The 140,683-nt window shown below is 48.0% G+C and overlaps 1 protein-coding gene and 1 long non-coding RNA gene across 4 annotated transcripts; one reads left to right on the top strand and one right to left on the bottom strand.

The window, feature by feature from the left end:
- Window positions 1-39,124: 39,124 nt before the first annotated feature.
- Window positions 39,125-49,667, bottom strand: LOC123352944. Its single transcript, XR_006574330.1, has 3 exons — window positions 47,996-49,667; window positions 47,163-47,243; window positions 39,125-39,774 (listed from the first exon to the last, which is right to left on the bottom strand). It is a non-coding gene; the product is annotated as an uncharacterized LOC123352944 (long non-coding RNA).
- Window positions 49,668-49,971: 304 nt separating this feature from the next.
- Window positions 49,972-119,226, top strand: IQSEC3 (IQ motif and Sec7 domain ArfGEF 3). Of its 3 annotated transcripts, XM_044993526.1 has the most exons (14): window positions 49,972-49,987; window positions 50,504-50,556; window positions 52,505-52,585; window positions 83,207-84,300; window positions 89,659-89,820; window positions 101,490-101,612; window positions 102,743-102,909; window positions 103,962-104,101; window positions 104,969-105,094; window positions 106,669-106,768; window positions 109,742-109,903; window positions 110,610-110,702; window positions 111,334-111,377; window positions 113,905-119,226. In XM_044993526.1, the coding sequence occupies exons 4-14, from the start codon at window positions 83,213-83,215 to the stop codon at window positions 114,340-114,342; spliced, it is 2,643 nt and encodes an 880-aa protein (XP_044849461.1). In that variant the 5' UTR covers window positions 49,972-49,987; window positions 50,504-50,556; window positions 52,505-52,585; window positions 83,207-83,212; the 3' UTR covers window positions 114,343-119,226. The 3 variants fall into 3 exon arrangements, with proteins under 3 accessions (XP_044849461.1, XP_044849470.1, XP_044849478.1); XM_044993535.1 differs by lacking the exons at window positions 49,972-49,987; window positions 50,504-50,556; window positions 52,505-52,585 and adding exons at window positions 75,812-75,899; window positions 111,461-111,540 and having other exon boundaries at window positions 113,905-114,040; XM_044993543.1 differs by lacking the exons at window positions 49,972-49,987; window positions 50,504-50,556; window positions 52,505-52,585 and adding an exon at window positions 75,812-75,899 and having other exon boundaries at window positions 113,922-114,124.
- The last annotated feature ends 21,457 nt before the right edge of the window (window positions 119,227-140,683 follow it).

A 140,683-nucleotide genomic window follows, 5' to 3' on the forward strand; every position in this document is an offset into this window, starting at 1 on the left:
CTTGTCTAGACTAGGACAAAAGATTTATATTTGAAACATGTTTTAACTAACACATTCTAAGACACTAGGGAAGACAGGAAAAGTTGTATTTTTATAGAATCATAGGACTGGAAGGGACCTCAAAAGGTCATCTAGTCCAGTCCCCTGCACTCATGGCAGGACTAAGTATTATCTTAACATGTGTTAGCTGGGCAAGGTGAACCCTAGGCTCCAACTCTTAGCTTAGCATGTGCTAAAGTACAGCTTGCCTTGTCCATACTAGAGGGCTGTACATTTCATTGCTTCTGTAGGCTGAGCTCATTGCACACATTAGGAGCTGTTCGTATCCTTCCATTACCCTCCTCAAGCTCCCATCCCCCTCTATTTCAGGAACTCTCTGCAAACCCCTACCCACTCCCTCATGCCAGGGGCTCTATGTATCCCCCATTCACCATTTCCTCCCCTGCCCTCCTCATTTCTCCCTTCCCCCCATACAAGAGTCCCTCAATCTCCTCTTGCGGCAGGGGATCTATGTGCCTCCCCCTCCCCCCAACCCAGCATGTATTGTTGACAGCCCAACAAGTAAAAAGACACCTATTGTCCTTAACAGTCCACTCAGCTTGTGACCCTGTTGAGATCAGGTTCTCAAAAGTAAGGGGGCATGGCCTTCCTGTTTAAAAAGGAGGAAGCTGCTCAATGGCCCTTTGCACACGCAGATACCCCCACCCCTCCATATCCAGCACCAGTGATGACATATCTCTGTTTGGATGTAACGCAATAACTTTTGAATGCCACATTTGATCAGTTGCAAGATTTCAGGGTATGTGGAATCTAGGCATCAATGGACTGAAACCTATTGATTTTTGTGAAATTGGAAAAACCAAAAGGGAGAAACGGGGGACACATGGAGCTCCTGGCATTTGGTTAGCAGACCCAGCAGCTTCAACCACCTCTGTAATTGTCAACCTCGGCCTATAGACATAGGGAAGCCATTTGTCCCATTTAAAGCTGGACAGTCTTAGTTTTGTGGAGTACTGTCCCTGCCCGGTAGGGACTTGGCAGTGGACATGGGTTTGTCTGATGAAAATGAGAGGAGGAGACTGTGGACACATGAGGACGCCAGTGGGGATGATGCCTCCATGTGGAGTCACACAGGCTGGAATGGGCTCACGCAGGTGAGCTCATGCAGGTGGGGGCAGAGAGATCTCGTATTCTGGGGATGAACCAGTAGCCACCTTAGGTTGATATTACCCATTAACACTCTCCTGCATGACAACCACCCCTATCATTCTCATCCCTGCCCAGCCTCCAATTGAATTTACTATGTTGACATCCTGAAGGGCTTCTCCCCAAGACAGAAGGAGAAGTAATGATGGCAGGGGCATGGGGTGGGGGAGGGGGAAATGTGGGATGAGGAATATGGGGTACACAGAACATCTGGCATGGGGAAAGATGGAATGGGGGGATTCACTTAGGGACTGGAAGGTCATGGCTCCACAGTCCCCAACCTCCTTGGTTGTCCTTGCTGGGCAATTTGTGGGCCTAGCAGCCAAATTATGGTTTGTTGTTCCCAGCCAACTGCAGCGTGAGGAAGGTAGGGGTATCCAAGCCCTCCCTCTCCATCAGCTTCCAGCCGGGGACCAAGGTGGAAGGAGTGAGAAGTGTCTCAGTCCCCTCTTGTTCATAGACCTGACCAGCTTTTCTTGGGCCACCTCCTACCGCCCCGCTCACTCTTCAATATGGGGCCTGGTCACAGCACTCTGCCCCTCCCTAGCAGAGAGTTCCCAATCAGCCTCAGCAGTGTAAGTAGTCAAATGGATACTTCCCGGCTCGCTTCTCAGTGTCCAGTTATTCTCCCTTGTCATGGAGCAGGGGAGGGCAACGGGTCAGGCCCCTGGCCGCCCAGTTGGGTCTTACCCACAGTCCAGACCCTTCTCCTGTTGATCGCTCTGTCCCAGAAGCTGCAAACTGAGTTTTTCCCAGCAGACAGCCTCTCCCTCACTCTCCTTGTTTGACTGACAGAGTCCCCTTTTAAGCAGGTTCTCCATTTGGAGCATGCTCCATAGCTACTGAGGGGCAGTGGCCTCTTGGCGCAGTAGTGCTCCATCACTCCCATAGCCTTAGTGTGGTGTCTAAAAACCCCATCAAAGGGACAGACACAGACACAGCCCTTGGCATGGAACAGGGGTGGGTAGAATAGGGAGCCCTGCTACAGGAGGAGAATGGGGGATGCACAGAGCCCATTCCAAGAGGGTGGTGGGGAGGGAATGCAGGGTGTAGTATGAGGTGGAATGAGGGACAAGGAGGGAGAATGAGAAACCCCAGTAAGGGGGGAATGGAAGGACATACACAGCCTGTCATGTAGCAGAGGGGAGAATGGAGGGGCCCACAGAGCTCCTTGGAATGGGTGAAATGGGGGATGTACAGAGCCCCAGGCATGAGGGAGGAAGGGGCGGGGGGTTGAAGGGAGTCCCCAGAACAGAGGGGCATGGGAGGGTAGCATATAGGGAGCTTGTGGGAAGTAATGAAAGGATGCTTGCAGTCCCTGGTGTGTACAGTGAACTTGGCCTACAGAAGCAATGAAATGTGCAACTCTTTAGTTCATTTACATTTGTAACCTTCATGATACATTAATATAGTTGCTGGGTTTTCTTCTTTTTCTTAATTTTCACAGTGCCTAAGAAACCTCTGTAAAAGTTAGATAATTGACAACACACACATTTAACATTACCGCTTAACTGGTACTGGCTCTGCCCCTAGTTACTCCCACTAACCACCAAAGCCCCCAGTAAAGGGAGGAACACACTAGTATATGCCCGGTGTATTTCAGTAGCTGGGAACTTGTCAGATCTCATAAGCTAATCCATTTTGGCTTGGTCAGAATATGTCTGGGAGAGGTCCAAGAAAAACCCAGAGTGCTGGGGGAGTGACGATTCTGTAGCTGGCATTCCCTTCTGAATCAGTACTGAACCAATGACCCAGCATGGTGTCAGGGGCAGCATCTGGAGATGCTGCCTTTCAGATGTGACATAAAACAGAGACCCTAAGCAATTGCAGCCCTTCCCATGACACTTATTTGGAGAACAGGAGTGTTAGCCCTGGTGCCCTGTTCAGATTCCAGTGCAGGTAGGCACAGTTAGCCTACTGTCATTATATTCCCCTTACAGTTTGAACTTGGTACAATGAGTCTGATTCTCCACTGCCTTGCCTCTCACTTATACTTGTGTGAAATGAGTGCAAAATGGGTGTGAAATGCTACCAAATCAGCAGAAAAGCATTTTACACCATCTTTGCACAGGGGTAAATAACTAAACAAGGCACAAGGTAGTGAAGAATCAGGCCATTGTTCTTCACTTCCTGTTTTAAACTGTAACATCGCTGTGGGTTGTTACCCAGCTGTCATGTTCCACACCAGAGGTGGCTGTATATGCACTGTATTATCTTTTATACAGAGCTTTGGGATCCTTCAGGAGTAAAAGCCCTAGACAAATTCAGTCATTAGGAATAAGGTGTAAAGTATTAACAGTGAAGGTAATTAACCATTGGAACAATTTACAAAAGGGCATGGTGGATCCTCAGTCACTGTCAATTTTAAAATCAAGATTTAATGTTTTTCTAAAAGATACACCCTAAGAATCATTTTGGGGAAGTTTTATGGCCTGTGTTTTACAGGAGGTCAAACTAAATTATCACAATGGTCCCTTGTGGCCTTGAAGTCTACAAATCAATTTGAACATACATGTATTCATATTTAAATATACTGGCAAGTATTTGAACTTTTCCTCCAGCATCTCTCAACGTGCCAAGGGCCATGAGATGAGAGAAAGACCTAGATGAGGGGAACACACAAAAAAAGTACAAAAAGCTTCAAATGGTATGTGATTAATTTCTATAGTATGAAAAATATCAGGCCAAATCCTGAAGTCCTGGCTCACTGCCTGAGTGGACTAAAGTTAGGATTTTTGCCTAAATAAGGACCTTAGAACTTGGCCCAAAGATCATAGCATCAGTTCATGATTGATCATTTCTTATGTCAATCAGGTACAATTAAGAAAAGGATTGGTGTTGAGTGGATGTAAATTTGGGTGTAAAAGGAGGGTATAAAAGTTGAGTATAAAAGAAGCATATTCTTGTGTACCTAAGTCTATGAATGCATGTTACACATATGTCCAGCAGAATATACTGATTGCAGCCAGTGCTTGTACTAAATAGCATGGAACGTCACTGAATAAGAGTTGGTAATAATATATATGTCTTAATGATGGCCTAATTTGTTACCTAGAACAGTGAGCCAAGAGGTGGTTACAGAGGGTGATGGGTAGCAGGAGGGAAGTAGCTTAAAACCACATCAGTTTTGCTGTTTCAATCTGGCCTGACTGGAGATAGCCTGACTAGGGCATGCCACACACTGAAATCATTTTTCTTGCACGAGCTAAAGGGAAAGCCTCCCACTGAGTTAGACACTGCAAGTGAGTTACAGAAGCAGAAAGTAATTATCACAGCTGAGCATGTGAACAAGCTGACAGTCTGTATTCTCCAATAGCCACATCTTGGTGAGCTTCAGTTTCTCCTTGTCATAGGGATGCACCTAAAATCAAATGCAAAGCCATGCAGTGGACGACTGCATCCATCCCCCCCTTCCCCGGTACAGGCACGCCAACGCATACAGCATTGAGTCACACTCACAATATCAAAGACGGACTGTCGCATCCTTCCCTGCCTTAGCCGAGAAGAGATCTTGCATGACTGAAATGCATGGCTTAACAGATTCTGGATTGCGGTTTGCATTTCCAGTAATAAGTAGAACACGCAACCTCATGCCCCTCCTGTTTGTGATTATAACATTGATGCCACAACACATTTTATTATCTCAGTCTGATTAGCAGTGAGCTGTTATTAACCCCTTGGACAGGGGCTTTCTTGTAACCTGCCATTCTCATAGGGCTAATGCCATCCTTGCCAGGCTGTTCATTAAGTGCTGGGTTCATGGGCAGGTCCCATGGCTCTTATGTAAACCTGTGCCGTACTCTCTCACATGGGAGAGGGTTGTGTTATGGAAATCCCTTTACCACGTTAATTAAAAGCCTTTTCACACAGATGCGTTCATTCAGTGGGGATTTCCTTGCCCTAGCATGGTCTCAGTAATAGCAAAGGTGTCAAGGAAGAGCTCCGCAACGGGAGCCATGAGTCATTTTTACATTCACTTTGAGCTCTAAAGTGTGCCTTGGATTTTGCTTGGGTCTTTTTCTGTCTCTCAGCATTGATCCTGTGAAGTACGGCATGCCCTCAACTCTCCCATTGCAGGAGGAGGCCTCACAGGTTTGGGCCCTCACCTCTATCCTTCATTAGCTGGTGTCATTATTAAGGCTTTCTTTCATTTGCTGTTGTTTTGGAATCTCTTGGGTGGACAATAGCTTGAGAAGCAGCTGGCATTGCTGGTGGCATCTGATAGACAAGCAACGGAAAGGGGGGCAGTTTCCCCAAGATCTCACCATTCTTAGTTGCCCTTTATTTAAAAAGGCACTGGTAAAAACCAGGAAGCTTGTAACCCTTCCAGTGGCAGAGGGAGTTGCAAAGAGACTGTTCAGGGGCATAAACAAAATGTTGTGCTGCCCACAGTGTTCTTGGTGGCAAAAGTGAGCATGGTGGCAGTAGCACAGACAACATCCTGGATCTATTGTAAGGTCCTTGCAGCACAATTTAGGACAATATATTCATTTTTCATAAGGAATTGCATCACCAGAGCCCAGATGGATTCCTGTGGTAGGGCTGGGAGTGTGAAGGGGAGAACGTGTATGTGTAAAGTTGAGCAGGAATATGGATGTGTGTCTGTGTAAAATCATGCATACCTGTGTATAGGACATCAGTCACGTATGAGTGTATATTAATGTGTGTACATGGGGTGTGTGTGGGGTAAAGTCCTCTGAGTGTGTATGGAAGGAATACAATCTTGTGCGTATAATGCACATGAAAATGCACACACACCCACATATGAGTGGGTGAGTTAGCAGATTTAGGTATATGGGCTTGATGTGCTTCACATCAGATACCTGAGCTTCACATCAGAATGACCACAAAATTTAGAAACACATTGAATTAACAAGCCAACAACAGTAAGAAAAGGCAGAGGGGGAAAACCCACCCCCTCACAACATGGATTTTAAAAGGGCTAACATTTAACTGATTTGTTAATATAGGTTGTTACTAATCCATCCAAATCAACACCCTGCCCTGCTTGCAGATCTTTGCTACAAAAATTACCAGACTCCAGAATCACTATTGAGAGAGCTTCTCAGAGAGGCTCAGAAGAAGCTTGAATATAAAAAAGGGCATCCTGCTGTGGCATGGACTCTCCTTTTAAACAAACAACTTATCATAGAAGGGGAGAATTGAATTTTAGCTTTCAAGCCCAAGGAAGCGTATATTAAGAGCTTCTGACAAGGTGAGATGGTCATGGGCAGGGGATGGCACAGAGAGTAAAATACTGACTAGAGTGTACATGAATTACTTCTCTCTACTGGATGGAATCAGAACTGTGCAACTGCATGTGACAGACCTATACTGCTAACAGCTAGTGGAGATTCTTCTTTAGTTTCAATGATAGGCCCTCTGGAGGAAGAGAATCTAGGTTCCATTCCATGCCATTCCAGTGAAGTTCTAGTGTACGATATAGTGACCAATGTGAAATCCTAGGCAGCCACATATTTATTTCAGTATAAGCCTTAAAGAAACATTCAGATCATGCATTGAAGATGGTGGTACCTCAGTAACCCGGGTGGAGAGAGCTAGGGAGGAGGGGAGAGGAGGATATTTAAAATGAAACTGGGGCATGCTTTGTCTACCTCCAGCAGGAATTCCACTGCTCCCTCTACCCTCAGATAGCTGGAGAGAGCTTTGGGGTACAGTAAGTTCATGCATTAGCTGTTCGCTTCTACAGGCCTCATTGAGCATCTGTCTTGAGTTTGAACCAAAGAGACTTTGGTGATCTCAGTCTGTTCCCTGGTAAGTATTTCTGTACACTGCAACAAACCACACTCTAGTAGGACTGGAAGTCTGTGCTCCAAAGAAGTCCAGAATTGGCATAGCAAGGTAATATTGCAGTGAGATGAACTTAGAGTTCTGAGTGGGCTTCAAAAAATATTTCAGGGTGGGGGGGGGCACTCACAACTGGAAGAGAAGGCACTGAAGATCAGGACTGAGATGCATTAGTAATACTGTGTGGAGAACCAAGACTGGAGTGGCAGGGAATGGCACAGGCCAGGATTCTGGTATGTTGTCAGAATTGGGTGGGTGACTAGAATGGGGCTAGCACAGAATGGTGCATCGGCAGATTTCTGGTGCATTGGCAGAGCTGCTTGGTAGCTCAGGATTAGATTATCTGAAGTGCTGCAAGTAGAAGTTGGCAGAACTGTGTATGGGAAGCCTGCTTGTGCTCTGCCTGGCTCTAGCCAGTGCTATTAATCTTTCACTTTCCTAAGCACTGAAATCCATATAAATTATTAAAAAAAAGTTTCCCAAATGCGTCAGAAAAGGCTTTTCAGCTTCATATATATGAACTTGGATAAAAGAGAACTTGGTATGAATCTGGAAAAGTGACAGCTCAGTTTTATCCTGCCCTATAAGATGAGGAGTGTGGGCTGATTACTAGTTACTGACCCTTCCCCTCCCCCGACCCTGTTTTTAAAGTTTGCTTGTCCAGGGAACTACTTTCCATCCAGCAGTACAGTCTGCCCTTTGTCATTTTAGCCTGATGGTTTCCAGTAGCACCAAGTTAGAATAGTTTCATCCATTAGATAATCTAGTTAATGCCAAATTCATCTACCAAGGATATTTCTGGTCTGTTTTACAAGATTGGAATGCTGCTTAATGGCACTGTGCCCATTCACCTGCGATATTTCTAGTTCCTATTCATGTACTTTAAACTGACACAGAATCCACTCACCCCTGTAATTTCTGGCCAGGGCTCTGTCAGTCCACAGCTCATGATTACAATGGTGGAAGAATCCTAGCAATTCCACATGTAGCTGAACATAGGCCAGAAATATTTTTGGTAGTAAGACTGATTGTCACTCTGCAACACTGGATTGTTAAGTGTAAATTCATTTCTCTATAGGGTGTTGTGCTTTGAAGAATCCACTAGGATTTTCTTAGCCAGGCTTAATTAGTAAGGGTTAATTAATTGAATACAGATACACTTGAGCTGATTCTCATCTCACTTACCCCTAGTAGAAATCAGGAGTAACTCCATTGAAGTTAATGCATCTGATTCAGTGGGCAACAGGCACAGGTTTAAACAAACTTTTAGCTGCTGGATGAACAGCTAACAAGAAGGGGCACTTCAGCCTTGGTAGCAAACAGTCTGTATTGCTGATCATTGGCAGGGCCCCAAGTACTACTGTCAGGGTTCCTTCCCCAGTCTGAACTCTGGGGTACAGATGTGGGGACCCACATGAAAGACCCCCTAAGCTTATTTTTACCTGCTTAGGTTAAAAACTTCCCCAAGGCACAAATTCCTTTCTAGCTTTAGTATCGCTGCCACCACCAAGTGATTTAAACAAACAATTAGGGAGGGCCACTTGGAGCCCTACCTTCTCCAAATATCCCCCCAAACCTCTACACCCTTTTTCCTGGGGAGGCTTGAGAATAATATCCTCACCAATTGGTACAGGTGAACACAGACCCAAACCCTTTGATTTTTCCATTGTTCTTAAGATCCATCAGTATCAATCTGAGACCAGTTCCAGGCTCCAGTCCAGTTTCTCTCAGACCTGTCCTCCTTCAACCAGCCCCCCCTTCCTCCCTCCCACCTGAGCCCTCCTTTTTGTAGCCCCTCTGGTGGATGGGCTCACAGCAGCATATTAACCCTGTGGGGTTTGTAAACCCCAATGCAGTGGCACAGCTGTCATCCATCAGCAGTGTTTTGGCAATACTAGTGAGCTGGCACAGTAGTGGGTTCTACCAAATGGGCGCAGATTCTGCTGCCATATGGGCTGTTCTGTCCATTTATACATTCAGCCCCATTCCAATTTCCATTATGAAGAAGCTCAAAGTGAATCGAGAAGCACCTTTAAAAAAGCTTCGCCGTTTGGTGCTCCTTTCTGATGTGAAAATACTTCTGCTCCTCCTTCTCTCCCAGCCCCAATGGGTTTTTATTTTCTGCTGCTTGTATTCTGCATTACAAAGGTCAAGTCCTCACTTCCCCCAGTTTTCTGGAGCAATCTGATCAGAGCATTGGAGAATCTGATTAGTGATGTCACACCTGAGGTGCGGCTCCCCCCACTGAAGGGATGAGATCATTTTACACAGCAGGGGGTGACTCGCAGCCTCGGGTGATAACATTATTTGGAGCCTCTAAAAATAAAAACCTGTCAGGATCCTCCAGCAAAGGGGGTAATGAGGAACTGATATTTCTAATTTAAAAACAAGCAGCTGGTGGTAGAGGGGAGAGACCATTTTTAAGAGAAAACACTGAGCCAGTCTGTATACATCCTAAATAAGCAAAAGGGAAAACAGTTATTTTGCTATATGTTTTGCCTTAAAGGTTAGACTGTGATACCTTTACTCATGTTAGTGCCTTATGCCGTAAGTATTCCTATTTAAATCAATAGGAATATTCACAGAGGAAGATACTACAATCTGGATTTGCAATGGAAAGCAGGGGAGAGAGAGAGAGAGAGAAAGAAAGACACACGCAGAAAGACAATGTGAGAGTACTTGTGCACTAGTACATGGGATTTTTTTAGTATGCTTAATCAGTTCTCTTCATTCTGCCCTCTTCTTTAACAGACTGAGTGTCTGGAAAGAGCTTGCAAGCCTTTCTAAGATGAGATAATAAAGAGAACATTGACGCAAGAACTTGTTAAGACAAATGAGTTTCTGCAGAATGATTTATGTTGGTGAATTCATCTAAAGGATCCAATAATCACTCCAGCCCTGGCACTGTCCATTAGCAATTTCTTCCATGAAGGAAGTTAAATAGAAGGCTGTCTGGGCTCAGCTCTCTCCCTCAGAAGGTTGGGTTAATTAAAAACAAAAACAACAACAGAAAATGGGAGCTGAGATGCCAAGCTGGTAATTAAACTCTAGTCACTGATCAGATCTGCTGCATCTCAAAGGTGGGCATCTGTCAGGAGACACAAAGCTTCCTGCAGACAAAGCTCAGCACTCACATGATGCCATTGGGGTATTGAAACTTGCCATTCTTGGGCCAGATGGTATTATGGCATTACCTTCCGAGTGTGTTTAGTTCTGAGTTCTCAGATGCCAGCAGCATTGTTTTCTGGGGATCCTGGGGTGATGTGGTGAGTTTCGTGTTCTCAGATATGCTAGATTATTTGGTCTCAGAGGTTCACAACTATCCAATGGCCTATTCTATTTTTATACCTTGACCATCACTGGAGTAGCAGGCAGAGGACCTTTTGGAATCAGAATACGGATAGGTTCTAATTTGAACTCTAATATACCAGGGGTAGGCAACCTATGACACCGATGCCGAAGGCGACACGCGAGCTGATTTTCAGTGGCACTCACACTGCCTGGGTCCTGGCCACCAGTCCGGGGGGCTCTGCATTTTAATTTAATTTTAAATGAAGCTTCTTAAACATTTTAAAAGCCTTATTTACTTTACATATAACAATAGTTTAGTTATATATTATAGACTTATAGAAAGAGACCTTCTGAAAACGTTAAAATGTATTACTGGCACGCAAAACCTTAAATTAGAGTGAATAAATGAAGATTTGGCATACCACCTCTGAAAGGTTGCCGATCCCTGTAATATACATTCATATTCTGAATACATTCCTATTTCCTTTTATCTTTCATCTGTCCTCTATCCTCTTCCATTATTAGCAATTCCCTTGTTACCTTTTCTCTGTCACAGGGGTGCTTCTTGGCTGATTCTTGGGATGGTGCAAAGGCATCCCCAGTTTATTCAGCCACCAGGACAGAATATTCAACATCCAGAGCACATGAAAATCCCTCATTTCTTTCTGTTGGGAACTCTCCCTTTCATTCTTTCACTCCCCTCATCCTCTGTCCCTTTCTCTTTATTCCCTTGTAGGATGACCAGACAGCAAGTGTGAAAAATCGGGACTCTGTGTGTGTGTGTGTGTGTGTGGGGGGGGATAATAGCAGCCTATGTAAGAAAAAGACCCAAAAATCGGGACTGTCCCTATCAAATTGGGACATCTGGTCACCCTATTCCCTTGGCTCCCCTGTCAGTCTGTCTTCCAAATCCCCTTTCCCCTATCACGTAGCACAGTGCATGGCCAGCAAGACAGAAGGTTTTTAATTTGTATAAGGCCAACCACCCCCTGAAGGGTAAATGAGAAAGGAGTTCCTATTCTGGTCCTGGTGCTGTACCAAAGCTGCTATGGATTCCAGAGCTACTGCAGGCTAGAAGTGGATTGAGCAGATGTAATGGAGTGGAGCTGTCTGCCAGTTCTGTCCTGGTACATGGAAATCCAAATAGCTCCCCCAGCTGTTATAAAGACATAAAAGATTGGAATCATGGGATGAAAAAATATCAACTGCTTTAGCTTATAAAACCTTCAGGGGAGAGACAGTGGCAAAGGTTTTCAAAAAGAGGTGCCTGCAGTTAGGTTCCTAGACATGTCTTGGGTGCGCAGTGCTTGCTAGTTATGTAGAGACCAAAATATGGACATAGAGGCCCATTCTGAGAACCTTGGCTTGGAAGGTCTTCTTTGCCTGCACAGTGCCTGACACACTTTGGATCATTCTGGTTGTTCTTCTTCTTCTTTGCTTTGAGTGCTTTGTATAGCCCTCAAACACCCATACCTCCCTCTCTGCTTGCCAGCTTCTCAGTGGTACCTTCTGCCCAGAATTGTGTTTTAGTTGCCAGAAGCTGGGAAGGAGTTTTTCTAGTTATAGAAATCCTTCCAGAAGCTTTGGATATCAGATCTTGGTTATTGGGGAAAGTGGGGACCAAACTATTATCTTCTCCTTTGAAGGGGAAAGAAGGTACAAATCAATCCTATGACTACTAGGGCTGTGCATGGGAATGCCAAATGTAAGAATACCACTGCCCAAGCTATAGAATTTTACCCATTCTTTCTGATCAGGGCTGGATTTTATCTCAGAACCAGTCGGCATAGCCTGGGACTGTACATGTGAGTACAAATTTAGCTGTTTCCTCTGTGTCTCAATGGTGCTGTTATTTAATTTCCTAAGGGACAGAGCAATAAATCCTTCCTGTTCATCTCACAAAGGCCTCTTGATTGGTAGGTTTGTTTTCTGGGAGTGTGTGCTGTCTTCTGCAAAGTTGGTCTGTATCCTCCCTCCAGTTCCATTCTGTCAAAACCAACTGCTCCTGGTTATTAATTACACGGCTACAAATAAAATCCTTGGCCTGTGGCCCTTTTCCTTGTGTGCATTACCCTCTGCAATGCCCATCTCCATGGATCAGCCACTAAAGATCCTATAAAACACAGTGAAGTACATTCTGTTCCCCATGTGTATCACTGCTGCCAGGTGCCATTCCTTGTTCTGTAAGACCCTGACTCCCCCAGCCTGTTGGTAGGTATGGATGTGTCCAGCCTGGGAGCTGATACAGTGCAGTTCAGTTCCCACTAGTCACCACTACTAGTGCCTTAATGTTTATCAGAGGGGCCAAGAGCACCTGACATTCATACCCTGTACTAATACAGTAGTACAAGTGGCTAAAAATATATCTGTATTCATCCACATCTTTAATTCATGCTTATGAAAGACATTTTCCTTCAGAATCATACATCTTTGAGAGTCACAAAGAGAGTTTAGAGGATGTGGAATTGGAAACAATTTGTTTAAGTATACAAACTGTGGGGGGACTAATTTCCCCCAATTTGTTTTATTATTATTATGTATCACTATTAAAAGATGTGCTCATGGGTTAACAATTGGCCATCCAAACACTGGATAAAACTCAAACAAAACTGAAGCCCAAATATAGCTATTCATAGTAATTGTTGTGTTAAAAAGAAATGTAGGTCACCAAAAATAAAAAATCCCCCATTCAACCAGACCAGTTTTAGAAGTTTTTTTTTAAAAATTCTTGTCACTGAGGCCCTCTCCCATAGCTACTTTAGTTAATAATCAGGAATTTATCCCTAGGAAAAATCGAAGTGACAATGCCTGTAGGGAAGAGCTGAAATTACTCAATTTGGCCAGCTGTTGTTAAGTCCTAATTTGAAATCATACCAAGAAATATGTGACACTGGAAATAATATAAAGATAACATATTTTCAATATTTACAAGACAAACACTTTATTGTGAAATCTGGACACAGAACGGCTCTATCTATCTACTTGAGGAGTTGACCCAGAAGCAAGCTGGAACAAAAGGTTTAATTCCTAAGATATATACAATTCTGAGTTAAAAAGATGTTGCTAAGAAAACAATCCCGCTGAAAAGAAGGAAGACAGATTTGGACAAGGAAATTGATCTTGCTGAGTGGGTCTCTATATGGGAAAGGGGATATATATATCTTCAATTTGTGCAGCTCAGAAAGAAAATTTTAAAAAATTACTTATAGCATTTGACTCCAATTGAGATCCATAGTATTGTTGTTATTAGGGAGGTGCTCTGATGGAGGGGTTCCAGGAAAAGGGAACATCCGGGACACAACCATTACATGTGCAAGTAATTAGGCTTGTGCAAGTAATTGTTTTGGGAGGAAACTATTAGAGAGAGCCATTTGTTTTGTGTGTTCTTTGTCTGTTCTGTGTGCTTGCTGGAGACAGATCAAGAAAGCAAGTAATCCAACTCCATTAGGATTAGTAAATACTAGCAAGGGAATGCGTTAGCTTACTTTTATTTTGGCTTGTGATTTTCTCTGCTGAGAGGGAGGTGTATTCCTGGTTTTCTTTTTGTAACTTTAAAGTTTTGCCCAGAGGGAAATCCTCTGTGTTTTGAATATGACTGCCCTGTGAGATTATCTTCCATTCTAATTTTACAGAGGTGCTTCTTTTAACTTCTTTTCTTTCTAATAAAGTTATGTTTTTTTTAAATCTGATTAGTTTTTTTTAGTGGTCTAAACAAAACCCAAGGTTGGTTTGTGCTCATCTTGTTTATTCTCAAGCCTCCCCAGGAAAGGGAGTGTAGGGCTTGGGGGAATATTAGGGGAAAGTAGGAACTCCAAGTGGTCCTTTTCCTGAGTTTTGTCTAATCACTTGGTGGTGGCAGCGTTACCTAATCCAAGGTAAAAGGGAGAATTTGTGCCTTGTGGAGTTTTAACCTAAGCTGGTAGAAATAAGATTAGGGGGTCTTTCATGCGGGTCCCCACTTCTGTACCCTAGAGTTCAGAATGGGGAGGGAACCCTGACACACACTATTGGAAAAATGTGACTTCTCTTATGGAATTATGGTACAGTAAAATGTCAACAGTCCTTGTAATGGAAAAACCTTCACATTAAGTATGTACTCAAGAGAAGCGCCAAAAAGAGGACAGTCGTTTAGAAATTTGGTCACCCTTTTTAGCATACTCAGAGGAGGACGTCTCCTTAGCTAGCAAGCCAGAATCATTAGCCAGGTTCTTTGAATAGTAACCTGATCCTGATTAAGTAATAGTAATGTACAATGTAGTTGTTAACATTTTATTGTCACTTTGCCTTAATAAAAAACTAAAGAAAAGAGAGGAAATAATGGCCATGGAGATGGAATTCCTCTTGCATATTGGATGGGGATAGTACTTTGTTCCCAGGACAAATTATTAATAATAATTACATTTATAAAACCCCTTTTCAGCTGAAGGATCCTGTAAGCTGGTGGTCGGGGCTCAACCCTCCAGCTGGCGGGAGGGAAGCCACACCGACTCGCTCCTTGTCCCCTCTAACTGGTGGGCGGCAAGAAGTCAAGGTTAGCACCGTCTCAGGAGTCAGGCCCTCTGGATCAGGGGGGCTGACCAACAATCAGTCTCAGCGCCTTCAGGCCCCCTAGATCAGGGGGGCTGAACAACAGTCAGTCTCAGATTCTCACAGCGATCAGTCTCATGAAGGTTCACAGGTGCAGACCCTCAGGCAGGGGCTGACCACAAGGCACACAGTCGATTAGTGTAAGCCCAGGCCCTCGGTCAGGGCGGGGCAACAGCAGTTCAATATAAACCCCGGCCCTCTGGAGCAGGGGCTGGGCAACAGCAATCAGTCTCAACGCCTTCAGGTTCAGATCCTCAGGCAGGGGCAGAACAGGCACACAGTCCATTAGTGTAAGCCCAGGCCCTCAATCAGGGCGGGGCAGCACAATAGCAGTTCTATATAAGCCCAGGCCCTCCGGAGCAGGGGGCTGGGCAACAGCAGTTTATATAAGCCCAGGCCCTCCGGAGCAGGGGGCGGGGCAACAGCAGTTCAATATAAACCCCGGCCCTCTGGAGCAGGGGCGGGGCCACAGCAGTTCAATATAAGCCCCGGCCCTCTGGAGCAGGGGCTGGGCAACAGCAATCAGTCTCAACGCCTTCAGGTTCAGATCCTCAGGCAGGGGCAGAACAGGCACACAGTCCATTAGTGTAAGCCCAGGCCCTCAATCAGGGCGGGGCAGCACAATAGCAGTTCTATATAAGCCCAGGCCCTCTGGAGCAGGGGGCTGGGCAACAGCAGTTCAGTTTAGGGCTTAGGTCCTTGCCTCAGGAGCTGAGCAACTACAAAGTCAGTAAGCCCAGACCCTCTGGTCAGGGCGGGGCAACAAACCATAGTCCACAGGACTCAAGTCCTGGTGTCAGGAGCTGGGCAATGACAGCAACTCAGCTTAGTGCAGGCGTCTCTGTCTGCGCTGGGGTGAGGGGGAGACTGCCACCCGTGAGTGGGGTGGCAGGGGGGACACAGGCCCACCCACTCCACTGTGTCCCAGCCCGGGGCCCTATTAGCGGCTAGCACTGCTGCTGGTCAGTGGGGTCCTGACCGAAACACACTGACATGGGCACCTCGGTGCCTATAGCCTGACAGGGGTCGGCTATCCCCGGGCTACATTCCATATCCCCCTCTATAGGTACCTGCTCCTCGGTCACCATGGGTTCGGGCCAGTCCACCGGCATGGGGTCTGCAGGACCAGGGCTTGGGGGCAAGTCAGGCAACTCCTGCTGGCAGTCCGGCCAGGCTGGCTCCGGTGGTTCCTCCGGATAACAGCAGGGCGGAAGCGGCGGCGGCGGCTCCTCCTCGTACCGGGCTCGGGGAAGTCCTAGCGGCTGCTCCGGGATCCGATCCCGGGGAAGTTCCGCGGGTTCCTCATCGTACCGGGCGCGGGGTAGTGGGGGCCAGTCCGGATCGCCGCCTCGGGTCCTAGAGGGCTCCCAGTCTGGAGCCCCCGCCGGCACGTCTGCTCCCGGCGGTGGCTGGCCCCTGACTGAGCTTTGGTGTCCTCCTTTTCTACTTCCTGTCCCGCCCCTTGACTTCCGGGGGGCGGGGACAGGAAGTGGTGGCTCAGCCCAGCTGGGCTTCTGGGAGGGGGCGCCCTCTGCTGGGCAGGAGGGAAGCCACACCGACTCGCTACAGATCCCCAAAGTGCTTTTCAGTGACTGTGATCACTCACTAACCACTGAAATGGTTACCTGTAGGTAGAGCGCTGCAGCTTTTCTGGGCCAGCAGTACTACAGAACAGTAAGTTGGGGAACCGCAGACTAAACTCTTCCAATTGAAACTGAAGTGTAAGTGTTAGATACACAGAATGGAGGCTGATCCTCAGCTGGGTACATTGACTTCCAGTGAGTTAGGCAGAATTACACCAACTGGGATCTGGCTTAATATAATTATCCAGGATGGAATTTGACTAAAACAATCAGTCTTGCAAAACAATAAAATAAATGCCATGGGGTCTTTAATGGCTGCAAATGGTTAGTTCCTTGGCTTTACATCTTGTCTGAAAGACAGCACCTCCAGCAGCATAGTGACTGCTAGCACCATTTCAGGGCACTGGTTCAATACCGACTCAGAGGGAAGAGTGCTACCTTCTGAATCATCAACTTAGCTTTTCCTTAGAGGCTTCCCATCTAAGTACTGACCAGTGCTGACCCACATAGCTAATAAGATGTCACATGATCACAGCCTGAGGTGGCATAGCTGCAGGCCATTGCACACTGCTAATGTTTCATCTCAGTGAATTAAATCTAGTGACTGTAATGAAAACCTGTCACAGTCTGTTTGCATTGGAGTCACCCTGAATTTGACAGTGTCATAGATCACTTTCCCCTAGATACAAGATCCTGTGTTTAGAAGGGGAAGGGCAGTACCTCACTATTACAGGCTGTGGATATACTGCAGACCCAGCATATGTGCATGCATGCACCTACTTGTTTCTAAAATAATATTTCCACCTGTCTGAAGCAGACTAGATGAGCCTGAATTTGCATCAGCTCTTCTCAGATTTTCCTCTTTTATTTTGTAGTGGCCTTGATTTTTCTGTTGCATGCAGGATCAAACCTGAGCTTCCCCACAAAGGACTCCCAGTGCTCCAGCTGTCCCCTGGTCACACACCAGAAGATGAAGCTGTGAAAAGCCAGGCAAATGAACAATTTCCCCTTCAGATTCTGTATCCAGATAAACTGAAGCAACTAAATGTGAAGAACATACACATACATCCCCTCAAAAAAACAAAAAACAGGCTAAAGGAATCAAGAGCTCCTGTCCATTAAGCAGACTTATCAGGTATTAAATGAATGGGAATGAGTTTCCATCAAGTAGGTCTCTTCGGACTGAAAGAATCAGGACTGTCTGTCCATCACCACCTGCTAAGGGAGTTGTTCTGTGGCAGCAGAATCAGTCAAGCATCAAGGATAGCTGTTTTCTCACTCTCCTATCTCTGCAGTCATGAGGAATCTCCTAGTGTGATCTTGAGCGAATCTTGTGCCTGTGTCCCAAAAGTAGGGTTGGTGTGAGTCTTCAATTCCTACCCACTGGAAGAGATAAACTTGTGGTTTAAGCAGGGCCGCCCAGAGGATTCAGGGGGCCTGGGGTCTTTGGCGCCGGGGGGGCCCTGCTTCGGCGGCAATTCGGCGGCGGGGGGTCCTTCTGCTCTGGGACCTGCCGCCGAAGTGCCCCAAAGACCCGTGGTGGGGGCCCCCGCTGCCGAATTGCCACCTGGCACTTCGGCAGCGGGTCCCGGGGCGGAAGGACCCCCCACCGCCGAATTGCCGCCAAAGACCCGGAGTGGAAGAAGTTCCAGGGGCCCGGGCCCTGTGAGAGTTTTCTGGGGCCCCCAGAGCGAGTGAAGGACCCTGCTCCAGGGGCCCCGAAAAACTCTCGTGGGGGCCCCTGCGGGGCCCAGGGCAAATTGCCCCACTTGCTCCTCACTCTGGGCGGCCCTGGGTTTAAGCATCTGATTTCAAACCTTTATATTCCCTTGGGCACAAGAACAAGGCATGCTTCCAAGGCAGAAAGAGGGAGTCCTTGGCAGTTTACTGAGGTGGGTGGGGGTGTCTCTCAGCTGAGACCTTAAGGCCTGATCTCCTGTCTGCACTGAATAGACATTAAGACTGAGATTTCCAAAGCTGCTTAAGTGATTCAGCTGCCTGATTCCCATTAAAATTAATACGTACTGGGCATTCAGATTCTTCTAGAAAGATCTGACAATCTCAGCCTAAATGATCCTATGGCCTATTTTATAAGAGCAGGGGTTTGCCCAGACGTTCCTAACCTAAAATTTCTTCTCCTGCCACAGCTGTGCAGTGTGTTGACTACCAACCTCCCATCCCAGAGGTGGCTGTATTTCAGTGGTAGGAAAATATGTATCACACAATACATGAAGCACTCTGGTATTAAATGAATTGTAAGAAATGTAATTTATTATTCCTATTATAAACAGCTACTCTGGCCTTCTCAGCGCATTAATTAGCAGTAAGCCCTACATAGAGCCAAGATCTCCAGCATTCCTCCCTGGGTGCTGTCCAGCTAAGCTCCTTACAAAGAATGGGAGATAATAAGAATTTAGCTCCAGAGTTTATTTTGATCTTACATCTCCAGCAATCAGGCTTTTGACACTTCTTTGGTGTGAAAGCAATTGCATAGGTGACCGTTGTCACTACTGCCTTGTGGGAAAAGAAATGTCACGTTCTAGCTCTGTGGGTCTGAAGTCATCACCAAGTCATCTTCTTCACAGCTGCAGTGCTACTGGAGAGACAATCTCACTAGCTTGTGTGGGGCCATGTGGCACATCCTCACTGCTTCCCCTGGATGGCGTTAAGTCATTTTGCAGAAGGATTGTGTTATTTCTAGTTATTTCCAGTCACATTAGATCAAGCTGGGCCACATGATCAGATGGGAGTGAAAGACACTGCATTAAAGTCACTTAAATGGAGTTACATCACCAGGATGAATTTGGCCACTGGGTTGAGTAGAAATGGATTGTGTTGAATTAGCTTTTGTTGCTGTCAGTCAAGCAGAGGTTCAGGGGAGGAGAAGCCACTCGTACAGTTGGCTTCAAAGGATTTCTCCAAACAGTAAAAGCAGAAGGACTTCTCATAAGCCCTGTTTCTCATTGTCCCAGAATGAAAGTGGTTCCCATAAGCATTTGAACTAGAGCTGGTTGAAAAATGATGATTATTTATTTTGCAGGCAGTTTAAAGGCTGTAAAACAATTCTCATGAAAATTTGTTTTTCAACAAAAAACTGAATCTTAATTTTTTTTTTTTTTGGTTTATGCAACATTTTTGGTTTCTGGAAAAGTTTGACCCAAATGAAACTTTCCTGTGAAAGCTGTCATTTTGGTTAGAAAGCTATTTTTTGTTTAAAAAAAAGTTTCAATTATTTTTTTATTACCAGCTGCAATTAAACACAGAGCTGAGGTTGCTCTGCACCTCTTGGGATCAAGCTGTCAACTGGAGAGTGGCTCAGAAAACTCTTCCTATGAGCCCCACCTCACAGCAGACACAGGGATCTTCCTGATCATTATAGCTGCTCCACAAATGATGGCAATTTTCCATGAAAAAGAATAATTAACCTTTCAAGTTTACAGAAATACAGACCAGCTTCCCCGTGAATCCCAGGCAGCATAACCAATCTGCAGTGGGAGAGAATGTTAACCTTCCCCTTTTCAATCACTGCAAAGGTTCTGTTCACTAGTTGTGACTAGTGCCTCCCAACCACCGCCAAAAGGTTTCTACACCCGTTTCACTGTGTGGAACCCCTTTCTGCTTATGTGACATATAGCTGTATTATAGTTCCATCTGCCAAAGTGATTGGAGAGTCCATCATCAATAATAATTATATTCTGGTTAGTTCATATTGAACAAAATAAAATACACAACTGGAAATAGTTGCCTTTTCTGTTGGAAGTCTCAGCAGAGAAGCCCAGGTCTGTCTGACCCTTGGAAGATAACTCCCCTCTCACCCCTACAAACCAAGGTTGAGGCATGTTGGCAGGGCAGTGCAGAGGAGAAGCGTGCACAACTGCTGCCCATGTCATATTTATTCTGTGTACAGAGGACTTCAGCCTCCAGGGCTCCCGCTTTACAGCAATGATACTCAATTACAGGGAGGAAGACGTCACATGATGTAGGGCTGTGTTTTGGTTGCTGGTACTATTTGATATGGCGAGAGTGTCTCTCAAGTGCTTGTCTGAGTCTTTGCTGATATGATTAATTGTTCCTGCAGGCTGGCTGTTTTAGGTTTCCATTTAGTCAGGTGAGGTCTCCGTTTTATGTTCCCATATCTGCTGTAGATATTAGCGACAATGAGTTAGTGAAAGGTATAATTTTCTTGCCTGTCTGGGGTATGTTGTGACAGGCAGTTTAAAAAAAAAAAATCCAAACCCAATGGAATCCCTTCTCTTTCTTGCTGCGCTTCCTACCTCCTGAAATGCCTTTGGCGTACAGATTCAATGGAAACAGATGACTCATGGGAATTTCACTGGACTGTTAAAGTGTGCTTTGGATGAAAAGACTATTGAGAGAAAGGGCAGCCTGTTTAATCTTTCCTTGAAATAGTCCTGAGCATTCAGTATTCCCCTTGTCTCTGATTTTCTTTGTCCTTATGCGGTTGTGTCCCTTTTTTTCTCTGTATGTTCACACCATTATGTTCATCCTTCTTTGCTGCATGTTCCAGAGTTTGTAAATCTCCAGTGAGAGCTAATGGTGATTTCTCCTTCAGCTCAAGTGGGAGAGGCTTCATCAGAAAGCCCAGGGTTCGACTTCCCACACCATGTGTATACTGTTTAACTAAGGACTCCTATGTCCATATGTACACTGCTGCAGGACTGTCACATGCTGTGGCATCAATTTTAATAAAGGGTATTGATTATTTAGCATGCTGACAAATAAAGGGAAACTCCCTTTATATCACTGTGTCCTGATGCCTAAAATGATGCTGTGGAAAGAGAGGAAGAGGCAGGTTTAGACTATTGTAACATTACAGCTATTCACATTGATGGAGAAGTGTAGGTGTCAAGGCTGATAACCCACTCTGACACTTCGAGTGCAGAAGGTGGGGGCCTGCAAGGATTCTAAAAATTAATACTGGCCATTCCAGGCTTGTATTAAACTCCCAAGGTTACAGCTTTTCTCTGACCTTGGATTGGTAGATGCTGTCACCACCCAAGTGCAAAAAACCCTTTTGAGAACCCAGGAAGGTGCACTTGGGTATTCCTTCCTGTAGGGTACCCTCAAGCCCTTTCACCCTCCCTTCGGGGAAGAGCTGAAAAAGAAATCAAAGGAAATCAGCTGTTGCCACCAGCTAATTAAACAGCATGTACACAAACCTCTTAGGGACACACAAATCCAATCCTGTTCTTAAAAAAAGGTAAATTTTATTAAAAACAAAAAGAAAGAAAATACATTTGGAACTTGGGCTTTTTGCTAGATTTAAAAAAAAACAAGCATCAGGAATAGCTTTCTTGAGGTCCAGCTTAAAGGTTACAAGCAAAACAAAAGCACCTGGGGTTAGCACAGAGGAGTCCACAAGCCATAAAAAAAAAAAAAGAGAGAGAGATAAACCTAATCACATCTTCCTAGACATTTCCTGATCTACTTACATATCTGGGGTTTTAAAAGAGTAGTTTCTAAGTATGATCTGATGATTTTCATACCTGGCCCAAAGCTTTTTACAGCATAGTTCCTGCCCGCTCCCTTCCTTTTACCTATGCAAGGAGACTTTTTAACCCTTTACAGGTAAAGCAAATAGAGAACAACTACTAAGAGAGATTTTATAGCTAGCTGGCTGGCTGGATGTCCATAAAAGGGAGCTCTCCCCCGCCCTTTCATTTATCCCAGCAGGTCAGATCAATTCCTGTTACTTTAGTTTGTCAGTGACATGGTCCTTTTCTCTCCAGTTCATTGTGTCTTGAGTTCAGTACTTGTAACTGTAGGACTTCCTTGCTCAGCCTGCTCACTACATACTTTTTGTGCAGAGAGACTCTGTCCTATGGCTCTCATTTCCTATTCCAAGGAAGAGACATATAAAGTCTGTAGCAGGGGCTAAGCAAGCAGGTGTGCATTTTATTGGATTTTGATGGCCAGAATGTCAGACATGCTCCAGTGTCTAGCACCCTCTAGTGGCTGCAGCCTATGAATGATATAAATCCTAACACTACTACAGCACCTTACAAATTTTTTCCTTTAGTTTAGTGGTTCTCAACCTATTTACCGTTGTGGATCACATATGCAGTTCTCTATGTGTCATGTGGGCCATATATACACACTACCTGTATGGGGGAGGATGTCACGAGGGCCGCAGCTGCATGCTGATTTGGCTGCAAGCAGTCCACGGGTCACAGGTTCAGAACCACTGCTTTAGCTTAGGAGATAAAGGCCTGTCTTTTCAGAGCTAAAGCTCCTGGGTCCAATCCCCACTGTGTGCAGGAGCAGCTGTTGACTATGGGATGTGTAGAATGTTTATAGACTCTGCTCTCTTCTCCTGAGTGGTGGTCACCATCCTTTGCTGAGCGAGGGAGTAGAATTGGTGTGGGAGGGATCTATGCTTCTAGCCTTGTGCTTTTGGGGGGAGATTAAAAGTTTGTGCTCCTTGAGTCTGCTAATCTGACAAGAATTAATCCTGGGGGTCTGAACAGATTAAGGTAAATACTGTCTCTTCTTTCTCAGATTCCTCCATTTAAACACACAACTATTTCTTTCTTCCCAAGTCTATCAGGAGTTTGTGGCGGGGGGAGGGAGGTGAGCGGGAGACATGCAGAGCTGGAGTTGACAGCTGCATGCAGTAGTAACATATATCGACAGAAAGGAACATCTTTTCCCCCACTTATTGGATTCTCTGTGCTGGTTTCTTCCTCCCATGTGAAAGTGATCCTTTTGGCTCCCGTTCAATATGGTGTGGTGTATCCATTTAATCCTCAGCAGCAATTCGAGCTCAGGAAGAGGCAGGAAGTTTGTTCTAATGCTTTGAGAATGGGGCTGAGGAGTAAGGAGTCCAGAACTTCATGTTATAGACTCGCTCATTGTGTGACCTCGGACAAATCATATAATTTCTGTTGACCTCAGTTTCCCTAGCTGTAATTGGAGGATATCACTATTTACCTCCTTCCCAGGAGATGGCATGAGGCTTCGTTCATTAATGTTCATAAAGAGCTTGGAGACTGCTGCATTTGAAAGGCTTGTGGCTTTGCTGCAGGGGCACTTGGATAACTGGACAAGTTTGACAACACGTCATGGAATGGAGAAAATAAGGGATTGATTTTTCATTGTGGTCTTCATTGTAGGGTATAGTTTCATATAGTGATCTCTAATAGTGCAAACCTTTAATGTATTGTTAGTATTTATTGCAATTGTATTTGCATTTATACCATATTCACACACACACAAGGAAAAAAACCCAACAACTGTGAGATCTAATGCTGAGCCTGAGCTGCTGCATTGGAGCATTCCTGAACTCTGGGCAAGATCAGATCCAGATCTGAACTTTATGACTTGGACCCCAGACTTGAGAGCCTCAGGTGAAAGGATTGATAATAATAATCCAAGTCTTTTGGCTAGTATTCCCCCTCTGGCTGGCTTGGCTATGAATGGTTTGAGGTGTGAGTGCCATTTGTTGCTTAATGAAGGGCAAGCAGGGACTCGAGAAAAAATAATATAAGAGGACAGGCTGAGGAGCTCAAGAGCTGAATCCTATCAATACTAGCAACCAGGCATAGGGATTACTGCCTTGATCAGCCCCATTAGTGGCAATAGGACTCCCCACAGCAACAAGCATTGCACTGGGTAGAAAGAATGTTTCCAGGAATTAGGCCTTTGATTTGTTTAGCCTAGAAAAGCTCCAGAGAGGCACAACAGCTGTCCAGAAGTGTCTGAGGGGAATAACAGTGATGACAGTTAGGGGGCGTTGTGTTGGACATTCGTGCTATGACATGGACATGGGCAGCACATCTAATAGGTCAAGGGAGGCTAAGCCTCCCCTAACCCAGGCCACGGGCCCACCCACACTTCACCCCGAAGCCCTGCCCTTGCTCCCCCAATGCCGGCAGGGGCTCCACTCAGGCTGGCAACCTGGAGCTTGGGGTTCAGCTGGCCAGCTGGTGGCTCAGGCCAGTTGGAAGCCCGGGAGTCTCAGGCCAGCCTGGGGGTCAGGACAGTGCTCAGGCCATCTGACAGCCTGGGGCTTGGGCTGGTGCTTGGGCCAGCTGGTGGCTTGGGCCAGTGCTCAGGCTGGCCAGCGGCCTGAGGCTTGGGCTGGTGCTCGGGCTGGCTGGCAGCCAGGGGCAGCTCGGTCTAGCCCAGGGATCAGGCCAATGCTCAGGCCAGCCAGCGGCTTGGAGATTGGGCTGATTATTGGGCTGGCTGGCAGCCCAGGAGTTGGGGTGGCTGGCACAGCTGGGGTAGGCTGGCTGGCAGCCTGGGGCAGGTGGGCAGGTGCTTGGGGCAGTTCATCCTGAGCTCCTCCGGCCGTGGGATGGAGGGGAGCGGGGGAGAGGGTGAGCAGAAGGGGTGGAGTAGGGGCAAGGCCTTGGGCAGAAGAGGCTGGGCTGGGGGGCTAGCCTCCATGAAGAGGGGGGTTCATGTGCCATCCATGGCATGGAGTAAGACGAAAGTTGAAAAGTGATAGATTTAGATTTAGCTTGCATGCGAGGAAAACATGTTGAGAGTGAGGAATTCCTGATGAGGAATTTATTCAGGGAGAAGATAAGGAGGAGCAGAGGCCCTTTTCCTGAAGCTGGAAAAGGCATAACAAGATCCAATGGCTGGTAGGGGAAGTTAGAAAAATTTGAACTAGAAATAAGATGAATGTTTTTAAGCACTGAGGGTAATTAACCATTGGAACAGCTTACTGAGGGATGTGGTAAATGCATCATCAGGTGGATGTCTTTCTAGGAGATATGCTCCAGTTCAGCCACAAGTTATTGGGGTGAATGGTGGACTCAATGGGTGAAATTCTATGGCCTGTGTCATGCAGGAGATCAGAGTAGATGCTCAGACCTTAAAGTATATGGCACACTCAGGAGAGACTTTTCAAGGCAAGGTGTAAGATAACTAAACACAGAGATCCTTTCTGCTTCTTCCCCTTGCAAGGGAATTTAATGCTACTGAAAAATTCAGAATGGACAGCAAAGGAGACTGAAGTTCACTGTTTATCCCCAAAAGGACCTAGTACAGGAAGAGACAGTGCAGACTTCCACAGACTGCCTCACCAAATCAGCTTCAACCTTAACCTAAAGGGAGTATCTCTGGAGGTGGTAAGAGAGTTCATTGCAGCACTACCACTGCTTTGCAGTTCTGTAGCATCTTCCACCTGAGGATCCCAAGATGCTTTAAAAATATTAATAAATTAAGCCTCATGGCAACCGTGCAAGATTCACTCATTGACTTATCTCCGTGGCGAGAAGTGGCCATATTAGAAAACTCCACACACAACTCAGGGCAGGTCTACACTACAAATTTACATTGGTGCAGCTGCACCAATGCAGCTGTGGTGCTGTAGTGCATCTAGTGAAAACACTCTATGCTGATGGGAGAAACTCTCTCTTTGGCTTAATCACTCCACCTCTGCGAGAGGCAGTAGCTACGTCGGTGGGAGAAGCTCTCCTGCTGACATAGCACTGTCTACATGTTGGGGTTAGGTCGGTGAAACTATGTCACTCAGGGGTGTGAAAATCCAGACCCTTGAGTGACATAGTTATATTGAAGTAAATATGTAGAGTAGGCCAAGTCTCAGGCTCCGCTTGCTCACAATATCTGAATAAGATGATGGGGCAGTAGATTGTTCAGAGCCTCACAGTATGGTCATCCAGACTTAACACCCCATTGAGATAAATGGAGAAGTTCACACCTCTTGCTATTGATTCAGGCTTCCTGCAGACATCATCATTATTGGATTACATTCAGTTCACATTTTAAAGATTATTTTTGCAACCAAAAGGGCTAGAAACATTGGTCAAAATTTTTGGAAGTGGATGCCTAGAAACAAGTATTTAAATCCATATTTAGATACCTGATAATGTGGATCAGGTGATCAGCACCTCTGAAGATCAGACCATTGACTTGGTGCCTAAAGATAGGCACCTGCTTTTGAAAGATTTGGTCACAATTAACGAAAACTTTTAGATTCAGGATCACAAGATAGGAACCATCAGGGAAAGTACTGGCATGATGAACCACTGAGAACTGGCCCAATTCTACCCCTGCAAGTAGATCTGTAAACAGAGTGCCAATAAAATGTGATTTTCCAAGATGTGGAAACAAGATTGAGACTAATTAGTTTCACAAGGACTCTTCCTACTTGATGCAGATGATTAGAAATGATCCAAGATATCCTTCCAAAACTCAAGGGGATTAACTCAATGGGCATTGAATCAAGCCCCTGATGAAGTCCATGGACAGTTGGAGAAGGCCTCTACTGAATATTATCCAGGTTCCATTTTAACTCTTTACTCTTAGCCCTCCGACTGTTTTATTTGTGCAGGGTAAGATATCAAAGTTTATGATATAGTATTGTGGCAGTCTGTCATACTTTCTGGCATTCTCTGGCTTCCTCATGGTACTGGGAGATTCTAGATGTCATTAACACAGATAGTCTTATGAGTTGTTTTCTTGGTTGTATAGGAATTAGATCTTGGACATGTGCATATTCTCAATTATAATGCAGTTTGTTTTGATTAAGCTTATTTTGCCTTAATCATTGTTTGTCGCTGCAAAAGTTTTCTTAAGTGCAGAACTGCCACCTACAGGTGAGACCCACACAAGCAAAGAAAATGTTATGTCATTCAAAACATTACTGGCTTCATATACCTTTTTCTGCCTGGTATTTTGGTTGTGGTTGTGGTGAATTTTCACTTTCATGAGATTGAGGTGTGGATATCACTCGATAGGCCTCTTTCATTCCTTACAAGAATGGAACAGAAGGGAGTGAATGCTCCCATACATTGCTTTGAGAATCCTATTGCACAGGTTTTCCATAGATCAGTGAATATCTCAATGTTCTCCAGTACATTTTTAGTCATGGTCTATTTTTTTTTAATCTTCTAGTGAAATTACCTTTTGCTAGAATCCCTGATCTAGCTTTTTAAAAGTTGAATAGTGGATTGCTGGAGCCATTACCATGGCATCTGGGAAACTCTCTAATTAACAGAGTCAGGAAAATAATTTAAAACATATTCTAGAATAATTTGAGAAATATTGTAAAATTCATTGAATGTTATTCATGACAACATTCATGGAAGGCACTCTGTAGCTGAGTGAATAAAAACACATTATGAAAATACTTTAATAGATTAGTCAATTAATGTTATTGGTCTAACTCTACTACATAAGGGAAAGTTTCAGAGTAGCAGCCGTGTTAGTCTGTATCCACAAAAAGATCAAGAGTACTTGTGCACCTTAGAGACTAACACATTTATTTGAGCATAAGCTTTCGTGGGCTACAGCCCACTTCATCGGATGCATCATCATCATCCGTTATTTTTTACATAAGGAAAGAATCCCACTCCCAAGTCAACGGTAAAGTCCCCATTAACATCAGTGATAGAAGATGAGCTACTAAATCCCTAGGGCAGACTCCAACTTGGGCAGAAACTGGGCAAACTCCATTGAAGTCAGTAGGTTTAAATTGCTGCTGTATTTAGCCCTAGATGTCTATTCAAAACAGTCCCTTCTTAGAACCCCAGTACTACACGGGTGCTTTGTCCTTAACAGTAATGCAAGGAAGCTTGTGTTAAACAAGTGAGTTTTTATCTTTGACTGTACATCCACCTAAACGCATATATACCAAAACCTGCAACAGGCAGATGTCTGTTCTGAGAGGTATTCTAAGTCTTGCATTCGATGTCAAGGGTAACTCTTTGAACTTTCCAGCTATCACCCACATGCCTTGGTAATAGCAGCTACATCTGGTACATCTATCTTCAGCAGTCTCCACCATTGGTCGAAGCAGCAGATGTCCTCACCTTGACTTTCAGTCCTCTTCTCTAGCTCTCCTCCGCTTCCAGCCGCCCCTGCAGGTTTTTTTATTTTTGGTTCACTGCTCCAGCCGCCCTGTAGGGGGCAGCAGCTCAGAGGAGGGGAGCGCCCTGCTGGGAGCGGTGCCAGGTTTGTAGCAAGCCCAGCAGGGCAGCCTGCGTCCTTCCCTGCCCGCTGACAGGAGCAGCGCGGAGCCCTCCCGGCAGGCGGCACGGCAAGCGCCCTGCTGAAGGAAGCCCTGGCCGCCCCCCTTCTCTCTCTCCCGGGAGTCCCCCTGCACCCACGCTCTGTCCGCCCCGCAGGTTTTGTTTTTGTTTCCCCCCCTTTCATTGCTCCGGCTGGCTGCAGGTTTGTTTGTGTCCCCCGTCCCCCCCCCTCCCCCCTCCTGGGCCGCAGGTTTGTTTCCCCCCGCTGCTCCGGTCAGCCCACAGGTGTTTTTTTTGCTTGGGGCGGCAAAAAAGCCAGAGCCGGTCCTGCATACTTTTCCATGGAAACCCCTCCCTGCCTTCTCCTGCAAGTTCTCTGAATGGGAATCCTGCAGTCTTTCCCTCCTCAAAGGCTATTCCTGCAAAGAGGGAGGGGAGAAGGCTCTGCAACCTGCCATCTTCGTAAAGGCCACTCTTGGAAGGGAGGAGAGAATGCCTCTTCCCTGCACCCTCCTCATCCAAATAGGAAAGGGGCCCCAGGGGCTTCCCTGAGCCAGAACGCTTGGCAGCTGCACAGGGGGATTCCACAGCCACACAAATACCAACTGTCACTAATGGAAAATAATTTTTCATCTGGTAAAAATAGCTCCTTCATCTGTGCATGCTGCCTTCGTCATTCAGCTTCACACAATGTGCCATCACCTCAGGAACTACTCTTACCAACCCCCTCCCCCGCCCCCAGGGCAACATAGTGGGCTTTCCCCCTCATCCTCAGAGTCATGTCTGCTGTGACTAGTAACACCCCCAACCTCTGACCTGCTTTAAAATAGGGTTTTTTTTTTTGCTTTTTTTCTTTTAACGTGGCAGAGATCACAGAAAAATCCCTACGGGGCCCCTCCTGCTGGCACCCCCAAAGCAGTTCCTAGGCTGCTCATAGGTTACATCAGGGGCAGCTTCAGCCCCCAGCACTCCAGGATTGGGGAGAGGTGAAGAGGTGGGTTCCAGTGAATACAAGTTTGACACAGCTGAAGATCTGACCCATTATTACTAAATTTGTCTCTCAAAGATCTCTACACAGTAACTAAAGCAACTTGGCGTTACAGACAGAGGGATTTAAAAACAAAGAGCACCAACAGAGGAATTTAAAATTCTAAAACCCACTCAGATAATTTCTCTTTCAAATAGGCAGCACAAACAAAACACCCAGTGGTGTGCTATGGTATAAAGCTTTTACCAACATCTCTTCAGGTGATGTGCAGAACTCACTCAAGACTTCCTCAATGGGGAAGGCTGTGATCCTTCCAAACTTGTGCTAATAAAACCTTATCACAGCACAGCATCATATATGCTGTATATGAACGATGTGCATTTTAGAATCTACTTCTTGCAAGAATCCCATTTTTTATGTAGGACCTACACTATTCACTCTAATGCTGCAGAGCCAGTAACTACCAAACCCTATTTTAGATGCTGTGTGGGAATAATTGCAGATACACAAACAAGTGCTCAAAGACAGATCTGTTCATTTCAAGCTTAATTTGTAAAAGTGGTGGGTGGAAAAAGGAATGACAAAAAGAACTACAGAGAGAGAGAGAGTGCACGAGCCTGGTCACATGATGACTACAGTGGTGATGGAAATGATAAATATTCAACGGGTGTAAACAGTGAGGAAGAATAATTGTTATGGGTGGGTGGTAGAGCTAGAAGAAAAGGGCTGGAATTAATCAAAAATAAATTTAGGCTGAACAACAGCGTACAGTGGAGTGATCTCTTAAGGAAAGTAATGCTAAATCCATTGCTCACGCCATTTAAATTTAAGCACTGAAGAGTACACCCGAGGGGAAGTCCTGAACTGGTGGAGAGGTGGGACTTCTCTAGTTAAAAAAAAGTCACTGTGTACCCTAATGGAAAAAGACCAGACTGAGAAGGGAAAAGGGGGGAAAATAACTTTTAAAACCTTCTTAAGTGGAAAAGTAAGGGAGAATTTTGGTCCCAGGAAAGATATTCTCACCTACCTTGTCTCTCTCAATTTATAAATATGTCCTTTGTCAAAAAAGCACTTGGCAGTTTGCTGTGAGGACAGCAGAACACTGGAAACATTTGCTGTGTATTAGGAGGCATGCTCGATCATGCGTCTGCTGCCTGCCCAGACAATGATTTTTCACTTCACAGATGGTCCAAGATCTCTCAGTCCTTATTTGTGCAGGATGACATTAGATAAACCAGCTTGTTGAGACCATGGAGTGGTCAGATTCTGCCTTCACAAGCTAGGAGGATAGGAAAAGATGGAATCACATACAATATACGCAGTAGCTCAGCATAGTCTCTGCATTTCAAAAGCACCTATTGCCAGGTGAACGCATTGGCATATGCAAATACATGTTTGTACTAGTTAGGAAGGGTGTTTCATCACTCGCTGTTTCATTCCACAGGGTTGGGGCCCAGTGGTGAAACAGGGCAGCGGAATCCCAGGACTCAGTGAACGTGGAGGCCGAACTCGCTTAAGTAGAGTGGGTCGCTACAGGACAAGGTTCCACTGGTGGAGCAGAGGCGCGGCAAAGCCCAGGACTGAAGGAAAACAGAGTTCCCTCCAGGGCAGAACTGGGGTCCCATTGGCGGAGCAGCACATAGGAAACATAAGACTAAGTGCCCATGAAGACAGAATTCCCCCTCTTAGCCTTTAGGAGAAAGGGTATTTAGTCTCCATGGCATATTAAACAAACTTTGTTTTATCTCCATGAAGAAAATTTAGTGATTCTAAGGAAATCCTGTCACAGTCGGTTTCCTTTGGAGTCACCCTAAGACTGACTATGTCATTAGTGTCTTTCCCCTGGAACTGAGTTTTGACAGAGAATGACAGAAATTGACCCTTGCAACCTGATAGTGTGATAATCGCTCTCCTGTTCTGTACCTGTGCTCAGAGAATGAGAGATGCCTGTCCATTCCAATACAGAATTGCACTCTTGAGCGTCTCCCTACATGACATTTGTTTAATTAAAAGCTTTGTTAGTGGTAAGCCCTTTTCCCTATGTGGGGCTGAGAGGTTCCTCCTTCCAATACCAATTGCACACCTCTGGGGTCTCCCTACACACTGCCACAATAAGTCCTTTACACAGAACAGCAGGTATGAGTAGAGTGGAACTCCCTCATGGCTTTAGGTTAGTCCAGACTCTAGTGCCAAATGCATCGTTTCACATCTCCAAAAATCAAGGTTTCAACAACTAGTGTGAAAGCCAACTGCAGCCAACTGCTGCCACCTCCTCCTAGGAAGGGAAATGTCATCATGTGCCAACTCAGAAGGTTTGGAGCCATCATTGAAGTGGTTGCACAGCTGAAGTGTGAAGGCAGAAAAGACACTGCCAGCTTGGGTGGAGCCACGTGGTGTCAGCTGACATCTCAGTCCTGTCAGCTCTAGAGTGGGGATCACTGCGAATGGAATGGGTCAGATAGCACAGGTGTATGTACCAATGGTGCAGGATATGCTAGTTATGCTGTTTCAGGAGCAAAAATGTTTCAGTTTTGTCCTGCATGTTGTAGTTACTCCTGTGCTGGACTACACTACTGCAGCTGCACTACCTTCTGAATATCAGTCCCATAGTTCCTGGGGCAGCTCCCTGAATTAGTGGATTATAGGAAACCAAAAGCCTTCTGGGATATTTCAGGGAGCTAAGGTGAGTTGCAGAACAAGTCAAACTCCCATAATCCCCAAGTAAACTTCCATTAAGATGTGTGGTCGGTGCCATTTCCTACTCATTTTCCCAAATATAGGCCAGGTGAGTGATTAGCTTGTGCTCCCTGCTCCGAAGGAAATGTATAACATGCTGGCCAAGTGGGTCTTGGTCTTTCTTTAGTGGCTGGAACACAAAGGAAAGGTTTTGCAAGTCTGCTACCATCTCCCATGTAATAGGTCTGATGCTTTAGCTTAAGCACTAGTGTCTTCCTTTTAGATCCAGATGTCCCAGGTTCAATCCTTAGAGATAATTGAAGTCTGGGGCAGAACTTTAGAAGAGTCAGCGGGGGCATATGAGGTAACTCTGAGAAGGCAGTAAAGGTATTCCAGCAGTACCTCACAGAGACCTAGATAGGCAGCTCCCCATATTCATCACACAGATGTCACCACCACCCAAGTAGGCAGCCTTCTACCGTACTTGCAGATGATCCTCAGTAAGTGACATGCTGCTTTGAGGCCTAGAACATGGCTGCAGACTGGGGTGGGGGACCACATTGTATTGGAAACCCAAGATGTTCTGCAGCCATTGCTTGTCATCAGCACAAGGAAAGTAGCTTTTCTGTATCTTTGGGGTGAGCTGGCCCCAAAGCTGCAGCACCAGCCTATCAAGATAAGACCAGCCAGTCCTCACAGAAGTGAGTGTTCATCATCCCAGATGTCACCAGTCAGCTGGACATTGGTTTGGGGTTGGGAAGTCCCTGGGGGGTGCTGTCACGGTGAAAGTTTGCAGGGCAATCGGCTCTTTGAGCTCAGATCAAGTGTAGTGTGTTGCTCAGGTATGTGATCAAGGGTGGCCAATGTGCAAGAAATCACAGAGGGCTTCCCAAAATGTGTCAGAGCCTATGACTCAACTTTTTAACCCAGTCTGTTTCTCCTTTACCCTGTCAAGCCCAGGAGTACATATAGAAAGGGGTATTACTCCAGAGTAATGAAAACCGTAGTGGATCGCTCTGGGAGGATCATGGATGCATACATAGGATGACTAGGCAAAGTGTATGATACAAGGATTTTCAATAACTGGACTTTTCAGGAGCAGGCCAAGGAACTATTGAATTCTCACTGGTTCCTTTGGACCCGTGGTTCTCAACCTTTTTTTCATTTGTGGACCCCTAAAAAGTTTCCAGTGGAGGTGTAGACCCCTTTGGAAATCTTAGACATAGTCTGTGGGCCCACAGGTGTCCACGGATCATAGGTTGAAAACCACTGCTTTAGACAATGTTGAATCACTGTATGCAGAGTTATGTCTTGCCAGGTTATGTTCAGCCCTAGGCGCTGACTCTGTGGGTGCTGCGGGGTTGTAGCAGCCACAGCGAAAAATTAGCAGGTGCTCCGCACCCACTGGCAGCCAAGCTCCCCCACTCCCACCCCGTCCTCCCCCCCGAGTGTGCTGCATTCCCGCTCCTCTCGCTCCCAGCACTTCCCACCGACTGCCTAATGGCGGTTTGGTGGTGCTTAGAACTTTCTAGGAGGCAGGGGTAGAAGTGGGGACGCAGCACACTCAGGAGAAGAGGCAGTAAAGACGCAGTGCAGGGGCGTGTGGAATTGGTGCGGGGCGAGGGTGTTGCAGGGGTGGGCAGAGGGGGTCGAGCACCCACGGAGCAGAGGGGAAGTTGGTGCCTATGTGTTCAGCCACTCTGGGTTGCGTTTTATTGAACCACACTCTCAGACTAGTGCAGGCATAACATAACATAAACACCTCCCCCATATGTGATACAACAGACATTCAAAATATGAACTAACTTATTCTTGGTGAGAAAGACCCAAATTTCATTTCTATCTCACAGTCCCAGTAGTTATGAAAAGGCTGCCAATTCCACCATATAAATCTTAGCCCTTTCATGGGGTTTCATCATACATCTTAGACAAAAGTGGGAAGAGAAGATGGTATTTTTCACTATGCTATCCACAATATCCAGGCAGAGGCTTAGTTTTGGATCTTTTTAGGAGGACCAAGAATTCAGAGGTATAAGACTGACAATCTATAATTAATATATGATGAAATAAAGGGGATTTGGGGGATGTTCATCAGCATAATTAAAAATGAGGTTTTTTTTCTGTTACTAATTTTCTGCCTAGTTACAAAGCTATTTGAACAAAGAAGAAAAGGAACTTTAGATGCAGTTTATCTAGTGAAAGACAGCACTGGTAGGAAGAGGAGTTTATTTCAGTGAAAAAGAGTGCCTTGATTAGCATGGAATTGAAACAAATGAATGTTCCCTATACTTTCTGAAAGTCAGGTGACTAAGTATGGTTGAAATTTTTCTACTGAGTAGTTTAATGATGTTCTGGGGGAAAAAGTGATGTATGTATACACAAAACTATTTTACATTGTTTTATTATTATAGCTTTCTGTTTACAGAAAATCTGGCTTTCAGTTAAAGAATTTCAGTAACTGTTTTGACAAAAATCTTTTTAAAAAATGAAAAAAATGGGTCTGTTTCAAACCCTCAAAATTGGAAGCTACTTTGCAAAATTAAGACATTGTGATTAATTTTTTGTTAAATTTTCATAAAGAAACAATAAAAGATACAAAAAGGTAAATAACTGACAGCTTGCAACTAAGATTATTTTAAACGTGTGTTTTTATCACTGGTAGGTGACATATTATGTGCCATTGTGGGTGAAATATAGGGGCAATAATATGCGAGGCCCCAAACTGTTAACCTAGAACACTAATCACTGAGTTACATGAGAAGGGGACATGTAGACTAGGCCTACAAGACCATTTGTCTTCAAACTTTCCACTATCCACTGCCATTGATGTGGTCTCATCAGTGTTAGCACTAGTCTAACACCTGCTTTGAGCTGGATTAGATGACACTGTGATTATAACTGCCATGATTGGTCTACCCAAGTACGCCCACTGCTGCTATATCTGATGCGAAATCTAAACAAAATTGGTTAGTACACACACAGCTGGTGTGTGGAAAGCTGAAAAGTGGGATTCCCTCACATTACACAAATGAGACAACACAGTGCATGTGGTCTGACAAGAAACGAGGCGCATAACCAGTTAGCTGAACCCCACCCGCTTCATATTTTGTGTTCATTAACAAGATGGATGATGAAAATCTGATCCAAATTTCATGCTTAGACTCTGTGCCAAAGAGGGTGACTCAAGACAATTCAGTACAGGGGAGACAGGATCTCAGCAAGCCCTTTAGAGGGGAGCCATGGTGCTTTGTGGTGTCACTCCCGGTTTACTCTGCCTCCTCCTCATTCCCTGCACGCTGGCCCAATCTCTCATTCCTTCTGCCCCTTTCCTTCTCCATCTCCTTTCTCCCTTCCTCTTCTTCTCTGTCTCCCTTCATGCCAGTATGAACATTGTCCTTTCCCTCATTAATGCTGAAAGTCAGTGAGGCCATTGAAATCTGACCTGCACTCACAAGGTGTCTTCTCACGGCCAAGAATTCAGTCACCCAGCTGATTATATACACCTGGCCACTGCCTGAGACTTGCTAAGTGAGCAACACCATCTTGATACTAGCATGTCCATGCAGTTCTTGTCGTGCTTTGGAAGGGAGTCTCAGAAGCAGAAGAGATGGTCATAGCGAATGACTGCCACTGGATAAATACATCTCTACATTGGAGAACCAGTGAGCTTGGGGAGCAGCAGAATTCAGCAGGATTTCCCCCCTAAAACTAAAGTCCTTTTTATCAATTGAAGAGGTTTCATCACTGCAAGCTTCTCTCACCCATGTGCCCCAAGTCTGACTTAGGCTGGAACTCTGAGGGTGACAAATCTCCAAGTCTATTGAATTCTGCTCACTGACAACAGTCATAGAAGCTTTTGTAGTATGGGTACTTGTCCACAAGTAAGTGGTGTGAGACATAGGTACCAACTCCGTGGGTGCTCTGGGGCTGGAGCACCCAGGGGGAAAAAAAAAAAAAAAGGTGCTCAGCACCCACCAGCCATCTGCCGCTCAGCAGTTCGGTGGTGGACAGGCAGGAGGTGCTGGGTAGAGCGAGGACAGAGCGCACTTGAGGAAGTGGCGGAGTGAAGGCAGTGCATGCTCAGGGAGGGGTGGGAAGAGGAAGAGTGGGGGTGGGGCCTCAGAGCAGAGTGGGGGTGGAGCACCCCCACCCACTCTAGAAAAATGAAAGTCGGCGCCTGTGGTCTGAGATCACCACTACTTGACATGTAGGCCTAACTGCAACTGTCACATGGTGTGGATCAACCCAGGCTTGCCCCTACTATTTTGCTCCCTGTTGCTGTGGTGCATTATGAGACATGTAGTTCAGCTGGGGGCTAGGGGGACCTGAAACTACAACTCCTATAAAGCATGGCACCAACTCAGGCATTCATGTGAAGTCAACCGTAATTGTTTAGTTTGATCCATCAAGAAAATCAAATTTTGGTGGAACTCTCTTTTCCCACAGCAGGTATTTTGAAGAACCCCAGTTTCTGTGGGGACCTGTTTTCTTGAAGATTTTCAGCCAGCTTTATTGAGAATCAAAGAGTTGGAAAGAGATTAACCCTGGATCCACTGAAAACTGGGAGCCCACAGATTCTTCCTCCTCTCCACCCTCCCCATCTGGCTTGAAAGAAACCCCTCAAGTCCTCACTGCCCTCTGTCAATGGTTTCCTTGATCTCCTCTCCTCCCAGCCACAGACTTTTCAGACCACCACGCCAGGATCGAGTCTGGTTCAACTCACCACTGAGATTTTGAGCCCTGATTGAGGGGAGATTAGGCTCCCCTCTTCTATTGGTATGAGCAGGTGTTGTGTCCATCAGGGCTAGAACTACCTCCTGGGTTTGCAGAGGCAGCTCTCCTGCTACCATTCTGATGCCAGTAGGTGACTTTACTCTCCCTCCAACTCCCCATCCTCCCAGGCACCTACAGGAATGCTAGTTGTTTCTCCTGTTCTCTCTCCCTACCCCCGCTCTTTCCAGCAGGTAGGAAGGATCTTGGCAGTCAGTCCGGCCTCTCCTTAAAGGACACCTAATCTCTTTGTTAAACCTACAAGTGTTTCTGGGAAACAGGACAGGCTTGTCAGCAGCAATTTTCACTCTGAAGAAAACAAATCTGCAGGCGACATCTCTCCAGCTTGCCCCAGCATCTTGTCCCTGCTCCTGTCACTGCTGCCCAAAGCTGAGGTCCTTGAGGAGGGAGACTGCGGCATCACTGATAGCCTGCCTGACAGGAACCAACTGTTCCATCTCCATTTCCTGTACATCCACAGGGAAGGAATGGATGTACCTCTCCATCCTCACTGTCTGGTGGAGACTGCAATGCATACTTACTACAGGGGTGCACACTCACACAGTATGCTGGACCTCAGGTACATGCTCACTAATTCTCCATGACACACATCTCTGATCCTCACACTCATTCTCATTCCACTACACTCACTTGCACACTTGTCCATAATCGTGTTCTCCTTCACACTCCTGCTAGTGCAAACCACTCACATTTATTCTCAAACCAACACATTCCTCTCTCAGCCATCCCCACCTCACCCACACTTGTCTCCAAGAGTTTCTCAGGATTTACAAGGAGAGATGAGACCGTTTTGGCATAGACATGGGCTGTCGCGAAATAAGCCAATTTAAGAAGAAAGCAAGGGCATATGTAGCCACACAGCCAATATCACTTTCAGCCTCTGCTGTTGGAGAGGAAGGATTGGCCCTAACCCATCATATCTGAAACACTTCCTCATGCTGGAACCAACAGGTCAGACTAAACCAGTTTTTGCTCAGATCCCCTTCCCCAGATAGGAACTTCCATTTCCTCAGTTGGATTTTTCAGATCAAAACTTTCCAAACTGAAAGAGCCCATGATGGCCAAGAGATTCACACTGGTATCAAGTCACAACCCCACCTATTTGGCACTGTTGGCTCCCACCCCAGATACTGGTGTAAGGGCATGGTGCTTTTTGCTATATGTGTAAAGTGTTCTGGGATGTTAAATGCTATAGATATGTGAAATATCAATGTATTCTAGTTCAGTCGGACACAGTATATTGGGGCAGCTGTTTTAGTGGGACTTCTTCCAGGAAACTGAATTAGCATTAATGATAGTGAATGGTAACAACTATTGCTGAACTGGGAAGGTACTGGCACAAGGTAAACTGATGCCGAGTAGCTGCTTGATGATTACGCAGGTGCTAGATAGGTCTCAGATTCTGGGCTGTGATCTCTTGATACTCACATTGCCGAATAAAGGTTAGAGAGAATATTTTCTTCAGTATTTAATGGGCCTTCAAGAGAGACTGAGTTTCAGAAGCACCAACAAAAATAGTTCCAGATTATGGAATATACTCTATTTTCAGTTTTTGGTAGGCAGGCAAAGATTCAAAGCACTGAGGATTGTTGCTCCTACTGATTTTCTTCTTCTCTGCCTCTTTTCTTTGGGGGATAAACCTAGGAAGTGCCATAGAGAGATGTCAAAAAGAACTTTAAGCATTCAAGTGAGCAAATGTAAGAGTTGTAGTTACATGTACAACATTTCCTGCATCCACTTGAACATATGCATTGTTATTATTTGTATGACAGTAACACCTAGAAGCTGTAATCAGGAAGCCATTGCAGTAAGTGCTATACAAACAGACTGCGATCCTGCAAAACCTTATGCATGTGCTTAACTTCACATAAAAGTTAACCACACATGCAAGTCTTTGCAGGATTGGGCCCATAGTGAGAGATGGTCCCTGCCCTAGAATAAAAAGTCTAAATCCCCATATAGTCTTTACATAATCAAATGCTGTTTAAAATAATACTTTGTAGGAGTCGTACACATTTCAAAACCCCTAGATATGTATATCATCTTGTAGTAAGGCACACTACTGTGAACTTCAGAACAAAGTCCAGGAAAGTCATTTATGATGAGTACGTACTATAGTATTGAAACATCCAACATAGGATAAACACAACACAAAATAATAGTGAGCGGGTACTGGTTTTTATAGGAGTTTAGAATTAAGTGATAGTACTAATTCTTTAAATACCTGAAGAATGCAGGGAGAAAGTAGCTCATGCCACTTAGAGTGACTGCTCCTGATGCAGAAGGAAAGGCAGTCTTCTTAGTATATGTGCCATGTGCCTCAGGTGGCACGTGACCAGGATTCATCACTGAATTTGGTCTGCTGGTTGGATCATTAGCTTGCCCGGGCTGGGTACTGACAGGAAGCGGGACATGAATGCTGATCCATGCTCCCCAAGAGAGGCAGTGATTGGTTGTGACACTTGCAGCTGTAAGAACAATAGAGATGAAATGGGGCATCAGGTGAGGCTGGGGGTTATCAGGGCTCCAATAAGGATTTGCTTTACCCTCCTCCTGGAGGAAAATATGTGGGAGTTGAAGAGTCTTCCCATTATCCTGTGCTGAATCCCTGTCTTTGACTCTTCATAGCTCCGTCGTCAGCCATCTGTTGGTGCAAATCTGTGCAGCAGTTTGTAGTCAGGAATAATATGAGTCTTGTGCTCCTTAGGGAATTAATATCTAGACATTTCTGAACCAATTCCAAAGTCTTTTGGTGACTTATAGAGAAGATTAAAAAAAAATCTCAGCCCACTCCTATCAAGAAAGCATTTTTATTGCCGACATGGGATGCCCATCTTGGGGGTGGATTTTATTCTGAAGGATCAGGTTGGGAGGATTCCTGTAAATAAAACAATAAGAGATGTTTTTTTTTAAGCTTCATCTCCAGTGGTAAGCAGCCATTGACCACCTAGGTTTTTAGACACAGCAAGACTGGAACCATGAAGACCTACTGCATAAGCCATTAAGGGAGGTGGGGGAAGGGTTCTTAGAGAGCAGCCCCCAGAGGATGTAGTACGAGAGAGAGAAGACTACTCAGAGGAAGCTTGGTTAAGAGATGGAGGGGGAGACTCAGAGAGAGAGAGAGAGAGAACGTAAACTTATTAAGGCTTTGGGTCCCCCAGCAAAAGTGATGTTTTAAAATCCAAACGGGATCAGACAGTCAATAGGACTTGGAAAAAAACAGCGGCAGTTGGTCTAGCCAAGGCAGTGTAACCCACACACCTCCTGGGTGTGGTGCTCTGTCCATGTAGTGACACTGAGAACACTTAGAGATTAATGAGTCTGCTACAGCTTTAGCTAACAGCCATGTGGCTTTTAGTTCACGCAGTAGAGGCTCATGCATTTAGCTCCCGACGTCCCAGATTCAATCCCGCCTGTCGACGACCGGGGTCTGTCGGCGTTATATCAGCAGTGACAATGGTTTTAAATCCTTATGCTTCAAGGAATAAACTGAGCATCAGCTGGGGTCAGGAAGGAATTCTCCTCCATTATAGTATTACCGTTAGGTGCATTATGGGGGTGGAGGCATCTGTATTCCTTTGAAGCATCTTTCTTCCGCAAGTGTTGGCAAAGTACTAGATTGGCTGGGCTATTTGTTTCTTCTGATACAGAGGCTCCTATTTCTACTGCTGACTATTCTACATATTCATTCCTTTCTGCCTAAGGGGGTTTATTCTGCACTCACACACTGATGATATTCACTCCTGCAGAGAGGGCCAGTGTAAGTACCATGTGAGTTCTACTCACCTTCTGTTTTGAAGGACTAAGTGGGACATAGATGATCATAGGCCTTCTGCTGGTCCTCTGAAGAGGACTTTCTTCCCTTCTCAGTACCTGTTACCTGTTTCTGTGCATTGACTGCCGCAGAGACTGGAGCCCTCTACCCACAGAAACAGGCACAACACAAGCAGCAGCTCCAGTTTCTCCCACATTGCTCTGCTAATATAGCTCAAGTACCACCTCAATTGGCACTAATTTGCCCCCTTATTGAAAGAGAGGCCAACGACTGAATGGACCCCGGAGATTGAACTGCTTTCTTACTCATGGAGGTGGCCCCTCTCAGTCATGGATGAGGAACATTGCAGGGCAGCACAGAGGAAGCAGTCATTGTGGTTAGGGAAAGGATTTTTGTTTCCAAGGTGGTCAGTGCAGCTTTTCACCAATGTAAGTAGCTTTCACAATAACTCCCCATTGCATAAGTCTGGAGATACAAAGTTAAGATTGCATTAAAAAAACTCAAAGATTTAAAGAGTCCAGAAATGCGTTGTCAAGGCTGATTCCCCACTCTGGCACTCTGAGTGCAGAAGGTGGGGGGCCCGCAAGGATTTAAAAAATTTATACTTGCCACTCCAGGCTTGTATTAAACTCCCACGGTTACAGCTTTTCTCTGATCTTGGCTTGGTAAACACTGCCACCACCCAAGTGAAAAACTGCCTCTTGGAAATCCTGGAAAAACTCACTTGGGAAGTTTTCCCTGAGGCCCCTTGGCTTTCTACCCCTCCCTCGGGGAAGCTGAGAAAGAAAACAATCAAAAGAGAACCCAGCTGTTGTCACCAGCTAACTGAAAAACATATGCACTAAACTCTTAGGACACCAAAAATCCAATTCTGTTCTTAAAAAAAAGGTAAATTTTATTAAAAACAAAAGAAAGAAAATACATCTGGAACTTAGTTTTTTTCTAGATTTTATAGAGCAACTGAAAAGGGTTAAACACCAGGAATGGCTCCCAGGGATCCATTTTAACGTTACAAAAGAAAACAAAAATACCTGAGCTTAGCACAGAGGAATCCACAAGCTGAAATAAACCTGATCATGTCTATCTAAACATTTCCTATCCCAATGAATCATTCTAGGTATGGAAGATGATTTTTCATACCTGGTCCAAACTTTTTACAGCATTCCTGCTGTCCCATCTCTTCAGCCCAGAGAGAACAACAGACAAAGGAAAAGCTTCCCCCCTCCCCATTTTAAAAGTTCTAGCCTTCCCATTGGCTCTTTTGGTCAGGTGCCCACTCCCTTTCCTTTCCTTGGGGACTTTTTAATCCTTTACAGGTAAAGCAAGCAGAGATCAGCCACCAAGAGGAGCTTTATAGCTAACTGACTGACTGGGTGTCCATAAAAGGGAGCTCCCCTCCCCGTCATTTATCACATGTGTAGTTAAGGCAACTCAAATAACCAAAACTCTGCCCCTGCTGCCCTTTCACCTTCCATACCTGCCATCTGTTGTGCAAGATGGAAACATTTTGATGAAGGTTTTGATAAAGGCTAAGAGGTTTGTAGCCTGTGCCTATGACAATTTAAATCCACTCCATTCACATAGCTTGCCTGAGGAGTCAAGACCTTTGAGTACATGATTTTGTTGTTCCCTGGCTTAAGTTCATAACCCCAGATATGATAGCACTGCCTATACTGAGTCTCCGCCATGACAGCACTTTTACCTTTGAAAAGTTATCTACCTTTGGGAATTGTCCTGAATGTGGTAACTTGACCACAGGTCAAAGCCTGTCTTTTCCTAGCAAGAATGTATCGGCAGAAGAAGTTTGCAGTAGCAATGCAAGATGCTTCGGACAATTTAAATGCTACACTAGTGCCCAGAGAATGCATCCCAGTCAGAGCATCTCAGTATTCATAGTCAATGATGTGATGAATATGTCTTTAGGATAGGACTATCTTCTGTTTTTGGGTGGTTCTATGGGAGATGATTCATGGGCAGAGTTTAAGGTCATTTGGGTGACCTTAGTTGTGCATTTTCCTGTCCTTATTAAGTGTGTTAATCTTCAAATTCCAGGTGTTCTAGAGTTTTCAGCTTTAGGAACCTACAATGTTCTATTAAGGGTTTTTGCCTTTTAAGTAGTTGACAGACAATTATAACCTGCACGGCATCCTAAGGAAGACACAGATCCTCAGTGGGTGTAAAGCAGCAACACTCTATCAGATTTAATGGAGGATCTGTCCCAGTATTTGACTTTGGAATTTTCTTAAGAGAATTTTTCAGTGACAGGAGAGTTGCACTCTCTCCAGAAACTCTGGTGGAGCTTGAGGACCCTGCTCCTCCCAACTTTTAAGAAGTTCTTTCTTTCCCACTTTCCAGACTGAATCCCTCGAGGGGTTCCTTGCCTCCAACTCCTCCAAATCACTTGGAAAAGAACAATAAGGGGGAAGAGACAGAGTCTTCCCTGGATTTATTTGGGGAGGAGTCAGTGCACTGCTAGGTAGGGCCCATTCCTTCATTAGATCTGTCTCCCTGCAGCTTTCTCTCCAGACTACCACCCATGTGAGGGACTCTCCCCTGCTCCTCCTAGAATGGTACACTACCTTCCCGTCCACTCCAACTCCCAGTGGGTTCCTGCCTCTAAGTAGATTGACCCTTTGCATAGTACCAAACAACTCTAAGGTATTTATGGAGGTATCCACACAACCACCTTTTGACGTAGGGAAGTATTATCCCCATTCTACAGAGGCAGAGAAAGGTCAAGCAATGTACCCAGGATCACATAAGACATCTTCATCAAAGCCAGAAGTTCCACTCAAGTGAGTTTACCATCAAACCATGCTCCTTCCCTTGACACCTTCCTCATAGCAATTGCCATACTGTATCAGATCCAACAACAGAGTACAAGAGGTGGTTAGAGTAAAAAAGGCCTCCTTTAAAAGATGGAAGTCAAATCCTACTGAGGAAAATAGAAAGGAGCATAACTCTGGCAAGTCAAGTAAAAAGTATAATTAGGCAGGCCAATAAAGAATTTGAAGAGCAACTAGCAAAAGACACAAAAACTAAATATAAAAAATAAGTAAGTATCTCAGAAGCAGAAAGCCTGCTAAACAATCAGTGGACAATCGAGGTGCTAAAGGTGCACTCAAGGAAGATGAGGCTGTTGCAGAGAAGCTAAATGGATTCTTTGCATTGGTCTTCACTGCAGAAAATGTGAGGGAGATTCCAATAACTGATCCATTTGTTTAGGAGATAAATCTGAGGAATTGTCCCACACTGAAGTGTCATTAGTGGAGATTTTAGAACAAATTGATAAGTTAAACTGTAATAAGTCATCAGGACAAGATGATATTCACCCAAGAGTTCTGAAGGAACTCAAATATGAAATTGAAGAACTGTGGTATGTAACCTATTGCTTAAATCAGCCTCTGTACCAGATGACAGGAGGACAGTTAATGTAACACTGATTTTTAAAAAAGGCTCCAGAGGCAATCCTGGCAATTACAGGCCAGTAAGCCTCACTTCAATACCAGACAAACAAGTTGAAACTATAGTGAAGAACAGAATTGTGAGAGACAGAGATGAACACGATTTATTAGGGAAGCGTCAACATGGCTTTTGTAAAGGGAAATCGTCTCACCAATCTCTTAGAATTCTTTGAGGGAGTCATCAAGCATGGACAAGGGTGATCCAATGGATATAGTATACTTGGACTTTCAGAAAGCCTTTGACAAGGTCCCTCACCAAAGGCTCTTAAGAAGAGTAAGCTGTCATGGGATAAAAGGGAAGGTTCTCCTCATGGATCAGTAACTGGTTAAAAGACAGGAAACAAAGGGTAGAAATAAATCATTAGTTTTCACAGTGAAGGGAGGTTAATAGTGGGGTCCCTCAGGAATCTGTACAAGAACCAGTGCTGTTCAACATATTCATAAATGATCTGGAAAAAGGGGTAAGCACTGAGGTGGCAAAGTTTGCAGATGATTCAAAATTACTCAACATAGTTAAGTCCAAAGTAGACTGCGAAGAGTTACAAAAGGGACCTCACAAAACTGGGTGACTGGGGAACAAAATAGCAAATAAAATTCAATGTTGATAACTGCAAAGTAATGCACACTGGAAAACCTAAGCCCAACTATACATACAAAATGATGGTGTGTAAATTAGCCGGTCCCACTCAAAAAAGAGATCTTGGGGTCATTGTGGATAGTTCTTGGAAAATGTATGTCCAATGTGCAGCATCAGCCAAAAAATTAAACAGAATGTTGGGAACTGTTAGGAAAGGGCTAGATCATAAGACAGTAAATATAATAATGCCTCTATATAAATCCATGCTCCTCCCACACCTTGAATACTGTGTGCAGTTCTGTTCACCCCATGTCAAAAAAAGATATATTAGAAATGGAAAAGGTACAGAGAAGGGCAACAAAAATGATTAGGAGTATGGAACAGCTTCCATCTGAGGAAATATTAAAAAGACAGACTGTTCAGCTTGGAAAAGAGACAACTAAGGGGGAATATGACAGAGGTCTATAAAATCATGAATGGTGTGGAGAAAGTGTTATTTACCCCTTCACATAACATAAGAATCAGGGGACAACCAAAGAAATTAATAGGCAGCAGGTTTAAAAGAAACATAAGGAAGTACTTCTTCACACAGTGCACAGTCAACCTGCTGAACTCGTTGCCAGGGGATGCTGTGAAGGCCAAAAATATAACGGGGTCCAAAAAAGAATTAGATAAGTTGATGGAGGATAGGTCCATCAATAGCTACTAGCCAAGATGGTCAGGGATGCAACCCCATGCTCCAGGTGTTCCTAAGCCTTTCACTGGGACTTGATGACAGCGGATGGATCACTCAATAATTGCCATGTCCTGTTCATTCCTTCTGAAGCACCTGGCATTTGCCAGTGTCAGACGACAGCATACTGAGCTAGACTGACCATTGGTCTGACTCAGTATGACCATTCTTATGGGTTATCTAGTCTAGTAGACCATCACCCAACAGGCTAACATGAGATGTTTCAGAGGAAGGTGCAAGAAACCTCCCAATAGGGAGATGTGGGATAATCTGACCCCTTTGAGGGTTTTACCTTAAGACCTCAGAGATAGAGATGGTTTTCAACCCTGAACAATGACATTTTGTATCCCTTCCAAAATCTGCACCTCCTACTGTTTTCAGCAAGATTGAAGCCCTGCCCACAGGGAAGATGACTTCCACTTAATGGATCAGGAGGCTAGACATAACACAGGGATTATGAGGAGCAGCAAAGATGCTGAAAGATGGAGGGGGAGCAGGCACCGGGGAGGGTGGGGCAGGAGACAGATTTATACAGGGGAATGGGGTGCAAAGCGATGTGAGGGCAGGAGGGAGGGTGAGGGGGGCACAGAGGACAGTGATGAGGGTGGGACATGGAGGGGATAGAATAGCAGCTCCCCCACTATGGGTGAGACAGTGTCAGGGCAGCATTGGGAAACCATGTGTTGACACTGCCTATGGAGTGCTGTACAGAGGCTTTCAATTTCCAGGGCTATCATCTCAGGCACCTTCTACCAACACTAAATTAGAAAACGAGAAATTAATTTGTTTGGGAAGTGTAGCGTAAGGCCATCCTCTCTGATGTAAGATTGGGCTAGTGGTTCCTGAAGGCCTTTTGCAACCCAGCCCAATCTTCCATGATTCTAGAAAGCTGGAAAGGGGCAAGGGCCTTACTGGCCAGCTCCCAAGCTGGCTAAACAGTTTCATACTGGCCAAAAGAGACTGGGGATTTAAAGAAGCTTGTACTAATCAGGTGGGATTTGCTTATGGCTGGACAGTTCATTTGCAGATTCCATTAGCGAGGCTGCCAGAGCTGCTTGAGGGATGCTTCATTCTTGTGAGGAGTGATACTAAAGTCATTCCATCTGAAGTCAGTTCCTTAAAGAGAAACGAGATGCTGATTCGTTGTAGCGACATGTACATTGTGGCTGGGCAGAATATGGCTTGCTCCTCACACAGGCCACGTCTATCCTTGGAGCTAGGGGTGTCATTTTCAGCTCACATAGATGTACCCCCACTAGCTCAAGCCTCACGTAGCCAGGGGGTCAGGGTGGGTCCACACTCAGGATGACTAGCCCAAGCTTCCACCAGTGCTACCCCAGATACACTGCTCAAGCCGGCACAGGTACATCTTTGCAAGCTGGGAATCACACTCCCAGCTCCAAGCATAGACGTAGCCTTAGATGAGCCCAGATTGCCAAATCCTTGCCTCTGATAGGTGTCAGTCCCCAGAGCATGTGCCCTGGCTGGGCAGGGAGCAGTATTGCTCATATTCTGATAGACCCTGACTGTTTCTGGTTCTCCAGAATCTGCTCTTGCCAGCATGCCTGTCCTTGTCTTCTACTGCCCCCTCCACCCCCATGCCTGTCAGTCACTCTGCTACCTGCACATGCCTTGATAGTCTCTTTGACTCCCCACACCTTTAGCACACAGCCCCTATGCCTGGGGCAGCCTCTCTCCTCCTGTATACACCACCTACCTTCCTTTAAATCCATCCAGAACTCATTTCCTTCTGGCTTGAGCTCCTTTGCTACTCTCACCCTGGTGCTGGCCAGGAAGCCTATGTGTTTAAAACAAAACAAACAAAAGCAAACATTTGAAATAGGACAATTCAACGGTAGGAACACACTGATAAGAGAACAGAGTTCACATCTCCCTTCCCCAGTGTCTGGGCTCTCTTCTTCCCTTCTCTACTCCCCTTTGGTTTTACTCAGGTGCTCTCTATCTTAGATTATAAGCCTGTGCAAGGCTAGCTTCAAGTTTCAGAATAAGAAGGAATTAAAAACAAAAAGGCCACAGATTTAAAGGAAAGCTAAGACCCATCCCTTTAAGATAACACAGTCGCTAACCCCAAATATTCAAAAATTGTGAGTCAAGCCCGTATGTCATGAGATTGGCTTCAGAGTCCTGAGGTTGTTTTTTTTTTTTCCCTAGGAGATGGGGATGGGAAGAGGTAAGGATTATTATTATTATTATTATTTTTGGCCTTCTGGTTTTTAAACTTGTATGGTTTACATTTCCCAGCTTTCCTCCACAAGTATGAGGGCTAGAAAAACTCTTTCTTTTTTCTTTTTTGAGTGGAAGGAGGAGGGCAAGCTTTCATTTTCACATAACTTCAGGCGCTGGAACTTTGAGAGAGACACAAGATATCACAAAACTCACAATAAAGTCACAAAAGTTAGCAACACTAAGGGGGAAAGGACCAGGTGGCCCTCAGCCCTTGGTCACTGCTGCAAGTCCCCTACCACAATCTGACAGGCTCCTCTTCATCTTTACAACAAGGAAATCAAACAAGACAGTAGGCAGGCTTACCGGCTGGCTCCAGTCAGTCAAGAGACAGTTCATTCCTCAGGGTTTCCTGGTTCTAGTTGTCTCTCAAATCTGCTCCACCATAAGCTGGGAACAGAGGAAAGAAAGCCTTTACCACTGAAACCCTCCTCCACTTCCTGTTCAAATACTCACCCTCTTAGCCCTAAGCCAAATCTTCCTTGCCCCAAATGGCAGGTAACACAAGTCCTACAGGCCCATTTCCTGGCTTGCCCTGCAGGGCATTAACTCCTTTGTCCAGTGAGGGCTATGCACACTCCGCCACAAAGCCCCTCAGGCAAGGACCTTTTCTTTGCATATGTTCGGAAAACACCAGTCATCTGGATGGGGTAATATAAATGAGAATAACAATCAATTTCCAATAGTGATTCCATTCCCCATGGCATAAGCCCTGGTTGGGGCAAAACATAATAGAAATATTTATTAATGGAAATATTTAATTGGACTGAGGACCCTAGCTGCTCCATGGTATTTAAGAAGTTCAGAGGTGTATCAAGATTCATATAGGCCCCTAAGCACAAATTTAGGTTGGGACCGTAACACACAATTCTGAAATAACCCCTTACCAAAACCTGCCCATTGAAAGCATTCCTCCTAATGTACACCAATCTCTTCTTCCCATCTCCACTTTGCCTTCTCTCCCTGACACTTGAGGCCCTTGGACTCAAGGATTCCCAAGCTCTGCTGGGGTGAGATTTCTGGCTATGGATATGGGCTACACCTGCTTGTTGCTGTATGAGGGGCAACAGCAGATTGTGATTGCAGAGGGGCTAGAACTGTGCACAACTGTCCCCATGGACCTCCGCTGTTCAGAGCTCTAGGACAAAAGGTTCAAAAGTGGACATTGATTTTGGGTGGCTCATGTTGGGGACACAAAGATGTGGCACCCAAAATCTGTGGTCACTTTGGAAACTGTGGCTGCTAGTCCCCGGGCACACATTCATTTCTGGGGTGTTTTTTGCTCCTTGCTGTATTCAGAGCAGACTGAGGTCTCAGCTGCAGTGATTATCCCCTGTTCTATCTTCCTCCCATGTCTGTGCCTCATCTCCTCTTCAGTCTGTGCTTCTCCTCACAGTTTCCTTTCTTGGTGCTTAGATAACATGGCGATAGCAGCCCTATAAATACGTATGATTCTCTTTGGCTGCCTTTTTGACTATCTTCTTTCCTTCCTCTCTTCCCCTTAGCACTACAGCTCCCTTTTCTGTCTCCCCTTTTCTTCTCTTCATTATTAATATTATTTGAAAGGTGCAGCTAATGTTGGAGTAGGTGCAGCACACACGAGAGTACACTAGATAGAGTGTCCATATTTCCCGAAACTGAAAACCAGATGCACAGGGCTGGCCAGAGCTACCTGGCATCATCACTTGCCTCCCTGAAAGTCCCTCTGCACCCCCAATTGAGCCATGTAGCAGAGATAGGGGCAGGGAAGAGAGGAATGGGGATGGGCTGGGATCTGGGCAGGAAAGGATGGTGTGAGTGTGCGAGAGTGTATGGGTACTTCTGGGCTCAGAGCCAGGAGATAAAGCTATTGGACTATGATCCAGCTAGCCATGCAGTGCCCCTTTGGGGGCTGGGATAGCAGAGGGGCAGGGAGGAGGCTCCAGATAGCAGCCCTGGGGATGGAGGGAGGCTGGGATGTGGCAAAAGCAGGTGACTGGAGGTGAACTGGGGAGGAAAAGAGGCTGGTTGGGGTGGGTGGGGACTGGAGAGGGCTCCGGGGACCAGCTCCAAAGGATGGGGAGGGGAGTTCAGTAGGTCAGGGTGGGGACTCCGGGGACCACTCGGGGGCAGGGGGCATGAGGCAGAGGTGGGAGCTGCTGGGCGGGGGGAGGATATGCCGCACTTGGTGCCCTGGCACAAGTGGATGCTGCGAGACCCATCGGGCACTTAGCAGCTGGGTTGCCCAGTAGGGCCCAGGGCCCTGCTGTCTCCATGGAAACTGGGCAATACACAAGATGAGGCAGACACCAAAGAAGAGTTTGTATGAGGACTCCTGACAGCGCTGCCCTCTGATTGGGCTGCAGAGGGAGCACGGGACTCCCCATTGCTCCCTCATTGGAGGGGCAGGGTGTAGTGGAGACACATCAGCCAGGCTCCCGCAGGGCTCCAAGCACAGCACCTGCACAGCCTCCCTGTGGGGGATGGGGCACAGGCCTTGGGTTGCCCATACGGGGGTGTGGATATGTCCCCCACTCCAAATGTCACCACACACCCCCACAAACGTTCCTCCACGTCCCCCACTTTGAAAACTTGGCATTTGTCCTGTCTGCTCCTGCCAACTGATTATCATCAGTTGACAAGAGCAAATGGGACAAATGCCCAGTTTTGCCAAAAAAAGCCAGGACATCCAGAACAGGGCTTAAAAAGGGGTCTGTCCCAGCCAAAATGGGATGTATGGTCACTCTAATACTAGAGGGCATTTAGGGAAGGAGCCAAGGTGAGAGTGACAACATGGAGGAGCTCTGGCATTTATGAGAGTTTGCTTGAATCTAGAATCCAGTATAATCTTGAGACTGCTCACCCGCGCCCATCAAAAGACAGCACAGGTATTTTACAGATAAGCCAGACTGACAGGTACCTGCCACCTGAAAAGCTTAAATTAAACACAGCCTTGCAAGGACCAACAATAAATAAGGGTCACAGAGGAAATGGAATGGGAGGGGGAGGTGTTACAGCAATGGCAGATAAATTTGATGTGGCACAAAACCACATCATGTTAACTCCTTTTACAGTGAGTATGTTATGATGTGGGGACAGAGCTGGGACAGAGGATATGGGGAGAGTTCAGTGAGGTAATGCAAACTCTCTCTTTCCCCATCTATCTTCTGGGTATCTTGTTTTTAAACAGCCATCGCTTCTGAGACAATTTTGAGACTTAACATCGGAAGTAAATAAAGGAAGCAACAGAGCTGAAAGGGCTTGTTACATAAAGCTAGCTGGGCAGGCCTGGTAATGGGTAATGGGGAGCAGGAAGTAGAACTCTTGCTGTCTCTGTGGATTGGATTGGCCATCCTCATGGCTGCGACTGTCAACATTTCACAGAGAAAAGGAGGGTGAACTTGTCTCCTCTCACAGGGAGGAGTGGTGTCTCAGGGCCTGAGGAGAACATTTCAGATCCACTCCTCATCCAAAGCCAAGAATCTTTTCAGTTTTATTGTTGTTGCAGGGCTAGAATCAGGCAAAACGCCATTAAATCACAGAGTCAACAGATTCTGGGCTGGTGTAAATCGATTTAGCTCCACTGACTTGGAGCTAGGACCGTTTACATCAGCTAAGTATTTGGATCACTCTATCTCCCTTGTTTTATGACCCTTTCTTTCCATTTTCTTTTTCTCTTCTCCACTTTTTCTTGCCTCTCTCTCAATTTGTCTTTTGTTCACTTTTTTGGTGCCTTTGGGCAAAAATTTTAAATGTGGCCATGGATTTTGAATGCCACTGTTTTCTTGGAGGTCAATCCTGAGTCATCTGAAAGGGGTCTGATTTTCAGAGGTGTTGGGTGGCTGCAGTTCCTACTGCGTTCAGATGGGGTTTTGTGAGTGTTCAACTCTTCAGAGAACCAGACCCTTGAAAATGCCTTCAGATGGGGCCCAAAAAATAGACGCGCCCAAAATCAGTGGCCGCTTTTGAAAATCAAGACCCATGTATTCTCCCTGTAGACAAATTCTTCCTTCATTTCCATATTTTAAATCTGTCTTTGAATACTTCACTCTTTTGTCAAGCTGTTTTTCTTTTTGGATTTGTTCTCTGTTTTTATCTTCTTTGTTTCATTCTCTTCCTCTCCTCCATTCCCCTCTCTCCTTTCCTCCTCCACTCCAGTCTGCTCAGGTTGGGCTCTGATGCAGGGAAGCTGCTTCCCCAAAGCAGGCTGTGAGGATGTTTTGGAAGGAGAGTAGGAGGCAGAAGCAAGTTAGAGGGGCGCTGTCTCCAAGTGCCAGTGAGGTGACAGTCCTGCACTACAGCTGGTTGAAATAGAAAACAACATGTGTAGGGGAGGGAGGATTTCAGTGTTGTTTCCATTTTGCAGGATTCAGAAAAAAATTCCCTCCCAAAATGCTTGACTTTTTACTAATTAAGTGAGTGTTGAAACAGCATCCAAGCGAACAAAGCATTTGCTCCACATTCAGCAAAACTAACAATTAAAAAAATAGAAAAAAGTCAACTGTATTTCATTACACTTTTTTTTTAAATAAAAGGCCTTTTTTGACAAAGAAAACTTTTCCTTTGAAACATTTTGCCTCACTCTACGCAGCATGATGCTAGTGGCAAGGCATGGGAGGGAGGGAGGGGAGATGACTACTCTCTCTTATCATGCTCCATTCCCCACCTCCTGGGTTGAAGGATTCATGTTATCATCTGATTTCTCCTCAGCTGTAAAGAGCCACCATCACTGAACAGCTGCAATGCCCAGGAATAGACTTGGACATGACAGTGTCCCATGAGCTTGCCAAAGACTGAGATGAACTCTTACCTGCCACCGTTTGTCTTCTCTTACAGGAATGAAACTGTTTTACACCAGTTCTGCTGCCCAGCAGCTGATGCAGAGCAGAAGCCTTCATCTCTGGATTCCTCACCAAGGTGGGAGATTGCTGTAACCATAGGCTTCTCCTTTCCATCCCTCTCCTCCTCTCAGTACTCATCACTCTCCTCCCTGCCCCAAATACACACCCCACACCCTGCTGTCATTCACCCCCATCCCTCCTATAAATATGTCCCCCACCACTGCTTTTCCTCACACACACACCTGCTCTTATCTCCTAGATATGCCACCCAGTACATTTAAATCACACACACACTCACGCACACCCTCGGTCTCTCTCTCTCTCTCTCATACCCACCCACACCTTCCACCAGGGCTTCGGGCTGGTCTCATAGAAGTGCCAACAATGGAATTTCATAACAAGTGGTACAGCTTGTTTAAATACTATTTAAGCTATTGCAGGTGAAATGGGCTGAATTTTCCAGGGGAGGGTAACTGTAATGGCACCAGACTGTGTACAAGTTAGCATGGCATGGGCCCACCTTGACCACACAACTGAGACTGATGCAACCCTCTCTGATTGGTAGTGGACATCAGAACCGAACCCAAAAATGAGAAGGCAAATCAAAAACAAGCCAGGAGATCCATTTCCAGTCAGCAGTGCACAAACAGAACCTGCCCCCCATGCCTTGGCTACTTGCTACAGTTCCATTGCTAGGAATGGCAAGTCCTGAAAATGGTAGGCAGTGTGCTTGGAAATGCCTGAAACTGGGGCTGGTCAATGCAACACTCCCAGTTTGCCACTGGAAAGTGCAGCTTTTGACACGACGGTTTTACTCTCTCCCTTGTCCTTTGTCAGGATCCACCTGGGAGATGTATGACCTTTTTAGCTGAATCTGAAAGTCTGGGTGTACCAGTCCACTTTAAGCCTTGCTTTCCCAGCACTTAGATACCATGTTGACAGGCATCTCAGAAATACTTGGGATAGACAAGATGCCGATATAGATGCGGCCTCCACTCTCCATGTTCTCTCTCATCCTAGCCCTCTCCCAGCTCCCTCTCACCCACACCCTCCCATCCTTCTCTGTCTCACATGGACACATGCTCCTTCTTCTCTTACCCTCTCCTACTCCTGCTTTTGGCAGCTAGGGGGTCTGTTTTTAGAGATTTATATCCCATTGATAGAGTCTTTCATCTGACCTTTGACATTAACATCGGAAGCCAGCATTCCTGGGAATGGCTCCAGGCGGTGTGGGGCAGGTGAGTTGCAGAGGCAGGGCAGTGGTCTGCAATATGCTGTTTTTCTTGATTTGTCCTGCTCTCTGGAACAGCCTCTGCATTCTGATCACAGTGCAGTGAAAAGTTTGAGAACTGACTGCTGTGAAGAGAACAAATGGGCACGTGCGTTTGGGGGATGTGTGGGGTCCTGCTGTACTCAGGGAGGGGCAGGGAGAGTGGGCTCTCTCCTGCTCTTTAGTAGCCAAGACTAAATGTGGAAGGAAGGCAGGGAAACTTCAATGAGTGTGATAGAGGGATGCAAGCCCTATGAGGAAGTTAAGTCTGTGGACATTGCTGTGCTAGAGACAGTTTGGCCTCTCACCTGCAGCTTTGGAAAGATAAAACTATGGGTCATATGCCTTGTTTGGCCTGACTGTGACCCCTTTTATCCTGGGTTTTCAGTGACCACAACCCTGGCCTTTGGGCCCTGCCCCCTCCCTATTCTACCTCATTTCTAATGTGTCTGTGGCTTTTTCTGGCTTAGTTTTTAGTCCTTTGTGGTTATGTCTACACTGCAAGAAAAGACCCACAGCAGAGCCGCAGCTGGCCCAAGTCTGGCTGTGGGGCTATAAAACTGCCATGTAGATGTTTGGGCTTGGGCTGGAGCCCAGGCTGTGGGACCCTCCCACCTCACAGGGTCTCAGAGCCTGGGCTCCAGTCTGACCCTGAATATCTACACTGCAATGTTGTAACATTTTTATATAATATATATCTATATATTTACAACAATGTTATAAAATGTTATACCAGGGCCCTACGGCCTAGGCCCTGTGAACCCGACTCAGCTGACCCAGGCCAGCCATGGGTCTTTTATTGCAGTGTAGACCCTCTGTGTCCCTGGCCTACATGACTTAGTCGCTCCCAGGAGGTCTTAAACTCTATGGTTACTTGCTGTGTGCCTAACCCCACAGCCCTTCTCATTAACCCAACAACTCCCTACAATGCAGGCAAAGACATTGCAAGCCACTGGTGCCCAGAATGTTCTGGACTCTCTTGCTGTTTGTAGTAATGCTGGGAAAACACAGAATTCCTGCCTCCAGATCTGCTAGGTGAATGGAGGCAGAAGAAATTATTCCATAATCAGTTGTTTGAAAGCGTCTCAGCATTTGTCATGTTGAAGCCTGCACTTGAGCTCTACTCACGGAGCTTGGATCTAGGTCAGCATCCAAACTTCCCCAACGAACTTCGCAGTTTGGGCTCCTTATTAAGCCCTTTTATGCAGCTTTCTGCCTGCCTCATGCCATTGACCCTGCCTGTCTTAGCTTATCATGGTCTACCTGGTACTCAGTCTCCTTCCTTCCTTCTCATAGAGCCAGTGTCCCTCTCAGCTCTGGTGCTACAACCCACTGCAACTTCCTCATGGCTTGGCCATCATGCTGAGGAAGTATATTCCCTGGAAAGAAGATGAAGTTCTGGAAAGTTCCCAGGCATACTGTGGCATCGCTAAGCCAGTGATACAAAGGCCAGCTGGGTGTGAGGAATGACTCTCCCCTATGGGCAATCCAAATTTGGGTCCTGCGCTCAGTGTCTTACCCCTCCCCAGCATCTGCTTTCAAGCTGCCGGTATGCAATATGCTTATCCAGCCCATGAGGATAAGAAAGCACCTCATGTCACTGTCATCAAGGGCTCTCCTCCCATAGCTGACCCCTGGAGCAGCATTGATGGGCTCCAGAGCTCCATGATTAGAAGGAAGGTGGGTTTCCATGACTTCAGAACCTTGAGGATGATGGAAAGGAAGTAAATGGAAAGGAAAAATAGGTGGTGGGACCTTATAGAGACCCCTCTTCCCTGCCTCAAAATAATAAAGCATAGCCCCACACCTGTCCCTCCCTTGTGCATGGAGAATAAAGATGGTTTGAACCTCTCCAGCTTTATGGGGCCAGAAACAGATACAGACTTGTCCGCTTTTCAATTAGCAATCCTTAAATGTAGGCTGTGTCTCAGTGTCTGTATCACGTGACAGTGTGATCCCAACAGTGTGATGCTGTTGTCTATTAGATAACCCAGGTTGGGTTTTTCTTCCTTTTTGTCCAAGATCAGACATTTCCCTAAATGAGATCAATCCTGTCAGAATTGATGCTGCTAATAACCATCAGCCGTCTAGTTTTAATTAGAGTTTGCTTCATTAATGCCTTGACTCCTCTCTGCGCCGCAGATTAAATAATGTACTTCCAGCTCATTTACACAAGCTCCCAAACTGCAGGGCTGAGCTGGAATCCTTTAATTAAACAGCCCGGCTGATCCCTGCTGCTGCCTCGGCTCATCAGTCTAAGCCGATTAAAGAGAACAGGGACTAATAACAAGCATAAGCCGGGAAGTGACTCTTGTCTCTTCAAGGGACTTTGGAGACTCCAGTGGCGGCTGGGCCATTGACTTCTCTCCTGTAGGGAACCTAGGCTCAGTCCTAACTACCACATGGCAGGACCTACAGAAGTGGCAAGGTTCTTATTCCAGTGGGAAGGGTTACAAGCCAAGGGCACCACCAGCGCGTGGAGGCTGCGGAAACTGTCCTGCTCTCCTGGGACAGTAGGAAGGAAATACCAGATGGGTTGCTGAGGATGGGGCAGTGGGAGGGTAATGCTAGACAGTGAGCAAAGGAGATGAAGATAAGACCCGGCACCTAGAACACAGGGAGGCATGGCACCAAGCCATCAGAGCAGAGACAGGGTGGCAGGAGGGTACCAGCAAGCATTCAGCACAGGGATGGGGCAGCCGGAGGGTGACTTTGAGACCCCAGAACAGGTGGAGGGTGGCAAGAGAGGAACACTGGGCAATAAGCACTGGGACAAAACAGCAGGAGGGCAACACCTGTCAGTAGCAAGGGGCCAGGAAGCAGCTGTCTCTGTGTGTTTTGTGGTGATGTTTGTTGTCTGTTGTCATGGTGTGGTTTCCCTTCTCCTCTCTTCTGCAAAGCTGACCCTGTCTTTGCTGCCCATCCGTCAGGAAAGACTTTGAAATGCCGGTGGGTGAGAACTGATTGAGAGAAGGTCAGTGTCTAACTCCTCAGCAGAGACCAACTCAGTGAGGCACTTTCAGTTGCTCCTGCCCTTCCTCATCTGATTCAGTGCACTGTCAGCCACAAGCAAAATGGAGTCTCTAGATGGCTATGGCTCCCAGCACTTCTAGATGCAACAGCTCACCTTGTTTTCTGACAGGGGGCTGTGCTAGGGATCACCAGGACCAGCTTTGAAGACCAAAGAAGCTCTCACAGAGCTGGCACTGGCAGACAGATCTGTACCCTGAGGTTGTGTCTGGGATAGCCAGGTCCAGTGTGTAGAGTCAGAGTCCTGGAAGTGGCACCAGCAGCCAGCCTCACACTGTGGGGCTGTGCTAAGGATACCCAGATACAGGTTACAGAGGAAAGATTAGGTTGTAGCTGAGATTATAGGGCAGGGACCATCTTTTGTTCTGGGTCTGTGCAGCGGCTAGCACAAAGGGGTCCTAGTCCATGCCTGGGGCTGCTAGGCACTATTGCAAGGCAAATAATAAATATTAGTGATGATAAAGGAAACTTCATGGGGGAGATATGAGGGCCCAGGGCTAGCCAAGGTCAGGCCCCAGAGCACAGGAGACTTCATGGAGAAGGCACTGACAACCTGCCCTGCTCTTTTCCTGAGTGCTGCTTAGACTCTGATTTGACCAAACCCCATAATTTCATGAGGTGACTGCTCTTTTCATGCTGGCTTCTGTTGTTAACAGCAGAGCTTCATTCTCGGGCTTTGAATAGCCCAGTAATTGCGTCCCCGCTTATCCCAGTCTCACACAGTGGAGTCTGGCGTCCCAGAACAATGACCTTAAAATGTGTCCAGCAGCAACCCATCTCTAATGGGATTACACACCATTTGCCTTTGTGAGAGGTAATGGGACTAAGATGAGAAAGATTTGTTTCTATTAGAGTAATGAGAGGAAAGGCTGGAATCACAATTGGAGGGAACAGCATGTTCATTCACTTGCCTTTCCTGGGCTTTTTGGAGGCTGCCTCAGGCCCCCCCCGCAGAGCTGCAGAGCAAATCAGCAGAAAAATTAACTGTACCAGTGATGGGAAAAGTTCTACAAAATATGTTAAGAAGCTCAGGTGGAATTCCTGTGGGTTTGTGCTGGAGATAGGTGCAACCCTGTCCTGTCCCTAAGCAGCATGAATGGGATCCCACGTATCTTTGTGTGGGCAGGAGGGGATGGGATCCTAGCTGGGTTTATGGGCAAGGAAGGTGATTTCCAACTGTCTGTGGTGTTGGGGGGAGAGGGGATGGGATCTGAGTTGGTTTTGGAAGGGAGAGAGGTAGTGGGATGTAGCTGTCTCTGGTGGACAAAAAGGGGCTGGGATCTGAGCTGAACAGGAGGGCTGGGATCTGAACTGTCTCTGGGGAGGGGAGGGGAGCTGTGCCTATGGGATCGGCATGTACTAGTTTCTTTCTGAGATTTAATTTTCCCTCTATAAAGTGCTGCTTAGAGCAGGGTTTAAACGTGAGCAGTGCAACTGGCAAGTGCTTACTTCACAATTACAGAGCAATTAAATCCTAACTCAATACAGTTGAGACTTCAAACAGCTGCATACTCATTCCTAAAGTGCCTGCCGGATTAGTCACTGCCACAGCCTGGCCACTGCCTGGAATCTCAGCACCAATTACCAGTGAGGAAATGAGCCTTTGGTCTCATCTCCAGGTCAGCCTCTCCTGTAGCCATGGTGAAATTCTCTCTTGCCCCATCTCTGAACTGCTAAGTGTTTAACATACATTAATGGAAGATGGAAGCAATCCCATGTGCATGGCACCCTGTGGCCATGTGTGGAGGGGTAACAAGCAAATGGATAGATTCTGGACAACGTTCTTTCAAATACCTCAAGGTGTCAGGCCTCTGGCCAGGAGAAACATGGCCCAGGGGCGGCTCTACGTTTTTGGCCGCCCCAAGCAGTCATGCCCGGGAGGCGCCCCGGAGCCGCGGGAGCAGCGGACCTCCCGCGGGCATGACTGCGGAGGGTCCGCTAGTCGCGCGGCTCGGCTGGACCTCCCGCAGCTGCGGACGGTTCGCAGGTCTGGCGGCTTTGCTTGAGCTGCCGCAGGCATGCCTGCGGGAGGTCCAGCCGAGCCGCGGGACCAGCGAACCGTCCACAGTCATGCCTGCGGCATGTCCAGTCGTCCCGGGGCTCCGATGGACCTCCCGCAGGCATGACTGCGGCAGGTCCGCCGGCCCAGCCTGCCGCCCCCCCGGGAAAGTGCCGCCCCACGCGCGTGCTTGCTGCGCTGGGGTCTAGAGCCGGCCCTGACATGGCCTCTCATGCAGCAATGCACTCCTCCAGGCTGCCTGGGCAGATGTGGCAATGAGCAGATGTCTTGGGCAGCAGTGGGAAGAGGGTGAAAGCCACATTATTTCTGGTTCCTTAATTCTGATTCCCCTTTATCCTGGAAGGTTATTTGCCCTCACCTCTTTCTGTGTCTTCACCTGACCTATTTCTGTTGTGCTTGTATTACTTCTCTTCATGGGAAGAAACATACCTCTGTAAACTTTGAAAGGCATTAACACAAGAGAACTGTAAATGCTCACTGTTGAGTTGTCTCAGCGGCATGCCCCTGACCTGCGATCACACTATTGTATCCCAGAGCCCCTCTCATTAGTCCATCATACTTTGCTTTGTAAAATCCACCCACCACTTTGCCCTGGGCCATCTTAGGTTTTGCCCCAGTCACTTGAAATTGCTTCCCAGAATTCCACAAGACTCTAGCAGCACCTTTAGTTTGGACTGGATGTGTGACAGTGATGCTCTCTAAGGCTGGAGCCATTGAAGTCAATGGGAATTGAATCATTCCCTGGTCCAGGCATCCTCCACTCTACGCCGCACTGAGACACCTTTCTACAAGACTTGGAGCCAGGAAGGGAATGATGAAGATTCTGAATATGTTTTTAATTGTCCCAGATCCTTCCCAGATGTAACTCCACTGAGTTACATGAGAGTTGATTTTGGTCCATTATGTTTATATTTGTGAAAGGCCGGCTGATGCCTTACAGAAAACAGTGTAACAGTATCGTATGTAGAAAGAATTCTGCCAGCTTTTTGGCTGACAGGACTGATAATAGGGTATGGAGCCTGGTGCCTTGAGGTCACTGATTCCATCCAGCTTGGGTTTGCTGTGAATGATGGCTGTTATCCTCTGACAGTTGTTCTCTAGCCTATGCAATGGTGGTTCCAGTCTGTAATCTAGGGGATCTATTGCCCACCCACAAATCAGCATCACAGCTGTCACTAATTGGCCCCCTTGCTGGCCGTGTCAACAGGGAGCTCCAAGATTGCATGGATCATGGAGACTGAACATCCACCTAATTCGTAGAGTTTGACCCCTCCAGATCAGGGTGGAAGCAGCGTGGAGAAAACTTGCACTGCCACTGTCCATGTTATACCGGTCCTGAGGACTGGGAACGTCAGCATCTGAGGCTTTTAACCTGGCTCATTTCCCCACAACTAAATTTATACACATTATTTTAAAAAAGAAATGAGAAGTTTCAGCAACAATTCTGCTTCACTAGCACATCTTGTTTGCACTCTTTTCTCCTCATTTCTTTCCCTTATTGAGGTCACCAGCATGAAGAGAGGATTTTTGTTTCTGAACAGCTCATCTATTTCTTATTTTGTCCTCCCTGTAGACCTAATAATCTTCTGTTTGAGGCATAGCAATTGCTGCTATGGGGATGCCACAAACAGAGCGGGATGGATCTGCGGAGTTCGGCTATAGAGCAAAACATCCCCCCCCCAATTCAGTGATGCCTGGGGTTTGGTTTCAGCCCATTGCAGAGATATGGGCCAGGTGTGCTGTTTGGCTCCAGCTTTGAAGTCACCCAGAATTTGGGGATGTTCAGATACTGGTTTTTGAATTTGCTTAGCAGTGATAGAGACAGAGGTTGGCCATAATATTCTGAGCATATCAGAATCCAGATCTGGACCATTCCAAAACTGTAGGCTTGCTCTAACCTAGGATTTGGGCCCATCTCTACGGACACAGGATGATAATGATTATACCAGAGGGTGAAAGGCAGCAGGAGCAGGTAGACTCCTAAGGAACAGAGACCCTGCTTTACCACTGATGTTCTTAATAATAAAGGGCTTGAACCAGGTAGCTGATGAGCATCTGTAATGCCCATTGAGGTCAACGGGAGTGACAGGCATTCTGTAGCTCACAGATTCAGGTCCAAAGATAAAGGAGGGGAGAGGGAAGAAGTGGAGATTTAAGGCAAGTATGGAAACATATGGGATTATCAAACATAGGAGGGATTATTTCTATAAAGAACAATTTTTAATGTCATTTTCCACCAGACACCAGCAGCTCTTTGGGGTTTCTTATAGGGGATTATTGTCATTCATTATGAAATTATTCTGAAAATGGGAGCTGCTCACTTTGAAGGCAGCAACAGAAACAGCAGGGGTGCTCTAAGCACAAAACCACAGTAGCTCTGTTTGTTAATGGGGATTTGGTGGGACTGAAAGGTTGACTCAAGGCCATAAAGTGAGCAGCTTCCTGTTCCTGCCTCCCAGCAGCAGGCACAGCCATTTCCCTCCAGCTTGCCTCAGGAATCAGCTCCCAACCTTCAGGTGAGGGGAAGGAACTGCAGAACTGCTGAGCATTTGAGCAGAAGCGAATAATCTCTGGCAGCAGCTGGAGTTCTGCTTGTCACATCCTCCTGTAGGTTTGCCCTCCATCCACTTCTTCCAGTGGGAAGAAGGCAGGAGACAGGGTCCAAAGGAAACCAGACCTAAGCCTCACCCTGTAGATTCTGAAAAATACACATCAGACTGAGCGTGCGTTTTGTGGCCAGCTCGCTCTGAGAACCTGAGGCTGGTAGAGTCACAAAGAACTCCACGGCTTGGCATTTCACCCGAGTTAATCTTTCCTGCTCTTCTTTCTCTATGTTTACTCTGTTGCATATTCAGGTCCTGCCATAGAGAAACCCAGACATGGGGTGGGGAGCACCCTGATGATCTCCTCCCACATGGAACAGAGTTTGGTGTTTGTTGTGTTCATGATGGTGGCAATGACACTAGGAGAGGATCAGTCACAGCTGATCCCCAGTTTGGTGTAACTTCCACAGGCTACAGGTTCATAGTTATAACATTGGAAGAGGATGCTGGGCAGCTCAGTCCTGGTTTGGGGGTGACCTTGGTGTTCTTCGTTGTATGCAGCTGATTCCCTTGAGTGCAAAAAGTAGTACAGAGGGCAAGGAGACAGAGAGGAACAGAAAGAAACGCAGAAGATAGAATGGCATGAAAGAGAAAAGGAATCAGAGAGAGAGTAAGAGAGAAAGCATGTTTGAGAGAGAATGGAGTAGGACCTTTGGGCCAGGATATTCCCATTTATACTGTAAATCTGGAGTAACAGCAGTGAATGAGCTTTTATTAGCAGATTTGCATGCAGTAAAATATCAGCACAAGCACCGGAATGGCCCTTTATCCTTCCCCGTGTAGCAGTGCATGCTTTCCTCACCAGCAGAAGAGGATGTATTTGTGGGTCCATATTTCCACTCGTCCCTCTGCGAAATGTGCCTTGTGTTCAAACTGCAATAAGCTGTCGTGAAAAAATGGTTCTGTGAGCCAAAGCCCCTTCTCCCACTCCCTTTTCAACCCAGCAGGTGGCCCTGACAAACTCTCAGATCCTGTAGGAAGAGATAAAAAGCTCAGGCCTGACAGTCTAAAAGGGCAACTAAGAGCTGTCTCTTTAAACAGCCGGCAAAGAGTGGGAGGCTTTGCCCGTCAGAACTGTCTGTCTGCCACCATGTCGGTCTGTGAGCAGCAGGTGAGAATGGAGTCACCCTCTTCTCTGTGGCAATGAACATCCTGACCAGAGGAGATTTGCAAAGGCACAAATGGGAGTTCAAATTCAGTGGGATTTGGGCACCCAACTCCCTTTGAAAAGTCCCAGCCATAGTGGCAAAACGATCCTCACTATGAAACCTGCTGCTGGAGTGGAGGGAGCTGGTGATGATGGGATAAAGGTGGCAGTGAGCAGGGTCTTGTGAGCAGCATGGAAAGGAGGAGGATGGAGATCTCACAGGCAATGACCATAACAAGATAGTGAGAGGAGCACATGCTGCTAGGGCTCCTTCTCAACTCAAGTCATCACACTCACTGGAATCTAAGAGCATATAAGCTTTACACATGCTTGCCACTCCTCTGCTCTTTCCTGGCCACTGTACACGTTTATTTTGCATTATGCTGCCTGGAGAGAACGTTGGGGAGTGGCACAGAGGTGATGAAGAGGAGAAGGACTGGAGTAACTTTGATCAAGCTGGGGATGACTGGAGATACCAAGACCCATAGGTAAAGATGAAGCTGATGAGGTTTCTAGTCGGGATAATGAAATGGGGTGGAGAAGATGGTGTTTAAATGGAGGCCAATGAGATAATATTTTACATTTATATAGCACGTTTCATCTCAAAGCACTTTACAAACCAGCCTATAGATGCATGTGATAATACTGAAATGCAGCTCCCTCTGGTGTGTTGCACAAGAGCCAGTAGCATGCTTGCTGTACAAGAGTGAGGGGACATTTAGCTCAGATACGGGGGTAGATTCTTAGGCCCTGTCTACCCTATGGCCAAATTTTTCAAACCTGGAGGTATAAAATTAGGCTACTACATCCACATTTCGGCACCTAAATAAAAAATGGCCCCAATTTTCAGAAATGGAGAGCGCCCACAAGTCTCACTGAAGTCTGTGGGTGCTAGAGTTGGTCTGCACTTCTGCGCATATGGCCACATTTACTTAGGTGCTTACATTGGGCACCAGGTTGGAAAATGCTTGCCGGTAACTTTTCACTGACCTTGTCTCAAGCTAGTGAGGTGGTTGTCTATAAATAAGGATTGTGTCCACATGCCACATGGACAGCTGTGTTAGTCACTGTGGCAGCAGCCATGTGTCACCTTTACCAGTGGCCTAGGATGGCACACTGTGACCTTCCTGTGAACATACTTATGTTATGAGTTTATTTTGCTGTGTAGATGGCACACCCACAACTGTGCCTGTCTGTGTCACTGGGTTGACTGTTCCTCCTCCCTCCCATCTCTCTGTAGGGTTAGACACCCTGGAGAGCATGGCTCCATGTGTTGCTGGTGCTGCTTTGTGTACATGTTCTCTGGGCTCTGTGGCCATAGGGGGCAGCTGCCCGGGATTTCCAAGAAGGCACTAATATCACAATATGCACAAAAATGGTTGGCACATTACTCTATTGAGAAAAATGTTGATATGGGGACACAGCTCAACAAGATTGGATGAGCAGGTTATGAGCTGGTTTCAAAAACATAGTTGTACTTACAGGGCCAGATCCTCCCCTGGTAAAAATCAGCAAATCTCCAGTGAGCTATGCCAATTTACACAGGCTGTGGATCTGACCCTTAGTATAGAAGTGCCACTAGATCTTTGCTGTCAGTATAAAATCCTGTCTTTTTATGATCTCATCTGTAAGATCCATATACAACAAAATGCAGAATGGGATTAATTTATTTGCCTCAGAAAGATGAAAGACTGAGGTTACATTGAATCTGTAGGCCCTGCATGTCTAGATATGACAAACTAGAGGTGTAGGCTACTGAGCCATCTCGTCACCATTCTAGTGAAGAGAGCTAGAAGAGGGAATAAAGATTCAGTGAAGGGCAGTGACCTAGAAAGGATAAAAGTGTGTAGAAAGCAAAGATGGTGAAGCTGGGTTGGAAGTTGCTGTGACACATATGATTGTGAGGAAGAGGAGTAGAGCATTGCTCCCGCTGCCTGGGCTGGTGACAGCGATGGAGAAGTTGAGGTGGGGAAGTTCTAATCTGAAAGCCTCTATCTTGGTCTCTTTGTACAACGGGCCAAACCAAAATGCTGGATCTGACCTCTCTGGAACTTTGGGTAAATCCAACTCTGGATCTGAACTTCATCTCTCAGGGAGGTTGCTGGTGACTGGGATACGTTTGTTGGGGAGATCACATTGCTGCTGCTGTTGAGGGTATTTGAGCTTCTTTCTCCTGAGGTTAACACAAAGGACAGTTAATCACTGGGGATTGCTGTCATAACTGCATGGACAGTGCTGCATTGACTACAGAGAATGAAATATGTGAGGCCAGAAACAAAGTATCTTACTATCTCTGAAACTTGAGGTGTTCTGTGAGGTAGGATCCTTCATTGCTTTCAGTGCTAACTTGTGGGTGTTTTCTAAGAGGGAAACCATAATCTCTGGGAGGCCATAGTCAATATCAAAGCTTAGCCCAACAGGCTGAAAAGGATACAGTCCACAAGATTACTCCTACTGTGCTGTACCATCCACCTGGCAGTGACCAGCTCCGCAGAATCCAAGAGTTGTGCGAGTCTTTCTGATTCAGTTTGTGGGTAGATGAAATCTGGGGGAACTCAGGTGTTCCTTCTCCAAGCAGGCCCCACTTCCTCCCAGCCCTGAACTCATCTTTCTTTAACAGTGACATTCTATCTTCTGCTTGATTGCATAGGCAGGCTTTTGTCAGCAAATTCAGTGATGTTCAAACCCGCCTTAGGGACAAGGAGCCAAGAGATCTGAGTTGAAGTGGCAGAAAGACTGCTTCTGAGAAGCCAAGTTTCCCTTTCCTGGGGCGCTGAGCGGGCAGTTACACTAATGCAGGCTGCCATCTGTTTTTTCCTCCTCTAAAAGGTCGTGTTTACCAAACATTGCAGAGGCAAGAGGGGTCTGGGGTTAAAGTAAAAGTAATTAAACCCTGAAGAGAATAAGATTCCCTCCTCCACAGTGTCCACTTGGTGTTTTTCACACCTCATTGGTATGTGCAGGTGGCGTGCGAGATGTAGCCACGCATAATCTATTCTTCAGTGACAAGCTGCAGGATCTCCTCCTGCGTCTAACCCGCAAAGACAGGGCGGAAATGCAGAGATTGTGGCATCCAGGGCATAAACACAGTGGGCGGCTGAAAGAGAGGCTGCAGTTCCACAGGCTGAGCCCCACGTTCCAGAGGCTGGTGAAGTAGGAGTCACTGATGGAAGAAGGAAAGATGAGAGAAAAACTATCCAGCTGGGATCCAGAAATACCACTGAACAGACATAAGAACCGCAATGAAAATTCCTGAGTAACGACACGTGACATATTGCCACCCACGTGTGACATATTCCCACATGTTAACATTCAGATACACATGTGACCTACTCCCACCATCCCTTTACTTACTAGGGGAGAGCCACCTCTCCAAATCTTTTGAACTGTTCATGGGTTTATAAATCTAGCCTCAGCTGTGAACTTTGTACATGTCATTTTTCATGGGCAATTCAATTCTTTTTGAAAAAAGGAAAGCATGTGTCCTGTATATGGGAGAGAAGAAATGCACAGAACTTAGGCTGGCACAAGGGAGTGTACTCTACAGCGGACTGATACTGGACTAAATTTAGAGGTGAGTCTAAGGGAGTCTAGAAGGAGTATAAAGCTTAGTCTGTACTGGGGTTTCAGTGAGAGATGTAGCAGCACTCGTACACAGCCTAGTGTAAAGATATTATGGTGATAGACAGTAGTATAAAACCCTAAGATAAACAGATAGGTGATTTACACTAGTGCAGTGTTATTTGCACTGGTGGTTTTACCCTAGTTTTTGTTATGTTCACAGCATACACAGTGAGAAGCTAGATAAAAATATAAACACCCTTGCTGGAAGGTTGCAACGTAACACTACTTTATTACTTAAAATTCAGAACGATAACACGCAAGAACCCAAAAACAGAGAGAGAGAAAACAGGCTAGTCCCTAAAACAGAGACACAACTCACCCCACCTTGCTTGAAGCTGGCTCTTTCCAGATTGCCTGTCTGCTGACTGACTCAGATGACCCAGACCACATGGCTTCCCTTAGAGCCCCATAGTCTGCAAGCAGGACCAGGAAATCCCTCACACCTGAAGTGACAGCTTGTCATTTTTAACTAGTTTCCAATACACCACAGTTTTAAGACAGGATAAGTTGCACCAATGCAACAGTGGCTTTGCCTGACTATGCTACGGGTTTGCATTGATTCAGCTACACAAATGGCTAAAATCCCATTGTAGACAAAGACTAAGTTGCTTTCACTAAAACCTACTTTCAGCCCCCTCCACCTATTCTCATAAGAACATAAGAACATAAGAATGGCCGTACCGGGTCAGACCAAAGGTCCATCTAGCCCAGTATCTGTCTACTGACAGTGGCCAATGCCAGGTGCCCGAGAGGGAGTGAACCTAACAGGCAATGATCAAGTTATCTCTCTCCTGCCATCCATCTCCATCCTCTGACAAACAGAGGCTAGGGACACCATTCCTTACCCATCCTGGCTAATAACCATTTATGGACTTAACTTCTCACATCAATTCCCTCTAAATGTAAAGCTGGCATGAGAAGTGCCAACTTCAGGGTGAGTGTAAGTAACATTTTGGTTAAGTGGCTGTGAGATCAGAATCAGAGAGTTCTGTTTCTCTGATTTAACCACTGGCTGCTGAATGATTTTAAAGCAATGTGGACAAGACTCAGCAAAAAAAAATACCCTGCCCAGTATTAGCAGAAACCTGAAGAAAAAAATCTGAGCCAAACTCAGCAGAGACATAGGCAGTGGCATACATTTCTCATCCAAGTGGTCAGAAAATGGGAGTAACTGGTAATGCGATGTAATGTGCATTAATTTAACATTCTGCATATGTGCAAAATAGATGGCTTACATGCCAAGAGGACAAAATGAGATAGATCAGGAAAAGCTATTAACAGGAGAAAGTGGGTCTAAGAAACCACCACCTTAACTTACATCCCCATCCCCATTACTGCATCATCCCCAGCACCCTGGGATAAAATTCAGCCTTGGCATAAGCAAATGCAACTCCCATTAGACCAAATGCATGAGTGGGTGCAGCTCCCATTAACTTCAGCTCAGACTTGGTTCATACACCCATTGTGTGCATGTGATGCAGGTTTCACCACTTTGCCACTTATACTCATTTTATGACCATCTTACAACCAACATATAACTTACCTCATCATTTAAGTCTCCTCTGAATTTGGCCCTATACTTGTTTCCACCAAGTGTGCCAAAGCCCATCCATCTGTCCTCCTAACAGCAAGAGGTAGGTCCCAGTCTGAATGGTCTAGAATATTATGGGTGGGAGTATTCAGAAGCTGTGCCTGGATCCAGGAATTGAATTTAAATTTTGGCAATAGTCTCTCTCCTTAGAACAGATCAAAGCCAAACCCTGGACATACTTCATACTTGGCTGTGCTTAGGGTGACTGTATTTCCCAAAGTAAAAGTGGGACACCACGCTGAGCCACCTGGGTGTTGTCGCTCACCTGAGGCTGACCACTCAAGTCCCAGGATGCCTGAGGCTGACAGCCCAAGCCCCGCCACTTGGTGCCTTATGTCACCACTCGCACCCCCGAATATTCCTCTAGGCATAGGTACTGAGGGTGCTGCCACACCCCCTGGCTTGAAATGGTTTCCATCATATACAGAGTTTAGAGTTTGGTACAATGACTCTCAGCACCCCCACTATACAAACTGTTCCAGCACCTCTGCCCCTAGGGGGGCACATCCCACTTTTTTGGCAAAACTGGGCATTTGTTGCATTTGCTCTTGCCAACTGATGATCAGTTGGCAAGAGCAAATGGGACAAATGCCCAGTTTTGCCAAAAAAGTCGGGACATCTGGGACAGGGTTTAAAAAGGGGTCTGTCTTGGCCAAAATGGGACATATGGTCACCCTATGCTTGAAATCAGATCCATATACAAATGTTGTTGCTTGGAGGCCTGGTTCTCCACTGCCTTTCATGTCATTTACACTAGTGAAAAATGGGTGCGAATCATTACCATTCTGACCAATGAGCATTTTACACCTACTTTGAAATGGTGTAAATCCCTGCACAAGGTGCAGGGCAATAGAGAATTAGGTCTGGAACCTCTACTAAAAACTGCTGTGTAATGTTCCCAATGTAGAGTGGCAGCGGCTGTGTTCCACCTGACTGGTGGCTGTATTTTGGATTGACAAGTGATTCTGACATACTGTATGGAGATCTGGGTGTTAGCACTGAAGCATATAAGGAAGGGTATCTAATTTAGCATTTGGGTGCTCAGTCAGGCAGTTAGCATAGGTTCACATTTGGAAGATTATCTTTGCAACCATAAGGACTAGAAACTTGCTTTAAAAAATAATAAAAGCTTAGATTCTGGAGCACCGTTCCATGGCAACGGGATGGATTATGTGACAGCTTCAGAGTCCCATAGTACATGGTGCCCTGTTTAAGACCAATTTCAATACCAAACTATGGAACCTGAGTGCCCTAACCTGGGCAAACAGGGATCCCATGGGATAAGAGGCATCACCTAACGTTATGATATTTTCTCTAGCTAAATCACAAAGACCCCTTCTGATAATGTTTAAGTGATGCTGTCCCGTTAAGTCTATTGGAAAGGATGTGAAATGTAATTAATTTCAAATATATTTGCAGTATTGTTAAATATATTTTACAGGTATGTGCTATAGATTTTTGTAAAACATATAAACAAATAAGGAGAGGTTCTGATCTCAGTTACCTTCCTGTAAACCAGGAGTGATGCCACTGGTGTAATACTAGTGTGAGAAGAGAATCAGATTCCGTTGACTTGAAGAGGGTTATGTAGATGTAAATGAGATCAGAATTTGGCTTCTATTTTTGTCTCTGTTGGAGGATAATATCTAAGAAAGCTAAAAATCTGTTGGCATGGGGAATAATACTAACCTGCCAAGAGGAGGAATCCTTGCCTAACTAGCTGGTGCTTTGTCCTACATCATTGTTAAAATGCTCTGGGAGAAGTGTGCTGCAGAGTCACCCCCGAACCCCAGCTTACAAACTCCTTAGCAGTAATGCTGATGAGCTCAGACACCCAATACTCCATCTCAGCACATCAGGAGTCCCTGAGCCCTGAAAAAAATCTCATAATATGTCACCAATCCTGCCTGAGCCATTTTTCACTGAGTTTTGATCAACACATTCACCATATGCCAGGGATGTCCTCAGGGAAGACTGAGATGGAAGAAACTGAAAAAGCATTTTGGACTGTGCTCAACTCAGCAGTTGTTTTCAGAGAGGAAAGAGGAGGCAGGGAAAAGTGCTGACGTGTCTTGAGAGAGAAGATAGATTCTTGCAGACATAGGGTCCATGTTTCCTGCTCCTGGCTCTTGCTAGAAACATTTTTTATAGTTCTACATATGGCACTTTATAAGGGTTTTGATTCTGTAGCCTTTGAAGGCTTTAAAATCTTACCCACACCTCAGACCATAATAATACTGAATACTTACAAATATTTCAAAGCTTTGTATAAACAGTAACTAATTGATACTCATCTTGACTAGTCTTGGCCTGAGCACAGAGCATAAATCTAAGTTACTGAGCTTTAATACCTTGAAGGAAGGTTTGTGAGTCACACACCCAAAACAGCCATCCGGAGTCATTAGTGGGGTGACATGAAGCCACAAAAAGAAAAGAGTTCTGACTGTTTCTCCAGCACTCCATTCTCCCCACCCAACTATGTAGTGTGTATCCATCCCTAGCACTCTCTCTGGCCGTAGCCATTTGTTTGCTGTAATTTATTGTAGGAAAGCTAAGGCAAAGAGATGGGTCTTGCACTTTGACCTGCAGTTAGTTATGTAGCCATAGGATGGTGGCTGAGGAAGCTTAGTCGCCAACTCTAACAAGCCTTACTCTTGTGGAGAGCTGCATAGTTCCAGAGATGGGTAAGTCTCATGGAAAAATCCTGGCCCTGGAGCAGTGGTGGTCACCACGTACCTCGTAATCAATTCTTTGAGAACTTTGAAGATTAGCACCATTATCTTAAACAGGAACTGGTTTTCAACAAGGAGCCAGTATAGTATCTGGAGTGCCCACGTGATGTGCTCCCACTTACTGGTGTAGCTTATCTGTATTTGAATATATTTCAGGGTTTGCCTGTTCCTTCCCAAGTACTGGACATCACAGTGCTCATATCCGGTGGTCCTGAAAACACGGATCACCATGGCCAGGTCTATAGCTGTCAGTATTAGGCACAGTCTTGTGCCTAGCTGCAAATGGAAGAAGATATTTCAGTCAGCAATGGCTATTTGAGCCTCTAGTATCAGTGCGGAGTGCAAGAGGACCTCGAGGCAGCATGCCATTTTGACAAACCGAGAACTAAACAGAAATGGAGGTTGTTCCAGCACACAGACAACACAGTGCACTCCAGAACATTGGCATGGCAATTCCATACAAACCTGAAAGGCAAGAGACACCTGTGATGTGTCTGGTATTCATGTCCAATTCAGGGGTTTGGGAGTCACTAACCTGCAGTTATCATTTCACAATTCGTAGACTGCTAGTAGCAAGAGAGAAAAGGAAGCCTTAAAAAAATACCCGAGCAGTCCTCCTTTTCCTCTATCACCTCCCTCCAGCTCTCCCTCTGTTTTTCCCCTTCACAGAAATTCAGAAAATCTTCAAGGAAATGCCCAGAAAAGCACAGGTATTTCTCCACATACAGAAGCTAAAGTCTGGAGACCTCGTTTGTTTATGCAGCACACTGACAGGGAAGTTTATTAGTGCATCAAAGGGGTAGATCCAAATGAGATTGTAGCACCATCCTCCCCTCTCCAAGCAGACACCCACATTCAGTTCTAGAACACTGGTTCCTGCTTAGCAACATGCATCATGCTAGACCAGCAATAGTATTTAATCTAAATGACCAGAGTCCTGTTTTCTATATCCATCAACTTCATCAGCAATCTTAATTTTAGAACAACTTTAGCAACTGACTTCTGTCTACAACAGTGGATACATGGTTAGCAGCATAATAGCAGGCAGGAACTACCTGAAACATTAAGCAGGTGTCTTCCCTACAATAACCACGTTCTATTAGTAGTAACCAACAGAGCTAGTGTTTTTAGATCATAAATGTCACATAGGAGCATCCAGAAATAACAAAACAGCTGAATTGGTTGAGTCTGTTTTATACCTGGATGCAAGTGATCATGCATCTATCAAATGGCTCCCAAAGCACTTTACAAAGTTTTCCTAGCTGATTGTACAAACCACATATAATCCCTCTGCCCATCATGCAAGAATAGCACGGGGTGAAATACAGATCTCATTAATAGTACATAACAATTTTACCCAGCACTTTAGAACAGCAAGTAAAAAATTCTGATTACAAGATGCAGAACGTAATTAACATAGTTGGAATTTGGCCAGGGCACTGGGGTTCGCACTTAGTCGCTGCATGGAATTTTTTATGATTACAAGCAATTAGAAAAATTGTATTTTTGTCTCATCCAAGAAGCAGCACATTCAAGAGCTCTGTACCCCTGTAGCACCTGTAGCAGGTCTAGCGGTCTCCCATGTAGTACTGTCTGGCCCTAGCCCTGTTTAGCTTAGGAAGATAGAAGATCATACCTTGAGATAGCATGCCTGTAGGTGAGACCACCCTAAACCTGTCTGGAAAGCACTCTTCTTTTTCACAGGCTTCAAACACTTTCCGGGTGAAACTCCAGTCTGTACCTAGCCAGATCTCCAGGATAGGGGCTAAGGATCAGGAACAACATAGAAGGCATTAATATCTGTTTGAATCGTAAGAAGTTAGGTTTCTCATGTGGGGACTTAATCTGTTTCCACCGAGAAAGGACTGGGAATAGCCCCCCACCCTCCTGTAATTACTTTACAAGGGACTCTTACATGGGAGCAAACTGAAAGAAAAGAACATTGTAGCAGGAGCAGCTGCGACTGTAATGCTGCAGGTAAGGTTGCATAACAAGCGCCATTCCAGACCCATTTTCTATTGCTCCTACCTCTCTGAAGCTGACACAATGAACTGAAATTCCCCAGCCTTGGTCTCTTGCCTAAAGGTAGAGTATGTTTTTTGGTTTGTTTTTTACATCTGAGCAAAAACAGTTCAGCCTTTTCCCCATAAAAGGAACATAGAAAAAGATATGACTCCTAGTGTAGAAGGAATGTTTGCAACCATTTTCTGAACAGCTCGACAGCCAGCACAGCAGGGGGTTGCAAAGTTTATATTTAGCATGGAAATAGCTCTCACTGAGAAATGCCTTTGAGTGCTCTGTTGAAATTTGGTTTTGATTTGACCGAGTTACGACCCTTAGAAAATTTCATGCTGCACATGCACTTTACATCTTGTATGGGAGTTTTCACTGAGCTCAGAAAGTGTGCCACTAAAGGCAATATTGCATGGGCAGGTGTGGCGAGGTGAGGCCCTGATCCTGCAAAGATGTAGCATGTGCTTAACTTGACTCATAGTAAGTAGTACCCATTGAAATCAGTGGTACTTCTCACATACGTCAAGTTAAGCATGTGCATGAGTTTTTGCAGGCGCGGGCCCTTAATTATGCAGTGAGAAGTGTACTGAACGCCTAATGATGTTAAAGAGGGCTGCTGAACACTTTGGGTCGGATCCAACACTCACTTGCTCAGCAGGAATCCTTCCATTGAGTTTGAGATCAGGTCCTTTGTAAGCTTGGCAAGTGGGAGCCTCAAACCTGATGCATTGTAGCCCTTGTGCAGCTCCAGGAGAGAACTCTCTCCTCCAGCCCTCCTATGGGGGAAGGACAGGGTGTTCTTCTGGTGTCTAGTCACTGTTGCCAATTAGTAGCATGCCAGCAGAGCTGCAAAGCCCTGGAAAGTGATGCTCCCTCTGTTTCCCCTTCTTCATTGTCTTTTAATCAACCAACAAACAAAAAACACCTCTAGGAAATTCCATACAGATAAGTTACATTACCGGACCAACATTGTTCAAGTTGTTTGGGTAAGCACTCCAAGTCAGGTCAAGTCACACACACCGTCTTAACTCTGCCCATTTTTAACGTAGTTAATGTTGTAAATTTAGATTTATACAAACAAGCGCCTCTCCATGACAATTTTGACTTTAAAAAAAGATTTATAATGTCCTACTCCCTCAACTACCCCCCTAACAAATAATAGCTCGGCCAAAGGTGGCATCTTGGTAGCACTGCGTGTTGCTCTCTCACACAGATTCCAGACTCTGCCAGACAAACAGAGACCGTGAGAGCCATTCATTTGAAAAGTGGCCAGTAAACCAAATTTATGCAACATACTACAGATTAAGTATAACCCCATAGAGTAATGGGCCCTGATCCTGCAAACACTTACACACATGCTTAACTTTACTACCATGGATAGTCCTGTTGAAATCAGTGGGGCTGCTCATGGTAGTAAAGGGCAGCACATGCTTAATGTTTGCAGGATCAGGGCCATCATGAATATTTTCTGGCACCCAGAGGCCAGCTATGCTCTCCGGGAAGTCAGTGTTCTAGTCAACTGCCCAGGCTCTGAACTGCAGTAGAGAATGTCTGAACCTCAGTGACCTTGATTTGGCAAAGCGCTTAGGTAAGTGCTTAAATGACCTGCTGAATCGGTGCCTAGTTGCACAGCTAAGTGAGCTTTGTAGGACCCGGTCCTGCTCCCATTGAAGTAAATGGGAAATTAAACCGATGGTCACCTGGTGATCCCTAGACTACACTGCTGGATCAAAAGAAAATGGATAGTACATGGCTGCTGATAAAATTATTAAAATATACACCAGAAGGGAAGAGAAGTTACGATATAACAAGTCTGACATTAAAGATACCCTGGACCTATATGAGGATTCAAATACTAGAGGTACTAAAGGATCAAGTCAAATAATAGAATGTACTACATATGCATATCTCTGAGAGTTGAGAAAATGGCATTCAAGGACCAGATTCTGATTGCAATTAAATCAGAATAATTCCATTGCAGTCAATGGAGTTACAACATATTTTCATCAGTGCAACAGAGATCAGAATGTGATCCGGTTGGTGTGTAAATTCATGTAAATCACGAGTAACTCCATTGTGGTCAGTGGAATGACACCAGTGTAGTACTGAAGAGGAGAATCAGATTCAGTCATTCAGAAAGTTCCCCTGAGGATGAAAGTCTCTGTGTGATTTCAGAAAACACTTAGCAGGCGAGGTTAGCAACTGAACATTTCCAGAGGACCAGACACACACAGACCCCATACTGTCCAACAGCACCTTTCAGCTGCCTTAGAATGCATTGTTAATGGGCACCGGTTTTATACCATTATCCCTTTGCCCAGAAGATGTAGCTGTAAGGGAAGAAGGGTGTGATCCTCTCGCCGTTGGGAACCGTCAGTGCAGGATTCTGCTCTGAGGGCCAGGGCAGGACGGTTTCCTTTTTGGAAGCCCTGGAGGTCACTTGCTAATGTTTTGTTCTTTAGGTTTATTTGAGTGTTTCTGGATCCCAGGGCTGCCAGAGTGCCTTGCTGCCTCCTTATGGGCTATGGCGCTGGCTGTGAAGCCAATGGCTGCTCCATGAGATTCAGCCACCCGTGTTTCATTTCCTTGTGCCTGTAAAAACTCCAGGAGGAAGTTAAAGCAAGTACCTTGGATCCTTGGGATCCAGTCTCCATAATCAAATGGGACCCCAAACGTAGTAGTCAGTCAGTTAGTAAGCAGTAGGCACATAAGTGATGTCTGTTGGCTAGCCACCTGTAGCTAGGACAAGATCCAGGAAAGAGGCGATGCATCCTTCTCCCAGGACACTCTCCTCAGCCCCTGAGGTTATATCCCAGCATGATCTGAGGAGGCAGACAGGCCACAGCTGGGAGTCACATGACTCTGGCTTGGCTGGGGTGTGTGTCGCACCCTACTGGCTCTCTGGGTGGGAGGGGCCAGTGTTTTTACTGGGTCAAAGTATGGTCTTGATCCACTCCCTGCTCCCACCCTGTGGCCCAGGCTCCCTGGACATTTGACATGAAGATCAGTTAATGAGGGTAGAGAATCCAAAAACCAAATAAAAAATGCGAAACGTTGCATTTTGTTCACAGTGACGATTCCTGCGGTTCCACCAGCAAGAAATCCGGGTGTGAAACGGAGGATCCGAAGGAGGCCGGCAGACACAGTGGCCAGGAAGGCAGGTCCGACACTCTGACGCTAAAAGCCCAGCATGCAGAGCGGCAGGAGGAGCAGGCAGCGGGGTGCTCCCCTCTGGTGCAGAAGCCCAGCCTCCACCACACGGGTTCCCCAGTGAGAGTGCAGCGCAGCAAAGGGACGGCCACGTGTTCCCATGCAGCTGCCTCCGATTATGAGCTCTCTCTTGACCTAAAGAATAAACAGGTACAGCAGCTTCCTCCTCAGGCTACGGGAGAGGGGGATGGTGCGGGTGGGGCCACATTCACACCACGGGGGGCCATTTCTCTGTGAAGTGCTAGCCTAGTTTCCGTAACCATACTGTGCCCTCCCCACAGAGCATGCCTGGCCCCTACATTGTGCAGGGACTATAGAGGAAGGAACATATGAGGGCCTCATCTAGCTTCCTCTGGCCTGGCCAGGACATCACCTCACCTAAACCCCTTGGGCTCTGCTGCACCCCTCCCCCTTCCACAGTTCAGAATGGACCCAGCTACTCAAACCTGACTTTAGCTTTAGAGAGGGCTTGCAGGCAGTGGAGGGCTGCAGAGCCCCCCAGGAAATGTTGCGAGCACATGCTGCTATAGGCATCCCAGAAGATCAGGGTCTCTCATTGTTCAGGGGGAGAAGCATGCCCTGAGAACAGTGGGTACCTTTTATCCAGAGGAACTTCCACAGCTCTGTTCTGCCTTCACACAGAGCCTTTAGACTGTCTGTTCTTTGGGGCAGGGACTGTCTTTATTTGTTCCAGTAAGCGCCAAGCACATTGTCAGTGTATCACTAATAGCAGCAGCAATATGGTGATGGATGCTCTCGAGATAGGCAGACTTACCAGACTGAGAGAAGACGACTCGCACAAATCAGCAGGTTTTTGTCTACGCCCATGTCTCTAGCCTAGCTCCAGAGTTCAGCCCAGTCACATCTAGCTGCATCTCCGCATCTTCCTCTCAGCAGGGGATGCTGAGGTCCCACCTCATAGCCGGTGAGAAGAAATGTCGCCCCTCACATGCACGGTACCGCTACTGATTAAAACACAGCAGATTTGCTATTAAAAAAGCCCCACTCTAAGAGGAACGTTTCTGTCCTTTTCGTGGGATGCAGCTCTACTGGAGGCTGCTTCGTGCACAGGCCCTGCAGACCAGGAGACTGAACAAGCGTCAGTGACACACTCTGCCTGGATTATGCTCAGTGGTAGAAGGATGATTTTTAAGCTGTGATGGGCACATTATTTCGGCTTCAGAAACAGTTGCAAAGGGACCTTTCTCCCTCTCCTCCCAGGAGCTGTTTAGAAAATGAAAGTTGAATCTGACCAGGTTCACACCCAAGGAGCTGCTGCAGGAAGTTCTTCCTTCCATTTCACACAAGATGCTTCTGGCACCCCCAAGCAGAAAGGTCCAATTAATGACCCACCCAAATACTGAGCAACAAAAAGGACTTGGGTCTCTGGGTCTTTATGGAGAGCTGTATTACAACTCTAGCTGGTCAGATATCTTGTTTCACAGTGGGCAAGGGAAAGAGAGATGATAACTAACAAGCTTCACCAACAAACATGGCATGTACTTACGGTGGCCCTCCGCTTGTGTAGATTGGCATATCCCTGTTCAAGTCATGAAACTTCATTGATTTATACCAGTTGAGGATCTGGCTCATGATCTCTTAATTCTAAATCCATTTAACCATGGGCTCCCAAACACTGTTTTTTAAGCATAGTCCAAACCAGCCCTGGAGGGATCTGAGACAGAGGGAGAGTCTATCCCCATGTTCATTCAATTCTGGTTCCTCTCAGCACTGACCTTCCAAAGACCTTGAGCTTGCCATAGGCAGAGCCACCTTTCCCACGGTGAGGGAGATTGCAGTATCCATGTTCATACTCTTCTTGGCTTTCCTTGATGGACCTTAGACCTGCTCAGGAGGAGGCACCTTTCCTGGAATAAGGAAGATATGAATTCAGGCCAGATTCGGCCACTCTCACTCACCCTGAGTAGTGCCTTACTCCATGAGTCATCCCACTGATTTAAATGAGACTTCCTGTCTGGTAAGGTACTACTCAATGCAAGTACAGGTGGCAGAACTGGGCCCTCAGAGTTCGATTTTCTCTCACTGCCACAACAATCCACCTAATCATAGCACCTTCAAGCTCTACTTTAGTTTTGTTAAAAATATTTATTTCAAAATAATGGAGGAGGACGCCTCACAGTGCCTCAAGCCCTGTTTAGCTTTCGGGAGATGATTGCGTATACGTTACAAAGGAAAATACCTATTGGCAGCATAACACCCCATGTTGGAGAAGTAGGAGGTAGTGCATGTTCAGGATATAAAGGAGAGCACCTGCGGCAGCACCGTGCCTTCTAACACCATGCTGGTGTGTTGATGGATGGATCGTGACCAGAGATGAAGGCTGGCTGCCTGCCTCTGAAAACACAGCTTTCTGTACCATGAGATGGAGCATGTCAGGTTACTGGGGGCAGCAGCAAGCCCCTTAAGACCACAGTGTGACATTCAATGATGTAGTTAGCTCAGGTGCTGAAGCACGGTATGGCATCAGCTGACTTTGCACTGTGCTGGGAAATGGAGCCTGTCCCAAGTATGAAGGGCAGCATCTCCACTAGCACATCACCCCCTCTAATGCCACACTGGGCGAAGGGAGATGGAGCATGCTCTGTGGCATCACCACAGGGCCCCTTAATTCAGTGTTGCTCCATTCATTGTGAGGGGCTGTGGGTGCTTAGTAGAAAAGGGTCTGGGAGTGGGGGATGCAGGCAGAACATTAAGAAAGGCACTTTAGGTGTTCTCAGCTTTCTTTTCTTTTTTTTACATCAGACATATTAGCCTGCCCTGGGCAGCTCAGATGGAGTCACTGGGCCTGATTCTCCTTTCACTACCACTGTTGTAAATAGGGAATAACTCCTTGGACACCAGTGGGGAAAACTTATATAAGCAGCAGGCCCATTGCTTCTGGAGAAGTGGTGTATTTGTGTTTGCCTGAACATGCTGCAAGCAATGCTGCCACAAGGATTGTATCTCAAATACATTGTCATCCAGGCTGGGCACTGGGGTTTGCAAAAACCTCCCATCTCTGCACAATCCCTCCTAGCTAGAGAGATTTCCCAGTTGTTTCTGATTTAGCCACAGGGCCTGAATTGCCAGGACTGGGTGCTTGCTTTGAGGGTCAGAAATGTATTAAGCTAATTATTCTTTTTAATTCCTCCCTCCTGCTTTTCAATTCCTGTAATAGGATATCAGGGTTAGAAGGGACCTCAGAAAGTCATTTAGTCCAACCCCCTGCTCAAAGCAGGCCCAACCCCCACACAGATTTTTGCCTCAGAGCTGTTAATGGCCCCCTCAAGGATCAAACTCACAACCCTGGGTTTAGCAGGTCAATGCTCAAACCACTGAGCTATCCTTTCCCCCATGGCACTGGCTGCAGGATCACTCCCCAGAGAAGAATAGTTCTAAGTAGGCAATTACTTGTGATTCACGGGGCTTACGAGAAGTGAGAGAAGGCCAATCATGTCTGCCCTTTCTCACCTCCCAAGTGGAATGAGAAGGTTCCTGCAACAAGCCAGACATACATCTCCATAAGCTCCTGCTACCGTGGAGTGCTAATGGATGCCCTTTCCCCTTCATAGAGGAGGGGAATGGGCCGATGGCTGTGTCAAATCCTTAAAACGGTCCAGTGGCAAATGTGAATACCGTAGACTTCAGGAAATCACTGAGCTGCATGCTCCTGAAAGGGAGAGAGCGAGAAAGAGATTTAGTCCAATTGAAGTGGAGTAGCAGCATGGCCCAGTGGGCAGGGTGCAGAACTGGGAGTCAGGAGACCTGGGGTATATTCCTGGCTTTGCTACACAACTCATATGACCGTCTGCAAGCCTCCATGTCTCAGTTTCCCCTTCTGCAAAACAGGGCTCCTGATACTGATCCTCTTTTGTAAAGCTCTTTGGGCTCCTTGGGTAGAAAGTTCTGTCAAAGTGCTCAGTATTCGGATAGCTTGGCCTGCGTTTGAGAGCTCTTAGCGGGGCCTTTAGGAAGCAGCATAGATTGGGAATACCCTTTGGCATTAATTTCCCCAATAGCTTGTAGGGGTTTATAGAGTGCCAGGCATTGCAGTAAGAGGGGTGCCAATGGCTTTGGCCCATTCTTTTGAACTCTTAGACGGCTCCCGCCTCTCCCACTGAGAACCAATGCCATCAAACTCTGCTATTCAGAAACTGGCCTCTGCTTTGGAGGAATCTGCCTTTTATTTCAGATCAGCAATTACATCTCATCCTGGCCTCTAATAAGAACAGAGCATATGAGATTTACACTTCCTGAATGGCTGTCACCTCTTTGGAAAACTACCAGGCTGCTGCTTCCCCTGGTCCTGCTGGGTTTTGTACCTTATTATTATCCTTTCTTTCAGATGGCTGCTTCCCCCACACCCCTCCCCTCCAATAGGACTAGCCTCCTTGTTGCTATGCCAGGGTGTGGTACCCAGGACTCTGTCAGTTCCCAGTCACAGTTGGTTGGGTTGTGCCTGCACAAGTTAGGGTTTAATGGGCATATATTTAAATGAGCCTTGCTTACAAAGGAAGGTGGGGAAGGGATAGGTCCTAATTGCTCATGGAGGTGGTGGGGCTGTATGAGGAGACTGTCCCGCACCCCTTCCCGTGCTTTGAAGATGTGGAAAGGGAAAGCCTTGATTGTATGCTGAAATGTAAGTTTGGTGGGGGTGGGGGGGGCGAGCTCAGGGTGTGATAAGTCTTGGAGAGCATCTCCTCCTTGCCCCCAACCCTCGGCTTTCCCCTGCACCCCGGGGCCAGCCCAAAATACCCCAGGGGCAAACAGAGGCCTAGTTCCTCTGCTAAGACCATTGACAAGTCCTATTGTCATTACAGCTGGCTCCACAATTTCTTTGTAGGGATAAATGGTCTGAAGGTACTTTGACCTTGATTCGGCAGGTACTTACTTACCTGGCGAGCAGCAGGATGTGCAAAGCTGGTGTGTTCCGGGACAAGTCTGAGCAAGGGCTCAGGGCTAGATCTGCCACCTCACTTCAGCTGGGGCCATTATTTACACCCGTGCTAAGCAAGTGCAAATGGTTCCCATTCTGATCTGGCAGGATTTGGCACCCACATTGCACTGGTATAAATGATTGTCCAAGGCAATGGAGAATCTGGCCCTGTGGGTGGGCACTAGGTGTCGTTCTCTGCATTACGGGCTGCGTAAGACAATCCAGGGTCCCAGGCACACTATAATACAGGCTCTGCCCCTGCACTGTGGCCCCACCTCCCATTTGGAGTGGCACGGGCTCCCTTCTCCTGTCCAGGAGCAGCAGCAGGTCCCTCCCCTGGAGTCCAGTAGGGACCGCATGCTTTCTCCCCCTAGAGAGGTGAGGGGTGGCAGTAGTCGGTACCTTAGTACTTAACCCAGCAGCTGGGGTGTATCTGTAGGGGTGGAGGACTGGGCCCATAGCATTCTCCACCTGCCACACACAGTCATCTCTTGAGCTGGCATCTGCAAAAGCCCCTCTCACTCCCACAGTGGCAGATCTTGTGGTTAATAGCTTACTGAGACGCATGGGACAATTCTTAAAGCTATTGTTCCAGGCTCTCTGCAGACGCAGGCAGGTACTCGGTTCACTTTCTGAAGGTTAACTTTGCAGCTCTGAGGTCCAGAAATCTACCGAAAAGAAAAGAAAGCTGAGATTCTGATGCAATCACATGACTCCAGGAGCTGGGACCCTAGAAACCGCCGTAGTCTGCCTATGCTTGAATCTGGTCCTGTCCACAGTGAGCACGTAATAAACCTCAAGGTCTTTGCACACCCACTCTTGAAACCGTGGGACCAGAAAGGCGTGCAATGCAGGCGTACACGGTGTGTCTGAGAATGGGCCTGTCCTCTGTATATAAGGCAATTAACCATGTGCTCCCCTTTTTGCCCTTGATCCTGTCAATAAGCAGAAATAACTTGGTGGACATGCAACAGTTCACTTGTTAATGCAGGATTGAGCCTGCCTAAGCTCCCTGTCCTGTGCCTAATTTCTACCTGACATTCTCTCTCTCACCCCCGCACTCTGTACATGCGCTGTGCAGAATAAAGTCCTTTATCAGACACGTGAGGGGCCTGCCAGGCTCAGCAGTTTAGTCACATCTCAATGGGGATAATTAGGGTTTGTCCTTTCTGCTTCCCTCAGCATCATCATCCCTCATCTTCATCCCCCCACATTGTCCCTACTGCTCACTCACCGGGACTGAGGCTGGGGTGATGTATGAAGCAGACAGACAGCATCCTCCTCTGGCACATGTCTTGGGCTTCACTTGCAGAGCAAAAATGAAGGATTGGGAAAAGGAAACAGCATGTGGGTTCATGTGAGCAACTGGCCAGACTGTGGCACAGAAACAACGATAATGAAGTGCCCAGGGTAGGCTCATGGCTAGTTTGCTCTGACTAAAGTTGTCATGTCTCCTAGCTCTGTATGTGTGTGTGTTTGTGTCCTATGTCTCCTAGCTCTCGCTCTGTGTGTGTGTGTGTGTGTGTGTGTGTCCGTCCTAGCTGTGTGTGTATGTGTGTCTGTCCTAGCTGTGTGTGTGTGTGAGAGAGAGAGAAAGAAAGAGATTAGCAGCTCAGGAGGTATTGCATAGTCTATAGTCTGCTGGCATTTATTCTTAATAACTTTTCTCATCCTTTAAAATGAAAGTTTCTCATCTTTCTGACCAGTTTTCTTTTTCTCCCTGAGTTGTTTTCGTTTGGTTGGTTGGTACCTAAAAAACACAAAGTGCACTGGGCAAAAGAGTGGTGCTTATATAGGGGTGTGACCCAGAGAAATGTGGAGCACTTCTGTCACATGCTGAGCAACCTCAACGTCCACCGACTTCCATGGAAGTTGAGGACACTCATTCACAGGATTGGGTCCATAGTTTTTTAATCCGAGCCCTAGTTTAACAGTTACAATTCCTTAGTGTTTTTCTTCTTCTCAGTGATTTCCCCTTTCTCTAGAGGCACTTCGCTGAGGTAGCGGAGGGATGTAGACGTGTTAATGGAGCTTTGGGAGCATCGCACTGCAGGAGTGCTGTCCTTGCATTGACAAGACTCTACTCCAAAGAATTTCACAGGCTGGTGTCCTGTTGTCAGGGCAGCAGTGTGCACATTTCACAGTGCCAGTGTCTCAGCTGGCTTTGCCAGGCCATGACCATGAGGAAGCTCACATTCTGGTGTTTTGCCAGGGCACAGCGGTGAGGAAGCTCACACTGCGGATACCCCAGCTGGCATTCCCAAGGCACAGCTTTGAGGAATTCCACAGTCAGTGCTCCAGCAGGCATGGCCAGGGCACTGCTGTGAGGGACCCCCTTCTGTTGCAATCCCAGCAGACATCCCCAGGGCACCGCAGTGTGGAAAAAGGCTAATGGAGTATTGGAGGTCCCACTGAGTGTCACTGCTAACTAATCAGTGTATAAATTGGGGTCATGGACAGCTTTCAAAGTCAAGTCAAAGTTTCAAGTCAATTAAAAATCTTGTTTGTGTGTGTGTTTCAGATCGAAATGCTAGAGCACAAATACGGAGGGCACCTGGTCTCTCGCAGAGCAGCCTGCACCATCCAGACTGCCTTCCGCCAGTACCAACTCAGCAAAAACTTTGAGAAGATCCGGAACTCCCTGCTGGAGAGCCGCATGCCCCGCCGAATCTCATTAAGAAAAGTCCGGGTCCAGAACTCTGAAAGTTTCTCTGCTGATAAAGCCCTGATGGAAGGGTACAACTTTGTTGGCATCCCCTTGGTGAGGTCTCCATCTTTGCCAGTGACCATCAGCGGGGCCCTGACTGAATTGGAGGACTCTTTCACAGAGCAGGTTCAGTCCCTGGCCAAATCTATTGATGACGCTCTCAGTACATGGAGCCTGAAGACCATGTGTTCCCTTCAAGATGGCAGCTCATATCAGATCAGAGAAACCTTCAGCGCCAGCTCAATGCAGCCGAACCAGGACTTGGAAGCTGAACTGAAGGAGCAAGAGAAGGAGGAGGGACTGCTGCCAGATACTTTGCCCAAGAGCAGCAGCACCCTCATGATGGCCTTCCGGGATGTCACGGTCCAGATTGACAACAAGAATATCTCAGTCTCATCTTCTACCTCGGTGTCCATGGCGAACTGTCTTGGCAGCAGTGCCCAGGCTGGGCTCTCTCAAGCTGCCAGAATTGAAGAAGGCCCAGGGGATGGGGAAAAGGAAGACAAAAAGGCCCAGGCTGCCCTGGAAGGGCTGCCGGACACCAGGGTCCTCCAGAACAGTCACACCTTCACCGAGGTGAACGTTAACACCAACGGTTTGGGGGGAGGGGTGATGGAGCAAGGACAAATGGTGGTGCAGAAACTCCAGTTTGACTCAAACAATGAGACTGGGCAGGGCAAGGGCTCTGAGTCTGAAAATGCAGACAACTCAGAGCAGCTGAGCAGCAGCAGCACCTCCACGTCAGCCAAGTCAGCATCTGAGGTATCTTCTAAGGAAGCACTGCAGGCCATGATTCTGAGCCTCCCACGGTACCACTGTGAGAATCCAGCCAGCTGCAAATCTCCCACACTTTCCACAGACACCATGAGGAAGCGGCTCTACCGCATTGGGCTGAACCTCTTTAACATGTAAGTGGCTAATGGGACTAAATCCTTTAATCTCACACGGCTTTCTCCATTGATGACAATAAGAAGCTATAAAAGGTATTGGGCTAGATTCATCCCTAGTTGTAACTCATTTATGTTCCAGGGTGCAACCTCCTGGCGACTGAACTCAGGTCCCCAGTCTACAGTGCAGGGGCTTTGCCCTGAAAGTAGTGAACTTGGGTTCTTTGGTTGCTGTCCTGATACTCCACCATAGCTGGGGAGTGAACCCAAAATCCCATGGTTACTGTCCAGAGTGCTGAAGCTTGAACCCCAGCCGTTGTCCAGACGAGAGGATTGTCCAGCTGGGGATAGGACACAGGCCCCCGCTCATTAGTGACAACAGGGCAGTCTTGGGTTGGGGTTGTCCCCAAGCCCTGGTTACTCACTGTGGGGCTTTTCTGAATGAGAACTGAACCCAGGCCTTGTGTTTAGAGTGCCGAGAGCTTAACTAGCTCAGGGGGGTGCTCCAGCTGCTGTTTTCCTTCAGTATTTTGGGGAGAATTTTTCACCTGACAGATCCAATTTAGTCATCACAATCTATCACGTAGCTCAGAACAATGCCCTGTGAAAAAAGCTGTCGGTGTGAAAAGGCAGAGCAGCCTAGAGATTTGAGTCAGAAGAGGTAATGTGGAAGGTCACGTACCTTGGATTTGTGGAAGGCAACTGAGGCTCTATGAGGAACTTTGGGTTTGCTCATTGCCTGTAGATGAGACTCTCTTGACTGCAATGAACCCTGAGAAATACAGTTCTTTGCCCTTTCACAATCTGATCATATCACTCTTCACTTTGGTATTCATTCCAGTCCCTGGATGGTGACGTTAGCAGAATGATTTCTGAGGATAGCCCAGGCTGCATACTAGGGGGAAATTTTGCACACACACATTAAGATGGGCCTTTTTATGGGGTACACACAGTCCTGGATAGGAGATGAGTGAATGATGCACATGGATTGGGTATGTGAATTATGAAGTCAGTGATTTGAGGACAAAGGGGTCTGGATGGGTGCTTTATAGAGATGGTCTCAGAGCACACCCACATCTTTTGGGTGTTTACCAGATGGGTTTGGGCCTGGTTCTGGATGGATGTTTTACTCTGAGACAGATTTAGGGGCACACAGAGATGTGGGTGGACATTTTGCCTGAGATGGGAATGGAACATGAACAAGTCTGAATATGTTCTATCAGAAAGAGGCTTGGGGTGTCCTCAGGTCTGGCTGGCAGTCGTGTGGAGACTGGAGCACAGAGAAGATGGACACTGGAGGTGGGTTTGTGGCACACAGGGTTGGTTACATAGGAGATAGGCTCAGGTCTGCCCAGTTGTTTTACAGAGACAGGCCTCAGGTCTGTTTGGGTCTGAATGGGTGTTTTATTGAAGATGGACTCAGTGCTCAGCTTTTTGCAAGCTAAATGTTTATATATTCGCAGACATGCCTGGCAACTGTGCCTGCACCAATCTGTCTTCGTCTGGCTCGAATTGTGTATGTAGCTGACATGAGCACTGAGCTGATGGTAAAGCAGGGGGTGTGAATGTTTTTTCCCTGCAACTCCTGCAGTCACTTTGGCTGATGCACATACAATGAATCAGCAGCTTGTTGACTGCTTTTGGTCTTCTTCCACTCGCTGACCACATCTCTTAGGTCTCTGTGTGACTGGAGTCATGTCACATACGCATTGTTCAGAACCACATTCTCCTGGCCATGCCTTCCACCTGGTTGTGACCAGTCCCGTGCCTGTCCCCTGTCAGAGTCAGTTTTTTCGGAAAGACATTTAGTTGGGAAGAGGGAAGGTGCCAGCTTGTCAGTCCGGGAGAGTGAAGTCTTCTATTTAGGCACTTGTGCAGAAAGGGCAGCAGTAGGACAAGCTTCTTCTGCAGAGACACACCAGTGAGCCCCAGAGGGGACTGTCTCTGGGGCTGAGAAGGCAGTTCAGTCCATATAGCCCATGCAGTCCTTAGCCTCCCTACTGAGACTTCCAGCAAAGAGGCTACTCGATTGGTACTTATAGTGATGTGGACGCTGCCCACTAGAAACTAGCCTGAGCCCAGAAAACCCATTTCTTATAGTGCCATCGAACAGTCACCACTGGCCTGACTGAAAAGTGACAGGCTCCACGGTCTATTAGCAATCTCACTGTGCTATTTAGTCCCCATCTGAGTTTTCAGCAAGTGATACTCTGGATTGGACCTGGCCCCTGGGAACGTAGTGATTGCTTTATGCTGTGGCACTTTACTCAGTCCGCACTCCACAGCGAGGGGGTGGAGTTCCTGGGCTGGAGCATTCCTTATGATGCAGTGTTGCTCTAATAACTGTGTTTGTGCATGGGCAGCTAGCTGTGTAGGTGGAGGGAAAGCCAGCAAGACTGTAAGAATCCCGCAGCACATACTGGCCAGGCTTAGCGTCTCAGGGACAGAGGAGAACACCAGGGGCCAAATTCAGAAGTGATGTTAGTGGAGTTGTAAGATACATAATGTGGATAAAATAAATGAAGGTAACTGGCACAGAGCACAGTGTGGCATTCAGTCACTGTGCTACTTGAGAGTGCATCACACCTATTGGTATTTTATGGGGAACAAATTCTGCCTCTGGCAAAAGCAGGGGGAAAGCTCCTTTTTAGTCAATGGGAGTTTCGAGTGTGTACATCATATTATCTTCTAGTTGCAGCCAAGGGAGCATGCGACTGATGAAATGTAAATTAAAGGGAGATGGGGGTGGGACCTGCTTTATTTTACATCTTCCTGTTTGTTACTTTTCCTGCACCATCCTTCCCCCCCACCCCTTTCCCCAACCCGTACATCCATCCCCATGGTATGACAGTTCCATTCGCAGGCCACATTCAGCTCTTAGGTACACTAGGGTAAATCCAGAGTAAACCCACTGGCTTCAGTGGAATTACTCTGGATTTGCACCTGTAGCTGAGATCAGCCCCTGGCATTTGGGCATCTGCTGAGGTGCCCCAGAGGTGCATTTGCAGGTGCACTTTCCAAACTCTTTCACTGCTGAATTTGAATTCAACACAACACAACCCCTTGTAATGCTTGTGTTTGGAAGTGTTCTTTACACTGACTCTTCAGAGGTGACACACAAGCCTCGTGGGGTAGCACGGCAAGTGCATTTTGCCCGATGTACATGGTGTGTTAAGTAGCGCTTAATGGACTAAGTGAGCCTGGGTTGTTCACTGGGGTATTTGACCAAACTCCCATGTACATACTGAATGGGATGAGTTGCTGTTTTTCCACTAGGATTATCACTTCATCAATTTTCAGTTCATTCTGTTCATGTAATTCCATGGTATTGGGTATATTTCTGGTTCATGCACTCTTGTCTGCCCCATGGGCTCTCCTACAGGGGACGATGCACTCTCTGGCATGCTGTTCCATCCTAGGTACGGAGGAGTTGTTTGCACAGTCCCGAATCACCCGGTAGATCTGAGCAGTGGAAGTCACGGAGGAATCAAGCACTCATGTGCTATTGTGAACTGTGCTGTTTCCCCCAAGAAGCTGCTTGTGCAAATTCATTCATTAAGCCTTTGCAAAATTCCCCAGCGCCAGGGCTAACGACAGAAATGGGACATTCCTGCCTCCCTCATGAGGAAGCACCAACCATCCTGGATTGGAGAACCACGAGGAATTTGGAAATCATCTCAGTGTTCACCAATTTCCCTGTGCATCTGACTGACAGCCAGAGTGCTGTCTGCTAGAGTGCATCACAAGTGACAGCCTGCCGGAGGGGCAGGGGAATAGGGACAAAAGAGATTCGTGCAAACCTTCAGTACGCCCCTGTGTGCCATACACAGACATGCACACTCACACATACATGCTCACACACACACAGGGCCACATAGATACACCTGCACCCAGATGCACACACATAAACACACATGGGTTACACACGCATTGTGTATATTTGTGCACAGAAACACACATGATCTCAGAGATGCTCATGAAGACACGTGCAGAGGCGCACACAAACAACACACACTCAGGCGCAGACACTTGCAGAACTACACCCACTTGCAGAGTCACACACGTGCAACTCTCAGAGAGCTCCATAAGCAGACGGAGGGTATGGCTACACTTGAGAGTTGCAGCGCTGGTGGAGGCTTTCCAGCGCTGCAATTAGTAACTGTCCACACCTGCAGGGCACATCCAGCGCTGCAACTCCCTGGCTGCAGCGCTGGCTGTACACCTGGGTCTGCTTGGGGTATAACGATTGCAGCGCTGGTGCTGCAGCGCTGCTCGTAAAGTGTGGCCACACACCAGTGCTGTTATTGGCCTCCAGGGTATTAGGAGATATCCCAGAATGCTTTTAACTAAATTACTCTCTTTGTTTTGTTATGATGCTTCTCTTTGTTTTGTTGTGAACTCGGGGCTCCGGGAGCTGCTTATCTCAAAAACAAACACAGCTCCTGTTTGCTGTGATCAATCTGTAACTGACTGTGAACAATCAATTGAGATAACCCACTACCTTGCTGTGAATGAGGCAGGCAGGGGGATGAGTGTTTGCTTGAGGAGAGAAACAGCGGGGGCGGGGGGGGGGGGGAGAAAGGAGTCCGTTGGAGCAGCTGCTTATCTGGTCTGCAGGCTGTTTGCAGTTAAGAGTAAATGAGGGGTCGAGGAAATTTTCAGATTTTGCAAGGCAGGGAGCTGATACACAGTGTCGGCTCCAAAAATCCACTCTCTCTCTCTCCCCCACTCCCTGTCACACTCCACCCCACCCCCCTCTTTTGAAAAGCACGTTGCTGCCACTTGAACGCTGGGATAGCTGCCCATAATGCATCACTCCCAACAGTGCTGCAAATGCTGCAAATGTGGCCACACTGCAGCGCTGGTAGCTGTGAGTGTGGCCACACACCAGCGCTTTCCCTACACAGCTGTACGAAGACAGCTGTAACTCCCAGTGCTGCACACCTGCAATTGTAGCCATACCCAGAGAGGGACAAACATACTGACACAACACACAGAGCTGCTTCGGGGTTGGGGCTGCGGGGAAGGTTATGGCCTGTTTAGGCTGTGTCCTCACCACTAGGTTCTCAGTGCACTCGCAGTCCCTGTAGAGGCCCCAGTCTGAGTGGTCAAGGCTGCCCCACGGAGTGACACACCAGCTGGACAGGGACCATGGATGCTTCTGTCCTTGTAATCAGAACCATTTTAACCCCCTTAATCTGTGACATGGCAGGGCCAGATGAGGCTTCCCCCCTGCAGGCTGGATGGATCCCCTAGGCCACACTAGCATGCACATTAATGGGAGGAATGTGGGAGAGGACTCCCCAAGGGGACTCCTTCCAGAGACCATGGTGCCCCGAAGGGAGTGTCTGGCTCACCGTCCCTGTCCTTCTCTTCCAGAAATCCAGACAAAGGGATCCAGTTCCTGATCTCTCGGGGTTTCATCCCGGACACGCCCATCGGGGTGGCACATTTCCTGCTCCAGCGCAAGGGCCTCAGCCGCCAGATGATCGGGGAGTTCCTGGGCAACAGCAAGAAACAGTTCAACAGGGACGTCCTGGAGTAAGTGTGGAGACCCCTCCCCTCTCCCCCCAACTGCTCTCCCCTTCTGAGTGAGTGTTCCCTGCCCCCTTCCTAACTCTCTTTGCAAGTGCATGTGCTCCCCACTCCGTCTCTGTCCTCCCCTGCCCCTTCTGAGAGTGCCCTTCCCCCCCACTCTGAGTGAGCATGCCTGCCCCTCCCCCTCCCCACATCCTCCCCAGCCGCACCGGTGAGCGTGCTCCGCCTTCTCCTTGTCCTGTCCCCCTACACACACTTTACTGCATCATGAGGGGCTGCTGTGGCTCTGCTTTCTTTGGTGCTGCTGCAGCCGCTGTTCTGGCCTTTCAGCATCTCTTTCCCCGGAGCTCCTTCAGCCAGCTAGGGTTAACGTAATAGCCCCCGGCCTGACTGAGAGATCACACTGGTGTGAGTCAGCAGCCAGAACCACCAGAGTCACTGGATTTATAGGCATGTAAAATTGGGGTGAGCAAGAGGGAGACCAGGCCCCACGGTTTCCTCAGGTGTTAAAGATCCCGTGGCACGCTGTAGAAGGTGACCGGGGTAACAAGGGGAGGAGAGGCGCTGCCTTGTGGTTATGGGACAGGTTGGGGAGTCAGGAGAGTTGGTTCCATTCCCAGCTCTGTCACTGACCTGTGTCCATCTGTAAAATGGGGATAATAAATATGGGGGCCAAAGCTGTGGGTGGGTGTGAAGTGCTCAGAGAGCCTTGGCTAGAAGACACTCAAGTAACGGGTTATTACCTTTGCAATCCCCGAGGGCTGGCCAACAGTGCCATTTCATCCGCTTCCATGGGCGGAGGGTCTCTCGCCACACAGCTGCCTCCAGCGCCATTTCTGTTGGGTTCCCCTGCCTGATCGGCCTGTCTCAGGCTCCCTTCTGCTCCTGTTCAGCTGCTACCCTTGGTGGGTCGTTCCGCTAGGCTTCGCTGACCCTGGTTCTCTCCTGGTCCTGCAAGTCAGAGCCCCTTCCATCAGCCCTGCACGTCAGGCTGGAGACTGCTAGTGGCTTTTTGAGACCCATATGTGCTTCCCCAGCACCTGCCTTCAGCCAGTCCTGGCTTCCTCCCCACCATGGTCCGCAGGCTCATCACTCACCTGCTGCCTCCTGACTGTGGGACGGTGAATGGGGACAGGAGGAGTCATACCTGGTCTTCTGGCCCCTGTCTGAGATGGCAGGCTTTCCTCCAAGACTGGCTTCTCTGTGGGTCCCAGGCTGTGTGCCAGTCTCCCTCCCTGGGCTTCCTTTACTGCCCAGCCCTGAAGGATCTATTCCCCTTCAGGTCACTCATGTAGGGGAGGGTCCCCTGTAGGGGCCTCTCCACCAGTAGATGAAGTGGAACACCCACTGCTTGTGTGCTGGCTCAGCACTGCTCTTGGACCATGACAAACAACACTGCCTGGGACAGAGCCAGAGCCAAATGTGATGGGTTGGATCACAGAACCCCCTTGGAAACTGCCACCTGATGTGCCAAGACTACTTCTGTCCCTGCTTTCCTGTCCTGGCAGCTTAGGACTTCAGTGCCCTGCCTGGTTTGAGCCAGACCCGCTAACCTGCTGCAAACCCAGACCCAGGGACTGAACCACGTCCCCTAACAGCTGTAGGCTTGACTGAAAGCAACTTACAGAAGTGTTCCTGCCTTTGACACTCAGATGCCCAACTCCCAATGGGGGCTAAACCCAAATAAATCCGTTTTACCCTGTATAAAGCTTACACAGGGTAAACTTATAAATTGTTCGCCTTCTATAACACTGATAGAGAGGTAGGCACAGCTGTCCCCCCCCCCCCCCCGGCAGATATTAATACATACTCTGGGTTAATCAATAAGTAAAAAGTGATTTTATTAAATAGGATCTAAGTGGTTCCAAGTAGTAACAAACAGAACAAAGTGAATTACCAAGTGAAATAAAATAAAACACGCAAATCTAAGCCTAATACAGTAATGCAACTGAGTACAGATAAAATCTCACCCTGAGAGATGTTTCAGTAAGTTTCTATCACAGACTGGACACCTTCCTAGTCTGGGCACAGTCCTTTCCCGTGGTACAGCCCTTGTTCCAGCTCAGGTGGTAGCTAGGGGGATTCCTCATGATGGCTGCCCCATTTGTTCTGTTCCACCCCTTTATATCTCTTCTGCATAAGGCGGGAATCCTTTGTCCCTCTCTGGGTTCCCACCCCCTCCTTCTCAATGGAAAAGCACCAGGTTAAAGATGGATTCCAGTTCACATGTCACTGTAAGACTTCATTACCCGCTTGCCAGCACACAGTCTACAGGGAGACTTATAGGTAAAACAGAGCCATCTGCAGACAATTGTCCTGGTTAATGAGAGTCGTCAAGATTCCAAACCACACAAATGGCCCACACTTTGCATAATTACAATAGGCCCTCAGAGTTATATTTTATATTTCTAGTTTCAGATACAAGAGTGGTACATTTATACAAATAGGATGACCACACTCCGTAGATTATAAGCTTTGTAATGATACCTTACAAGAGACCTTTTGCATGAAACATATTCCAGTTACATTATATTGAAACTCATTAGCATATTTTCATAAAAACATATGGAGTGCAACGTCACACCAAACGCTCCTGAAAATCAAGGCAGTGAGAGCAGGAAGGGTTTGAGGCAGTGTGTCTGCTCACCTCTGCTCCTCAGCAACAGCCACCTCCAGGAGTACAAAAGCAACCTGCCTTTCTGCTCTCTTGGGGCCTGATCCTGTGAGGTCGTCCCTGAAGTCAGTGGGAGACAAGATTACTCAGCGCTGACTCTCCAGAGAAGCTCAGCATGGGCCCTTAGCCATCTATCCATCAGCACGTATCATAGCTCTCTGCTAGATCTTTCTTTCCATAGGGACGGAAGGTTTGCACTAAATATCTTGTTATAAATCAGAGATGGCCCTGAACCTGGAATGTGCCCCCTCCCCCATTCTCCCGAATGTTGACACTCAAATTCCACAATTAGGACCTGTGATGAATAAAGCCGAACTGGAAACCCAAATTCCCGCCTCCTCCCCCCGATAACTGTGGGGAAGGAAGAGATGTCAAATCAGGAGCCAAACTTGGGTTCAAATTTCAAGGCCCATAAATGCCATGCTATATCAGGGTTATTTTATTGCCACAGGTGCCTGGCCATGTATCCTGCCTTTCTGTCGCATATGCTGCGTGTGTATTGATCCTGCTGTAATTGAGACACATGGTCTCTCAAATCATTTCATGCTGAGCGCCAGCATTAAAAGTAATTGCCTTTTTCCCCATCAGGCAATGTGTGGGCTGCATCTCCAGACAGAGCCTCTTTAAATCCAAGCCCATCTTCAGTGCAGAGAGAGGGGTTGTTGCGATAGCAGTAAGTGGATAATTCCTGCTAGCCCTAGGTTGTGCATCAGCCCCCATTGACAATGTTCTTATCTGTCTCTTGGGTAAACAAATGAGTGAGAAAGGTTCGTACAACAGAGCCTGTGCCGTGCATCCCGGTGTAAATATGATGTAGATGCCATGTCATTATTACTGCGCGTGTCAGTATTGCTGGGAGTGCTTGTGTGTCCTGGTGTGTTAATGTACCTGAGCACCATCCTCATCACACATGGCACCTCCAAAGAACTTTTCAGCCATAGGTCTCAAAGCATTTAACAAAGGTGAAGGAGAATCATTGGGTCCATTTTACAGATAGACAGAGAAGTTCTGTGACTTGCTATTGCGGGGCAAATGCATCCCGTTCCTCTTTGGGGTGGGGTAAGGGCATTGTGGCCCCATAGTTAAGTCCACCCAGCTACCCTTATCCTCAGGGCAGTAACCCCTAATGGCCAGAGCCTCTACGGTGGCCCTTCTTCTCAGGGTCATGTGACCTAGTGGCCAGAGTCACTGAGGCTTCTCTCTCCCTCAGGGTGATCTGGCCCAATGGCCAGAGTAAATAAGGCTTCCCTCCTCCACAGGGCTGTGTGGCCTAGTGGCTGGTCAGGGAAGTGGGCCGCCACCCAAGAGTGAGTGGTGGCTGGGGTAGGGTAACCTGAGCCCTTCCTGCTCCACCAGGTCCCAGCCCAGTGCCCTGACAGTGGCAAATGTTCTCGCCACTGAGTCAGCGGGGATCCAACCGCAATACGCTGATGTCCCCTCCAACAACTAGTCCCCCTGGGCTACTTCCTACCCTGTCCCTGATACCATGGTCCGGGAGTCTCCGAGGTCTCCGGCTTTCTCGGCCTGTGCAGCTCTAACCTCTTTGGGGCATCCTTATGTACCTGGGTATCCGTTTGGGTCTCGGCACCTCTGGCTTCTGTAGTCTGGGGCTTCAGCAGCTCCCAGGCTGGAGCCTGCAAAGTGCATCCTCCCTCCTCAGAGGTCAGCCCTGACGGAGCTGAGTTGCTCCCTTTTATACTAGTGCTCCAGTTGGAGTATGTCCAGCAGGGGTGAGGGGGCGGGGCTTCCTCTGCCAAGAGTGTGTGTTTAGCCTCTTCTTGGAAGGGGCGGCTCTACAAATTTGGCCGCCCCAAGCAGTCATGCCCGGGAGGCGCCCCTGAGCCGCGGGAGCAGCGGACCTCCCGCGGGCATGACTGCGGAGGGTCCGCTGGTCGCGCGGCTCGGCTGGACCTCCCGCAGCTGCGGGCGGTTCGCTGGTCCGGCGGCTCCGGTTGAGCTGCCGCAGGCATGCCTGCGTGAGGTCCAGCCGAGCCGCGGGACCAGCGAACCATCCGCAGTGACGCCTGCGGGAGCCGCCGGCCGAGCGTCCCCTCCGCAGTCATGCCTGCGGCAGGTCCGCTGCTCCCGGGGCTCCGGTGGACCTCCCGCAGGCATGACTGCGGCAGGTCTGCCGGCCCAGCCTGACGCCCACCCCCGGGAAAGGGCCGCCCCAGGCGGGTGCTTGCCCCGCTGGGCTCTGGAGCCGGCCCTGCTTCTTGGCCAGTTCAGGGCAAGTGCATCCCATCACACTTGCCCAAGATCATTCAGTGGCCTGATTGCCCCTTTACCAGTGTAAATCGGAAGCATTTCCTTTCAAGTTAATAGTTACACTGGCATGAATTAGCCAAGAATTGGCCCACTGAATCTATGGCAGAACCCATCTCCGATGTCTTAGCCCTGGTCTACACACAGCCCCTGGTTCGAACTAGGGTACGCGAATTCAGCTACGTGAATAACGTAGCTGAATTCGAACTACCCTAGTTCGAATGACTTACCGTCCAGACGCCGCGGAAGCGAACTCCGCGGCTCCAAGGTCGACTCCGGCAACTCCTCCTGCCGCGGTGGAGTACCGGAGTCGACCGCGGCGCTTCCGGAGTTCGAACTATCGCGTCTAGATCAGATGCGATAGTTCGAACTCCGAGAAGTCGAACTCGCCGCGTCGACCCGGCGGGTAAGTATAGACGTGGCCTTAGTCCCATGCCTTAGTGTATTAACACAACACCAGAGCACCAGTGTCTCCAGTCCCATCAGCAGAGTAGTGTCCTCGTATGTTATTGTATCAGCCTATGTGCATTGATTGGTGTGTTTAATGTCTACAGCCTGCCCAGATATGCTCTTTCTGCACTGTACAGTGCTGCCAGCAGCACTAGTGCCCTCCCTCCTTCTCTCAGCTGCACAAGTAGCCACATTATTACAAATGCTTGGGTGGCAGCACTGGGTCCCCCTGACAGAGCATATCTGGGTGGGCAATAGACCCTTGCAGTGAGCATGACTGAGAGCACGAGGGTACAAATTACACACGTGAGTCTGAGAATCCTGCCCTCCGTTGTTGCAAAGTCATTTCAATTATTTATGAGATTTACTGTGTTAATTTAGCTGTAGTTTAATATGAAAAGCAACAAAACACTCGTACTGGAAAAGTGAGCTGTAAGCATTCTTCCTATCACAGCCCGGTTAAATTAACCAAACCAAATTAATAAATAATAGGACAGCCTTTAAAACAGCTGTGAAAGTCTCCAGCCTCCCTCGTGCACTCAAGTGCTGAGCAGCACGGCCCAGGTCACAAACTACGGGTATCTTGACTCCTGTTGGCTTCCAAGGACATTCTGGGCTATTAAAGACCGGCCGCCGCTCAGCAGATGGGCAGGTGACCTGCCATCTGGTTCTTTTGTCATTTAACAGAGTTAATAATTGCACAAATATTTTTGCACCGTCCTTTAATAATGTGACCTCTAATTCATGCTTAGTGAGTGTATTTGGATGCAGACAAGAGGAATGTTCTGTGCAGATCACAATGCGTGTTAAATATCTAGAGATGTAAAGATCTTTAACTAGCACAAGACTTGGCCAGTTTGGTAAATTATTCCCCACTATCCGCAAATCAGGACTTCCAAGCCCCTACAACCCTTGAATAATACTCTCCCTTCCACCCACCTACCCCTCCCTCTCTCTCTGTCATCTAATTTCATCTTACCCAATGAAATCTACAATCATCAGCATGGTAGCTAGGTACTCTGTGGTATATGAACACGTTATGGGTTGTATTTTCAAAAGTGCCTAATGACAGAAGACCACAAGTTCCTTTGAAAGTCAATAGGACTGCGCTCCTAAGGGCTTGTCTATACAGGGGAGTTTACCAGCATCTTGTGCACTTTTGAAAATCCCATCCTATTCCTTCATTCTCTGTTCACCCAATAAGACTTTCCAGTGCAAGAACCCACCCTCAGACTGAAGAGTGCCAGCACATCTCCCACTGGATTCTATTCCCACTGCTCCTGCAGTCAGCCAAGCAGACTCAGTAGACAGCCAGATGTGACCCATTCTCTGCCACCCTCATGGACTGCACAGAGCCAGCCCAGAGTATGAGGATCTAAAGCTCCAGCTCATGTAGCTACTAGACCACTGATCTGATTTCAAAGCGGTTTTTAAGATGTCTGCCTATGACGTATTCCACACACACTATCAGACAGGTCACATAGCTGTGTGGGATGGGACCCAGTAAAAAACGTCAGCATTCACAGTATTGAGCAGTGTTCTCATTCTTGCCTTTATCTCTTTCTCCAGCCATTCTTTCTTCTGTGCTTTCTTAGTTTGATGCTTGCTTGCTTTTGTTCTCATTCCTTTATTCATTCTTTCATGCTCACCCGCTCTTTTGCCTTTGCTGACATTCATCCTTTCATGCTGTCTTTTTGCTTGCCTTCATTCATTCTTTCATGCCCTCTTTCTTCCATCCCCCCTGTTTTTGTCTCAGGAATTTCATACGTTCCTGGTTCATTCATGAGTCAGTTCTTCTGACCTGTGCCATGAATGAAACTGGCAGCGCCGCTGGGGCTGGATTGCTCGTGCTCTGGGTCACAGGATCCTGGGAAGGTCAGAGCGGCTGTCCTGATTCATTTGTCTCCAAAGGAGGAACGTGGGAGACGTTGCGGTGAATAGGGGCAGGTCACCGTTAGAATGCGAGCGCTCGGTTTGTTCTGACGCATTCTCCTTGCGGGCGTGCTGCTCTCCTCACTGTCAGACACATGTTGCCTTCCCTTTCTCTAATGGGCAGCGAGGCAGAGAGGAGCTCCTCTTGGGAGATGGAAATTCACAGCCAGAAGCATGAGGAGGCAGCTCTCAGTGAAGGAAGCCAGTTTGCTATTTCACCCATTAAACTGTCCTTGGATTGGCACAGGAGACTTCCTGGCTACCCCCAAAACAACCACACTCACCAAGGAGTTAGCGTCCCCTGTTGAGGGGCCCCGGGAGATTTGCATTACAAGAGGATTTGAGCAGGGGCTGTGCAAAAGCTTCTGCACCAGAGGTGAGACTGTGGATTTAGTTTATCTACAGATTGATAATGGGGGGATGGGGAGAGACGTTTGCCTAGTGCTGCCAACTGTGTGCAATATCCCCGATAAAATCTGAGTTATGCAGGAGGGAGCTGTGCATGCCACTGCCTCCCTAGTGCAAGGAGAGCCAGGTGTGCAGTACGCCTTTGGGACGGGGAGGAGACATGTACACAATGCAGATCGCATGTGACAGGTACTTGTGCACAGCCCAGCTTCTGCTCCTGCACAGACACTCTCATGTCACGAGGTCTATGGGCCTGGCAGAGCACCCCTCAGGTAAGAAGAGCCAGGCATGTATTTGCAGTCCCCCTTGTGTGAGGAGAGCGGTCTGCACTGGGGAGTTGGTACTGTGCAAAAAGGACTGTATACACAGTGCAGCTTCTCATGTGGGAAATGGGCTGTGAGGTAGAAAAGCTGGCAGGCTGTGCCATGCACTTCCCATACCAGGAGGGCTGGTGTGTCTGAAGTAGTGTCTCCTTACCAAGTGAGTTGGCATGCACACTGCAGCCATTTGAGCCCTGGGAGGGCTAGCGTGCATGGCACAGCCTCCCTCGTGCAAGGAGAGCCGTGCGTGCAGTGCCATGTTCCCGCGTGGAGCCGCTGGCATGCGCAGTGCAGCCGGCCTCATGTGAGCTGAGCTTTTCTCTTCCAGTTTGCCCTGAAGTTCTAGGAGAGGAATGTTATTTATTAATATCTTTGAGTCTTGTGGTTTTAAGAATTTCCACCTGGCTGCCTCTCCTCAGCTCCCTCCCTGAGCCTGAGCTGTGAGTTCATTACAGATGCTTTTAGTTGCAGCCCAGCTCCCGCTGCATTGTCACCTGAGCGGAAAAGCTTGAAAATAGGTCATTGTGCTTGGTTGAGCTGATGCGAGCCCCACACGGTACAGCTGCTTCTTGCCTTCTCAGAACTCTTTCACCATGAGTCTCCATTGCCACGATTAGTCCTCTGCTAAATGCCTTGCGGCACAATCATCACTGGCATGATGCCTCTACATACGTTTTGCTATCAGTGGGTGACGTGCCTCTGGGCATACTACCTGTGGGCATGAGGCCCAAGGAGAAGCAGCTAGGAATGTAATAACAGTGAAAAATGATCCCACTGGGTGCCAGGCCCCAGATCCCATCCCCAGGGAAAGCTAGGCATCTGGACTCTGACCCCCAGGGGATGCCAGGTGCCTGCGTTTTGAGCTCTCTTACGTCCCAGGTTGTTGGGGGTGTCTTGAATCAAAATACCAATCCTCATTTTTGAGGTATGCAGCTATCAACTTAAATGCGCATGTCTGCACTCAGCAGTCACCAGACTCCTAAAGTCCTGTCCCAGTGTGCACTGCAGAGCTGGATGGACTCTGAGAACAGTCTTTCATCACTTGTTCCACAGTCAGGGCCGCTCCAGGCACCAGCGTAGGAAGCAGGTCCTTGGGGCGGCCAACTCAAAGGGGCGGCACTCCGTCTGGTATCGGGGTAGCACTTCCGGGTCCTCAGCGGCAATTCGGCGGTGGGTCCCTCATTCCCTCTCTTCCTCTTTGAGCTGCCGCCGAATTGCCACCAAAGAGGAAGAGAGGGAGGACCCGCTGCCGAACTGCCGCCGAAGAAGCGGCGTGATTGAACGGCCGCCGAAGTGCTCTTTTATTTTATTTTATTTTATTTTTATTTTTTTGCTGCTTGAGGCGGCAGAAAAGCTGGAGCTGGCCCTGTTCACAGTGCTGGCTGGTCAGGAATCTGGCGGGGACGTGCTCAGGCAGTTACACTGTCCTCTGCTTCCCTGCCTCTTAGTCCATCTGGTTGCATGGTCGTAGCCATCTCTGAGGCACAGTGGTGCTTGTATGGAAAAATGAGCAGGCCTTCTTCGGTTATGGCACATGGAAGAGCTGTGTGATCCTTGACATGGATGCAGGAACCCACTCTCATTGAGCCTCACCCCCGTCTTACTTCTGTTAGTGCAGCCAGCTCTGGGGAGAGGCAGTTTCATTGAGTTGGAGGCTGAGCTGCCTTTGCACCAAGGTCCTGGAGGCTGAGGAGATTCTGTCACTCTTGCAGAGCTTGTGGCTACTGACCCACTGGCCAAGGCAGTCCAAGCTCAGCTTCCACAATCCCTGCCTCTTTTGGAAAGAAATGACCCTCCTTGCTGGAGTCCCATGAGAAGTACTATAGAGTTGAGTGTCAGTGAACAAGCACCTAAATGCTACAGTTTGTACCTTATAAAGACCGTAGAGAACCTTTAAAATGCTGCTGGAACCTAAGGAAATCTGCCAGACAAACAGAGTGTCAAGCCCAGCGGAACTGGCTAAACCAGATTTTGTCACTTCTTTGCCATTTCTACTAGCTCTGCATTTCCCAAAGTGCTGGGCATGATCCTCTGGGCGGGGGACAAAGGACTAAATGGGGGCCGCACAGATGGGCCTCTCAGCTGCCCTCCAGCTTTGATTTTATAGAGAAAAAAGCAAGTCTGCAGCTGTTACATCTGGGAAGAAAACCTTCAAAACAAGAAGTGAGTGCAAGAAAGGAGAGGAAGTGTCACATGCTGAAGTGTGTAAAGCAGCCTTTCTCAAAGTGTGTGAAGAAGGGGTGTGAAGGAATAGCCAGTAGGGAGCAGGAGATGTACAAATTATGATGTGTAGACTTTAACCCCAACATGGCAGAGTTGCAAGGAGCAGGGGGAGGGGGAGGTGCAGTTGGTCTCACTTGCCTGAAGGGGAGCTCAGCTTTCACTAATTCAGAGCCAAAGTAGAAAGGAAGTAGGCATAGAGGGGTGTTTCTTTCCACAGTGTCCTAGACTCTGGCAACAAGAGTTATCACTGGGGCTCGGTCAGTGCTGAATTTGTGCAAGAGCTGAGCCCCGGCACCTCTGGGCTTGGCAGTTCATAGCCCCGGCACCTCGGAGCTTGCTGCATCAGTTATGAAAGTAAAAAAATTGCTTGAGCCCCAGCACCTCTTTCATTACAAATTAAGCACTGGGCTCAGTGCAGGGAAACAATGCACTGGAAGAGCTTTCTATTTTTAAATGTTACATCTACAGAGGTGGCTGCTGCCATGAACCTGCTAATGATTATCCAGAGGAAAACTTCTCCAGCTCAGGGCCTGAGGGAGGAGATGTGAGGAAGGTACAGACGGTAAGGGGGATGGGGTGTATAAATGAATGGTGATAGATGTGCATGGAGAGACAACGGCATGAATTGCTGGTGTATAAGAGAGGGATAGATGAGTGGACAGGTTGTGGATGGATTGGAGGGGATGAGTAGTAGTAGGAGTGGCAGTGAGTGAATGTATTGGGTCACTGCATGGGTCAGTGTGTGAGCAATGCAGGGGCGGCTCTACGTTTTTGGCCGCCCCAAGCAGTCATGCCCGGGAGGCGCCCCGGAGCCGCGGGAGCAGCGGACCTCCCGCAGGCATGACTGCGGAGGGTCCGCTGGTCGCGCGGCTCGGCTGGACCTCCCGCAGCTGCGGACGGTTCGCAGGTCCGGTGGCTCTGCTTGAGCTGCCGCAGGCATGCCTGCGGGAGGTCCAGCCGAGCCGCGGGACCAGCGAACCGTCCGCAGTCATGCCTGCGGGAGGTCCACTGGAGCCGCGGGACGAGCGCCCCCTCCGCAGTCATGCTTGCGGCAGGTCCGGTCGTCCCGGGGCTCCGGTGGACCTTCCGCAGGCATGACTGCGGCAGGTCCACCGGCCCAGCCTGCCGCCCCCCCCGGGAAAGGGCCGCCCCACGCGCGTGCTTGCCGCGCTGGGGTCTAGAGCCGGCCCTGGAGCAATGGACAGACGACAGGAAATAAATGAAGAAATAAATACATGGCTATCCATCGGAATTACTCACATGCTGTAGAATCTGTAGGAAGTTCTGCTGGCATCACTGTCTGCCTTGGTAGGTTGCTTAATGAGTCCACCCTGTGTCTCTTCAGAAAGAGTGTTATTGTGGGCTTGGCGATGAAGGAGTTTGTGTTCCTCTCCCCTTAGCTGTGTGGTGGACGAGATGGACTTCTCGGGCATGGAGCTGGATGAAGCTTTGCGGAAATTCCAGGCCCACATCCGTGTGCAGGGAGAGGCTCAGAAGGTGGAACGGCTAATTGAGGCCTTCAGGTAGGAGAGCCGTTGCTGCAATGTGCCTGTGGCCCTGCTGGGTGTGAGACACCCACTGTTTACACTGAGGAAAATAAGAGCTGGGACGTGGGGGTGGCAGGAAATAGGTAGAGTAAAAGATTGACTGCAGTGAGAGTGTTGTTTACAGTGTTGTAGCTGTGCTGGTCCCAGGATACTAGAGAGAGGAGGTAGGTGAGGTAATATCTTCTATTGGACCAGCTTCTGTTGGTGAGAGAGACAAGCTATTGAGCTATACAGAGCTCTTCTTCAGGTCTGGGAAAGGTATGCAGCGTGTCACAGCTAAATACATGGTGGAACAGATTGTTTAGCACAAGGATTTAATCCCTGATGCAAGAGACAATTCAAGGTGAAGTGGGTAGTTAACACTTCTGCAGCTGTAGGACAAAGGAGAGGGAGTGACAGAGCTAAACCTCCCTTTGAAGGAAGGGTAATTCCTGAGACAGGCTAACGGGTAAATCCCATCTGTCCTGCAGGCACAGAGATGTCTGTCTCGCAGGAACTCAGTGGTATTCATGGTGCAGAGCGGGAAATCCCTTGGAGGACTGAGGCAGTTACAGGTTTCTAGGACTGCACAGCATCCTGGGGCCAGAGTGAGATGGTCCCTTACATGGGCTGTGCAGCGGGGAGAGCACACAACGAACCTCCCCACCCCTGCGTGTGCGACCCACACACAAGGAGCAGCCATAATGGCACTGGGGTTGCTCTTTCAGCACATGCCTGTGGGTACTGTGCCCCAAAACAGGGAAGTAGTAGGTGGGCCCAGGGCTTCACCCCCACCAGCCACGCTTAGGGGAGCAGGGTACACCAGCCTGTGGAGCCCCCTGGGACACAGTTGCACCCTGAGCTCCCTGTGGGGCAGTAGAGCTGATGCTTAGATGACACAATTTGCCCTTGGCGCATAAGTTGTGCCTTAGGAGAACAGCCAGATACTCCCAGTTTGTGTGAGAGGAAGGCAAGTGTGGTTGTAAAGGAGTGATTTGCTCCTTCATACTGAGGTCCAGTTGAGGGGGAGCAGTCTGGGCCCTGCCACGTGCACATCTGGGGTAGACTGGCCTTTGATTTCCACTCTGGGGTCTCCATAGTATGTCTGGGCATCCCTCCCACTACAGCCAGCGGTACTGTATGTGTAACCCGGACGTGGTCCAGCAGTTCCATAACCCGGACACCATTTTCATCCTGGCCTTCGCGATCATCCTCCTCAACACGGACATGTACAGCCCCAACATCAAACCCGACAGGAAGATGATGCTGGAGGACTTCATCCGGAACCTGAGAGGTGAGGGTGTTGCCCCAGGTAGGCATAACTCCTGCTGGTCCAGATTCTGTGCGCTAGGTCTGAAGCCAAAGACAAACTGGGGTGTCTGTAACCAGGGCTGCTGCTCTCTGTGAATCAGAGTGGCAGAAGGTTGAGTTGGAAAAGACCTGTTAGGTCCTAGCTAGTCCATCACCCAGTGGATCAGTGCAGAATTGTCTTCTACAGTATATTCTCCAGCAATATGTCCAGCTCACTTTTAAAAGACTCAAAGGGTGGGGTTTCCACCACTTTTCTTGAGAGACAGTTTAATAGATATCACAGTTCAGAAGTTCTCTCTGATATTGAAATTTTCCTTTGCTTGATTGCATCCTAGTTACATCCTCTTGGATCTCCTGGAACACCTCCTTTCCCATCTTGGTACTTCCAATATTTGGACAAGATTTCCGGATAGCCTAAATCTCCCCTCCCTTAATTGCATGCTATTCCCTCTGTCTATCCTCAGCCCTCTCCTCCTTGCTATCCACACCTGCCTTCTCTTATCTTGGGTCTCACTTTAGTTGTCATCTAACCATGATCCACATACACATCATCTCTTAATCTTGAATGGAAGTGGTTGAAGCCCCGCTACTGGGGACACTTACAACTAGACCAGACCAAGCAACTAGTAAAGATACAATTGAGCCACGATCCTGCATTGGCAGGGGAATGGGCTGGATCTCCTAATAGGTCTCTTCCATCTCTAAATCAATGGTTATATGAAATCAATGCAGGTTTTATTGCTGAGTGGCCCAAGCTCTATAAATATGAAAGTGTGACTATAAAATGGCAGGGAACACATGGAAAGAAGCCAGCATGCAAAGAGGTGGAATAATGGAATCCTTTGCATTCTCCAGATTATACCATTATATCAGCAGAGAAGGCAGTATATTATACCAAAAGATTATTGCTTCCTCCCCATCTCCCCCACACTGACTAGACACACTGTGTAAAGGAGGCAATTGGTGCATGCTGAGGACTGTCGGCTCTTTCCTTGCTCTCTGCCTAGCCTGCTCTACATTATCTGTGCTTTGCAGGGGTGGACGACGGCGCTGACATTCCCCGGGAGCTGGTAGTGGGGATCTATGAGAGGATCCAACAGAAAGAGCTCAAATCCAATGAGGATCATGTGACCTATGTCACCAAGGTGGAGAAATCCATAGTAGGGATGAAAACAGTGAGTTCTTAACCTCTGCTCTATTCTTCTCACCTCTACTTCCCTCGCTTCTGTAATCTCCTCTCGTCTCCTCCTCTACCCCGCTTTCTGTTGCAGTTGCATCCTTCCTTCTCCATTCAACTCTTTCCCATAGTCCCTTCTTTCTCCCCTTCCACTCCCTTCTGTCCTTTAACATTTGCTCCCTTTTCTTGGATTCCCTTCTTTCTTGCAATCTCATTCTTTCTTAATGGTTTTGGAGCTCCCTTAGCCAGAATTTGTCTTAGCTGGTGCACTCATCCTCTAGCCAAGAGTCTTATCACAGGCCCTGCCTGCTGACATCTCCAAGATACACTGCAGTGCTTCAGACTCTCTTTCAGGTTTTGTGAGGACATAGGAAAGGAAAAATCTGATAGAAAGTGATCTCAGCCAGCTCTCCCAGGAGCTCCCTGAGGAGTGCCAGGGTTAAGAGAACACCAATGGTTTCCTTGGCCGGGACTAATGAGTAACCCAAAAACACACCATTGACCTGAACTGTGTGAAATAATCTCGAGAGGGCCAGAAAGTTACAAACCCGCAGCTGGGGTGATGGCAGGATGCTGAAGAGGGGAAGCAGCCACCCATGATCCATGTAAGCCAGACATGTGGTGATCTGATTCAGTAACATGAGGGCTTCCAGTGACTGCCTGCCCCACCACTCCATCGGGTTCCTCAGAGTCGAAGGGTGTGGGCCAGTTCTTGTGGGGAAAGTGATGATAAGGAGAAGGATGCAGGTGGGCGGAGCTGGTGTCACTGCATGAAGGTTTGAGTAGCTAGAGGTGACACTGAATCATTTGGGTTGGGAGAACAGTGAGAACATTTCCCACTTAACTTCTCTCTTGGTCCTTGCAGGTTTTGTCTGTGCCACATCGCCGGCTGGTCTGCTGTAGCCGCCTTTACGAGGTGACAGATGTGAATAAAATGCAGAAGCAGGCTGCTCACCAGAGGGAAGTGTTCCTCTTCAACGACCTGCTGGTGGTGAGCGTGCTCTGGGATGTTAGGCAGGAGTGGCGCCAAAGGAGGAGCTGGAGATATTGTGAAAGTCAAAAGTTTAACTGTGTTCAAAAAAGAACTAGATAAATTGATGGATGATAGGCCCATCAAGGGCAATTAGCCATGATGGTCAGGGATGCAACCCCATGCTTTGGTGACCCTAAACCTCTGATCGCCAGAAGCTGGGACTGGACAGCAGGGGATGGATCACTCAATAATTGTCCTGTTCTGTTTATTCCCTCTTGAAGTATCTGGCACTGGCCACTATTGGGAGAAAGGATACTGGGCTAGATGGACCATTGGTCTGACCCAGCATGGCCGTTCTTATGTCAAAGGAGCTTCTGAATTCTTTGGGACACACTGTCAAAATGGTAGAGCAGGAAGGGACATAGGCTGCTGGCAACACTAGGCCATGACAGCCCCCAACCTCACATCATAAGAAGAGGCCACAGAATCCCGCCTCCCACTGTAAGAAGATGCCATGGCATCCCCCATGGTAAAACGGGGCAATAGTACCTACAGGAATCTCCGGCCCTTCAATAAGCCATGTCCCATGGTGGTTCTGTGTCACGCTAACAAAGCAAGGTCAGTACTTTCCACAGTAACTCCATTCCTCTCAGTGAAGCTCAGTTCTTTATCTGTCAGTGCCGAGGCAGGCAGAGCTCCCCTGCTGTCTAAATCCTTCATGATGGACACTGCCAAGCCACTGCCGCATTCAGTGTAGATTATTCATTATTCACGTAGAGACACAGATGTCCATGGCACTTTAAAAACACATTCCCTACCCCAGAGCTTGCAGTCTAATTTAGGCAAACACCAGGCAAACACTGAACAATCAGGAGCAAGACTGGGAGCAGACAGGGTGGGAGAAAAGTGCAGCACTAGAAGCCTAATGGTAAGACATGAGTTTTCGGGAGTGATTTAAAGGTGGATTGGGAAGATGGTCGTTCCAGTATCGGCTCGGACTGTGCCTGTCCCTTGCATATGCACATAAGGGGGGAAGGCTTCTTGTATGCTCACCCCGCATTGTACTCCCCATACAGGAGCTTGAGGGTAGGGACTGCTCCCTGCTAGTGTCCCCCGGGGCACTAGCCAACTGAAAGGGGGCAGAGAAGAGATGCAAGACAATGGCCAGATGAGCAGGGGAGAATGTGCTACATCTTCTAAGGGGCAGTGCAGCATGCACACTTACCCTGTACCCCTGGCTCTCTGGAAGGCATGTTGTGGATGGCTCTGTAATACCCTCACTGCTAGCCCATGCCTTCAATGGCATGCTCTGGCCCACAAGGATCTGCTTGCAAAGTTGCAAATGGGAAAGTGTCAAAGAGAGGCCATCTAAGGAGCAAGGACGGTGGGATCCGGAGCTTTGTGTACATAGACATTCTGAAGGACTGCTGTAAGTTCAGCATGCAGAGTGGCATGGCAGGGAAATCACTAAACAAAGAGCCTGTGGGTTACCATTCATCACTCTGATGCTGGAGTACACTCCAACTAGTTTGCATTTTTCGTGCCTCATTCTTTCCCAGTGTCCTTAGCTGCTGATGTTTCTCCTTTGACAGATCCTCAAGCTTTGCCCCAAGAAGAAAAGCTCCTCGACCTACACATTTTGCAAGTCAGTTGGCCTGTTGGGGATGCAGTTCCATCTTTTTGAGAATGAATGTAAGTCTGCTGAGGGCTGGCTCCCTGGAGGGGATAGGCAGGTGGAGCTGGAGGGAAGGTCCCTGCATCTGGAACCTCCAGCTGGAAAGGTTTCCATCAGCAGGGATTTGAGCATGCTGCCCAAACTGGGGGCTGAATTATTGCTGTATGGTGGCAGTGGGTTGGGGAGAAGTTGCTCCTACCCACTATCCCTCTCATTGCACCTGCACAGGAGGCAGCTAGAATGTGTCTGCTTGCTCCCCCTGAGCATAAGAGGGGTATGGCTCACTCTGCAGCAGACGGGGGTGCAGCTGGCTGGACTGGCGGTAGGGCCAGGACCACACACATAGCCAGCACCAGATGGAGACCATACCAGATGGAGTGCACTCTTAGCAAGTGAGGCTGCAGAGCTTGTCCCTGCCCCCAGGTATTACGTGTCTGGCTCTGCCTTCCACACCACTGTTGTTCAGGTGCTGCGCCTCCTCCCACCACCCCAGAGGCGCCAAGAGACAAAACAGCTGCTGGAACGGCACCCACAAAAGCCTGGCACAAGGCCAAACCTCATCGGCTTGACCTTGATGGTCTGGGAATGGAGCCATTATTTGTCATTATTTAGACTGGTTCTGTGGAGGAGGAGTGCCAGAAACACTCAGCGTAACTGATGGTGCCGGGTTCAGAGAGGGAGGAGATGGCAGCATTTGCACAAGCTGCTGCTGTTGCTAATTAATACTTATGGGCACCTGTGTGGAGTATGCCATGGAGAAGGGAGATGATAATAATACTTAGCCCATCCTCAGCGCTCGTTGCAGACGCTATTTCACCCTCACAGCACCCCTGCGAGATTGGTGCGGGCACTATAACTTACATCCCCCTTGTACACATAGGGTGGTTGAGGCTGAGAGGTTAAGTGGCCCAAGGTCACAGAGGGGTGTCACTGTCAGAGCTGGGGTTAGAATTTAGGGGTGTTGTTGTTATTAATGTTAGTTACCATAGTGCCTAAGGACCAACCACGAATGGGTCCCCATCATGCTAGACTGGGCAAACACAGAGCAGATGGTCCCTGCCCCAAAGAACTTACAATCTCAATAGACAAGACAGACACAGGGAGGAGGAAGGGGTAGAACACACAGGCTGAGTGAACAATGGGATGGCGGCAAAGGGCACGTTAGTTTGTTTATTTGTGTGGGTTTTGTTAAGAGGGGAATCAGCTAGATGGAAAGAAAAGGGAAGAGGGGGCAGGGTGGAGCAAACAGCCACTCAGCACAGAGCAGAAAAAGTCTAATCAAAACTATAGAAAATTCTCTGAATGTCTGGAGGTCCCTGCTTTGGCTGCTTTTGCAGCTGTCCTGCTGGCTGGAGACTGGAGTTTCTGGCTGGTTCCTCCCTGCATCCACTTTCGTTCTCAGAACACTGGCCCTCATCTCTCTATGCTCTTTCTGCTCCCTTTGCATCTCCCCATCACATTCCCTACAACTTTCCATTGAGTGGGAAAGAAATGAGTCTATCCAGGTTAGGGTGGCCACTCACGCATTCCCAGAATACTGGCCAGGAGTGGTGTGACTCCAGCCTGGCCAGCAATACCTCGCACATGCCATGCGTGCAAGTTCACGCCAGCAGAGGCAGAGTGTGCTCTTCAAAATGGCATCCCTTGTCCAGTACTGTCCACATCCAGTTTTGTCTCAGTACCGGACGGAGGACAAAGCACTGAAAAATAGGCCTGTCTGATTTAAAGCTGGATGACTGGAGTATGTCTCCCTGTGTCCCACTTCCTCTCCCTGCACAGTGGGCTCACCTCCTAGTATAGGTGGTGCCCCTTGCTGCCTGGGACAGAAAGCAGGCTAGGACCCTTGTAAACCCATGTCTCCTTCCCTGCCATGCCCCCTGCTGGCCAGGGGCGGCTCTAGGAATCCCGCCGCCCCAAGTAGGGCGGCGCGCCGCGGGGCGTGCTCTGGCGGTCGCCAGTCCCACGGCTCCGGGGGACCTCTTGCAGATGTGCCTGCGGAGGTTCCGCTGGTCTCGCGGCTCCGGTGGAGCATCCGCTGGCATGCCTGCGGGAGGTCCACCCGAGCCGCGGGACCAGCAAACCCTCCGCAGTCATGCTTGCGGGAGGTCCACTGGTCCTGCGGCTCCGGTGGACCTCCCGCAGGCATGACTGCGGAAGGTCCGCCCGAGCCACCTGCCGCCCTGCCGGCAAAATGCCGCCCCAAGTGCGCGCTTGGTGCGCTGGGGTCTGGAGCCGGCCCTGCTGCTGGCTAGGACAGAGACCTAGAGTGAATTCCTGGCCCCACTGGAATCAATGGGAGTTTTGCAATTGATGTTGCCAGATTTGTTCTGTCCCCCGCTGGGTGAGAGAAAGAGTTGTTGCCTGAATGTAAGTCCTTTGCTCCTATTCAACCCAAGTGCTCTACTGTCATGTCTCAGTCCTGAAGGTTCCCAGAACACATGGAACATATCAGAAGCGTTACAGTTATTATTCTGAGTGCTGGAGTTTCCTGCATGCTGAGCTGGTATTTAGTGGGGTTACTGCAGTGTTATGTCAGTGCTGGAGGTTGCTGGCCTCTGCACTGTACTGTAGTATTTGTGCATGCACCATATTGTGCAGAGTCCTTTTTGCCATGCTGTAACCTACATAGGAAATGCAATCACATGGTGGTGGTGGCAAATACCAGTTACATAGTATTGTCAGTGACTGCAAGGGAGATGCGGCAGTTGTTTCTCGGCGCTGCAGGACACAGGTCCTGTGCTGCACTATGAGACAATCCCCTGTATAGTCACAGCACCTATGCTATAGGACAGCATAGGATCTGTGACCCGAACAGTGCAGGTTCTCAGATGCTGTACATTACGACGATGCACTGCATCTTTGCATCCATGCTAGAAAGTCTTGAATGTTGTGCTGTAGTGGGAGTGATACAGCCACATCTCAAGCAAGGGCTGGTGCTGTGAGGTCTGGATTTTTCATTCTGTCAATCTCTATTCTTGTCTTGTTCTCAGATTACCCCCATGGCATCACCCTGGTGACTCCAGTTTCAGGCTCAGACAAGAAACAGGTACTACACTTCTGTGCTCTGGGTTCAGAGGAAATGCAGAAATTTGTGGAAGATCTAAAAGAGTCAATAGCAGAGGTGATGGAGCTAGAACAGATACGAATTGAATGTAAGGCTTCCAGCATGATCCAGACTCCATGCAGTCATCCTGTATGTATGTCCATGCGTGTTGGGGGGTTGAAGATCCCTTCCATGAGGGTGAACGTTGGAATATGCATGTGATTGTCCCTATGTATGTTCATACACAGAAATGATCTGTGAGTACCTGCGAAGGTTCTGTGCATATGAACTGGTATAAGCCACAACTGCTGATAACCTTCATCATGTTGCATTATTTTACTCCACAAGAGGCAGCATGACCCCATAGACAGGGTACTGGGCTGGAAGTTAGGAGACCTGGGTTCTGGTCACAGCTTGCTGGTGACCTTGGGCCAGTCACTGCACCTCTGTGTTTTGCTGGGTGAAATTCTGTGGCCTGTGCTCTGCAGGTCAGGCTAGATCAGGAGAGTTCCTGCTGGTCTTAATATCTCTGAGTGGATGAATATTCCCATTGGAGTCAACTGTATCACTCATGGAGTAAAGTGCTACTCCCTGTGAATGTGGGTGTCAGAGTCTGTCCCTCCGGGGGGGTTTACGGGCATGTGCATACACAACATCTCTAATTCCTATTTCTCTCCTGTCTTCCTTTGCCTCTCGGTCTCTCCCTTCTTGTTTGTACATCTGCTCTTCTGGGTGACTCTCTCTTCTGTTTCTTTGTCTCACCTCCACTCTTGTCCCGGTCTCTCCCCATTCACTGTTATCCTTCCGACTCTCAGGGGAGCTGGAGAAGCAGCAGGGGGCAAAGACTCTTACGTTAAAGACCAACGGGGCTCAGATGGAACCACAGTCCAAGCAAGCATCTCCGACAGGTTAGAGGTCACTCTCCTTTGGGGACCGACTGTGCAGCTATTACTCAGACACTCACACAGGTACTCGCGTTGACTTCAGTGGGCGCGAGTGCTCGGCATTCTGAGTAAGGGCTGGGCCCTCAGCAAATAGTGGAAGTGAGTTGGGCATAAGTGCTCAGCAGGTACCTAAGAAAATTCTTTTAAAGCCTCTCTGAGGGCCACCTCAACTGCAAAATAGCCACAGAGAACCCTTTGGAGGGGAAGGGTGAAAGGCCAAAGCCAGGAATGGGCAATTGCACTATAAGCTCTTCTCACACCCTCCTACCCACCTGCCTCGTCTAGGTAGCACAGGCTTCATGTTCATTCCCGGCTTGGCTTCTCTGCCATGACTGCTGTTTAAGGCCAGACACAGTGATGATTTGGGTACCAGTCCACAAGAAACTGAGCTGGGATCAGCAGCTCATTTCATCTACCCCACCAAGTGGTTATCACATGATAACAACAATCAGTTGCCATCGGTCTGGGCTGGAGTAGAACCTAGAGGCTCCATAGCCCCTCCCCTGTCCCCTGAGCTGCCACAGCCTCATGCTCTGCTCCTTCTGATGTCATGAGCCGTAGGTTTCCTCACTGATAGGTCTGTTTTATTTCAAAGGCAAGAAGGAGTTGGGGGAGAAGGTCTCAGATAGCACAGTGGAGGTAAGTAGAGCACAGAGCAGCTGAGGTAAGTAATACTCTCTCACTTCAGCTCTTCTCACATTCTCTGTTGTTTCTTTTCTCAGGTTTTAATCAATGCCTCCCCAGCCAGACTGACAATTTTACCAATTTCCAGAGATACAATTAAAAGTTACTGCTAGGACGGGTAATACAACTTTCAAATCCAAACTAAACTTCAAAGCATTTTCAATCCGTCTTTATAACTGCAACATCCCTCATGGACCGAGCTCCCAAATGCCATAGACTAACCCGTGCTGCTACTTAAGGGAAGACTGAGAACCCAGCTAAAAACTTGCCTGGACAGGCCACTGACATTGCTAACGCCATGCAGCCACCAGCGCGAACTTACCTGCAGTAACCCTCCCTGCAAACCTTGCCCCAGTGAGTCACCTTCCTATGCAGGGAGCTTCACTTTCCAGTTTGCACACATTTCTGCAGGGACCGCAAGTTCCTATCAGATACGCTTTCCTACGCAGAGACCCCCATTGCCTCCCAGCTGCCCGTTCTCCCAGCATAGCTGTATCACCGAGGAGATCTCCCCTAAGTGTCTTAGCTGCCCTCAATTTGGCCTTTCCCAGGGCAGTTCTATCCCCCGGCAGATGCCGGTTGCAATAGTGCACTCCAGCCCTCTGCAGCTCTCAGTCCCCTTTGAGGGAAGAGCAGGGGTGGCTCCAGGCACCAGCACGCCAAGCATGTGCCTGGGGCGGCAAGCCGCGGGGGGCGCTCTGCCGGTCTCTGTGAGGGCGGCAGGCAGGTTGCCTTTGGTGGCTTGCCTGCAGAGGGTCCGCTGGTCCCGCGGCTTCGGCGGACCTCCCGCGGGCGTGCCGCTGAATCCGCAGGACCGAGGACCTCCCACAGGCAAGCCGCCGAAGGCAGCCTGCCTGCCGTGCTTGGGGCGGCAAAATACCTAGAGCCGCCCCTGGGGAAGAAGAAGCTGCATTTCCCTTCAGACAACCATTTCCTGAGATAGGTGCTTTCAGTCCTCAGCTTCCAGTTTCCTCTGGAACTGATGTTTCCCTGCAGCTCATTGCCTCAGTCAGTTGGGGTGCTGCTTGCACTTCACTCTTTCCTGGGGGAGGCTTCATCACCTCAAAGATACCCATTCCTGAGAGAAGCTCAGTTACCCTGCAGCTTCCCACGAGATCCCCATTCCTCATAGACACCGGTTCCCAGTGGGCCGTGCCATCTGCCAGCAGACGTACATTCTGCCACCGTCCTCCACACACCTACTCTTGTGGGGAAGCACCAGCAACCTGCAGACACTTTTTCCCATGTCAGAATTCTGTCTCCCTGCCAAAGTGACCCAGTTCTGGAGGCAGCTTCACTTCCTTACAGCCAGTCAGTGCCCTGGGGAAGCCCAGCAGCCACCCATCCCCCCATGGGGAGCGCCGATACCTGCATCCATCCATTGGTGGGGGGGAGTTGTACTATCACCCAGTCCCCATGAGGGAGTCTTGTTTCCTCCCTGCTGCCAGCCAACCACCTTCCTCTCCACCCACCCCCGGGGATCTCCATCACCTGGCAGATACCTGTGGGCAGGGAGAGCTCCGCCATCAGCCAGTCCTCCCAGGAGAGCCCCACTCGCTTCATTGCCCTGCAGCCACCCACTTCTGGGAGCCGGCCTGTTGCCCTGCCGACCCCTGTGCCCCGGGGGAGTTCCATTACATTTGAGCTTCCGCCCCATTTTCACTCTGGAATCAGTGGGTGCCCATACGTGGGGGATTCTCTTCAGGTCCATGGAGACCCCTAAAGCCTCTCTTCCTTTCCCCTCTTCCTTCTGATTGCCCAGTAATTCGCATCAGCAGAAGAGCATCTCCATTTTCTCTGAGATTATCTAATCTGCTGCCATTTCATCATGCCTTTCTTTTATCATTGTACTAGCTAGATGGGTAATTTCTTTTAACTCATTTCCTTTCACTTACAAACCATCAAACGGATCAGCGGGAGCTGCAGTTTGCTGGAATATGTCAGATTTCTGCTTTTTTCTCTTTGTAAACAGCTTAGCAAATCATCTTGTGCACCTTCCCGCTCAGGGAGATGGGGCACTGGGACGGGCGCGAGTCTCGCTCTGAGCCTCAGCCAATGTCATTTTGCAGAACTGTACAGCCTTGATTATCTGAAACCCTGCTCACCAATCCGCCTGCCCTGCTGCCTGGAGCCAGGGCCTGGTCCCCGAGGTCAATTCATTACAATGAGAATTCTCAGAGGCTTCCACTATCAGAACTCATTCACATGTCCCAGGAGGTTTGGATAATCAACGTGTGCATTGTATTTGGAAAGGCTGACCCTGCCTTTCATGTGATGGCAACAAGAGGGCACCTTAGTTCTAGCTGGGGCATGGGAGGGCAGATAGCTATTGTGGGGGGAGAGGGAGCTGTGGCTGGGGCTCATGCTTTGGGTGGGTTATGGTTGATGCAAATGAGATATTGTGGGGTTCAGGGCAGCCAGTAGTAGCAGATGGGAAAATGTCTTGTAACATTTAATGCTTCTTTGACTGTTTCTAAACTAGGTGTCAATTCACAACAGGCTTCAAACGTACCAGCACAACTCCGTCCTGGGGCCCGAGAATGGAACGCAGGCCAGCACACGTCCTAACATGCCACGGGAGAGGCTGGAGACAGCATTGGTACCCTCCTATCCCGCCTCGGCGGGGACACTTGTACAGTGCCAGCAGATTGTCAAAGTCATTGTCTTGGACAAGCCATGCCTCGCTCGTATGGAGCCGGCCCTCAACCAGACTCTGACCCGCTACGTCTCCTCCGATTCCTGCAGCTCCACCCCCTTGCGCAGTGCAGGCAGCGGGCTCCAAGGGACCCCAGTGAAAATCATCCATCAGCCTCCACTTCCGCCTCCGCCACCACCCTACAACCACCCACACCAGTACTGCCCCCCCAGCTCCCTGCTTCATAGGCGTAGGTACTCCAGTGGATCACGCAGTCTAGTGTAGCCACACCACCAGCACCACCAAACAGCACAGATTTTCCCTGGGACCCTTTCTGTCTTCAAAGAGCTCTAGTTTGGGATTTATTTTTTAGTAAAAGAGAAGAAAAACCAAACCTGAACAGACCTAACTCCTCCCCATCTGCCCTGAGATGATGGTAATTGTGAAGAATCCTTTAGAGAAACTGCCAGTCCTGGAGCTCACACTTCCACCTGCGCCTCCCGCCCAGCCGCTCACGCCAACCCACTCCATGGACCCCACCATAGTTCTTTGCCACCCTGCTCCCAGTGAGCTTGTTGATTCTCTGCTTTGTGTCTTCTGTTTGCTATCTCGGCCTTTCTTTCTCCTCCTCACCCCTCGCCTCCACCTCGCCTGTTCCCTGCCACAGATTTTATCACATGAAACATTGACGGGTTCTGACGGGAACAGACTCACCTTTCAGGGCACCAACTTTGGGTAGAGCATGGGTGGGGTGGGGTGGGGTGGGGGAGCTACTGTCCCCAACACTGCTGCCGCCGTTGCTGCCTGCTAAGCTGGAGCTGAGAACTTGTGAGACTCATCGCATGCTTCCGCCTCACCGCCCTTTGATATCTTCTCCTCTCACAGCAGCCGGTTCCACGAGAGAACAAGCAGGAGAAGGGGAGACTGGCCCAAGCTGTGGTAGAACCCAATGATGGCCTCACTTTGGACACCAAAACTCTTTCTGTTGTTCAATTGGGACACTGTATCACGAGAGCTTTGCTGAGACCCAGCAGAACTCATCACATGGAAATACACCTGTGTGGTAGAGTATGCTCAGCGCATGCTTAGGAAAGGAAACACCAAGTTGTTCTGGGGGCGCAGAAGGGAGAGATTAGACCCCCAAAAAGCTTTCTGAGGTGGCTGCGTTCTCAAAGATCTAGTGCTGTCTGGATCTGGGGTACGCACACGCACACACACACTTTTCTGGCACAAAGGAATATACTCCCACACCTGGAGGACTCCCCCAGCCCCAACCGCACCCATGTCCTCTCCCAGCTGATTTTGTGTCTCCTTCTCACTGGAATTTGTGCTCTTGAGAAAAAGCCAAATGTTAAGTTCACCTTCTGGGATGGAAAATCCCTTCATTTGATTCTTTCTGTTCAGTGTTGCATGGAGGGGGATGTTTGGAGCCCACCTTCCAGACAGCCTTGGGGACCCACACTTTAAACATGGCCTCCTGCTTGGCTAGTCTGTTGCCCCCGCTTAAAGCTCCCTTATGGGAATTTGGTCCTATCCTCACACTCCCACCCTTTGCACACACCGGGATCCCTCCCCCTCCCCTTAAGCCAACTTTCAGCCCTCCAGAGGGAGATGACAGCTCAGCTCCTTTCGCTTATCGGTCACACTGACATGCAGAAAGCCGGCATTAAAATGGGCTAGGGCTGTATTTTTAGAAAAAAAAATCTCCCCACGCAGAGGGGAGGAGCAGGTATTAATTAGCTTAAAGGCTTTGGTCTCGCTCGCTCTATCTCCCTGCGAGGCTTAAGCAGAGCAACTTTAGAATTTGAAAATAGGGCAGAACAAGTTTTAGGTCCTTATTTTAGATTTTTAAAAAGCGTGTGAGAGAGAGATGATTTTTCCTTGCCACGTGTGGCTGAGCCACGGGAGCCCGGTGCTGGCTGGTGACACAGCAGTTTTCTTGTCAGTCACCCAGAGGTGGGGGATTGTGGAGGCCAGAGATTCATCAGGGAACATAGGGTTGAGTCAGATACAGCAGGGCTTTTACCCCAGTTGGCGCTATCCCCTTGAGTTCAGTGGGGCTATTCGCAGAAGCAAAGGCTGTGATCTGTCAGGCTCTGCATGTCGGGCTATCCCACATCCTTTCATGTGTCAGTGGGCTCTGCCAGGACACTCGGCTTGAAGGGCTTGTGATCAGCCAGGGTTTGACCGGGATGAGGATGAAAAAGTTTCTGGATCAGGGTCATGAAAGCCACGCGTTGTGGGATGTCAGCCTGACTCCCAGGCAGGGTCGAGGGGAGACACGCTATATTTCGCTGGGGCACCCAGGACAGTGCCTAGGTATTGGCAAAAAGCCTGGTAAGAAGCCCAGCACTTGCTGCTCTATCCCCACCTTTGGAACACACGTACACCCCGTTTCGTGAGTGTCCCATGTACACGCACATGCCAATGCTGCTTTCTTGGTTTTGTTTTTCTGTCCGAAGCAGGATGTAATGCCTCTGCTTTTATACTTAATGCCAAATGAAGATTAAAGGGAACAAACAGGCACCACACAGGGGAAGCTTATGATGAGCCCTCCCAGTCTGTGGGCAAGGCAGGGGCCTGGATGCTGGTAAGGGCCCAAGATTAGGAAGCTCTCGCTCCTGAGAAACTGTCCCCCAGCTTTAGTGGGACCAGTTTTAAGGCCTCCTCCTTTGCAGTGCTGAGCTTTCACTGCGGCCAATGTTACATGGCCTGACTTTCAGCTACCCTCTCCTCCAGCGGGCTCTGGAATGCAGACTGGCTCCCATGCCATCTGGCTTTGTAGTGAGGAATGGGTGCGCCCTTCCAGACGCTAGCTATAGGCAGGATTTTGTTTGACTGGGCCTTAGCTTACTGGGAAATTCTACAGGTAGAATTTGTCATCTCGCTGCCAGCTAGCAGTTGGTAGCATTTTATTTTTACCCATTGCTGATGTGGAGATGACAGCGTCTAAGCATCTCTGACAGGTTTCTTCCTTCTCCAGACTTACTCTCTGAGCCTTGAAGGAAGGCTGATTTTTCCCAGAGTTCATTAAGCCAGTGAAGGTTTGTGTGTGTTTAAATAAATTGGATTTTATTTGACACTTAACACAAAGTGACAACAAAACACCTTAAAGTGTTTGATGAAATAATTATTTTAGATAAAATATTCATAACAATGTGAAGTTCCTAGAAGAGAGATTTGCATTATTAATAATTACTTGGTGAAGTTAAGAAAACATAAAAAGCAGGAAGCTTTCCTGGGTCTGAGTCCTTCCCTCCACCCCCTTAACACTGGAAAAAAGACTCCTCAGTTCATAGGCTTTAAGGTCAGAAGGGACCCTCATGATCATCTAGTCTGGCCTGCACATCACAGGCCACAGACCCTCACCCACCCTTTCCTGCACTAGGCCTGTAACCTCAGGCTGAGTTATAGAACTCTTCAAATCTTGATTTAAAGACTTCAAGTTACAGAGAATCCAGAAGCAAGCTAACAGCAGTGCTAGGATTTACCAATACATGGGGTGAAGGGGTGTAGTAGGGTGAGGGAGCTCCACTTCCCTGACCTACCAAAGACTGCTTCTGGCATGGAGATTTGGTCAGGGAAGCAATGACATACCATACCACCTCCTCTGCTTGGCTTCTACACTGCGGGACATGTAGCCTGTTTCCATGATGGTTAATTGGCAAGGGTTATTTGGTTTATTCCAGGATTTTCCTTTAGTAGAAGTGGTTGCTCTAAAATCCATTGTGTAGTTGAGCCCTCTGGGACTGTGACCAGAGACCCTCTGCTGATTTTCCTTTGGGTTCGTCTAAGAGAGTTACAAGCACTTTAAAATGTGTATACACACCATCTGGCCTATTGTACTCCTGTGCCCCACTACTCCTCATCCACAGATGGACAGACACACACACACTCAGTATACTTTTAATTCTGCAAGTAGACACCACTGCACATAACCTGATCACTGGCAGGGTGCCATTAGACAAAGAGATTGAACAAACATTGTAGCGAAAGGCCTGGGGAAAAGCAAGAAACAATCCACCCCTTGCTGTGAGAAACGTGGCCCAAAGAAAATCACCAACCCACACACAATGGTTTTTCTGACTGTGAGACTGGCAGGAGATTTTGGATTGTGAGATCAGGCAGGCGCCTGCTGCAGAAATTAGATAAGCCAAACTGAAGTGATGATTTGCTGCTGCATTCAGATCATCGCTTATTAAACAAACAACACAGCATTGTACAGTAATGGTCCAGCGCACAAGGAGCAAAATCCTCCTTTGGGGTAAAACAAAGTGGAAGGCACTCTGTCTCTTTACATTAGCCCAGAAGATGGCTCTCTGGTCCTGATTCTTCTCTTACACCTGTGTAAATTATCAGTAACTTTGGCAGTTCCCCCAGGGCAACACTGGTATGAAAGAGAGAGGGGAGAATCAGGCCAGCAGATACAAGAGTATTTGGGCTGTGGCTGTACAATACTACAGTATTTTTTAATATGGATTTTCATAAATCCCAGAAGGAATTCCACAGCATCCATTGTTACCCTTTATGTGTTTGGTCGTAAAGTGGAATCTAACTGACTCCAAATCCCCTTCTTCAAAAACTCAACCATGTTCTGCAGTGTTTTGGGGCTATTGGCCTATAACACTTGAGTATTTTTTGGAAGGTTCAATCTGGAATTATTGTCATATGTTTGTGGGGCTTCTAAAACACAGTTCAGTCCAGGATGCCATGAGCTGCTACTTGGGAGAATCTCTGCTTTGCAATGGGGAATGCAAATCAGACTTCTTTGCTGACTTAGCTTATGCCGCTCCCACTGCTCTAGCAGCCCATGCTAAGGACAGGAGCCTGGAGCTGCGAGAAATGTTTCTTGGGATCTATTTGTAATTCTCTAAAGGCTCTAGCCCATTTTCTCTGGACTGCTTTTCAGCAGCCACACCTGGGACAGTGGCTTTTACGGCATCAGGTCTCACACCTTCGCTACATGGCACATCCCATCTGAATGTTTCTTTTTTAAAACACAAATGTTACCTATGTGTAGGCGTTTGAGAGCACCTCTCTGTCTGTATCTGTTTCCTGCTGTAAATAACCTTCCGAGCAGCTTCCTTCGGGAACAGCGGTGTGGTCACACCTAGCAAAGAATCCAAATGGCTAATATTTTGTAACAAAAATAGACCAGAAGTATTTTATCTGTCCAATTCATAGAGTTTTAGAAATTATATTGAGATATGTCACTTGTGCACTAATGTCTTCTTTGCCTCAGCTAATTCATTGTGTCCTTAGACCCCTCTGTGCGCACGGGCTGGAGGGGCTAGGCACCAAGGACCTGATTTTGGGAAGGGTTGAGCAGCTTGAGCTCCCACTGATGTCAATAGGAGCTGGCTGTGCTCAGCCTCTCTGAGGATCAGGCCCAAAGGCAGCCGGGAAGAAATGGTTCTCATCAGAGAAAAGCCAGTTCAATGCAGGTTTGCCCCCACGGTGTGGTAGAGTGGACAGGAATGCAAAGCCTCCCTCCCGTTCCACTGGAGCATCACACAGACAATGGGAATTCATCTACACATTTATGTACTTATGCACCTTTGGGGGAGGAGACCTGCACACACATGCAAATGTGTGTACACAGCAGATAATACCATGTTCACATGCTGCATTTGCAAACACATATCATGTACATGCAGGCTGCAGATAAACTCACACACATAGACATATGCACATGCTGTACATAAACACAGCACATGCAAACAGGCTGTACATGCAAGGACACAGTGCAGCTAATGTATTTGCACATGTGCTGAACGTACAAATATATACGGTACAAAAACAAACACACTGCATATACAGTCATACAGTGTCCAAACATTGCAGCCATACATCTGTGGGTGTGCTCTTACCACATCTCTTAAGCTAAGCAGACTCAGGGTTGGTTAATATTTGGATCGGAGACATATAAGAGAAAACTGCTCTTCCCATGCCAAACATAGATACACACATATTTATGTAACCCTTCTTGCCTCTCTGAGTTGGCAGCAACAAGGGCCGGGTTCAGTATCCAGGGGTTCTGTTTCAATAACGCAATGCAAAACCATCCTGAGCCCCCACCCAGTGACCTGGGACAATTACATATCAGCCCCCTGGGCGCCTCTAGGAGACAATACTTCCCCTCTCGCAAGCACAGAGTCTGAGTGTAGCAAAATCCTTTTAATAAAGGAGGGAAACAATGTGGCATCATATTGGGGAAATACCACAAACAGGATTCATAACATAAACCATGAGCAAAAGACCCACCAAGTAAGTTTGGCAATACCCTTTTCCCCTTAGGGTCTTAAGTCCAATCACCCCAAAGTCCAACAACCCATAAGTCTCTGTCCCTGGTCAGTGCCGCCCCAGAGTTCATTACCCCCCCAGCCTGGGTGGAAATGGGGGCGGGGCACACCGGGTGTTAAGGGGCACCTTACATGGGCCGAGGTCGACTGCCCCGCCTCTCCGTGGAGTTCTCCTGCAGCCTTCACCATGACTGGCTCCATTCCACCAGTTGTGCCGCTCCTCCAGCCGACCCGTGAGCCGCTCCAGCCATCCCAGCAAACCGCTCCACTCGCTCGCTGTCCCGTGGACCGCTCCAACCATCCCACAAACCGCTCAGCTCTGCTCTGCTCCGCTCACTGTTCCGTGGGCCACTCCAACCATCCCACAAACTGCTCAGCTCCGCTCCACTCCACTCACTGTTCCATGGGCTGCTCCAAGCGTGCTGCAAACTGCTCCGCTTTGCCAGCCACTTAGCGATAGATCTTCAGGCTCCCCCACTAGTTAACACAGCACTCAGTGATCTCAGCTCAGTAAGTTTAGCTCTTTTAGTGATTTCAGCTTGTAGTAGGGGAGCCCCAATGCTGGTGCACCATTGGCCCAAAGTGAATTCAGCTCAGCAGCCTCTAGATAGACTCCTAATGGAATCAAAATTAGCTCTGCTCTTCAACAGTGGAGTGAGGAGACAGTGCAATTGGTGTTCCAGGCCCTCAAAGGGGGCCCATACCACCAGGTACACATACCAGTCCCCAACCTCTCTTCATTCACTGGGGGGGTTGAAACCCATGTCCCTTGTGTAGCAAGTGCTACATAGTTGATGGTGAGACCCTCTGTCATAAAACAGTTTCATAGTCCTTTATTCACATAATCAGGGCCTGCCCCAATAACAGAGAAATTGGGGGTCCCACAGCTGTCAAAGTGACCATTTTGGGCTGCTGTGGACTCATGCAAGGCGGGGTGGGTGTGCCTATGCAAACAAGATCAGCCCCTGAAATTCTTTTCCACACTCACCATAATTCACCACCAGATGTCAGGGTAGAGCTCATTCTGACATTTATATGAAAGCATAAAACTAAAATCAATGAAACTGACCTATGTAAAACTCTGCACAGCCATGGAAGAACAGACCTCCTCATATATGTAGAAAAACAGGTACACACTGCGTGAGATCTCCTCCCTGATGGATGCATGTAGCACCTCCATATCCTTATGGAAGAGAGTCTAACCCATGCCAGGGCAGGTACTGATTGCACCATGGTGCAAATCCTTTACTGACTTCAATGCATTCCACAGACACTCACATCCCCTGGCAAAGGGCTTGTGCAGTTTAAGTTTCAGTTTAAGACAGGGAATTTCCCAGGGCCTGGAGGGTCACATTCATGATCATGTGTGCAAAATCTGTATTACCTGGAGATAATGATACATATCAGCCCATCCCATGCCAATTCATTTTCTATGATGTTCTTAAACAGGAGCTTGTCTGGAGAAGCCCTTTCTGCCTGACATTTACATCACACAAATGGCTGTAAAGAGGAAAGCAATAAAAATGATTCTCCGTATGCGATATGCTCATGCCCTACTTCCACCCTGCGCTGACTCACAGATATTCATTATTATTAATGACTGCAGAGCCCAAAGGCTGCACTGTACCGACACAGAATCAATCCCTGCCTGAAGCACTTACACGTTAAAAGACACATCCCCTCCCCATGCTATCTATGGATATACAGGGCTGACATTCTCAGAGAGTATTTCCCAGAGCCCCCCGTTGGGAGGTGCTAGAGCTCAGGGCTTCAGCCCCTCAGGGTACACCAGGGCTCGGGGCTTCTGCCTCGTGGGTTTGAAAATATTTACCTGAATTTAAGCCCTGGGGATATATATTATATAATGCTCTCATTAGAACAGGTCAAAAATGCCAATTAATTTTCACAGGAAATTTTGAAACACGTTAATTAATTTAGAAACTTTGAGAAAGTGCTTAAAGTTAAGCAAGTGCTGACGTGCTTTGCTGAACTGGGGCTATCATGCACAGCCCCCAATGAATGAGACAGGGAGGGCTCCTCTGAACTCCAAGACTGGTTAGTTTCCCCCATTCTGTTTGTGGTGTTTCTGGAGAGAAGCTTTCATCCAAAGCCCAAAACAAATGAGGGAGCTGCAGTGCTTCAGTGTAGACCCTGCCTACGCCAATAGGTTCTCCTGTCAGCAGAGGTAACTCACCTCCCTGAGAGGCGGTAACTGGGGCAATGGAAGAATTCTTCTGTCGCACTAGGTCAGCATAGCTACATCTCTCTGTGTGTGGATTGTTCACACCTCTGAGAGATGTAGCTATGCCGATGTAATTTCCCACTGCAGACCAGCCCAGAGAGGGCTAACATCTGGGTCCCAGGAGAGCTATACAGCTGTGCAGCTCTCACTTCATTAATGGGAGGGTCCCAAGGAACAAAAGCTAACATGACCCATTCTATTGTCAATGAACTTCATCAGGCAGATACCAACTAAACAATCTGTCTGTGAAACAATTGTCCCTGAGGTTGCAGGAGTGGTCTCCCTTGAAGGCTACTGTGGGCCCAATTCTCCTCTCAATAGTAACATCAGTGTTAAGCCAGAGTTACTCTGCTGAAAGTCCATTGAATTACCCTGGTGAAAGTGAGACTAGAAGCAGATTCAAGTACGACACCCTTTCAAATTGCCCCAGAATAGAGCCTCATCAGAAGTCACAATGGCAGTTCATGGCCCAGATCCTTTAGCAATGCCAGGAAGACTCACTGAAGTCAAGTGGACTGCTCATAAGTGAGAATTACCCAGCGAGTAAGGGCTGCAGGTTTTTTTGTGGGCTGGACTCTGATCTCAGTTGCACTGGTGTAAATCCAGAGCAAATCGACTGTGGTCAACAGAGTGACTGGTGTAACTGAGATCAGCGTCTGGTCTAGTGTCTGCACTATCTGTATAAATCTGCACACCCACATATAGGGGTGAGCTGCAGACGGTTCGCAACGGTTCGCGCGAACCGTTTGCTAAAATTAGACGCCGGACAGAGAACCGGATGCTAAAGTTCTCTGTCCGGCGTCTAATTTTAGCAAACGGTTCGCGCGAACCGTTGCGAATTCTGCCTCCACCTCCTGCCATGAAGCTCCTCCTTGCTTCTCCTCCCCCACAGCTTCCCGCGAATCAGCTGTTCGCGCGGGAAGCCTGGGAGGGCTGAGAAGCAAGCAGGCTTCCCCGGGCCAGGAAGAGGACGCTGAGGTAGGAAACGGGGGGGGGCGTGTGCCCCGGCCGGTCCCCGGCCGCGGCCCGTCCCCACCTCCCCGGCCGCGACCCTGCCCGGCCACCCGTCCCCCCCCGTCCCCGGGTCCCCCCACGTTCCCGGCCCCGCGTTCCCGGCCGCGACCCTGCCCGTCCCCCCCCCATCCCCGGGTCCCCGCCCGACCCTCACCGGCTGCGGCACGGCCCCGGGTCCCCCCCCGTCCCCGGCCGCGACCCTCCCTGGCCCCGCGTCCCCGACTCCCCCCGAACCCCTCCCCGGCCGCCCGGCTCTGGCCGCACCCTCCCCGGGTCCCCGCCCGACCCTCCCTGGCCGCGCCCCCCCCCGTTCCCGGCCCCGCCTTCCCAGCCGCGACCCTGACCACCCCTGCCCCATCCCCGGGTCCCCGCCTGACCCTCACCGGCTGCGGCACGGCCCCGCATCCCCGACCCCCCTCCCGAATCCCTCCCCGGCCGCCCGGCTCCGGCCGCACCCTCCCCGGGTCCCCGCCGGACCCGCCCTGGCCGCGCCCCCCCCCCGGCGTTCCCGGCCGCGACCCTGCCCGGCCCCCCCCCCCGTCCCCGGGTCCTCGCCCGACCCTCACCGGCTGCGGCACGGCCCTGCGTCCCCAACCCCCCCCCGAACCCCTCCCCAGCCGCCCGGCTCTGGCCGCAACCCCCCCCGGCCCTGCCGTGCCCCCACCTACCGGGATGCTCGGCTCTGGATACGGCCCCCCACCTCCAGCCTGGCCTGGCCCCGTGGCTCCAGCCGCCCCTGCTGTTTTGCCAGGGGGCCGGGCTCCGGCAGCGCGGGTCTGGGCGTGGCGGCGGCCCCGGCTGCCCGGCTCCAGCTCTGGCCGCAGCCCTCCCTGGCTCCACCCGGCCAGCCACCTGGCTCCGGCCGCTGGGCTCCCGCCGCATCCTCTGGCTCCGGCCGCGCGACTCCTGTCCCGGCCCAGCCACGTCCAGGCAGCGCGGTAAGGGGGCAGGGAGGGGGTGTTGGAGAGAGGGTAGGGGAGTTTGGGGGTGGGGGGGGTCAGAGGGCAGGGAACAGGGGGATTGAATGGGGGCAAGGGTCCGGGGGAGCAGTCAGGAAAGAGCAGGGTTGGATGAGGTGGTGGGGGCACTCAGGGACAGAGAGAAGGGGTAGTTGTATGGGGTAGGGGTTCTGGGGGGCCATTGAGAATGAGAGGAGGGGTTGGGTGGCGGCAAGGGGCAGTCAGGGGACAGGGAAGGGGGGGATGGGTCAGGGGTCTCGGAGTGTGTGTGTCAAGGAACATGAGGGGTTGGATGGGGCACGACCCCCCCCCCCCGGAGGGGGGGGGAAGGAGGGAACCCGTTGTTAAAATTTTGGAGGGAGGAGGGAACCCGTTGTTAAAAATTTGGCAGCTCATCACTGCCCATATACCTGTGCAGTGTACGACTGCATCTCCCTCAAAGGGTCTAGTGACAACACAAACGATCAGGTTAACAGAAATGCCCCTCCCCACATCCTCCCTATCCAGAAATACAGCCTGAGAATAGGAACAGGCTGGGTATATCCTATTGTTGCTTAGCACAGATCACAGTGGTAGCACTTCCTGTCTCTCAATAGACTCCATTTCCACTTTCTTTTTTTTTTTACTTTCTTTTCCGTTAACCATCTACCTTTTAATTTTCATTCAGCTTGCAGGATTTAGGTAGAAACTGTTACTCCCATTCAAATCAGCAAATCATTCCAACCAATGTGAGTCATTCAGGACAATAGTGAGGCTAAATTTGTATGCAGCTCTTTGAAAATATTGGTGCTAAAGTTCCACAGTGAGAGTATTTCAAGCAACACTGTAATATAGCATTACAGCCTGACAGTGTCGCACACGGCTATGCCTGCAAACACTGTTCAGTCATTCAGCTCTGACATCAGGGGCGGCTCTAGACATTTCGCCGCCCCAAGCAGGGCGGCACGCCGCGGGGGGCGTTCTGCCGGTTGCTGGTCCCGCGGCTCCGATGAACCTCCCGCAGACGTGCCTGCAGAGGGTCCGCTGGTCCTGCGGCTCCACCGAAGCCATGCGGGACCAGCGGACCCTCCACAGGCACGCCTGTGGAAGGTCCACCGGAGCCGCGGGACCAGTGGACCCTCCGCAGGCACGCCTGCGGGATGTTCACCGGAGCCGCCTGCCGCCCTCCCGGCGACCGGCAGAGCGCCCCCCGCGGCATGCCGCCCCAAGCACGCGCTTGGCGTGCTGGGGTCTGGAGATGTCCCTGTCTGACATGTTCCTACACAAACAGTCCTGACCTTTTAAAACTCTAGCTCTGCAGGTGCGAAAGCCAATGAGTAACACTGAGCTCCTGTTAAAAAAAAGTAATAATAATTTTTAAAAAACCACACACTTTTGGACTGTAGCTATGACAGTGATTGGGCATTCTATAAGTGGATAGATAGATAGATAGAGCCATATTGATATACAATTCACACTTTTCTACCCTCTGGTGCTATGCTGGTCTTTATTTCTCCATATCTTTCACCTCTTCATCTCCAATCTTCAGCTGACAAAGCTTCAAACTCAGTGGCCAAAGACATTCTGACAACCCAAGACCCACCCAGCACCAGAGACAGGAATAACTCTCATCCCTTTGGGAAATCATTAGCGCCCAGAGGGCTTCCCATCCACACTTCTGTGCATTCACAGTACTGAAGTTTCTATGTGTCACTTGGCTGGGTTGGCTCTTAACATAATTATTTCATGGATAACACAAGCATTCACCTGCCACTTGTTGTGAAAAATGTAACAGGATTTAAAATATTCCATTCCCCATAGTTCCAGTCCTTTGCTTTCTCAATAGCTCTCTTGGATAAGTAGCATCAGTCCAGCAGGCCTCAGAGACTTTAAGGTCAGAAGGGACCATTGTGATCATCTAGTCTGACCTCCTGCACATTGCAGGCCACAGAACCTCACCCACCCACTCCTGCAATAGACCCACAACCTCTGGCTGAGTTACTGAAGTCATGGATGATGAGTGCAGAATGGTGGGCACTGGATAGATCATAGCTGCCAAAATCTGCTGATTAAATTACACCCAGCTGCATAAGGCGCTTCCTGATTGTTCAGGGGCATCCAGCACCAATTAATTAATTCTGCATGCGCCTCCAGCCCCATATCAGTTAATTTTGCATCCCCCATCCCCATATCTACCCTTTGTTCCCGAGCACACCTCTGCCCCTCCTGCACCCTGGGGGGCTCTTCATCATCACCCCGGTTCCAAGCCCAGGCTGGAGCTCCACCAGGGACTTCTTGGTCTCTCACTCCCCAGACCTGTGAGTACAGGGATAAAGAGGAGGAGAGGGAGGATGGTCCACTGGTTAGGAAGACCTGGGTTCACACCACAGACTCTACCACAGACTTCCTGTGTGACCTCAGGCAAGTTACTTAGCTTCGCTGGCACAGAGCCTCAAAGGTATGTAGGCTCCTAGCTTCTATTGATTTCAGGCACCTAAATCCCTTTGAGAGTCTGGGACCCCGTGCCTGAGTTCCTCTTCTGTAAAATGGGGATGTACGGGCAGATCCAGGAAAAGGTTTGTGTTACTGCACCTCCATCTCCTGCCAGTGGGACGAGGTATTCTTTGGGACAATCATTCGCTCTTGTGTCTATCAAGTCTGCTCCGATGTTGGACTCTCGGGCCGTCAAGCCCTTGCGGCTGCACAGGAATGGCTCAAATGATGACCGATCGCTATGGCTAAGCGTTGAAGAAGAAGGCGCTCAAGTACCACAGCAATGAGGCCCATAACTACTGTAGATGGGGAGGGAGGAGAAGAGAGGAGTGGACATATTATTCATAAGAGGAGAGGCATGAGCAGGTTGGTTCCTGCCCTGAGGGGTTGGGTTCTTTCTGCTCTCTCCTCCTCCCCTCCCCTCTGGTGAAAATGATGTCTGGTCCTCTCACCTTCCGTACTCAAAAACTTCTGCTGCTCCTGCAGGGAGCGATAAAGCTCTGATTGGCTGCCCCTTCTGAGGAGGTGGGAGGATGGGCAAGGGCAACCAATCAGAGGAGGCTTTACCCACAGACTAATGGGCTCTCCCTGTAGACCCATAGTAGGGTCTTAAAACCTGTAAGCTCCTCCAGAGTTGGCAGGTGTGGTAGATGGTGATTTATGCTGGCTGATCTCTGCTAGGACAGTTCTAGGTTTCATTCACGAGGACAGACAAAATTGATTGGCAGCTGCAGTCCCGCTTTCTTTCCTCATCCCTGGAAGGAAGCATTATCACAGAGGGCAGCCAGTATGGCAGCTAGAAATGAGTGTGTTTAATAACATGTGAAATTGACATAGCATTTTTGTCCAAAGCACTCTGTAAATGAAGAAAAAGTACCACTATCCCCATTTTACAAATAGGCTAACTGAGTCACTGAGGCGTTAAATGATTTGTCCTATGTCTGGGCAGAGCCTGGACTAGGTCCTCTGATCCCTGGACAATGCTGTGTCCACGTCTATGCATAAGGGCTTATCTTACACTGTATGAAGCGTCTATTTGTGTATATGGATGCACAGATTTATATAGGCAGTCTAATCTGTAGATCTACCTACCTGTAAATATTGAGAATAAACTAAGCTTGACTGCAGGACATGAGGATGTATTTTCCTCCAAGTTTTCTGGTGATGGGAAATGTGATCTGTGTATACATGTCACACATACATCCTGGGATCTAAACAGTCTGCAGGCTGGGGATAGTAAATTGTTTTCATTACACCCTGGCATCAGCAAGGAAGATGGACACCAGCTGTGACTTTAATAGTTGTATCACTTCATTTCACAACGGATGAGTATTCGTTTGGTTTTCTAGGCATTTCTTCTCTCAGGCCTGTTCCAAAGCCATTTAAGTCACTGGGTGTTTTTCCATCAACTTTAATGAGTTGTGGATCAGGCCCCAAAGTGGGGCCTTTAGAAGAGAACCGGAATTCTTTTCAGATATTTCAAGTGCCGTGTGTGACAACTCTTTCTATAGCAGTACAGTACACCAGGCACCACACTAATACATAAGGTGCAAGAGCTGCTTTGGAGAGGAAGAGTCCAGTTGGTTGATGAAAGATCTCAGTGTAACATACCCAGTTCAACCATGTGATGGAACTCAGGAGCCACCCAGTGAAAACATACATTGAACTGTTTATTAAAGCAATAACACTTCTCAACAATAGGACGAACCATAAACTCACTTCCTGGGCCGAGTCATCCTGAGAGCTACTAAGCATCTGAAATTCCCACAGGGCCAAATCCTGCAAGATGATGAGCACTGCCTACAAGCACCGCACAGAGATTTCTCAAACATCATTGGCTTCAATGGGAGATAAGGGTCCTTAGGCCTCCACTGTCAGACTTGTTGACATCAAGTGGGAGTAGCAATGGCGCAGCACGTGCTCAGCACCCCTCAGGATTTGGCTCGTAGTGAATATTCACACTGCCTGGGTGGCTCTCCCTATATCCACACCAATGGGATGTTTGTATTCTTGCACACTGCCTGGGTGCGTCTACCTATGCACGTAGCTTGGGCTGGTATGTGCTGCTCGTTGGTTTGGGAACACTGGGCCTTTCGCCTCATTCTTTTCAGCACACCGTAGGGCCCTGATGTGTTCAAATGATGTTGAAAAAATGCATTTAGCCAATGGCTGGGTTCTGAAATACGAAGAAATACAAAACAGTTTCCCTGCTATTCCTATATTCTTACCTTTGTAACTTTCTGACATGTTCCCCTTTGACATGAAAAATGACCAAATTCGGAAGCTTCTTAAAAGTTTTTTTTTTTAAGTTTGAGTAAAATCATTTTGAATGATAGGTAAGTGGGAAAATATTTTCCCAATGTACATTAATAATAAATGAAATAATAAAATAAAGATAATAATAGTAATTTAATATACGGCCAAACCAGCTAAAGCCTGAAACTTGAAATATAACAGGGGTATAATATAAAATGAGACCCAGCACCTGGGGGAGGGGGGAGGAGTGGAGTAACAAAAAAAATGATAAACAAGTGAAAAATGGCCTGCTGAGCATGCTCAGTGGGCATCTGCTACGATTTTTAAAGACCCTAATAAAGTTCTGACCATTCTGTGATTTTGTGCCTCTCTTTTCTGGCCAGGCCAAAAGGCTCTGGCAGGGTAGGAACTGCTGTTAGCACAGTTGGGACAGTAGATTGTAAACATGTGAGTGAAAGACACACGACAGAGTCCTCCAAAAAAATTGCCTAATATTCAGGCAAGAAGGAAAACACAAGCGTGTGGAAAACAAAAAACCCCACAGATCCTGCCACTTTAGGGGCTCTCCACGATTTTTGCTACATTCTACATTATTCTGCACATTCTAAACTCTTCATTTTAAAAAGGTGCCATTGTTTTCCTTTCTGAAGACAGAGCCATCACAATGAAAGCGGGGCTGCGGCTGCCCTGTTAACTTTGGCTTGCAGAAAAGTAACTCCAGCCAAACCACAGCACTAGCCAAGATGGGAATTTGTTCCCAGCCTCGGTCCAATACTCACACTTGGTTGGGAACATCACAGCCTAGTTAGGACCAGTCCAGTGCCAACATGATCAAATCCAAGGAATTTGTATCTTATAAACAAACAACTAAAAACGCACCCTAGGAAACAAGATACAAAGCAGAGTGTTAACACGATGTTAAAAATAACGAGTAGAAAGAGCCAGGAAGTGCAAGGTTCCCTCCCCGGTGGTGATCTGGCCAAGCTGTACCTATGGGACTGGATCCTCAGTTAATAGAGTCAATACAGCTGGGCCAGTTCACATTGGCTGAGGATCTGGTCACTCAATGTAGAATTTGCTGTTCTTGTTTTTCAGCTTCACTGACCTCAATAGAACAACAACAAATTTACACCAGCTGAGGACCTGGTCAGTAGCTTGTCAATTGCGTACAATAAAAGATCTCCGATGTGCAACACAGTTGAGTGACGATACCTTTTGGTGCCTTAACCTTTTACAGGTCCTGAATCATTAATACAGTGCATTGCAACAGGAGGGATTTTTTACATTTAATGGGCTTCAGTCTCCCCTTACTTACATGGTTTTACACCAGTGTAACTTCATAGACTCCAGTGGAGTTGCTGCTGGTTTACACCAGTGTCAGGAAGAGGAGAATCAAACTTAATAAATATACTGGACTTGTCTCCTTTCATGTATATTTGTTTGACATTGTTGTCACTCCACTGAGTTCCATTGAGCCAGCTAATTTATCCCATTGTAGACAAGATCAGAACTATGTTCATGGTGTCAGCGAACTTCGAGGGCCAGATCCTCAGGTAGTGTAAACCAGCTTAGCACTGACTTTAATGGAACTATGTCAGATTTACAAGAGCTGAGAATCTGGCCCATTGGGTCCTGCATTTGGCAATGTACTTTTCATCTCAAACATTGCTGCTGCTGCTGCTGCTTCAGCCCCTTTTTTGGGTTTTGCCCTACTAAGGGCCATGTGATTCTGAAAAAAATGATATTCCCTTCCGTAAGGAGACAAGCCTGGATCTGAAACTCACTCACCTGACTCTGCGTACACAAACCCATCCTCTGGCAAGCGCCGTGAAAAGAACAACTCACCCAGCAGCTTGAGACATGTGGCCAGGAAGGAAACGTGCAAACAAAAACAAGGCAGGGCCAAGAGCCCTTAATAAATAGATTGTTCAGAGAGAAAACCCAGGCCATCTGTCAACTTGCCCGAGTAACAAGTGCTGGCACAATAATTAGCAGAGGGAAATATAGAAGAGATGCCAGTTAAAATGAGCAGTTTTTACTTTTCATACCGGTTTGTTATGTACACGGTGAAAAATTCTGAACACAAGAGGATACAATTCTCTCTCCCTGTGAATGCTGAAGTGGCATTACTTCCTTTTCAAAAAGCACTTGACACAGTCATGTCTTGTCATATCATTCATTGCTCCGAGACCTCCATCCCCTGCTATAGCCAGGCCCAGTGGTAAAGCTTAAAATGTGCTAGGTTGCGCAGGGCTGCAGACCTGGCCAATCAAAGACAGCAGAGGTGGGTCTGGACAAGTCAGTTGCTGGTGAGAGGATAGCATATATGAGAAAAATAAGAGTTATAACCAATATTCAGATTTTAAAAACAAAGCTGCTTTCGAGCTCTGCACAGAAAACCTCAGTGCTGATGTTCTCACAGGACAGCAATGACTTTCTAGCAGCGACAGAGATGTTGTAATAGCTACAACAGTATTCCGTCACTGGTGTCCTAGCAGTGACTTTCTGGCAGTGATGGAGACAGTGTAGCAATGACAGAGGCGATGTAACAGTAACGTTCTGGCGGTGATGGAGGTGTGGCAGCGACGGAGGCAGTGTAGCAGTAACATTCTGGCAGTGATGGAGGCGGTGTAGCAATGACAGAGGCGATGTAACAGTAACGTTCTGGCGGTGATGGAGGTGTGGCAGCGACGGAGGCAGTGTGGCAGCGACATACGAGCAGTGACCCAGGCAGTGTAGCAATGATGGAGGCAGTGTAGCAGTAACATTCTGGCAGTGATGGAGGCGGTGTGGCAGCGATGGAGGCAGTGTAGCAGTAACGTTCTGGCAGTGATGGAGGTGGTGTGACAGCGACGGAGGTGGTGTGGCAGTAACGTTCTGGCAGTGATGGAGGTGGTGTGGCAGTGACGGAGGCGGTGTGGCAGCAACGGAGGCAGTGTAGCAGTAACGTTCTGGCAGTGATGGAGGCGGTGTGGCAGCAACGGAGGCAGTGTAGCAGTAACGTTCTGGCAGTGATGGAGGCAGTGTGGCAGCGATGGAGGCGGTGTAGCAGTAATGTTCTGGCAGTGATGGAGGTGGTGTGACCGCGACGGAGGCGGTGTGGCAGTGATGGAGGCAGTGTAGCAGTAACGTTCTGGCAGTGATGGAGGTGGTGTGACAGCGATGGAGGTGGTGTGGCAGTAACGTTCTGGCAGTGATGGAGGTGGTGTGGCAGCAATGGAGTCGGTGTGGCAGCATCGGAGGCAGTGTAGCAGTAACGTTCTGGCAGTGATGGAGGTGGTGTGACAGCGACGGAGGTGGTGTAGCAGTAACGTTCTGGCAGTGATGGAGGCGGTGTGGCAGCGACGGAGGCGGTGTAGCAGTAACGTTCTGGCAGTGATGGAGGTGGTGTGACCGCGACGGAGGCGGTGTGGCAGTGATGGAGGCAGTGTAGCAGTAACGTTCTGGCAGTGATGGAGGTGGTGTGGCAGTGATGGAGATGGTGTGGCAGTGATGGAGGCGGTGTAGCAGTGCTGTTCCAGCTGTGGTAGGGCAGCAATGACATTCCATCAGCAACATTCCAGCAATAATGAAGATGTTTGAGGCAAGCAGCAATTGTCTCAACTCACAATAGTCTATTTTTGCCTAACCTTTCTGTAAGGTCCCTCCCTCTTCCTTCCGAACCAGGACTTTGGAACAAATGAAAAAGAAATGATGCGCCCGAGGGAATCCATCACAAGTTTCACACTGAGCCCAGGTACATACTCAGGCAGCGCAGATATGATGAAAGAAAAAGCGCTTAGTTAGGTACCTCATTATCAAGTCTCAGTGCCTTGATTTAAGGGCTCTCAGTAACATAGGAGATAACACAGTCCAAACCCTACAATGATGTCTCAGACTACTGAAGTTCCATTGCGGGTAATGGTAGACCCCAGTAGAACATCAGTGATACCACACTAGAGGTACTGGCTGTGGGAGTGACATTCCTGTCTAGCCTGTCAGCTTCAGTAAGGCCCTTAACATTACCTGAAAGTTTGTTTTTGTGTCTTTTGTTTCCTTGTTTCATTTTTCAATGGTTAGCATCACTGTGAAAAGAGGGGAAGAGAATGAATGTGTCTCACCTCTCAAGAGGCCAAAGGACCCATTCAGTCCAAACTATGCTCAAAATGCATTAAAATAGAGAGGTACTTGGGGTTTTATTCTTAATGAACTATCCCCACATAATCAATCAGAGTCAATATACCAGCTGGTTGGGTGTGAGCTGTGGTGGCTACCCACATACAGCTCTTAGGGGTGTGCTACATACCACACACCTGTCTGTTAGGGTGTGAATTGCAAATATCCCCCTCCCCAGGTGAATCCCAGGTACCCAAGTGCTGGGGTGTGAGCTGTGAACCCTACATATCGCAGGTAAGGTATGCTGCAAAGAGCACATATGCAGCTCTGAGGGTGCAAGTCATGAAGGGCACATGCACAGTGGTTAGGGACTGAGCAAAACTCATCTCCAGTGCTGTTTGGCTGTGAACATCACATGTACAGGTAGGGGGCACAGCCTTTGACTGATGCTGCTGCTCCTAAGAAGCCGCTTTCACTGCGAGAACATCATTGTCACTGTTGTAATGGGGCTGCTATGACACTGCTGATGGTGTCTATGGGGGTATCACTGTACTGGCTGGGCTGGGCAAAGCAGGAATGTTATCATTTGAGCAGCTTCACTGCTGTGGGAATTTCACAGATGGAACATCCCTGCTTCGCTGCCTCTCTCACTGCCAGTCTGCCACTGCCAGGCCAGTTTTGCTAATCCACCGCCATCCCTGAAATGATGGAACGTTGTTGCAGCTGTTAGAACATCTTTGGCACTGCTAGAAAGACCCGGTGTGCCAGGGAGCTTTTCTAGGCAGAGCTCAAAAGCAGCTTTGTTTTAAAATACAAATCTCAGATTATCAACCCTAATCTCCTCGCTGAGGTGCAGGCAGGGCACAGATATGGTGACAGACATGGCTTCTCTCTGTGTGATTGTCTGTCACATGCACACACAAATACATTTCTAAAACAAACCAAGCTATTTCCCCTACAGGCTGGGCAGGAAGCAACCCCGAGCAGCTGTTACTGCTGTTTCTGTTGCTGAATCTCGGGAGGTGCTCAAATACTCAGGTGATGGGGGCCATAGAAACACCTCAATAGACAGAGAGAGGATTCTGTCTCAACCCCACACTACAGGCAGAGATTAATCCCTGAGTACAGGCCAGGGACATACATGGAGACCTTGCCTCCTATTCCATGAGGTGAAGAGGATTTCATAGGCTGAAATTAGAGAGACAGAGCCGGTTACATCGTCTTGTGCTCACCCCACACATCCCTTTCCCAGCCTCTCCTGAGGGAGGATTAGTCCTCACATGTGCTTGTAAAGTGTCCAATTCAGTTTTAAATAAGTAATAGGGCTTCAACCACTTCCCTTGGGAAACTGCTCCCCAGCCTAACAGCACTCTCTGTCAGCAAACGTCTCCTTTCCCACCTCCAGCCCATTGATTCTTGCCAGAGCATTTGCACCAACCTACAGAATTCCCATCCCGCATAGGGTAAAACCCTCTGCACTGATTTGCAGATTGTTATTGTGCCCAATCTGAATTGTTGCTAAGTCAAACTCTGCATGCCCCGATTCCTGGGTCCAGCTAAGATGCACTTAGTCCCAGCTCCATGTGGGGGATGCCAAATATAGTTTTTATAGCCTCATCGATTTTAAGGCCAGAAAGCACCATCACGATCTTCTAGTCTGACCTCCTGCATAATGCAGGCCACAGAACCTCACCCACCCACTCCTGAAATAGACCCCTAACCTCTGGCTGAGTTACTGGCATCCTCAAATCATGGTAAAGACTTCATGTTACAGAGAATCTACCATTTACACTAGTTTAAACCTGCAAGTGACCCGTGCCCCATGCTGCAGAGAAAGGTGAACCCCCGCCCCACAGTCTCTGCCAATCTGACCCAGAAGAAAATTCCTTCCCAACCCCAAATATGGTGATCAGTCAGACCCTGAGCATGTGGGCAAGACCCACCAGGCAGATAGCTGGGAAAGAATTCTCTGTAGTAACTCAGAGCCCTCCCCATCTAGTGTCCCATTACAGGCCGTTGGAGATATTTGCTTCTAGCAGTCACAGAGCGACTTAGACACCTTTTCACTTCCTCAGTGCTGGAGTGTAACTGATGGTAGCAATAGGGAGATATTTTTGCAAATCTTCTCTCTGTCTTCCCTTTCCAAGGCCTAGGATCAAACAGGTTCTGTCCACCAAAGGCCTTTTCCCATGTGAGGTGGTTGTGCTAATGGCTACATTACAACCATCAGCTCTTCTGGGGACTTTGACCCCTCTGATCTCAGGCCAGGCAGGGCTGGGCCTTTACCTGTAGCCACCCAGTTCAGGCAGGGGCCAGTTAAACGGAATGATTTGAAGCTGGAAATCTCTCTCACTTCTCCTGCCAGCATCCTCTGTTGCTAAAACAGAATGCGAGGCAGAAACAGCGATTTGCATGGCCATGCAATGTGACTGCCTGATAAACTCTCACAGGCATCTCCCGCCGTCAGGAGCCACTCTGCTCCTGGCCCCCCATCACTCCCCTTGCTTCCTCTCGCATTCACTGAGATGTGGCTGCTAAAATAAATATTCATGGAGTGGAAACCAGAGATGAAAAATCCAGGGCGATACTGCTGCTGCTGCTGCTGCTGACACCCCTCGGCCAAGCTATGGAGAAGGAGATGCCATTCGTGCACTGGCACACTGAGGGGGGGAGACAGGGTGCACGACAACAGCGCTCTGTGTGCGTAAGCATATGTATCTGCAGGGCTTTTCTTTTCCTTGCGCTGGAGTTGGAGCGGGCTTTAGTTCAGCCTCTGTGAGATCTCCAGCTCCTTCGAGCTGCAAATGCGTCCGAGTTATTTTTAAAGGCACGTCAGCTTCTGCGTGTGCAGCAAGAGGGAGGCACAAATGAAAGCGGCAGCAGCAGTTTGGAAGGACTCTGCTGGCACGGAGCCCAGGTTGTGCTAAATGCTGACTGTGAAGTGCAGGAGAGAGCTCTGGAGGAGAAAGCACACTCCCTCCCGGGCTGGTCTTCTGAGTCCAGGAACCTGAGTAAGGACAGAGAACAAAGTGACCTGGAGAGGAGGAATTGCTGCTGTGGCCCTAGGCAGAGGGCTGGGGCGTGGGACAGGCCAGGACAGTTACTGCCCAGCCTGTCCTGCCAATGCCCCTCACTAGAGCTAGGCAACATATTTCGACCAAAACTTTTTTCTGCTAAAAATGCAGACTTGACAACACAAACATTTTGCAACTTTGTGTCAATTTTGCCTGGTCTTTTCAGTTAAAAAATAATAACAATAATAATCACAATGAAACATTTTGAATTTTTTATTCAAAATGACATTGGTTAGAAATCACCTTTAATTTTATTTTCAAAAGTAAAATCATTTTAAAAAAGCACAAAAGCAAAACAAAGCGTCTCATTTCAGGCAGAACAAAATGTTCAGCTCAAACCAAACTTAATTTGTGTTTCGCTTTGCCAAGAATTTGGAACAGTTTTGTTTCCAATTAGATGTCCGGGGAAAGCTCATTCAGACCCTGCTTCCATGAGGAGTCATGATATGTAGTGAGATTGTCAAGACCCATTTATGTTAATGTCTCAGCTGTCAGGTAGCTACACAGCATGTACTAAACTCAACTGGGGACCCTCCAGCCATGGGCAGTTCATGGCTGGCAGGATACCATGGATGATGGATGGATGGGTGGGTGCTTAGCAGAACTCTTGGCTTCCTTCTTCAGTTCTGGTTCCACCTTGACTTTTGTGACTAGGTTCAGCTCTTCTGCTACAGGCCATCAGCTGCTTACTATGAACGGGTCATCATGGCAGATATGGTCATGTGCTTATCTACACAGATCCGTGCACCAGGGAAATCTAGTCTCTGGCCTTTGTAAATCACTGGGCAGGACCCATCTGTCTGGGATGTTTTTATAAATCCTTTTTGGCTCAAGTCAGTTTCCCCTCAAGCAAGGTTACTTAATATGTAACTCGTCTGCCAGGTGGTTAATGGCAGCAAAAAGGGCCAGGTTCAAAATATCTAGGGTCATTCTTGCTAAATAATTAAACTAGCTCAAGTCCCCACCCAGAAGCCTGGGAAAATTAAACACATCCTCCCTGGGTGCCCTTAGCAGGTAAAACTTCCCCACTCACAAGCCCTCCAAGATTGTGCACAAACAAGGGAATCTTTATTAGGGAAAGGGAACACAATCAAACTTGAGGAAAACGCAGCAACATAATAGATATGCAAATAAAGAGTAAAACACACATCCTGCCATCACCTTCAAAGTAACTTTGGCAGTAGTCCACCTAATTCCCTTCCCGTCCACCAGTGAGAATGTTCCACATTCAATGTTTCTTGACTGCACCAACCCACCCACTCAGAAAACACTACTCACCATTTAGGTCAGCAAGCAGCAGTACTCCAAGTACCTCTTTGCAGATCTATCACCCATCTAAAGTGAGATACTTGCTTGGTCCTGCTTGGAGGTACTACCCCCAAACCCAGCTTAGTGGTTCAGTTGTATTAAAGTGCTAGGAAGGTGAAGCCTCACCAAAATCTTTACAGCTCTTCTGCACCATTTCTCACATTAGCCTTGTCATGAATAGTTAGTAAAGGGTTAAAGCATAGTACCTGGTGGGCATCTGACCTGAGGACCAATCAGGGAAGAGAATTTGAAACTCCTAGGAGGGAACTTTTCCCTCTGTTTGGGGGGGTCTTTGTCTTTGGCCGTTTGGAGTTCAAGAGACCAGACGAGTTAATCAAGTCCCTACAAGTTCCACCTTTCTGAACTAATTTCTTCTAGACAAGATAGTGAGTATTAGAAAGATACTTTGTGTCCTTATCTAATAATCCTATGTTTGCAATTCTGTGTGTTTGTTATTGATTATTCTTAATTCTGCTTGTACTGGTTGTACTGAGAAAGAGAGAGGATTCTCTCCAGAACTTAGCAAGGTTATACCCTATGAGTGCCCAGCTTGGATTCATAGAGATTCTGTATTTTCTTTTGTTCTCTTAATAAATTCTTTTCTTTTCTTTGGACTTGGTTAATTCCTTCCCTTGGGGAAATTCAGGGGAAGGGGAGGGGGAAGTGGGCTGCTTCCCTGTGTGTGTGAGATTCAAGGCGTTTGAATCCAGGCACCTCTGTCTCCAGAGCAGGCTGGAGAGAGGGAAGAGGGGGGAGGTTCCTCCTCTGTGAATTGATCTGTGTTCCCAAGGGGGGAAACAGGGGTGTCCCGGCCCACGGAATTGACCGGGTGGTGGCAGCCGAAGGGGAGACCTACCCTAGGATTTTGGGGTGGGGGGAAGACATGCGGGTCCTCACTTTGAAACCGCCCAGTTTCAAGTGAGGGTAGACTCTGACATGGTGGCAGCGGAGTTTCGAACCCATTGTTACAAGCAGTTTTTTTCAGCTGGGCTACGCTGAAGGGAGCTATTCTCTTCTTCTAGAGCAGGAAAGCAACCTGACAGAAGAGGGAGTTTACAGTTTCAGCCAGGTTGGCTGGAGGGAATTAAGTTCCAGCAGGCTTTGTTGGAAGCAGTTTTCTTCTGTTTGCTTGAGGCAGCTTGAGGAAAAGGCAAGTTTCAAGCAGTTTTCAGGGTTGGGAGGAGTTTTTTTTCTCTGCTGGCTATGCTGAGGAAAAACTCTTCCCTAGAGGTGTGTCCTTCCTTTGTGATATCAGGTATCACTCAGGATTCCTAAGGTGGGGGGAAGTGCTCGCCAAAGTACATTCCCATCCAACAGGAAAAACAGGTTTGGGGGGGGAAGAGACAAACCCTCCAGCCAGGTTTTTTTTTTTTTCTCCCTGTGTCTTTTGAAAGGATCAGAAGACAGGAGAACACAAATCCCTGAGGAATAGACCAGATTTTTCTCAGGGGTATTGTTAGCAGCAGCCTTTCAGCTGGGCTGCTGGGTACAGCAACTCAGAGCAGAGGGAGACAGAGGAATTTTTTTTTACTCTTTCCCTCTTTCTCAGTACAAACCAGTAACATTACACAAACCACAATTTGCTATACAAAGGATTGATTTCTCTTTCTTTACTCAAGTTATCATAGCCAGGGTTAGGGACTGTCAAACACCACAGACAGTTCACTGACTGCATAGGGGTGTGGCCAGCACCAGAAGGCACACAACCATGAGTACTGGTGAAACAATTAGCAAACTTGACCTGGCCAGGCTGCAGGCTGAAGAAAAACAAAAAGAACATCAAAGACAGATGGAACTAATTATTGCAGAAAGGGCCAGGGAAGAAGCTAACCACAAGAGGGAGCTGGAGAAACAAGAGGCTGAGCACAAGAGACAAATGGAAATCCTGAGGGAGACCCACCAGCAGGCTCTGGAATTAGCAAAGACTAAGCAGCAGGAGCCAACCAATCCAACCCCTTTTCAACCTACTGATCAACCTTCTCGGAGAAAATTTCCCGCCTACAGGGCAGGGGATGATGTTGAGGCCTTTTTAGAAAACTTTGAGAGGGCCTGTATTGGATACCATCTTCCTAAAGATCAATACATGCTGGAGCTGAGGTCACAGCTCAGCGGACAATTATCCCTGGTGGCAGCTGAAATGCCTAGAGACCTGATGGACGACTTTCCACTGTTCCTAACCAAGGCCAGACTCAGAATGGGCATCACCCCTGATCACGCCCGTCAGCGTTTCAGAGCCCAGAAATGGAAACCAGAGATGTCATTTCCAGAGCACGCTGCTTACCTGGAAAAACACTATTTCTCCTGGATATCAGGATCCAAGGTTAAGGAGCTAGACGACCTACACCTCCTGATATTGATGGAACAGTTCTTAGATGGTGTTCCTGAGAACATTAGACGCTACATCCAAGATGGTAAACCAAAAACTCTCACTGAGGCAGGAGAGATTGGAGCCAGATGGATGGCATCGGTAGACAACACGAAAGCTACTGCCAAGGGGAGCGAATCCAACAGGGTACACACCGACACTAAACCCTACCGTCGCGGACCAATCAAACCCACACCTACAACCCACGGACAGTCACACTCTACCTCTTCTTCTACCTCACCAGTCTCCAGTAGACCAACACAAACCGGTGACCCATCAACTGGGCGATGTTTTCAATGCAATGAATTGGGGCATATCAAAGCCAAATGCCCAAAGAACCTAAACCGAGTGCAACTCCTTGCACCTTCACACCAAGGAAAGCCGGACATAGATGTATCTCAAATACCCTTAGAACATAGGGAAACTTTGAGAGTGGACCAAAAGGAGATCATCGCATGGAGAGACACTGCAGCACATGTGTCAGCTATCCACCGAACCTTCGTGGACCCCAAATTCATCAACCAGAAAACCAAAGTGAC

This window comes from Mauremys mutica, chromosome 1, assembly GCF_020497125.1.
Source record: "Mauremys mutica isolate MM-2020 ecotype Southern chromosome 1, ASM2049712v1, whole genome shotgun sequence".
Classification (NCBI taxonomy): Eukaryota; Metazoa; Chordata; order Testudines; family Geoemydidae; genus Mauremys; species Mauremys mutica.

Bases quoted from the DNA above. Each gene is read 5' to 3' on its own strand.
- IQSEC3 (XM_044993526.1), top strand. From the start codon at position 83,213: ATGCTAGAGCACAAATACGGAGGGCACCTGGTCTCTCGCAGAGCAGCC. The intron at 101,613-102,742 runs GTAGGAGAGCCG...CTCCCACTACAG, and splicing joins CGGCTAATTGAGGCCTTCAG to CCAGCGGTACTGTATGTGTA. The intron at 102,910-103,961 runs GTGAGGGTGTTG...TGTGCTTTGCAG, and splicing joins CTTCATCCGGAACCTGAGAG to GGGTGGACGACGGCGCTGAC.